The sequence below is a fragment of the Dipodomys spectabilis genome, unplaced genomic scaffold (genome assembly GCF_019054845.1).
Source record: "Dipodomys spectabilis isolate Male_0828 unplaced genomic scaffold, ASM1905484v1 ptg000233l, whole genome shotgun sequence".
NCBI lineage: Eukaryota > Metazoa > Chordata > Mammalia > Rodentia > Heteromyidae > Dipodomys > Dipodomys spectabilis.
In genome coordinates this window covers 7041633-7180775 of record NW_024870910.1, presented here as the reverse complement: position 1 = coordinate 7180775, position 139143 = coordinate 7041633, and the positions used below count along the sequence as shown (strand labels likewise).

Below are 139143 nucleotides of genomic sequence, written 5' to 3'. Positions count from 1 at the left end.
GCTACCTTAGGGGACATGAAGCGGAATACCATCACCACCCGTGGCACTGCGGGGAGGCTGGTCAAGCTCAGTAGATCAGGGCTTGCTGCGTTGGTGAGGAGATAAATCAGGACCCTCCCTGCCTGTTCCTCGCCAGGCCTCCCGGCAGGCCTGGGACAGGGCTTGCCCAACTGGATCATCTAGCTGAGCTGCATCCTGAAGCAGGAGATGCCCAGGGGTGCTCAGGGCACAGCCCCCAGAACCCCCTACTGCCCGAGGCCCAGGCTTTGGGGCTCTGGGAAAGCCCCTCTTACTGAAGAACTTAGCACAACCACCCTACATGACACGTAGAAAAAAAAAAGAAGAAGAAGAAGCCCGCGCACCGGTGGCTCACACCTGTCATCCCAGCTACTCAGGAGGCTGAGATCCGAGGGTCACAGTTCAAACCCAGTCATGAGATTTAACCTCTAGTGGATCACCAAAAAGCCAGAAGTAGAGCCAGAAGTGGCTCAAGTGGTAGAGCACTAGCCTTGAGCAGAAAAAGCTCAGAGACAGTGCCCCGGATCTGAGTTCAAGTCTTAGGACCAGCACCAAAAACAGAAAAGAGAAGACCCTAGATGATATTTACAACTCTCACATTTCCCAAGAACCAGCCCTCAAAAGCGGCGCAGCCCAGGGCCTGGCGGACGAGCGCCGGCTGTGTCCTGGCTGCCCAAGCCTCACCTCCCAATGAACCACCAGAAAACCGGAAGCTGTGCTGTGGCGGTAGACACTGGCCTTGAGCTGAAGAGCTGAGGGACAGCGCCCCATCAGTCTCAGAGTTCAAGACCCACGATCAACAACAACAAAAAAAAGAAGCTTCGGCTCTCAGAATGCCAAGGCCTGGAGCCTGGGGTGGCAGGAGGCATGGGGGTGCAGGAGAGAGGCCCCGAAAGAGGCTTTGGCAAAACCCTGGGACATGGGGGAAGACGGTGAAGCCCATAGTCTCCTGTCATCTGCAGCCGCACCCTAAGGCTCACCTGGGATCAGCCTGGGCTGTCTCCACCTTAAACGCTGAAAGCACAACAGGCCATAGCTTCTGCATGGAGGACCGAAGGGTTGTTCGCTTCCCCAGGGTCACCCCACGTGGCTTGCCCATGGCCCTCAGCCAAGGGCTCTCTGTGGCCAGAGGCCTCTGGGGAGCCATTAGGCCGGTCAGCTGCTGAGTACTGGGGTCCGCAGCGGACCTGGCCCTTTAGTCTAAACCAGGGATTTCCCCTGGAAATACAAGGAGAACCCTGGGTACCATGGAGCGGGAGGAAACTGCCATCTACTTCACAGATCCAGTCACGCCAGTGTGTTGTACTGAGCAACAATCATGAAATCAACACGCGTCTGTGGGCATCATCCTGGACGGGACACCCTGCTCTAGACCGTAGAGAGCTCCTTGTTGCCCCCGCCCCCCCCCCCCCATCTTCAATGGCCCCGTCTTCAATGATGACACAGCCCAAGGTTCTATGGGAAGATAGATCCAGGATGGAAAGACAAGCCAGCTCTCCTTCCCTGTCTGCCTCCAAACCCACTATCGTGGACAATAAGAAACATAGTTTTGCTGGTTGCCAGTGGCTCACGCCTGTCATCCTAGCTACTCAGGAGGCTGAGATCTGAGGAGCACGGTTCAAAGCCAGCCTGGGCAGGAAAGTCCATGAGACTCCTATCTCCAGTGAACCACCAGAACACCAGAAGTGGCGCTGTGGCTCAAGTGGCAGAGCGCTTGCCTTAAGAAGCTGGGAAAGCGCCCAGGCCCTGAGTTCAAGCCCCAGGACCAAACCAAACAACAAGAGCAAAAAGCAACGCTTTTTGATCAGCCACATTCAGGAAAACTGCAACATTTTTGCTGAGAACTTCCGGGCGGGCCATCCCTGTTTGGGGCCACCATGGTGGCTCAAATTCTCTCACTCCAGTACCGGGCCTGGTGAATTTTCTATGCCACCCCCCCCCCCCCCGCCCCGGCTCCCTGAAGGAACTACCCACAAAAGCTCCTCTTTGCTTTAGAAGGCAAAAACAAATCGTGCATTTACCCAGTGCCTCCACTCTGCTTACTCTGAGTCGCCATGCCAACACACAGCCATAATTACCGAGGGGCCGTTGTGGCAGTGCTGACAAAGGCACTGTATCCGAGCCTGCGAGGGAAGCGAGGTCAGCCCCCCCACCCCCCACCCCCGGCTTCCTGCCCACTCCCTTTATTCCTCTTGGATCCATCTTCTTCTCTTCATTCTCTCCCACCCAGATGGTCTCTGATTATATTGTCTCTGCAGAGAAAAGGAACCTCAGAGCCTGGCGTATAAAACACTTTTATAGCAATTAGGAGACAGGTAGTTATTTGAGTCCTGGTTTCTAACTTGTGGGAAAAGTCACTTGAACATCAGGGCTCGGTTTTGTCGTTGTTGTTTTCGTTCTGTTCTGTCTTTGCTGTGAAGGGAAAGACCATTCTGGATGTGGTCTATTCAGGAAGTGGGCCTTTGACACATTCAGGAGCTGCTTAGCTTCGTCTAGTCGCTTTTTTTTCTTTTGTGGTTTTGTTTTTGGTCATTCATGGGGCTTGAACTCATGGCCTTGGCGCTGTCCCTGAGCTCGTTTTGTTCAAGGTGAGCGCTCTACCACTTTGAGCCACAGCACCACTTCGGGTTTTCTGGTGGTTCATTGGAGATAAGAGTCTCACGGACTTTCCTTTGAGCCACAATCCACAGATCTCAGCTTCTTGTACAGCCGGGATTAAAGGCGTGAGCCACCAGTGCCAGGATTGTCCAGTCACTTCTGAGATCCTCTCTAGGATTTGCACCAGAGGTAGCAGATGCTCGAGGAAACAAAAGAAGGTGCAGAGCAGAGAAGGAGTTGGTTCGAACACCCAAGAACAGCAGGGCTTGGATCCCCCTCGCCCACCCCCACCCCCAAGGGTAAAAAAAAAATCTCAGCAAAGCAGCCAGGAACTGCTGAATGCTGGGTTCCATCCCATTATGAAAAGAAAGAAAGGGAAAACAAGACAGAGTGGGCTGGGAGAGGACCATCAGGCTAGGTGGCAAACATCCCCGGGCCCCCAGAGAGAGGGGACATGCGCCCATTTAAAAATGAGAGGTCAAAAAAGAGAGGGCCGACAGCCATCACCGGAGCCCTACACAAGAGCGCCCCAATTTCAGAACACCCCTGGCACCAACATCTGAACTTACAAAGGAGATAAATTGGAGGCTGGTGATTAGCATCACAAAATGATTATTCCCTTTGTAAAAAGCTGCGCGGCAGGACTGCTTTAAATAGTGCATTTAAACCATGATCTGATTTGCTAAATTCGATTTATACACGTCGGCTGCCTAAGCCGGCGCACAGCTATATTTACGTGTCTTCTCTTGGCACCGAGGAGGGGAGAAGCCAGCCATTATTTGGGCCCTTTAATCCTTGTCGACAGTAACTGATCTGGGAGAGCGGAATCCGGGTTTCTCTCCCACAGCTGGGCCACCATGGCAAACCAGCCTCCTGCCCCCCCAGCCCGCTTTGCCCACGCGAACCCTGTTCAAAGGCGAGGGAAGACACGGACAGGATGGGCTGGAGCCTGGGTGTGGGGTGACATGCTTGTGGAAGAAATTCCCAGAGAATCAGGTCAGTGTCACGGTTACCAGGTTCATTGTGTACCTGCTGCCATCAGGCCTGAGGTTTCAAGTCTACCCTTCCTGGGGCAGTGGAAATGCAGGAATCTAAGCCACGTCTATGCTTTGACTTAAGCCTCAGGGATCAGTGCTAGATAGGTTTTGTCCTCAAGCAGGACAAGGTGGACAAGGATGGGTCTGCTGGGGTCTCCTAACAACCTGTGCTGGTGCGGGGGGGGGAGCCTTCCCTCCTGCACACGGGGGGGCTCACAGGTCTCACCAATACCATTGCCCCCTAGAGACAAATGGCCCTGCCAACGTGCCAGGATGTGACAGGAAGGTCAGGAGTTAGAAGTTAGCCAAACAGCAAACACACTACCCAAGCCTGTAATCCTCGTGGTTCAGAAGGCTGAGCCCTGAGGAACCTGGTTCAAAGCCAGCCTGAGACTCTTATCTGTAATGAAGCACTAAAAAAAAAAAAAAAGCCAGAAGTAAAGCTATGGCTCAAGTGGTAGAGTACCAGCTTTGAACAAAAGAAACTCACGGACAGTGCCCAGACCCTGAGTTCAAGCCTAGGACTGGCATCTTCACACACACACACACACACACACACACACACACACACACACACACACACACACACACACACACACACACACACACACACACACCCTCAGCTCTCAGCCTCCCAAGCAGCTAGGATGACAGGCCTGAGCCACCAACATCCTGCACTTTTGTGAATCTTCTTGTAGCTGGGATGTGTACTGAGGGCTGATGCACACACATGTTCACATGTGTGTACGCATACACACATGCATCCACGCATGTCCATGCACACACACAAACACAGGGAGTTTATCCTCCCCGGGTTTCCTCTTTCAAGCAAGCCTGTCCTGAATCCAGACCCACAGCATATAGGAGGGCCCTCCTGCTGCTCCTCCACCTCCTACCCTGATGCCCGGCTCTAGAATAGATTCTACACGTGAACATCGTGGTGGTGTTGAGCTTCCTGGCAGCCAAGACAAAACTGGTTGATAACCCTGCTCAAAAAGAAAGCTCATACAAATTTCACAAATGCTTTTCCTGCTTAAGATTCACACAAGCTTGAATGCAGTGTGGACTAGGAATGACGCTGTGTAGAGCACCTGCCTAGTGCTGCTGAGCAGAAGCCTAGCTTTGATATGCCAGATATGGCTTTGATATATCAGAAAAAATAGACAGAGACACAGACACAGCCTGGGGCTGTGTAGGTCACCTGGACATGTCACAGATGGGCCAGAGAGGCTGAGTGATTTTTCCCTGAGGACAAGGAGTTAGTTGTCAGACCATGGACTGAGATCAGGGGTCTGCCCCTCCCTAGTCCAGACCCCATTCTCTCCGGACCAGGCTTTGGTGGGCTGCTCTGCAGGGAGACCATTTAACCCTAGCCTAGTGACCCTCCATTCCCACTATGAATTGCTTAGACCTGGGTGCTGTGTCATTCTTTATCCCCAGTTCCCCATGCGCGTAGCACTGGGGAAATGTATAAATATTGGGGGGGGAAGCTAATCGGGGTGGAGGTGGAGGTGGGGGGGAGATGGTGGCTGCCTAGGCCCTGGCTCCAGTTTGGGAGGGGGGACAATTCTGGTTTCTGAATGTAGAGGATTTTTTTGTTTGTTTTTTTGTCAGTCATGGGCCTTGAACTCTGGGCCTGGGCGCTGTCCCTCAGCTCTTCAGCTCAAGGCTAGCACTCTACCACATGAGCCACAGAACCCCTTTCAGACTTTTCTGCTTATGTGGAGCTGGGGAATAGAACCCAGGGCCTCATGCATGCAAGGCAAGCGCTCTACCACGGAGCCACCTTCCCAGCCCCTGAATGTAGAGTTTTTAAGTCTAAGGTTGATCGCATCCCCTTGACAATGGTGCAGGTTGGACTGGATAGACAGACAGATCTCCAATTAACCCCCCAAATCCAGAAGTAGAGCTGTGGCTCAAGTGGTATAGCACCAGCCTTGAGTGAAAGTGTTAAGGGACAGCCCAGGCCCTGAGATCAAGCCCCAGAACCGACACACACACAGAGTCACAAAAAGGCAACCACTGCCCTTCCTACAGGCCAGAGAGGGAGCTAGCTCCCACACCACAGGCTTCAGTCTCCCCCAGAAAGGGTGAAAATCCCGGTGGAGAACCAGGGCAGCGGCATGGCGCGCTCCGCCTCCTGCGGGGCAGGATGGAGTCAGCCCTGTGAGTGGCGCCCATCTGGCAAAGGTGCACTAGGCCCAGAACACAGCAGCACCCGGAAATCACCAGCTCACCACGGAAGTTTCTTGGCCCACGCGCAGGACCCCGCTTTAGGGCTTCCGGGGGGGGGGGGGGGTCCAATGCGGACAGCGCAAACAAACAACAGCACGGATGCCCCTCCACCCGGTGGAGCAGGCACAGGAGATGGATCCGGGCTGAGGGCTCCAGCCCGGCTGTGGGGACCTCACCAGGCACCCGGACGACACCAGGCTGGCTTGCCCCCTGGGACCTGGCGCACCGCCTAACGGTGCCCAGCTCCGCGCGCGCAGCCCTTACCTCTGCGACCGTGAGCCTGGTGCTGCTGGTGGGCGAGGGGACAATCGGCCCCCACCACGGGGCTGGGCCTCCACCTACCTCCTGCCCTCCAGGTCTGTCTGTCCATCCATCCGTCTGCCAGTCGCGGGTATCGGCCAGTACGTTTGCAAACGCGGCTGCCCTGGTTCCAGAGACGGCTCGCTCTCGGGACATCGGGATGCTTTGGCAGGGGTCCGGCCGGGCCACTCCTTCTCTGCAGCCCAGAGCCGCGCTTCTATCCCCAGCGGGGGAGGCCCTGGGTCCAAAGGTCGGCGCAGCAGCCCACATTGCATTACAAAGCCAAGCAGCGGGTCGGTCCCCAAAGCCTGGGGACGAGTGGGGGGGGGGGGGAGGTGGTGACGCCCAGTCCAGCTTAGAAAGAGAAAGGATCTGGGTGAAAAGGCACCCTTTCTACCAACACATTCTGGAATCTTCCAACGTTTCGACGTGCGGTGCGGCACAGGCAGCCGCCTCTCCGGCCCTGGCTCTGATCGCTCACCTCTCCAGGAGATTGTGGGGGTCCTGGGGGTGCAGAGCCCAGCGCAGGCTGGGACCTGCAGAGGTGAAAGGCACCGGCCGGGAGGAACGGTAAGCAAACAAGCAAACACGGGAGGGGAGCGATCCGGCCTCCCCGCGCCCACCCGGGCCCGTGTGAGGGTGCGTGGCCCGGAGGTGGGGGACACACGTACGCTCCACGTTAGGGCACGGCGTGGAGAGACCGCTGAGGACCCCCATGCACACGCACATGCACACACGAGCAGGCCCTGGACGCGGGAGAGAGGCTGTGTGTGTGCCTTAGGGGGGAGGGGAGCTGGGGCCACGCAGGTGCCACACGGGCCTGGAGTCTGAGCAGGTCTGAGGGAGAGACGATTCTCCCCAGCAGTCTGCGGGCTCGGGGCACGGGCACCAGAACATCTTCCATAAGGGCCAACCGGTATAAATCTCACCACGCCACAGAGTCGGTGCGGTGCGCAGAGTTGGTGCTAGGCTCCCTCTAGGCTCTACCCCAGGCCTTCTGTGCTCGGCAGGTCAACCCAAACCCTGGGGACTCAAAGGTCTCCCTGGGCACTCAGTTCTATGGGGAGAATTCTGCATCTGTCTCCCCCCCCCCCCCCCCCCCCCCGTCCCCCAGACACTGGGCCCTTCTACAGATCCTGATTCTCAGTCTGGCCCCTAGCTGGGCTCCGGAGGTGGGCACCAGTGCACCCTTGCGTGACCACTTTGGGCATTTATATGGAGGCCTTCACTCCAGCCATTCAACCGCTACCTACGTCACGCGCTGCGCACTTTATGTCTGTATTTGGCTTGATTCTCTCTCACAGGACCCCTGGAGGTACTGTGTTTCCCCATTTCGCTCAGCTCTCTGAGCGTGACTCACTGAGTTGGAAAGGCCAAAACCTGTGAAAGAACCCGGCCTCTCTCCCGTCAGGCGCTAGCTGGTGGCTCAATCACACCTGTCATCCTAGCAACTCAGGAGGCTGAGATAGGAGGATCACGGGTTCAAAGCCAGCCCAGGCAGGAAAATCTGTGAGACTCTTATCTCCAATTAAACACACCTCCCCACCCCCAAAAAAAGTAAGAACCAGAAATGGAGCTGCGGCTCAAGTGGTAGAGCACTAGCCTTGAGCATAGAAGCTCAAGGGCAGGACCCAGGCCCTGAGTTCAAGCTATAGGACTGGCATCAAAATAAAATAAAATAAACCCCGTGGCCCTCTTCTCCAGCTGCTGCCCTTGAGGAATTTGGAATGGGGTTCCTTTACTGGATTCTGGATGGTTCTGAGTTTTCCACTCCAAGTCAGGAGCTCTAACTTGGGGCTGGGGGAGTCTATATGAGGCTCTTCTTCCCAGGCCCGTACTCAGGGAAGTTCTGCAGCCCTTGGCCAAGCCAGTCCTCTCCGACACACGGGTCCAGAGCCTCTAGGAAACCTTGCCCTGGCCAGCAATTCATCCCCGCTACACATCCAAGCCCTGGGTGACCTGCCCCAGTCAAGATGGAAAGAAAGGCTGGATATGTCCACACGCAAACCCGAGGGAGACCGAGGACCCAGAAGCCAAACGGCGTTGGAGGGGGGACCCCTGCCCCGCTGAGCAGGAGGCCTGAGCCTTCGCTCTCCCAAGCGCCATTCTGACCCGTGCCTTTTTCTCTCTTTCAAATGACGTTAATGTAACCTTAACGTTTCCTTTTTTAGTGAAACATCCATGAGAGACCACTTCCCCCCTTTTTAAAGTATAACCATTGGGTCTGAGGTGAAATCAATAAAAAGCGGGGGGGGGGGGGGGAGTAGCTGTTGTGCGCTTGCTCGTTTGCTCTCAGAAGAAAGCCAGGAACAGGTTGCCTGAGATGGCAGGAAAAACAAACAAACAAACAAAAAAAACCAGTTATTAGTGAGCCGGAAGCGACCAGACAGAGCCAGCAGAAATGGGAATAACTGTGAAGACAGGAAAGGGAAAGCGGGGGGAGAGAACACACTTAAAATTTTACCAAAGAGCCGAGCCCAGGTGTGCAAGCGGGTGTGAGCTGCCCAGACTGCCTACTCCCCACCCAACTCCACTCCAACGCAGGAAATGCCAGCGGCGGCGGAGAAGACTTCTGCCCACAGCACCCCCTAAGTCACAGGAGGTGGGGGGGGCACGGAAACTAGGTTGCCAGCTGGAGTGGGGGTGGCGGGGCTGACCGGTGAGGGGCTTGCTGGCGGTGCAGATGGGAACTGAAAGGAAGTTCTAATTAGCACAGAGCCGGCACCTTCCATTAATAGCTCGGCCTCCCGCTCCGGCCGCTGCGGCCCGGGCGGGGAGTTGGGAAGTGAGGCTCTCACCTGTCTCCAGCTTGGGAACAGACCGTGAGTGAGAACAGGCCTCTCCTGCAGGACCGGCCCAGATCAGCTCCCCTCCACCGCTCCAATCTAATTACAGCTTTGATGTCGACCCATCTATGGGGAGAGGGCTTACCCAAAGACCAGGGGTCCTGGATACACACGGCCAGGCCTCCAAAGACGGAGATCCCTCTAGACCGGAAATACATTCTTTCTTTAAAAGTGCTGGCGTAGGGGCTGGAAGGTGGCTCAGTGGTAGAGCGCTTGCCTGGCATGCATGAGGCCCTGGGTTCGATTCCTCAGCACCACATAAGCAGAAAAAGCCGGAAGTGGCGCTGTGGCTGAGCAGAAGAGCTGAGAGACAGCATCCACAACCGTCCAAAAAAAAAAAGAAATTTTCTAAAAAAAAGAAAAATAAAAAAATAAAAGTGCTGACGTATATTCCATTTATAGGTAAAACTGACAGTGAGACCTAACGGGGTGGGGGTGGGCAGGGTGGAACTGAGAAGAGGAAGGAGGGGGGGGAGAGAGAGAGAGAGAGAGAGAGAGAGAGAGAGAGGTGCAGTGTTCTGTCTTGGGTGTTGGCTCCATCAATGTAAATGTGGTTGGTCTGAATGCGTGATCTGTGCACCCACGGTCATTTCTAGGTGAAAACGTGTGTGTGTCACATATATACATACGAAGGTCTCCGCAGCCTGTGCTGTAACAGGAAGGTTCACAGTGGAGAAAGGGCCGGGAGCAGATGGGAAAACGGAGCTGTGCCCGTGTAAGCGTCAGCTCCGCACAGGGCCGGGGCTGGGGAGGAGGGAGAGGGAGGTCTGAATTGAATCAATTAGCTGCCGAAAACTTCAGAAAAGAAGTAAGGCCCTTCATAAAAACAAAGCCCACTCCGTAATCCCCAAAGGCAATCCTCTCCACCATTCCCATGGTCTACCCTCAGTAAACAAAGAAATCCTTCCTTCCACATCCGCACCTCAATATTCATTAGGAGCCTCGTCCTCCGTCCTCCGAGGCTGCATTCCAGCTTCCTGCGCCCGCGGCCGGCCCGCCAGCCCAAGGCTAGACGCCTGCAGGGCCTTCCCTCTTTCTCTCCACGTCTCCCCTGCCCTTCCCACGCTCACTGGGCTGCTCTTTCTTCTCCTCACCATCACCACCACCTCCTCCTCCTCCTCCTCCTCCTCCTCCTCTTTTCTTCAAACAAGTGAAGAAGCCAAGCCAAGCCATCACTAATTCCTACTTTGTTCATTTATTTTGACAAGTGCCGTTTAATTTTAATTATTTATGATAATACTTCATAGCAGACAAGTAAATGTGCTGGGGTATATTTGGTAACATTAATGAAGTCTGCCTAATCGGAACCTTCACTCCTGCTCCTGCCTGGCGAGCAGCCGCTGGAGGAGCGGGTGAGGCCACTGGGCTGTGGTAGGGTGGGTAATTTTTTGTGGGGGCGAGGAGAGAGGGAGGGAGGAAACTTAATGGGTTTGAGGATTCGCCAAGGGAAAATTAACCCGATTCCAGAGAAGAGGCAACTATGGAAGGCCATCTTCGTGTGTGGATGTGTATCGCGTGGGTTTAAACACACACACACACACAGAGAACACACGTTTTACTCAACGATAAGGAGGCCCAGAAGTGCACGCAAACCACAGGGGTATTGACACAGGAATTTCAAGTGTGCAAATCAGCAGATGCCCATAGAAATTAGGCTCTGGGTAATTTAAAAAATGGGAGTGAAAAATAGAAAATGGGAGACACAGAGCTCTGCATGCAAGGCTTCTGAGGCCATAAGCCTCCCAGGGACAAGCAAGTGCGTCTGCAGGGAAGCATGGGGCCACAGGGGAACGGGAGGCAGAGGCTGCAGACACTGGTTCTGGAACCCTGGAACCCGGCTCCCACCAGCACACAGTGGACCCAGAAACACAGGGCCGAGGGTGGATGGTGCAGGGCCATTTTAAGCAGGGCTAGGGATGTAGTAGTCCGTGGTGGAGTTCTGGTCTTGCAGGCCCCGTGTTCCATTGCCAACACCACACCAGAATAAATAGTAGAACTGACTTTCAAGTCCCCTGACAGTTCACATAAATGTAGCATGCTATATGTGGACCATGCATGCACACACACATGTACACGCACACAAACAGCTATACCACACAGAGAGCTGTGCGAGCACTTGGTCCAAACAGTAAGCACCAAGCACACCTTAAGATACCAATGGTGAAGCATTCATATGAAAAAGATCCACAATCGGAACAGACTTAAATCACAGCACAATTCATGGGTGACTTTTGAGACTGTAAAGAACCATTTGGCCTTTTTCTTTCTTATCTATTTGCCCTGTCTAGAATTTCCAGTGACATACTAAATACAAGTGGCAAGAACAGACATCCTAGTGCATCTGACTCTTGAGAGAGAGAGAGACAGACAGACAGACAGACAGACACAGACAGAGGCTGGCACCATGGCTCACACCTGTAATCCTAGATACTCAAGAGGCTGAGACCTGAGGATCTTGGTTTGGTTCAGCCTGGGTGGGAAAGTTCATGAGACTCTTACCTCCAATTAACCAGCAAAAAGCTAGATATGGAGTTGTGGCTCAAGTAGTAGAGCACCATCTGAATGAAAAAGCTAAGGGATGGTACCTGGGCCCTGAGTGTAAGTCCTAGTATTGGCACCAAAAAAGGAGGAGGGAGAGAAGGGAGAGAGGGAGAGAGAAACAAAAAGAGAGACAGAGAGATGGAGAGAGAGAGCACACACTGTGGACTTTCTGCTGATTATCTCTGAAGTGTCTGAAGTACTGGGGAGGGGATTTCAAGGCCTTTCAAGACACAGAGGTGGGTGGGGTTTTGATTTGTTTGTTTTAGGCCAACTGCACTAACTACCTCAGGGCATTTGTGGGAGATTTTTTTTCTCCCCAGAGGTTAAAGGCCTAGGTTAGGCTGAGAACCTGGCCTAGGTTAGCAATAGCTCCTCAGGCTTGAGCCATTAACTTCTGATTCCAACCGGTGAGGTCGGGTGGGCCTCACGCCTCAGGCCCAGTGGGGGGGGGGCACCTGTAAGGCTGTGAATCTGCAGAGCCCGGCTGGTGGCTGGTGGCCCCCCACTCCCTGCCCTCTAGGAGAAGGGTTACAGAGGAGCTGGCAGGTAGGCTGGCAGTAGCAGCCCAGGCACCTGCCCAAGCTCTTCCAACCCTGCCCCTTCAAGCCATGGCCTGGCTCTGGCGTGGGAAAGGCGGTTTGGAGCGTTTCACAAATCCAGTATCCCCTTGAACCAAAACCAATTAGCCTGGCCCAAGGCCCCGTCATTGAGGGCCTGGCCCTCCTTTTTAAGCCCCTGCCGCTCAATTGCGGTGAGGGGCTGGCCGTGAATGAGGAGAGCACTTAAAGCGGTGCTTAAGCCGGGCCGGGCTGCGAGGAAGGGGCAGCGGCCGCCCATTCTCAGAACCACTGACCCAGGCTTTGTTCCAGCCCCGGCCCCTGGCCCTGGCTCTGTTTTGAACCACCCTCCCCGGCTCCCCAGCTCTCCACTTGGTTTCCAGCTGTCTGTGGGAGACACGAAAGGCTGGCTCTGGGAAGCTGGACAGCAACCCAAATTTGGCTGCCCTGGGTAGAGAGAGAGGCCCCCCCAGGTTCTGAGTCCTGACGCCCAGAGGTCGCAGCCTCTCCACGGAAGGGAGAGAGCCGCGGGGCGCTGAGCTCCGCGCCTTCCCCCGCAGCCGGGCGGGGCGGAGAGAAGGGGAGACGACTCGCTCTAAACCGGAGGACTCCACGGGAAGCAGGGCTACTTTTTCGGGGTAGGGGGAGGGGACCCAGGCGAGAAAGACTCAGGGGAACACATCCTCGCCCCCAAAGCAGCCGGACCGGCGGGGAGCCCGGCCCAGGCCCAGCCACAACACACAGCCACCTTGGACTCCGGAGCACCAACCGATCCCCGGCCAAGGGAAACAAATGGGGTGCGGAGGAGGGAAGATGAGGTACCCTACCACGGTCCCCACCCTCCCCCGCCCCGCGCCCCGTCCCCAGCTTCTCTCCACACCCGGGCAGGTGGAGTGAAGCTATGTCGGGGGGTGAATAAGGCGGGGGGGGGGGGGCGCCCTGGCGTCGCCATGGTGACGCGCGCACCACCCCCAACCCAGGCCCAAAGCGGATTGGTCACTCCAACCTAGGCGAGCGGGAAGGAGGGTGCGGGGGTGCCCGGGCCCGGGCGGGATGGGGGGTGCGGAGGCACCCCGCACCTCGCCACGCACACGCGCGCGCGCGGCCCCGCACAGCGAAGGGGATTCAGGCAGGCTGTAAAAAAATGGCGCCGCGGCCTCCAAAGGGGCCGCCGCGGCCCGGGGTGCGCACGCCCGCCCGGGCTGGAGAGCTCCGGGCCGCGGCCATGCCCGGGGGTCCCGCGGGGGTCCCGGGGTGAGCGCGCGCGGCGGGGGCGCGCGGGGGTCCCGGGGTGAGCGCGCGCGGCGGGGGTCCCGCGGGGGTCCCGGGATGAGCGCGCGCGGCGGGGGGCGCGCGGGGGCCCCGGGGTGAGCGCGCGCGGCGGGGGGCGCGCGGGGGCCCCGGGGTGAGCGCGCGCGGCGGGGCGGCGGCCGTCTGTCATCCCCGCGCGGCGCGTGGGAGCGGCGGGGTCCGGGAATTAGCGCTGTAACTTCGGATTAGTAACGCTGGCCAAGCGAGCGCGGGCTCCTCCCGCCCCGCGCGGGGCTCGAGGCCCGGCGCCGCCGCCCCGCTCCGTCCCCCTCCGGGAGGTCCCGGGGTCGGCCCCGCTCGGGGCTCCGCCCTCCGCCGTGCGCACCGCCACCGGCTGCCTCCGGCCGGCCCGGCCGAGGCCCACGCGGGCGGCGGGACGCCCTGGACCCCGGCCGCTTCCGAGGGCCCTGGCGTTGCCCAAGGCCCCGCGACCCCCGTGGGACTCTGCTTTTCTAGGTCGAACGCGAGAAAGGCGTGGGGACGGGCACCGTCCCAGCTCTGAGCGCCTGCGGTGAGTGGACGGAGCGAGCAGCACCCACGAGCCGGCGGCCGCGGAAGGAGGGGGAGGGCTGGGGTCCTCAGGCGCCCCAGGCCCACTGGCGCTTGAGCAGGTGGCCCGCGGTGACCCGGGCCCTGGGCTTCGAGCCGTGGGGGGCCGACTGGCCCCTCGCCCTCACAGGTGGACGTGCGCACCCGAGGCCAGCCTTTTCTGGGCTCTGGGGATGCGCAAACGCATCCTAACCGCTGCCACCCCACCACCCTTCTCCTAAAGCTCCCGAGAGACACACAGAGACGAGACGCAGCAGCAGCGGCAGGTCTTTGTAGAAAGTAGGGAGGGGAGGGGGGCACTCCCAAACCTCAGACCATTCCTCCACTGAACACCCCAACCGGGGTCCAGGTCTGCCCCTGTGGAAGAGAACCTGCTTCTTCTTCCTTATTTTAAAGGACTGCTCGTTTGAACCTCGTAGTGAGGCCTTTCAAGCCAGCCTGGATTTTGCAAAACAGCAGAGGAGTGGGGGTGGGAGGGAGGGAGGGATCTGAGCCCAGAGAAGCTCCCGAGTGTGCCCAAGTCCCTGCTTAGAGCAGCGGTGGAGGGGCTGAGCAGGACCAGCAGGTGAGAGAAGTGCGGCTCTGCTTTCCTCCGAAATGAGGTCACCCTCAGCACACAGGCCCCAGGTTCGCCGGGAGGGAGAAGGGAAGGCAGGGCCAGGGCCCGCTGCTTGGGGATTCCTGGGCATCAGTCTGCTAGGCACCCCTGGCCTGCTAGGCACCAGGCCCACGTGGCCTGGAGAGACAGCCTGGTCATTCAGAATAGGAGGAGTTGGTGACAGTTCAGAAAACCCTTCCATCCAGTGACTGAGAAGAGAGGTAGCCACTGAGGTTAAAAGCGATTGACTCTCCCGGCCCAGACTTTAAAATCTGACCCACCGTCACTAGCACGAAGTTTGAAAGGTGACATCATGAAAAGTCTCTTTCCACCATCTACCTCGTCCACAATGCCAAGTGGAGTTTCCCTTCTGTGTCTTCATTTGCCTTTAACCCAACTAGCATTCCTCCCCTCCCCAAACACCATTCTGTTTAGCAGAGACCAAAAGACAGCTTGAAGGAGCAAACATAGTAAAAAGACTTCTATGACTAGCATAGGTTTGGGCGGGCTCAGGGTAGGAGACAGGACCAGGGGACAAGACCAGGCTCATGAATAATGGAGACCAAGGCTCAGGGGAAATGAAGTGGACCAAGATAGAAACGAGGTGACCCAGAGCCCAGCTCTGCACTTCTGAGCTGTTCCACCCTGCTGGAAAGTCACTTCTAACCCGAAGCTCTGTTTCCTTCCGTGTACAAAGGGAGTGGAAGGGGTCGGGTCTTGCTGGCGGCCCACAGCGCTTTCTGCCACCCAGGCAATAGCACTCACACACGAATGTATTCTAGAAGTGCCCGGGGAGCCTCTTATTTGGAATCCGCGTTCTCCCCTGTGGCCTGGCGGCTTAGCTTGGGGGTCCAAGACCCTCAAACTTCAGGACAGGCCAAGCAAGGCCACTGGCAGATCGAAGAGTGACTCAAGGGCAGAAAAAAACCTCAAAGGAGATGGATGCTAGCACAGTGTGGGGAGGGGAGGGGAACAGGACTGCTTGCGCCCAAGAGAGGGACCAGGGGCCTGAGTGTCGGTGTGTGTGTGTGTGTGTGTGTGTGTGTGTGTGTGTGTGTGTGCAGCATCGGTTGCCATGGGAACGGAATTCAGATTTCTACCAATTGCTTCCCCCCCCTTTCCCTTTTCATTTGGGAGACATTGTAATACATCTTAGGTTGCCACTTCTTGGGGCGGGGAGGAGGGGAGCTGGGGAGAGGCTGCCAGCACCTCTAAAACCACTCGGGGAAGTTGAGGAGGAGTGGGAGGAGTGGCAGCGAGGCTGGGGCTGGCAGCGGACGGGCCCGGGGCTCGGTTTGGTATTCCGGGCAGGGTCGGAGGAGGAGGAGGAGGGGGGGGAGGCCCCCCGCCTCGGCCCCGGCCATTGAGCCAGTTCTGCTCGGCTTCACGCAGCACACAGACACCCCCCCCCCCCGCAACTGCACACAAAGGCAGCTGCCAGGCCAGTGAAAAGTGATCAAATTATCAAGAACTTGACCTCACCGAGGGGCGCGGCCCCCCCGGCCCCCCAGCCGTATGCTAATGGCGCTGGGGGCCGACTCCTCGAATAATTCGATAAAGGCCGCATTGTTGGCGGCGGGCAGCACCCCCCCCCGCCGCGGTCCCCCCTCCGTCGCCCTCCCATCCCATTTGCATCCCCAAATCCCCGCGTGCGCCGCCCGGATTGTCCGGCGTGATTTATGGGCTGAAGTCGGAGGCCGGCGCCTTCCCCGCCGGCGACCCCTCGGCAACCCCGGTCCCGTCCCCCCCCCCCGCCCCGCTTGGGGGTGCCAGCCGCGCCGCTGGGGGAGGAGGGGCGAGCCGGCGGGTCCCCCCCCCCCCCCGCCCCGCGCGCGGAGGTCGGGTACCTGGTGCGGGCGCGGGCGCGCCGTCGGGCTGGCTGGAGTCCGCTGGGCGGGGCGCCGGGCTCCTCCGGGCGGGCGCGGGGCGGCCCGGGCGGGACGCCCCCAGAAGTTGTGGGAGTCATTTCTACTTTCGGTTATCTAGCTTTATGACGGCTCGGTGGCACTCATACAGCTAGATAACCAAAGAGAGAAACGGGCCTCCCTTCGCCGCCGCCGCCGCCGCCGCCGCCGCCGCGCGCCGCGGGGCCCCACGAGCCGCGGCCGGCCCGGGGCGCGCGCGCGCGCGTGCGCGCGGAGAGCCGGGGCGGACGGACCGACGCGCGCGGACCCGCACGGCCGAGGCCGGCCACCCCCCCTGCCCCTCCCCACCACACCCGCACACACACCGCGCCCGCCCGCCCGGCTCCCGCACTGCCCTTCGTCCCGGACGCCGTCTCCTTCCCCCGACGGCGTCCCGGGGCGCCCGGCCCGGGCCCCGCGCCGCCCCGCGCCGCCCCGCGCGCCCGGGCCGCCCCTCGGCGCTCTGGACCGCCGGCCCCGCTCTCGCAGGCTAATCGCCCCGCGGGGAAGTGACGTCAGCCCGCGCCCGGCCAATCGCCGGCGCCCATTCAAATCCCAGCCCCCTTCCCGCGCTCGGCACCGCCCAGCCTTACAATGGCCTCGGCGAGCGCGGCTCCCCCCGCCCCGCGCCGCCCCGCGGCCGCCCCGCGCCCCTTCCGAGCTCCGCAACCCGGGGCCGGGCGCACCCCGATCGCCTTTCGGGCCGACCGTTTCCCCCCCCGTACCCCGGACGCCTCCGACCCCCTCCCCGGGCCCGAGCAAACCCCGCGGCCGGGGCGGACCCTCGAGAGTTGGGGAGCCGAGGGCGCCCGAGCGGGCGCCGGGGTCCGGGGAGCCACGCGAGGCTCCGGGGGCAGGAAAGCCCCGCCGGGCGGCCAGGGACCGCCGACCCCGAGCCGCTCCGTCTTTTAACTCCTCTCCTGCCTCCCCCGGCCCCGCAGGGCGCAGCCGGGGCGAGCGGGACCGGGGCGGCAGGCGGAGGTGTGCGGGAGCACCTGGCCCGCCGCGGCCTCCCGGCCAGGCTGCGCCCCGGACCAGCCCTGGCCCTGGGGACCGAGGCCGCTCGGTGCCTCCTCTCGGGGTGCCCCCCTGCACGACTTCGGGGAGTATGGTCGGCCGGATGTGCCCCGCGCCTCCGGGATGTCCTAGGCCGGAGCCCGACGCCGACCCGGCTCCACGGGTGGGGGGGTCGGAAGAAAAGGGGAACACAAAGCGTGTCCCTGCGGGCTGGGCCTCGGAGCACCCGCCGGAGCCGCGGGCCCCAGGCGGCGGTCACCGGGCCAGCCCGGACCGGCCTGGCAGCGCTGCTGCCCCTCTCCCCCACCCCCAGGTTCCCTTCCACTTGCCAGGCAACGATCAAAGACGAAAAGCGCAGTACATCTGCTCCTGGGCGAAGGGATGGGGGGTGTCAAGCCCCAGAGCCAGGAAGATCGCTCAGCCTGACACTCCACACGGGGACATTCTGAGACTCCACGGTTCCCCGGGCCCAGCCACGGCCCCGCCCTGGGCGGTGGTGAGTGCACCTTCGGATCTGTGCTGCCTTCCAGTCTGTCTTAGCAGGGCCTGGGGCGGGGGACGCGGGCACTGGGCCGCTCTCGGCCAAGCAAACACCTCCCGGGCCGAGCTGCAAAGCAGCAGCAGCCGATTCAACCCAGCCGTGGTTTGGGAAGGATCACCGGGATTTTTCTAACCACCTTTCTCCTGTATTCCGTCCTGAAAACGACACGGGTCTGGGAGGTTCATCAAGCTCCTCTCTTACCACCCACCCCAGTTTGTTCTGGTTTGACCCTAAACCCTGCATCACGTCTACCACCCTGCCAGCTTGAGACCAACCTGGCCTGGTATCCCCCCCCCCACCTTCCAGTTTTCACCCCACGGACACAGACCTTCTGCAGGACCAACAAGGCCCAGGCCGAGAACTGAGCCGGCCTAGGGGAACAGAGAGACCCACTCACCACCCAGCTCAGAAAGGAACCTCTGGCATCTGGGCCCGAGACAGTTAATTCCAAAAGGATTTCTATAATTGGGAGGCTCCCCCTCACCCCCCCTCCTCCTACAGCTCCAGGAACCCACACCTTCTCCTCTTCTAGACAAGTGTGTGAACGCCTCCGGAGCCCCAGTCCCTGCCGCCGCCCTGGGGTGGGGAGCGCGGCGGAGGCGGGAGAGGTGTGGAGCCTGCTTCACCTGAGGGTGGGCAGGAAGAGGGGGGACTCCAGGGGGAGAGCGAGGGGTCTGCGAGGAAGAGAAATGAGCCCCTTGGAGTGTCATTTCAGCAGCACGCGGCACAAAATGGCTCCTCTGTGAGTCTCACGGTAAGGGCTCCCTTGCTCAGGGGAGGCCCGGCCTGCCAACCGGGGGCTCCATGGGGGGCTCTGGGAGAAAGATGAAAAGCTCACTTTGGATTTGATGTGTCTGTGGGCAGCCACTGTCCCAGACTGACCCCTGTGCTGCCTCTTTGGGGTACCAAGTCCCTTCCTGGGCAGCAGGCACCGCCAGCCAGGGAGCAGCTCCGGCACCCTGCTGGAGTGGCACCGGTTCTAGAACCGGTGATGGACTTGGTGACCACTCCACGTCCATCTTCCAGGGCCCTAGCACCCCAAGGCAGGGGAAGGTTTCCTCTGAGGAAGGAGGTCAGCGTGAGATCAGGCCTCCACTCTGCCGGGAGGAGCACGGGACAGCTGTAGAACCACCGTGGGCTGGCAGCACCTAGCCAGCGTCTGCACAAGCTCCCGGAGACGCAGGAAGCTCTCCAGGTCAATGCGGGGCTCAGGTTTTCTGTGCGGCCGGCTCTGTCCTCCAGGGCTGCCAGTTGCCAGTCAGACCAATACTAATCAAGCTGCCTCCCCTGTCCTCCACGCCTCAGCCCAGTGTGGGCTCCACCCACTTGTCTTCGTGCTTTTGGCCTTTGCCTGGGCATACCACCGTGCTAGGCACCCATTCCCCGAGAACAGGCCCCCCCCCCCACGATGGTGCAGGCTGCGGGCTCCCCAGGCTGGAGCCCGAACTCCTGTCACTGGACCCTGACCATGGTGCTGGAATCGTCTACCCACCAGGCCTTTCTCTGCAGTTCCAATTGTACCAACTTTCCCTGCCTCCTTGCGGTGTGGTCTCCAACCTGAGCTCTAGGGGTGCTTGTGGCTACGGGGAGGAGAAAATAGCCAGACAGAGTGTCTGGGAACCAGCCACCTGCAGCAGAGGCCAGAGACTCCTTCCTATTCCAGCTTCCACTGGCCCAAGGAAACCCACACGCCAGTCCCTCTCACCCCTGGACCATATGCTGGGCTTGGGCAGGTGAGCAGGCTGGCCTGCGCTTGCATAGGCACATGGTAGGGGGGCACCACGTCCCCAGATGGGGTCAAGTCCCTATCCAGCTCAGTGCAGGGATCCTCTAAGCCTCAGGAGTTGTCTTCCACTTCCAATGAAGGGGTTATTTGGAAGGATGAGGGGGCCGTTCAGCCCCCAGTCAACAGTCATTCCTGTACATTCACCCCTGTCCTGCGACAAGTCTAGCCCAGATCTAGGAGCTGCAAGGCCAGGCTGATAGAGCTGAATGAGTCACCCGGCCGCCATTCCACTGGTAGCTGGAGATCTTTCCCCCCTGGAGCCACTCAGGATGTTGTATAGGAATGGGAGGGAGGGTGGAGTCCAGGTACTGTCCCCCACGGCTCCCTCTTTCCCTCCCTCCCTGAGGCTTCTCCAGGCCGAGGCAGGCGTTCAGAGGATCTGCCTATTGTCTGGAGGCTGGAGAGGCTGCCAGCTGACAGGCTCAGGGTGGAACCTGCTCCGGTGGGGCCAGCTCCCCCAGCCCAGAGGGCCGGGGGGGGGGGGGGGCCTCCCTGCCTGCCCGCCTTGGGGACATGTGGCCTATGGGTCCCGGGTGCTTTCTCTGGCATTCGCGGCCGGCCTCTCTCCTCAGCAGCTGAGGGACGGGAAGGCAGGGTGTGGGCTCTGGGGAGGCCGAGATGGAGCAGAGTCTGGAAAGCATCCCCCCCTCAAAAATAAGTAAGTAAATAAAATCAGCTCAGGCAAAGCAACAGCCCTAGGCTGGGGTCTCTAGTCCCGATAACGGAGGCCCCCAGGGGTCCCCACTCAGCACCCACACCGCCAGCCCACCGCTGCCCCGGGCATGGAAGGCCGCACCCCTCCCAGGGCTCAGGCAGAGGGCGTCCTTAAAGAGTTTCTGCTGGCACCCCAAGTTCTCCCCCACCACAGAGACCCAGACTTGGCCTTGGCCTTTGGCTGTTGTTCAAGATTGGGTCCCCAGCCACCCCCCTAAAACCTCTCCCGTCTTCCGCTGCCCCCTGCTCTGGCTGGGTGGCCCCAGCCCCGGGAGCTCTGGGCACCCCTCCCCACACTCTCCCCTCCTCTCATCCCTGCCCGTCCCCCTGGCTTGGGGGGGAGGCCGGGGACCCCCACACCCGCGCCCCGGCCTGTCCAGCGCCTGGGGTCTCTCCACCTGCTGCGTGTTGCATTTTCTCTCCATTCCCCCCAGCCGGGCACTTTCCGGGTTATTAACATTGGGGGGACGGGGCGGGGGGGGGGGGGCGAGGGGGAGAGTCGGCGGCGGGAGGGAGGGGGCCGGCGCCCCTCAGCCCCCGAACCCGTCCGGGTCTCCAAACTTCCCCCCCCCCCCGGCCCCCACGCCCCCCCCCGCCGGCCGCTACCTCGACTTCGGGGTCCGCCCGGGTGACCCCGCTGGGGGCGCGGTCCGAACCCGGCCGCCCGGGAGTGTGGGGCCTCGGGCGCCCGGCCCCCAACGCCGCCCCGACGCCCCCGCCCCAGCCGGGACACCGCCCCGACGCCCCGCCCCAGCCCGGACGCCGCCCCGACGCCCCCGCCCCAGCCGGGACGCCTCCCCGACGCCCCGCCCCAGCCCGGACGCCGCCCCGACGCCCCCGCCCCAGCCGGGACGCCGCCCCGACGCCCCCGTCCCAGCCGGGACGCCTCCCCGACGCCCCCGCCCCAGCCCGGACGCCGCCCCGACGCCCCGCCCCAGCCGGGACGCCTCCCCGACGCCCCCGCCCCAGCCCGGACGCCGCCCCGACGCCCCGCCCCAGCCGGGACGCCTCCCCGACGCCCCCGCCCCAGCCCGGACGCCGCCCCGACGCCCCGCCCCAGCCGGGACGCCTCCCCGACGCCCCGCCCCAGCCGGGACACCGCCCCGACGCCCCGCCCCAGCCCGGACGCCGCCCCGACGCCCCGCCCAGCCGGGACGCCTCCCCGACGCCCCGCCCCAGCCCGGACGCCGCCCCGACGCCCCCGCCCCAGCCGGGACGCCTCCCCGACGCCCCGCCCCAGCCCGGACGCCGCCCCGACGCCCCGCCCCAGCCGGGACGCCTCCCCGACGCCCCGCCCCAGCCCGGACGCCGCCCCGACGCCCCGCCCAGCCGGGACGCCTCCCCGACGCCCCGCCCCAGCCCGGACGCCGCCCCGACGCCCCGCCCCAGCCGGGACGCCTCGAGCGCGCGGGGCGGGGCCCTGAGGAGGGCGGGGCGCGCGGGGCGGGGCCCTGAGGAGGGCGGGGCGCGCGGGGCGGGGCGTGCGGGGAGGGCGGAGCGCCTTAGGAGGGAGGGGGCGCGGGGAGGGCGGGGCTCGAGGGGAGGGCGGGGCTCGAGGGGAGGGCGGGGCTCGAGGGGAGGGCGGGGCGCCAGGGGCGAGGCAGGGCGCCAGGAGCGGGGCGGGGCGCGAGGGGCGGGGCGCGAGGGGAGGGCGGGGCGCGAAGGGAGGGCGGGGCGCCTGAGGAGGGCGGGGCGCGAGGGGCGGGGCGCGAGGGGAGGGCGGGGCGGAGGAGGGCGGGGCGCCTGAGGAGGGCGGGGCGCCTGAGGAGGGCGGGACGCGAGGGGCGGGGCGGGGCGCGAGGCGGGGCGGCTCGCGCTCCCGGCGCCGCCTCCTCTGCAGGCACCGTCCGCGGTGACGTCAGCGCGGCTCCCGCCCCCGGCCCCGCCCCCGGCCCGGGCGGCGCACAGGGGGCGGCGGTGTCGGCCCGGGGGTCCCCACCCGGCCGGGGGGGAGGATTCGGGGAGCCCCGGGCCGGGGGGGGGGGGAGTGGGGGAGCCCCGGGCCGGGGGAGTGGGGGAGCCCCGGGCCGGGGGGGGAGTGGGGGAGCCCCGGGCCGGGGGGGAGTGGGGGAGCCCCGGGGAGGAGTCGGGGAGCCCCGGGGGGGGGAGTGGGGGAGCCCCGGGGGGGGTCGGGGAGCCCCGGGGGGGGGGTCGGGGAGCCCCGGGGGGGGAGTCGGGGAGCCCCGGGGGGGGAGTGGGGGAGCCCCGGGCCGGGGGGGGGAGTGGGGGAGCCCCGGGGGGGGAGTGGGGGAGCCCCGGGCCGGGGGGGGGAGTCGGGGAGCCCCGGGGGGGGGAGTGGGGGAGCCCCGGGCCGGGGGGGGGAGTCGGGGAGCCCCGGGGGGGGGAGTCGGGGAGCCCCGGGCCGGGGGGGGGAGTCGGGGAGCCCCGGGCCGGGGGGGGGGGGGAGTCGGGGAGCCCCGGGCCGGGGGGGGGGGTGTGGGGGAGCCCCGGGCCGGGGGGGAGTGGGGGAGCCCCGGGCCGGGGGGGAGTCGGGGAGCCCCGGGCCGGGGGGGGGGGTGTGGGGGAGCCCCGGGCCGGGGGGGAGTGGGGGAGCCCCGGGCCGGGGGGGGAGTCGGGGAGCCACGGGGGGTTCCGTGGCTGCCCGCGCGCACGTGGATCCGCGGGGACCGGGGCGGAGGGGGCGCCGGGCCGGGGCGCAGCGCCGGCGCCGCCCGGGACCGAGCTGTCCGGAGCCGCCCGGCCGGAGCCCAGCGCGCACCGCGAGCCGCTGTCCAAATGCTGAACCCGGCGTCCCGGGCCGCGCGGCCCAGCCTGGGGCGCCCGGGGCCGGGGCCGGGGCCGGGGCCGGGGCCGGGGCCGGGGCCGTGGGGGCGGGGGGGGTGGAGCGCGGCCGAGGGCCGCCGCGGGGACGTCCGGGCTGAACTGGTCCGCGGGCCTCCCCATCCATCACGGCCGGACAGACGGCCAAGTTCACGAGCAAGGCCGCCGCCGTGAACCCGGCTGCCCCCTCCCCTCCCCGCCCCGTCCCCCTCCCCGCCCCTCCCCCCTCCCCCGCCCCGCCCCGCCCCGCCCCGCCCTCCAGCCCTCCCCTGACCCTTGGCCACCTGACCCTTGGTCATTTCACTCCGCCCGGCTGGGACAGAGCCGGCCGCCCTCACGCTGCTGGTCCCACTCTGCGTGGTGCTCGCTGTGGGGAAACGTCCAGAAGTACGTTTAAAATGCGTTTAATTTCTACACCCAGAAGCCTGAGCTTAAAATGCAAAAACCCAAAACTAGTATATATACATGTCTGTGAGCGCAGGAAGTCAGAAGGCTGGGTGTGCGCAAGCCAGGGCAGGAGAAGAGATGATGGTGGTGGTGATGGTGGTGATGGTGGAGGTGATGGTGGTGGTGATGGTGATGGTGGTGATGGTGATGGTGGTGGTGATGGTGGTGATGGTGATGGTGATGGTGATGGTGGTGATGGTGATGGTGGTGATGGTGGTGGTGATGGTGATGGTGGTGGTGATGGTGATGGTGGTGGTGGTGATGGTGATGATGATGGTGGTGATGGTGGTGCTGGTGATGATGGTGGTGATGGTGATGGTGGTGGTGATGGTGGTGATGGTGATGATGATGGTGGTGATGGTGGTGATGGTGATGGTGGTGATGGTGATGGTGGTGGTGATGGTGGTGGTGGTGGTGGTGATGGTGGTGGTGGTGGTGGTGGTGGTGGTGATGGTGATGATGGTGGTGGTGATGGTGGTGATGGTGGTGGTGATGGTGGTGATGGTGATGGTGGTGGTGGTGGTGGTGGTGGTGATGGTGGTGGTAGTGGTGGTGATGGTGGTGATGGTGGTGGTGATGGTGATGATGGTGGTGATGGTGGTGATGGTGGAGGTGCTGGTGCTGGTGATGGTGGAGGTGGTGATGATGGTGATGGTGGTGATGGTGGTGGTGATGGTGATGATGGTGATGGTGGTGGTGGTGATGGTGGTGGTGGTGATGGTGATCGTGGTGATGGTGGTGGTGGTGGTGGTGGTGGTGGTGATGGTGGTGGTGGTGGTGGTGGTGGTGGTGGTGATGGTGGTGATGGTGGTGATGGTGGTGGTGATGGTGGTGGTGATGGTGGTGGTGGTGATGGTGGTGATGGTGGTGATGGTGGTGGTGATGGTGGTGGTGGTGGTGGTGGTGGTGGTGGTGATGGTGGTGGTGATGATGGTGGTGATGGTGGTGGTGATGGTGGTGGTGATGGTGGTGGTGGTGGTGATGGTGGTGGTGATGGTGGTGGTGATGGTGGTGGTGGTGGTGATGGTGGTGGTGGTGATGGTGGTGGTGGTGATGGTGGTGGTGGTGGTGGTGATGGTGGTGGTGATGGTGGTGGTGGTGATGGTGGTGGTGGTGATGGTGGTGGTGGTGATGGTGGTAATGGTGGTGATGGTGGTGGTGATGGTGGTGGTGGTGGTGATGGTGATGATGGTGGTGGTGGTGGTGATGGTGGTGGTGGTGGTGGTGATGGTGATGGTGGTGATGGTGGTGATGGTGATGGTGATGATGGTGGTGGTGATGGTGGTGGTGGTGGGAGACTGAAGACTGATGATCAATCCAGGCTTTTTTTCAACTGGTTAGGAAATCATCATCATCATCATTATCATCATCATCATCACCATCATCTTCCCAATCAAGCTTTGAGAAAGGGACCAGGAGTTGGAGTGGACGTGGAACCTCTGGCTGGGAACCAGGGCCAGGGCTGGGTCCAGATGCAGCCACCCAGAGGCCTGTCCGGGCCTCCGCCGGTGCTGCTGGCTGGTGTGGGGCTCGCTTGCTCGGCATTGGCGCTGGGAAGCCTTGGCCCTGGGAAAGGCTCCTCCTGGCTCTGGAACCTCAGTCACCGTCAGGAAGAACTTTCCAGGCCTGTCCCTGGGGCTGGCCCTCTGGGCGCCTGCTCCCCCTCTTCCTTTCCTATTGAATTCGGGGGCGTCTGGTGAGAGGCGCTGGGGCGGCTTACCCCCCCTCCCCGCACTTTCTCACCCCAGCTCTCGCTTTTCTGTTCCCGGCGCTTCTTTTGAAAGCAGGCACCCAGCCTCCGGACGTGTTCTGCAGTTTAACCACTTCCAAACTCTTTGTTCAGGTCACCCTGGGACTCCATTGTCTGCTACTGAGAGCCAGCGGACAGGCGGGTGTTCCAGCCGGTGCTGGGCTGAATCTACCCCGCTGCCCCGTGGCCCCCTGGCCCGAGCTTGTCCGCCTTCTTCAGACGCGGTGGTCTGGGTCGCTGCAGTCAGCCCAGGACTAGCTGGGTCTGGTCGGGAGGCCCCAGGCTGGACCTGTCCTAAGCTCCTCTGCTTGGTTCTAGGCCACATACCTGACCTCTGGAGTCCAGCCCCAACCCAGGTGCTGGGTCCTGCTGGGTGGCTTTGGAGGGGCCTGGGGGGGGGCTTGGAAGAGGGGTGGGGGAGATCCCGAGTCTCCAGTGTCCCCCCCCCCCCCCGCCACTCCCTGGCCTCCAGCAGGGCACAGCCTCTCCTGATTGAGGGAATGAACAGCAGAGGCCCAGTGTGTGTGTGTGTGTTGGGGGGGGGGGGGTCCGGAAAGGCCGCAGAGCCTTGGCCTGGGAAGCAGAGAGGCCGGGAAGCAGAGTCTCACCCGGGACTCAGTGGGTGCTGACCAGGCCAGGAGAAGAATGAGGAAGACCCACAAGACTGGGTGCTGGGCTGGAAGAGGGGGAGAGGGGGAGAGAGAGAGAGAGGGAGAGGGGGAGAGAGAGGGGGAGGGAGAAGGGGGGCGCAGGGAAGGACTAGCAGCTGTCCGGACCAATGTACCTTTCCCTGGCTTGTGGAGGCTCCCTCCCTCCTCCCCTCTCTCCCTCCCCTTCCCCTTCCCTCCCCTCCCCCCCTGACCCTCAGGCTCCGGGATTGTTAGGTCACTGAGTCCAAAGCAAACATTTGTGCAAGCTCCCGGGGCTTCTGGAGGTGGCTGGGCCTGGGATCGGCCTGTCTGGTTGGGCTGGAGTTAGGCCCGTTCTTCTCCAGCGGTGCCGCACTGGGCCTGGGTGGCAGTGGGCATAGGACGCCGGGTGAGCGCTGGGTGTGGAGACTGCAGCTCTGCCGATGCCAGGGAAGGGGGTGGGCGAGAGGGAGGCCACGGACCCCCCCCTGCCCCAGGCCGGACCGAGTCCCCCCCCTGCCCCAGGCCAGACCCAGGGGTCCGACCTCCCCCAGGCCGGGACCGAGGCCCCCACCTCCCCCAGGCCGGGACCGAGGCCCCCACCTCCCCCTGGACCCCAGGACCAAGGCCTGGGCTCAGGCTCAGGCTGGGGCGGTCAGGGGGGCACCACCCCACCTCCCTGGGTTCCACACACAGAGCTGGAGAAGCCCAGACTCCACCCAGGCTCTGGGGAGTCTCCCACACGGCACCCCACACCCTCCTCCTTCCAGATCTCCCCAGCAGACCCTGTGCTCCGTCCCGCGCGGCCTCTGCACGCTGCCCACCAGCGCCTCCTGACGGCCCAGTGGGGCCCCGCGGGCGCACCCGAGGCTGCAGCCTGAGACCCCGCATGTCTTTCCCTTCTGGGCTTTTCTCTGTTTCTCAGGCTGCGCCAGCCCTCACTGGTAGGAGGGACACCGCTTAGCCTCTCTGTCTCGGTGGCTTCTCCCTTCACCCAGGACCCTCTCCGACCTACAGGCTCTCAGGAAGTTAACGCATGAGATCCGCCCTTTTCGTCAAGTCTGGGGACCTTTGCTGCAAAGCGCATGGGGAAAAGCAAGAGCGGCCGCACAGGCAAAGCCTGGGATTTTTGTGTGTGGGCTGTATGTGTAGAGAGATCTCACCTGGCCTGCCTCCTTCCCTCCCCTCCTTTCCTTCCTGCCCTCCCCTCCCTCCCTCCCTCCCTCCCTTACTTCCTGGCTCTCATCTCTGCCGCCTTGTGTGTACCTACATTCTGACACCCAGGACACCCCTCTGTGTGGTGTCTGGAAGAAAAGCACCCTCCACGATACCTTCTTACCCACACAAATCCACACCCTCCCCCTAGTTCTGCTAGGCCTCATGGGCCCGGGCAGCCTCACCTGTATCTCCCGCACAATCGGGGAATTGAGCCAGGTTGGTCCCTGGCCCAGGGGGCTGAATGGCCAGCCCAGCCCCAGCTGCCCTGACCTCCCCTGAACACCAAGTGAAACCAGGGGGTGTGGAAGCGGGGGAAGAACCCAGCGGGAAATAAGCAGCTGGGTGGAGGGAGGGAGAAGGGGAGGGAGGGAGGCAGAAACAGAGACAGAGATAAAGAGCACGAGAGAGCAAGAGAGCCAGCCAGAGACTTTCTCAGATGGCCCCTGCTTCTCTGAGCGAGATAGGTTTGCCCCTTTCCTGTGACCTGTTTTGGGTAGGACTGTCCTCCATTGCTGCCAGATTTCTGACCCAAATATGCTCCCCCCCCCCCCCCCCAGGCAGCGCCGGCCACCCCGGTCCCGCAGTCCCACCGGCTGCCCGGTGCAGCCCAGCCCTCTCTCCTGGAGGCCCCCACACCCGCGTTCCCATCCAGACAATGGCAGCTGCACCACCGTGTGGCAGCGGTGAGGAACGCAGCTCACACCCCACCGAGGTGACCTCGCAGAACGGGTTCATTGATAAATCTGTGACTGGGTTAGGATTCACGTTGCTGGTGAGATTCCGCTAACACTCAGTGATGGCCGAGTGGCCGTGAGCACTTTATGACTAATTCTCATAGCCAGCCACACACCGGGCAGGTAGAAGAAAACCAGGCACAGAGGAGCTTAGTAACTTGCCACAAATCCTAGCTAAACAGGGCCCGAGCCAAGATAGGAACCAGCGTTGAATTTGTGTGTCACACACACACACACACACACACACACACACACACACACACACACACACACACACACACACACCATGAAACAAAAAGTAGTCAGACGCCTGTCATCCTAGCTACTCAGGAGGCTGAGATCTGAGGATCTTGGTTCAAAGCCAGCCCTGGCAGGAAAGTCCATGAGACTCTTCTGTCTAATGAACCACCCAAAAGTTGGAAGTGGTGGAGCACTAGCCTGGAGCAAAAAAACAAAAGCACTACAAAACCCCCTCAGGCCCAGTGAGCGGGCCTTGAGTCCAAGTCCCAGGACTTACAAAAAGAGGGTACGTGGCAGTTTTAAGGGGTACCAAGACTCAAGTCCCTCAGGGTCCCCTGGACTGGCCCAGCCTGCAGGGGCTGGAAAAGCACCTTCCAAAGGGATGGTGGCTGCGCCTCTGGTTGGAACCCGGTGGTTCCTATTCCCAGGTGATGGCAAAGAGGGTCCGGTCACTCAGAGACACTGACTCGCTTCAGAAGGTCCAGAAGTTCCCAGAAGAACATGATATTTGATGACCATCGGCTAAAAGCTAACCAAGCCCCATCCATGCTTGTACGACCGCGGCAGGACTCGAACCTGCAATCTTCTGATCCGAAGTCAGACGCCTTATCCATTAGGCCACGCGGCCTCCCGGCGGCTGGGAGGATTCGAGCACCTTAAAGTGTGCTTACGTCAACAGGCGCGCTTGGGACCGAGCCGCCGGCTTCCGGCGGAGGGGGGTGGGGTTAGCCCTCGGCTCCCGGCGTTCCGCGGGGAGGACCCACCCGGAAGTCCGCGTTCCCCACCCGCGGGCGGACCGCTCCAGGAGCCGCCCTCCTATTGGTCGCGCCGGGCGTCTCCCGCCCGCCCCCGGGGAAGCCGCGGGACCCAGCGGGCCGCGGCCGGGAAGTTGCGGCTGCCAGCGAGGCGCCCGGGCCGGCGGGAGGCCCCACGCCACCCCGAGGCTGCGCAGGCCGCTCGGGGCGGAACGGCGCGTCGGGAGCCGGCGGCACCGGGCGGACCGAGGTTCGCGGCGGGCTCGGCGGGGGGCGTGGGGAGCGCCCGGGGCGGGAGGGGAGGCGCCCCGCGGCCCGCGAGCGACCCGGCCCCCCCCCCCCCCCGCAGGGTGGCGGCGCGCGAGCCCGGCATGGGCGCACCCGGCGAGCCCCGCGGCCGGACCCGGCTCCCCGCGCGCCCCTGAGGCCGAGGAAGCAGCCAAGCTGGAGGCGGCGGCCCCCTGCACGCCCCATGCGCCGCCTGCTCCGGACGGGCGCGGCGGGCGCCGGCGCCGCCGGACGCTGGGCGTCGGGCCCCGGCGCAGCGCGGCGGCCGCCGGCCCCGGCGCGGGCCCCGGGCCCCGGGCAGGCGCGGCGCAGCCCGCTGCGCATCCAGATGCTGTCGCGGGGGCTGCGCGAGCAGATCTTCGGGCCCGGCGAGGAGCCGGCCGACCCCGCGGCGCTGCGCCGCGGCGTGGAGCACCTGCGGCGGCACGGGCTCTGGGGCCGGCCCGGCCCGACCCTGCCCGACGTGGAGCTGCGCCTGCCGCCGCTCTACGGGGGCGACCTGGACCGGCACTTCCGCCTCCTGGCCCAGAAGCAGAGCCTGCCCTACCTGGAGGCGGCCAGCTCCCTCCTGCGGGCCCCGCCGCCGCCCCGGCCCCGGAGCTGGGCCTGGGCGCCGGGCTGGACCCGGTACGGCCCCGGGGGGGAGGCCGAACCCGTGGCCATCCCCGAGGAGCGGGCCCTGGTGTTCGACGTGGAGGTCTGCTTGGCCGAGGGAACTTGCCCCACGCTGGCGGTGGCCATATCCCCCTCGGCCTGGTGAGTCGGCGCCCCGGGGCGGAGGTCTGGGTCCGAGCTCCTACCCTGTGCCCATGGGGGGGGGGCGGGGGTTGGGGAGCTCAGCGGGCTGGATCCCCCCCTCCCCCGTCTGGGGCTCACTCGGTGGTGGGGACATGGCCAAGGGCCTGGCGATGGCGGAGCATCACGGTGGGCCGGGCTGGAGCCGTGGACCCCAAGTCTGCCGGCCTTGGACGCCTCCCTCATCCCCTTCCCCCGGGAGCTTGGTGGGAAGTGAGTGGGGAAAGGCCCCCGAGGGACGTCTCCCTCCGTCCTTTTAGGCAGAGAAGTTTCTCCTGCTGTGGGGTCGTCTTAGGCCCTGTCCGCATTCAGTGGCCCCAGGTTCGCTGCTGGGGGCCGCGGTGCCCCCTGGCTGCCCCGAGCGGCTGTCACTGTCTTCTCTTTCCCCTGAGCATCCTTTCCAGACAGATGGCCACAGCTTCTGCCCTTCCTTTCCCTTCACTCCTGGATTCAAACACGATCTACAAGCCTCATGCTTTCCGGCAAGGCCAGTCCAGATGTTGGCAGTTCCCTTTCCAGTCATGAATCTTGAACTCAGGGCCTGAGTGCTCTCCCTAAGCTTCTATTTGGTCAAAGCTCTACTGCTTGAGCCACAGCTCCACTTCCGGTTTTCTGGTGGTTAACTGGAGATTTCCTACCCAGGCTGGCTTTGAACCTCAAATCTCAGATCTCAGCCTCCTGAATAGCTAGGATGACAGGCGTGAGCCACTGGTGCCCAGTTGGCACTTTCTTTATTCTTACTGGAAGCTGTGAAATGTAGGAGTGGCACTGACACCGAGGGGGAGGGGGGGAGGGGGGAAGGGTGGCCCAGCGGGGCGTGAGGCTGAGAAGAGCCGGCTGGGCCATGTCCTGGTTCGGCAAGAGCCGCCTTGCTTGGTCACCCAGAGCGGGAGGGCAGCCATCACTGGAATGATGACAAGAAAGATCATTGCATCTGCTGCTCGAGTTTGGCTGCAGCCCCTTGGCTTTCTCTTCCTGCTCCTTTCTCCACATGGCCTTCCCACTCTGCCCTCACCCTCGCTCCATTCTTGCCCACGGTCCCGGGGTACGAGCTGACGGATGGCAGAAGCCATGGCTGAGGCTGTGGTGTGTGTGCGGCTGATGCGGGTCTGTGTTTAACCCCCACGCCCTGCCACCGGGCATCTTACCGACTGACACACTGGGCAGAGGGCAGCCCCCGTGGCCGCCTCCCTCAGGGCCTGCCAGGGCTGTTGGTCAGGTGGTTGGGTCTTGACCCTGGAGTGAGCGAGCTGCTTATGGAGGCCTTGCTGAGCCTCTCCTCCTGGGCTGGGTTTAAGGACTTTCCAGCTTGAGCCCCTGGGGTATTCCCACCATGTGGAGTGTGAGTTAGATGGTACCAGGTCTGAAGCTAGAATATTCCAGCTTTGTGGCGCCCCCTAGAGGTTGCAGGAGCTGTAAACAGCTGTGCCGGGCACACGTGGCCTGGCCACTGACTGCCATGCGGGGTGAGCCCCCACCTTCCGGACAGCGTGTGGGTGTCGCATCTGGGTGTCGCTGCTGGGCGGCGGGCTACACTCATCTGTCACTGGCCCCTGCGTGTCCATTCTGTCACCCCGGCCCCTCCTGCAGCCTCCGGGGCTCCTGCCAGGTGCACGGTCAGTTATGTCCAGTAGAGGCCTGGCAGCGCCAGGTGATTGGCCCTGCCGTGCCATGCCAGCCTCTGCTGGGGCTCTCTGCCGTCCTCCAGCTCCTCAGTGTCCAGCTCCACACCTGCCGTCTGCTCAGACCCAGGCAGCTTGTGTCTGCTCATGGTCCCAAACCTGTCAGCCAGGTGCAGGCTTGGGGGGCCCCAGGTCCCCCAAGCACCCCGATGATGCGGACCCACACACCCGCCTGCCTGTGCTAGCACTGCCACGGCGCTCAGCCCCACCGTATCCCGGGAGTTAGAAGCCAAGCCTGAGACCCCCGTTGCGCTGCCAGTGTAGGCCGGGGCAGGTGGGCTGCGGTGAGGGCGCAAGCCCCGCCCTCCACGACCCGCCTGCCTCCCCGCCGCGCAGGTATTCCTGGTGCAGCCGGCGGCTGGTGGAAGAGCGCTACTCCTGGACCAGCCGGCTGTCGCCGGCTGACCTCATCCCGCTGGAGGCCCCAGGTGAGGGCAGCTCCGCCCACATGGATGGGCAGGGGCAGTTAGTGGTGGGGCACAACGTTTGCTTTGACCGAGCCCACATCAGCGAACAGTACCTGATCCAGGTAAGCCAACTGCCGCCCATGCCCACCGCACTGACCCCTTGGTCTGCCCAGCTGCGGGACTTGTACGGGGCGGAGGGGCCTGGGCGGGCCGTCCCTGCTAGCTGGGGGGGGGGGGGGGGGGGGGGAGAGGGGCGAGCCCCTGGAGGCCTTGTCCACTTGACCGCCTCAGGGCTGGGGGCCAGACCCAGAGCTCTGAAGGTCATTCTGGCCACTTAGTACCCGGCACTCCCCCAAGTTGTAGCTGGAAGCCAGGCATTCCCCACTCCCCCTAGTGCAGCTTTGGGGGCACTTGGGGCTGGGGCGGGGGGTCATGGGATGGCTCTCCGCAGCTCAGAAGCCTGGACCTCAGCTTTCTGGATGGCGGCTCTGGGCGGGACTGACTGGTTGGGACTGGCCCTCAGTGCTGCCCCCCCCCCCCCCCCCCAGGGCTCCCGGCTACGCTTCCTGGACACCATGAGCTTGCACACAGCCATCTCGGGGCTCAGCGGCTTCCAGCGCAGTCTGTGGATGGCAGCCAAGCAGGGCAGGCACAAGGCGCAGCAGCTCGCGCAGCGAGGCCGCAAGACCCGGGGCAAAGCCAACGGCCACGGCCCAGTGGTGAGAGGGCACCGGGACCCCTCCCGGCCACGGGCTGCCCAACACCAGGCTGACCCGCGGGCCCCCGCTTCGCTCCCCAGATTTCCTCTTGGGACTGGATGGACCTGAGCAGTGCCAACAACCTGGCGGACGTGCACAGCCTGTATGTGGGGGGCCCGCCCCTCGAGAAGGAGCCCCGGGAGCTGTTTGTGAAAGGCAGCATGCAGGACGTCCGGCAGAACTTCCAGGTGCGTGTCAGGGAGGAGCTGGAGGGGTCAGCTGCTGGGCTCGGCCCTCCGCCCTCGGCGGCCAGGTGCGGCTGCCCGCCCAGCGCCTCTCGGTCTTCTTGTGCCAGGAACTGATGGAGTACTGTGCCCGGGACGCGTGGGCCACCCACGAGGTTTTCCAGCAGCAGCTGCCGCTCTTCTTGGAGAGGTGAGGGGAGGCCGGCTTGGGGGCCGGGTCCTGGGACCTCTCCGTCCAGCAGTGCCCACATGGGTGCTGGACTGCAGGTGTGCAGGGCCGCGTGCAGGCTTGGGGCAGCGTGGCGGTCCTGTTGCCTGCGTGTCGATGAGCCCATCAGTCTGGTGACCTGGTCCGTGGAGGCACATGACTCGCTTTCTCAAGAGAAACACGTGAAGGCGTGCTGTGCTGCAGGCCATGGCTGAATGGCGGTCTCGCTTCCCTTTGTTCCCCTGAGGGTGGGATGTGGCTCTGTGCTGCAGATAAAGGAACTGAGGCCGCGGGGTGGCACGGGCTGTGGGGTTGTTGGAGCTGACCCTGCCTCCTGTGGCCACTTATACTTACGGCGGTCCTGCTGCTGTTTGTCCCTCAGGTGTCCCCATCCCGTGACCCTGGCCGGCATGCTGGAGATGAGTGTCTCCTACCTGCCTGTCAATCAGAACTGGGAGCGGTACTTGGAGGAGGCCCAGAGCACCTACGAGGAGCTGCAGCGGGAGATGAAGAAGTCACTCATGGGCCTGGCCGACGATGCCTGCGGCCTGCTCTCAGGAGAGAGGTAGTGGGCCCCGGGTAGGCGGGCGGGCGGGGGCCGGGCGGGAGGAGGCCCGGAGGCCGGGACTGTGGCTCAGCCCGGCCCGCCCCGTGGCCCGCAGGTACAAAGACGACCCCTGGCTGTGGGACCTCGAGTGGGACCTGCAGGAGTTTAGGCAGCGGAAGACAAAGAAGGTGAAGAAGGAGCCAGCCTCGGCCAGCAGGCCTCCCGCGGAGGCGGCCGGGGCCCCCGGGGCTCCCCTGGACCAGGAAGGTGGGGAGTGGGGGGTGGCTGGGCCCCCAGGGGCCCTGTGGATCAGGAAGATGGGGAGCAGGGGGTGGCGGGGGCACCTGGGGCTCCCCCAGGCCAGGAAGGAGAGGGGCAGGAGGTGGGGCGGGCAGTCCTCTCTGGTCTTGCTGCAAGGCGCAGGCAGGGTCTTCCCGGGGGCCCTTCTCCCGGTAAGACGCCCCTGCCCCCAGACCCCGGCCCCCCCAGCGAGGAGGAGGAGGTGCAGCGGGACGGCGCCATCCGCTCCTGCCTGCAGCAGCTGAAGGCCACAGCCCAGCTCCTCCCCAAGCGGAGCCAGCACCTTCCCGGACACCCCGGGTGAGGCCGCCTCGCCCCCCCCACCCGGGACGGGATGCGCTGTCATCTGTGTTGGGAAGGGGGGAAAGTGAGCCTAGCAGCTGGGCCTCGGAGGCGGGGATGGAGCCGCAGCCGGTGGTCATCCTGGGGCGAGGTTTCCACTCAGGCATAGTGCAGAAGGACCTGGTGTGTGTCCGGGGCAGAGTGGAGGGCTGGATGGGGAGGGAAGTCCTGTCCCTCCTCACACCCTTTAGAGGTGCATGGGGCTTGGCCAGAACTCCCAAGGCTCACCGGCAGCCCTGGGCCCTTGGAGGCTGGTGTGGTACCCGCAGCACGTGCTCTTTCTGGTGGGGCACAGGTGGTACCGCAAGCTCTGCCCCCGGCTGGATGACCCTGCGTGGGCCCCCGGCCCCAGCCTCCTCAGCCTGCAGATGCGCATCACCCCGAAGCTCATGGCTCTGACCTGGGACGGCTTCCCCCTGCACTACTCCGAGCAGCACGGCTGGGGCTACCTGGTGCCCGGGCGGCAGGACAACCTGGCCAGCGTGCCGACGGGCACCGGCCTGGAGTCGGCGGGCGTGGTGTGCCCCTCCAGGTGAGGCTGGGCCAGGGCCGGAGGCAGGGGCTGGGCCCGGAGGCCGCGCTGGCGGGGAGGGCTGGGGTCCCCCTGACTGCCTGCACTCCAGGCCCCCGTGGGGCCCCGCGGGAAGGCATCAGAGCAGGGAAGGGGACCAAGGCCTCTCCTGGGTGCCATAAGACGCGGAGAGAAGCCTCCGGAAGTGGCTGGGGACAGCCTGTTTTCACTTGGCTTTTCGCTGCCGCGGTGGTTGGAGCGCCAGTCACGGGCCTGTCATCGTTATGAGCCTGTCCAAGTGCTTGTCCGCTTGTCCCCTGGCAGCCCTGTGGGAGAGGCTGCCCTGGCTTCATGTTTGGATTTCCATTCATTGTCTATACGTTTTTTGTGATACCAGGGTTTGAACTTGGGGCCTTATGCGTGCCAGGCAGGAGCTCTACTCTTGAGCCACACACCTCCATCTTGTCCATTTTTAGTTTGGCTTTTGGATAGGGTGTCATGCCTCTGCCCCTCAGGATAGCTAAGATCACAAGCCTGCCCCACCTAGCTTCACCAGATTTTCAGTTTTAATTTTTATTTAAAAATTGGTGTTGGTGAGGTTGAACTCGGGGCTTGTGGGATGGGTGAATGCTGGGCCGATCAGCCAAAGCCTGGGCCTGCATTTGGCCTGCATTTTTTTTTTTTTGTGGGTCGTGGGGCTTGAACTCAGCCTGGTTGCTGTCCCTCAGCTCAAGGCGAGCGCTCTGCCGCTTGAGCCACAGCGCACTTCAGTTTACTGGTGGTTCGTTGGAGATAAGAGTCTCACGGACTTTTGTGTCCGGGCTGGCTTTGAACGATGATCCCCAGATCTCAGCCTGAGTAGCTAGGATGACAGGCGGGAGGCACCGGCCCCCAGCATGTGCCTGCATTTTATAACCGAGGAAGGTCTGGGCAGGCAAGTAAGCGTCCAGAGGCCCTGAGCTTTTGACCCACGGCACTGAGGTGGCCCAGGATGGAGGCCCAGGCCAGGCGGAAGCAGCTCAGCCAGGCGTGGGCTGTGGTGGCCAGCCCTGCGGTCCTAATGTCTCAGCGTTGTGCTTCTGGCTCTCTGTGCTGTCCAACTGGGCCTTGAACCCCCAGCCTGCCACCAGTGTGAGCTGTCGTTGGGGTCTGTCACTTGTGCTGAGCTGATCTGAGAAGGTTGTGGGAGGCTCTGGTAACCAGAGGCCATTCTCTCCCCCAGAGCCATCGAGTCCCTGTACAGGAAGCACTGTGCGGCTCAGGGGAAGCCACGCCCAACGGGCCCGGCCCAGGACCCTCTGCCTCCCGACAGCAGCGCCGAGTGGCACACGGTGAGGCCTCGGCTGCGGGGCGGGGGCTCTGCACCTTTTGGGTGGGGCCTGAGTACCTTCAGGACACAGCCTCTCCCCCTCCCTCCCCCAGATGGAAGAGCTGGTCTGTCGGGATGTGGAGGCCGAGGCCAGGTTGGAGAACTTGGATGCCTGTGAGCCAGGGCAGCCCCCAGCTCTGGTGAGTGGCGCCTGGCTGGGTCCTGAGCCGCGGGAGTCCCTGCCCGCACAGCTCTTCCTCCCCGAGGTCTCAGGTCTGGTGGGAGTGGGGTGGGGGAGGGGTGTGGATGGTGGGCCATGCTCCCCAGTGGAACCTGCGACCTCAGGGCTTCCCGCCGCTTCCCAGTGGACCTGCGCTGGCCTGCGCTCAGCTCAGCTCTGCTCCAGGCCCATTCCCACCCTGGCCCGGCCCTATGGGATGCAGGTGCGGGAGCAGGGCCTGACCTAGGTGTGGCCCGCAGCCTGTTGCATCCAGCCAGCCCTCTTTCCACCACGGCAACGGCCCTTACAACGACGTGAACGTCCCCGGCTGCTGGTTCTTCAAGCTGCCTCACAAGGTGAGCCAGGCCCCGGCCCCCACCTGTCCTGGGCCGATCCGCCCTTGGCGAGCCCAGACTGCATGGTTGGGGGGGGCATGCTACCCCTGGTAGGTGCCCCCACGTCTGCGTGGCTGGCAGGGGTGCGGGCTGTGTGCATTGGTGCTGGGGAACAGCCCCTGCTGCTGGCGGGAGAAGCAGGCTGGCAGTCAGCCACCGGCCTCCTGTGTTCCCTAGGATGGTAACAGCTATAACGTGGGCAGCCCCTTTGCCAAAGACTTCCTGCCCAAGATGGAGGACGGCACCCTGCAGGCTGGCCCAGGCAGGGCCAGCGGGCCCCGAGCCCTGGAGATCAACAAGATGATCTCTTTCTGGAGGAACGCCCATAAACGGATCAGGTGGGTTGTACGAAAGGGCAGAGATGGCCTGTGTGCCCGCCCAGGTATCTGCAACCCAGGGTCTTTCCCCTCTGCTGCTGGTTCAGCCGGGCTGAGGGCTGAGGGCAGCGTGCATCTCCCTCTCCTGCTTTCCCCAGAGGATCCAGATGGTCCCTCCCAGCTGCGGGGCCTTGGAGGGCTGGGGGCTGGGTCCTGTGGTCTGGATGGCCGGCGCCTCCAGTGAGCAGCGTTGGATAGGCTGGTTCGGTCTGCTCTGGGAGCGCCTCCTCCATGCCTCGGGAGAGGGTCAGCAGCTGCTGTCTTAACTGCTGCATGGTGGGGCTCAAGCTTTGAGCGGGGCTCCCCTGTGTCCGTTAGTAGCAAGGGGCGCAGCTCTAATGCTAAGCCCGCACAGTGCTGGCTGGCACAGGGCGCTGGCAGTGCTGAGCCTCAGCCTGTGTCCCCACAGCTCTCAGATGGTGGTGTGGCTGCCCAGGTCCGCTCTGCCCCGGGCTGTGACCAGGTAGGTGGCCTGCGGGGTGGTTGTGGGTCTGAGAACTGAGCGGGGAGGGGCGGATCTGCTGACGCTCGCCCTCCCCCTCCCAGGCACCCAGGCTACGACGAGGAAGGCCGCTATGGGGCCATCCTGCCCCAGCTGGTGACTGTTGGCACCATCACCCGCCGGGCTGTGGAGCCCACGTGGCTCACCGCCAGCAATGCCCGGGTACGTGTGGTCTGCACCGCTGGTGGGCCTGTGAGGATTTAGCAAGCAGCATGAACAGAAAGGTCATGGGTGGCTGGGCGGGGCAGGGCGCGCCCGTGCCTGCTCCTGGCCACACAGGGCAGACAGGCAGCTGAGAGGAAGCCAGGCCCCGGCCGCAGCCCAGCCGTGTGGTCGGGGCAGGGTGCTTGAGAACCGCCACCTCCAGAAATGCCTGGCACTTTGTCGACTTGGGCTCCAGAAACAAGCTGTGACCAGCTCTGGCCAGGCTGACCTTCCTCTTCCTGCAGGCCGACCGAGTGGGCAGCGAGTTGAAAGCCATGATACAGGCCCCGCCGGGCTACGTCCTTGTGGGTGCTGACGTGGACTCACAGGAGCTGTGGATCGCGGCAGTGCTTGGAGATGCCCACTTCGCCGGCATGCACGGTGAGCAGGGGCGGGGTGGGGCAGGGGCAGAAGCAGGCCAACTCCAGTAGGTGTTGCTGACCTTCCACCTTCCTTCCCTGTCCTCCAGGCTGCACAGCCTTTGGGTGGATGACCCTGCAGGGCAGGAAGAGCATGGGCACCGATCTGCACAGCAAGACGGCCACCACAGTGGGCATCAGCCGCGAGCATGCCAAAGTCTTCAACTATGGCCGCATCTACGGGGCTGGGCAGCCTTTTGCTGAGCGCCTGCTGATGCAGTTCAACCACCGGCTCACAAGGCAGGAGGCGGCCGAGAAGGCCCAGCAGATGTATGCAGTCACCAAGGGCCTTCGCCGGTGAGCGGCAGGCCCGAAGACCTGCTTCCCTTAGCTTGTGCTTAGTGGGGTTAAGTGGTTCCCTCGTGGGCTGCTGTCGCCATACTCTGGGATCCCAAGCTCAGATGCCTACCTGAACAAGAGTGAGCAGACACACACACAGGAGTTGGCACAGAGCAGTGAGGGAGGGCAGAGCAGCATGGGAATGGGGGGTGGAGTGGAGCGGGGGGGGGGGGGGGGGGGGGGATAGCATGGGAAGGCAGGGCAGCCTGATCTGGCAGGTTGTAGCACACTGCTGCAGTTCTTGGGTCTAGGTCTCCAGTGGTCTCCACGGGGCCTGGGGCCGTGGCACTTCATGGTGCGTCCTCTGCTGGGGCTGTCCTGTGTGTCTGCAGGGGGAAGGCAGGGGGCCTGTGGCATGGCCCAGAGCCGCCGCAGCGGTGACAGGCAACACTGCCTCCAGGTACCGCCTGTCGGAGGAGGGCGAGTGGCTGGTCAGGCAGCTCGGCCTCTCCGTGGACAGGAGTGAGGACGGCTGGATTTCCCTGCAAGATCTGCGCAAGATCCAGAGAGAGGCTTCAAGGAAGTAAGAATCTTCCATCTGGAGGCGGGACGGGGCGGGGGGCCAGCAGCCGGGGCACCGGCTCTCGGCTGAGATGCTCAAAGACAAAAGCCTGTCTGGTCTCCAGGTCACGCCGGAAGAAGTGGGATGTGGTGGCCGAGCGGGCGTGGATTGGGGGCACAGAGTCAGAAATGTTTAACAAGCTGGAGAGCATTGCCACGTCCGACACACCGCGAACCCCGGTGCTGGGCTGCCGCATCAGCCGGGCCCTGGAGCCCGCGGCCGTCGGAGGGGAGGTAACTTGCCATCTTGGAGCACGCAGGACCACAGGGATAATAGGGGTCCCTGTGGACCCCTTCACAAGTTTCCTAACCAGAGCCTCTTCTGGGGGTCCTGGACCCCTGCCTGCCTCCGCCCCCTAGTTCATGACCAGCCGCGTGAACTGGGTGGTGCAGAGCTCCGCCGTGGACTACCTGCACCTCATGCTGGTGGCCATGAAGTGGCTGTTTGAGGAGTTTGCCATCGACGGGCGATTCTGCATCAGCATCCACGACGAAGTCCGCTACTTGGTGCGGGAGGAGGACCGCTACCGCGCCGCCCTGGCCCTGCAGATCACCAACCTCCTGACCAGGTACACACGCGCTTCTACCGCACTGGAAGCCAGGGAAGTCCTAGGAGTGGCTTCACTCGCACCTCAAATACACCCCCCCAATCACGTGATTCAGCCCACACACCAAAGTGAGCACTTTCCCCAAGAGCCAGAAGCAGTGTGCGGCCAGCAGAAAGCACTGCTGATGAGGAACGCAAGCAAACATACTGTGTGTCCTAACTACATGCCGATCTTCTTGAGAGCCTGTTTAGAAACCATGACAGAATCCTCACAAATTCGTAAATAGCAGCACAGGGTCAGCACGCCCTGGAGACCGCCCCTCCAGGGCTGCACTTTCTACCCAGACTGACCCAGTAACTGGAAGTAACGTGTTGTCTCCCCAGTGAGTCCTCATGGGAGGACCGTGTGTGAACGGGCTCGCCTTCCTGGCTTCAGGATGAAGGGGTGGGTAGGTGGGGGCAGGCCCTGTGGGGGCCGTGTGCACAGCCTGGCTCAGCCAGGGACTCTCCTTTTCAGGTGCATGTTTTCCTACAAGTTGGGTCTGAAGGACCTGCCCCAGTCAGTGGCCTTCTTCAGTGCCGTGGACATCGACCAGTGCCTCAGGAAGGAAGTAACCATGGACTGCAAAACCCCCTCCAACCCAATGGGGATGGAGAGAGGATACGGGGTTCCCCAGGGTGAGTGGGCAGTGACTCTGTTGGGCCACAGACTTGGCATCATCCTACTCTTCCAGTCTAGCCCTTGGTGACAAAGCACCTTCTTAGGTAGTGCAAATGAAGAAGACATGGAATATCCAGCCGTCCTAGGGTTTATTGTCCAGGTCAAAGTGCAGTCTTAGGTGCAAAAAAGCTTGTGCAAAAGAGCCAACATGTCAGCGGAGTTTGTACTTCTCCAGGCCAACCCCATGTCCTGAGCACGAGGTCAGCCCCTTCTCGCGTCCCAGGAGGCAGCTAACCACTTTGCACTGTCTTTCAGGTGAAGCACTGGACATTTACCAGATTATTGAACTCACCAAAGGCTCCTTGGAAAAACAAAGCCAGCCAGGACCCTAGCTCTGCCCGGAGGCTCTGAATTTGCTCCTGTGGAGCTTTTGTGGGCCGTGCAGGTCCCAGACTCAGGCTCTCACCTGTGCTCTTGCAGAAGGGCTGCCCGCAGCTAGCTAGTGCTTGCAGCAGGACCTGCCAAGGTTCTAAGGCACAGCAGGGCTCACTGCAGCAGCCAACGTGCCAGTGGGGCCGTGACCGTGACGTGAGGGCCCTGTGGGGTACGAGGGATCCTGGCAGAAGTCCCAAAGTTCACATTAACTCAGGCGTTTCACTTTTTCCTTTTCTTCTTGGCCGGTTCTTCGTCCTGTCCCCTGTGCTCTGGTGCAGCGACCTGAGAGGGGAGAGGGACGCTGAGGCGAGCTGCTGTGTGGCAGTGGAAATAAAGAGAAAAAACCCTGGCCTCGTGTCCACCTCCTTCCACTCTGGAGGTGACTGCTGGAGCTTCCTCCCTTTGGACTTTGCCATTGAGGACCTTCATAGAATGACAGGAGTGTGCATGTGTGCGCATGTGTGTGGATGCCAGAAACGCAGGGATTTACTAACGTCACATGGACCCCTTTGATCCTGGGGACTGAACTCAGACCCTCACCCAAGCCAAGCCCACCAAGTTCTTGCCAGTGACCCCTTACCAACTCCCCATTACCTTAGGTGCAGGGAGGGAGTGATCCCTAATGGAAAAAAACTCTGCCAAGGCCCTGCCACCCCATGGTTCCAGGGACACGGGAGACCCCACTGCAGGACACTCATCTGTTCCCATCCTCTTCCAACTGTCCATAGTCCATTTTGCCCACCACCTTTGAGCCCTTCTCTGCTGGCTGCTCCGTGTGTGTGTGTGTGTGTGTGTGTGTGTGTGTGTGTGTGTGTGTGTGTGTGTGTGTGTGTGTGTGTGTGTGTGTGTGTGTGTGTGTGTGTGTGCGCGCGCGCGCGCGCGCGCATGCGCGCGCACTGGCTTGCAGAGCTCCAGGAGCAGTGGGCACTGACCTCTTCGCTTCCATCCTCCACATCCTCTCTGAGAATCGTGTCCAGGACGTCGCCTTTGATCTTGAAGTCCCGGGAGGTGCTGAGCTTCATGTGCTGCATGAGGTTCACCTGTGGCAAAGGAGGGCAAGCACACTATCTGCACACCGTCCTGGCGGAGCACCTGACAAACCTTCAGTTCCGACCTACACAGCAAGCACACCTCCCTCCCCCCGACACACACACACACGCGCGCGCGCACTCTCCATTGGCTTCAGTTAAGAAAACCAGGACTGGAGGTCCCAGCTTCCCCTCACCAGGGCTGGCCACACGCCTTCCACAGAGCAGCCTAGTCTATGAAAGGTGGTTTACCTTGGTCTTCTTAGAAAGGTGGATGAGAAACTTCTCATACTGCTCGATGGCAAAGACAAGATTAGGGATGGGCTTGGTTTCCCGAAGAACTCTGGCCTACAGAGAGCAGAAGTCGGGTCTAGGTTCCATCTGCAATTTCTTCCAAGCTGTTTTCAGAGCCACGCCTGACTTTGGCAAAATCTACCTCCAAGCAAGTGCCATTTTACTTCTGTGCCAGTGGTCCAAGACTGGGCAGTTTAATTTCAAATGACCCCAGTGCCAACACATTGCACTTCATCTTTCTGAAGTTCCAAAGTGGCACTTATGGACTGGCCAAGGAACACAGCCATTTGCAGAATGTCCTAGATACACGTGGACCAGAGCCTCACGTCTGCTGGGCAGGCGCAGTACCACTCAAGCCATGCGCCCCCACCTGGTGGCTTCCTGCCCGGCAGCTGACACTAGCTCCTTTTCTAGCTTGCACGTGGTTTTCACCGCTCTTTCTTCCCTTGGGTTAAATTATGAGCTATAGATCAAATGTTCCCACATGCGTTTTTGAGTACTTCCCAAACCCCGGGGACACTGTGCCAGTTACACACCGTCCTGGAGACAGCTCTCTAGTGACACTGGCAGTCTGCACTGGTGTTCACCAGTGTATCCATGCCACTTTCCTTTTAAAATTTTGAGACCTTAGCAAGCTCGACTGTACCACCTGTTTCCTGGAGCCCATGCCCTGCACCCCCAGTCCTTGGGTCCTTTAGGGGTGCCCTTCCTGGATACAACTGTGACAACCACCATCAGGAAGGTCGGGAGCTCACCATGGCAGCCGTTTTCTCTTTCTTCTCATCTGTGCATTTCCCACTATTGCTCTTATTCTAAAGGAACAGAAACACTGTCATTCCTTGAAGTAGCTCTCAGGACGGCCCCGTGTGCGCACACAGCGCCTCCAGGGAGCAGGCCCCTTGTGCGGTGTGGGAGGCCGGCCAGGTGCTTGCTCTTGGAGATGACGTGTAGCAAGCGGGGGCAGGCCCGCTGCACTGTGCTGGCCCCAAAGAGCCTCACAAGATGGTTCAAATGGGGACTGAGAGGAACCCCAGTCCTACGAGCGTCCCATGGTGCCTACAATCCATTGTAATAGAGCGTCCCCTCCCCACAGGGCCACCCCTGGTCCTGGGTGGTCCGCTGTGTCCTGTGCCCATCCACCGAAAGGTGCTGATGGCATGGAAGGGAACTTTCCACACGCTTAGCCCAGGGACCTGAAGGTTCATTGGTGCCGCCTCTGCTCACTCACCTGCACGTAGGAAATCAGAGTATAGCACAGCGGGGTGAGGTGTGAGCCGGACAGCTTCACCTGCAGCACAGGAGAGACGCCGGTGTACCAGGAGCCACTCCAGGCACAGGAGAGAGGCCAGCGGACTGGGAGTGACAGCCCTGCCCCACTCCTGGCCAAGACAGTAAACTCACCAGCTTTTCCATAATCTTGGGAATTCCTCCCGAGCTCCGGCACACCTGGAGATACTAGGAACAAGAGAGCCCAGCTTTAGCAGACGATTGTAGGAAAACAGGGGCCACTAAAGGGATGAAGACATAAGGCCTCGCCCCGTAGCATGTACGCCTCCATCCAGCTAACAGGCAAAGGAGTTCTGTTCCTAACTTGCTCTGCTCATTGCTTTATGAGTCCTTCAGCCAGGCGTGGGTGGCTCATGCCTCTCATCACAGCTACTCAGGAGGCTGAGAGCAGAGGACTGTGGTTCAACGGCAGCTGAGGCAGAAAGTCTGTGACTCTTATCTCCGACTAACCACTAAGAAGCCCTAAGTAAGGGCTGTGCAAAAGCAGATTTGGGTTATGGCACAGGCCGTTTCTTCCTGGCCTGTGCATATTCTTCCTGCTATCTATGAGCGAACTGAAATGGAAGCACAGTGTGCAGAGATGTGGGCAAGGGCTGTGGGGGCAGCAGGGGGGGGGGAGGGGGCAGCCTCGTGGGACTCACGTATCGGACGAGGGCAGTGAGTGTGGTATACATCTTGCACAGACCCTTCAGCAGGGTGTCCACGCAGCTGCCCGATGGCAGGGCCGTCTGTGCGAGCTCGTGGAAACACGTGAGCAGCGTACCCAGCTGCATGACGATGCCTTTCTCAGCGGCGTAACTTGGTGGGGCTGCCTGAGAAGAGGCTTCCTCTGAAGAGAGATGAAGTTGCCACAGGTCAGCCAGTATCTTCCAGTTAGAAGGAAGACCAGAAATTGACTAAAACCCCTTCCCATTAACTGAGCAGCTGGCAGGCGGGCGCATTCCCCACGCTGGAACACCACTAGCCTACGTGTCACAGGCATACAGGAGAGAGAAGAGGTGAAAGCAAAAGGCACAGACAACAAACCCACAATAAAACAGAACCCCCCCCCAAAAAAAAAAATCTTGAGAAAGATGGCCATCCAGGAAAAGAGCCTCTCCAGAGCATACCAGAGATGAAATGTTAAGTATACAGAACAAGGGAATGCTGAGCATACAGGACAGAAGCCTCAGACCAGTAAGCTACTACAGCCGTGATGGAGATCAGTATAGAGGCTCCTCAGAAAAATAAAAACATGGAACTCCCAATAATCTAGCCACACCAGTTCTTAATGTATACCCCAAAGATTCAAAGCCAGCAGCTTACAATAGAGACTCCTGCACCCGAGTTCACTGCAGCACTGTTCACAGTAACTGAAATATGGAATCTGCCTATGTGCCCACCGACGGATGAATGGATAAATACAGTCTACGCACACAATGGAGTTTCACTCAGCTATACAAATGAAAGTACATCATCCGCAGGAAAGTGGAGGGAAGTGGAGCTCATCACTTACAGGAAATAAGCCAGTCCCACAAAGACAAAGCAGGAAATCCAAGCCTAAGACAGGAAAGGGAGGTAGGAGGGAAGGGAAAAGGTTTGGGGAAGAGGAGGGAATGAAAGCAAGAGGGGTGAGTGTGACCTTGATCTGCGTTAAGTCCTGGGCACTGCCCCCCTCCCCATCAGGGTCAACAACAACGAGCACCCAGAGATGTGGGCCCAGGCTCTGCCCCTCCGCAGAGCCCAGCTTAGGTTTTGGTTGTCTTTCTTCTCATTACAATTCCTTGAGTTCCACCGAAGCCACCTTACCTGACAGGGTTTCCTGGCTTGGTAGTCCTTTAAGGTTGGCGATCAACCAGTCCACTTCTTCTAGGACCTTCTCAGCCTGACTCAGGACAAGCAACTGAGAAAGGAAAGAATGCGGGCTTGGCTGTGAACACAGCCTCGAGAGTGGCGGCAGCCCTGGCTTCTCAGCGAGCATGGGCTCAGGACAGAAGCCACGGTGCTATCACATTAGCACAGAGGAAAGAATGGGCCAGGTCAGGGATGGACTCACAGGAGCACGGCGGAAGGGACGGACCGGGGCGGCACTTACGCACGCAGTGGGAGCAGCCGTCTTCAAATTCACTATTGCAAAGTGGTCACTTTTCTCCACCTCACAGTCCTGGAGAGGGAGGGGTAAGAGCTCACAGCACAGGGCACTGCGAGTCCCGCCCCACACAGGATGCCAATGGCTGTGGACTCTGCAGTACCTCGTCTATGTCTCCCAGCTGCCCGTGGATGTCCTGGGACAAGTCCCGCAGCAGCGTGACGGGGCTCTTGTACAGCACGTGCAGGCTGAAGAGCAGGTTCATCAAGCTCTTGCAAAATGGAGCGTCCTCTGGAGCGGGAAGGGAAGAGAAGGGGAGGGGAAAGGAAGCTGTGCTGTTGGGCCTCCAGGGTACATCTGACAATGCGGTGGCCATGTCACGGGCACAACATGGCAACACCAACCTCTGTGTCCAGACAAATACCTCCACTGCCCCAGTGCCCTTTAACGCATCCACCTGTGCTTTTTACTGGTTCTAGGCCCTGGGGAGTAAACACTGTGACCAAGCACCTACCACTACCCTGGAGACCCTCCCTGCAAAGAAACTGCTGCTCCGACTTCAGACACCAGACTAGCCAGCTCTGACTCTGGATTTCATCTCAATGGAATTGCAGTGCTGTACAGCATTCTCCTATGAGTTCCCACACACCACACAGTCCCTGCGTGCATCCTGTGGAGGGCAGTGGAGGTCTGTTTTGACCTATGAATATAGTACTGCAATTAACAGTTCTCCATATACTTCTGTTCAAAGAACTGCTGGGTCACAGGCGTGGGTTTGATTGTAGTAGCTTTTGTCAAGCAGGTTTCCTGCCTGTTGTACTAATTTACACCTCCACCAGCAGCAAAGGAGAAAGTCCCCAGGCTAGTCCTGAACTCATCATTCTCCTGCTGTCAGCCTCCTAAACCCTGAAATCACAGGCATGCATCACCACCACCTGCCTACATTCTTGCGAACACTCTGTCACGAAGGCCCTGCTGGTGACTAGTTGGGAATGCCCTTTCTTCTCTCAAAACGATTGCACACACAGCCTTTAGGACGTGAGATGACAAACTTACCCCTGCTGTTTTCCTTGCAAATCTTACACGTCCAATTTAACATCTGCAAAAACTGAGAGATCAGATATTAGACACATTGTCACAAAGTCCTAGACCTTTCCAAGCCAGTAAGTGACCTGTCGCAACGTGTGCCCAGGTGACGGGGCTGTCAATCTAAGTGACAATGGGAGTAACAAAATAAAAGCCTAAAATTCTGAGACGTATGAATATCGTTCTTATAATACAGCAGACGGCTTATTCTCAACGACTCTGCCCTCCTTATGGGCTCAAGTCCTAGGGTCTGTGTCTGTGTCTTCCCGGTGCTCTGTCATACATGGCCCATGTGGGGGTCTGCACCAGAGTCCTCCCAACCAAGCTTCCCGCCGTGTGCCTGTGCACACCGCCGCCTCTGCAGGGGCGTCAGCGTGTGCACATGCTCGTGCTCTGATGGAGCCCCCTGAGGTCGCGGCCTTCACACAGCAAGAAACACGCAGACCAGGCCACAACACAGCTATCCCCTGAGCTGGATCCACCCAGCACTGGTGCCTGAGACATCACACAGGAACGCGGCTCGGTCCTTGTGAATGCTGAGCCACGGATGGGTGGTTACCTGAGGAGAAGAAGGTTCCAGCAGCTTGGACAAACTGGCGAGGACGGTGACCAGCAGCTGGGCTTCTTTGCTATTAAAATCCTCCTCTCTGCTGCTGAGTAGGTTCAACAGGGACCGCTGAGAAGACAAAGAGCAGCAGACACGTGTCTCAGGGACAAGGCGCTGAGCCAGAGACTTGCAGGAGTGGGACAGAACCACCGAAAGCTGCAGAGGTCTGCGAGGTCCTCCATGAGAACCCAAGGACGCTCTTGGAGACGGCGGACTCCTGTACTCCCTGCTCGGTGCGCACTGGGAAGCAGCCGAACCACACTTGACTTCTGGTGGCTCTCACCGCCATCCAGAGCAGCCAGCCCTTCTGGGGTGCCCGTATGTCACTGCTGCTTCCTCAGCCTCCCTCCAGCCAAAGCTGGGGTAGCAATTTGTTGTTTTGCCTCCGCTACACCCCCACTACAGCTCCTGGCAGCCTTTAAATTATTTGCTAAAGAAAACCCTGTAATAGAGTCTCACGCTATGTTTTTGACAACCAAGGGCTAGAACCAAATAGACCTCATTGCTGGTCTATGCAGTCTGACCAGAATGGTGCCTGGCAGGCCCCCGGGCCAGCACGTAGCTGGCGAGATGCCCACCTGGAACTGTCGGATTTGGAAGGCAGCCCGCTGAGTGACGGGGACGTCCACGCCGTCCTCTTCGTTATCTGGGACATAAGGAACGGAAAAAAATTCTTCTTTGAAATTGTCCTCCACCCCTCCACACACTTTCAGTCGTTAAAACTGTAGTCAAAAAGGTTGCAGGAAGGTTTGAATGTGTTTCTAAAACTTAAGGATTTGTTTTGTTTGTGTGCCAGTTCTGGGGCCTGTCCCTTAGAGCTTTCTCACTCAAGGCTGGCGCTCTACCACCTGAGCCACAGCTCCACCCACTTCTACCTTTTAGGTAGTTCATTAGAGATTGAGAGTCTCATGGACTTTGCTGCTCAGGCTGGCTTTGAACCATGATCCTCAGCTCTAAGCCTCCTGAGTAGCTAAGATTATAGCTGTGAGCCACCAACACGCAGCTAGCTACTCTGCAGCTCAACACGCTATCCCATGAGATCCCATTTTCCAGTCACCACGGCTGAATGCAATGCAGAGGCACCCCTCATGCACTTGGCGACCCTCCCCACCCCACCATCCAGGGTGACAGGCGGTTGGAGAGCAGGAATGCTCACCCAGAGCTCTGAGGAACTGCTGCACCCTGGGCTGGAAGAACTGGCGCACAGCGCAGAGGATCTTCTCCAGGCCCTCCAGACACATCAGCGAGATGCTCTTCCCCCGCTCCTTCTTCCCCGACTCTTCCACAGCTGTGGGGATGGAAGTGTATCTCCACAACAGGACCCTGCGGTGGGACAGGGCAGTCACACCTAGTGGGACTTCAGCGAAGGTAGATCTCATCATAAAAGCACTGCATGTCAAGGTTTCTTTCCAACTGTTATTACACGTGGTTATTTTTTTTTCTCTCCTAAACTCAGGGCCCTGCTCTGGCCACACACTCAGCCTACCTGGAACTATTTCTTGAGTTTCAATTTCCACTTTTGCACTGTTAGCAGGTAAATAAAAAGACTTATTTCTATACCAACCTTGTTAAACTTAGAGGATGTTAGATCTTTAATGCCACTCCTGTGGCATTTGTCTGGTGATCCTGTCTGCGCATCAAGTTTTCTCCCTTCCCAGCCTGCCTGCGGCGTTTCCCTTCCTGCCTCCCTGGGACAGATACCCGCTAGGCTAAGCATGCGTGAGGCTGCTCTTCCATCATCCGACCCACTGATTACAGAGACAAGGTTAGTTAGAATTAAGGATCTGTCTACTTTTCCTGCAGTTTTATCTGTGTTTTTGCCTTAGCATTCTGAATGTCTTGTCAGACATGTGTACACTTAGGGTTTTGTCACTGTGTAATAATGTCGCCCTCCTTTCTGGCACTACAGTACGCTTTAGTGTAGGACTAGTCTCAATAGCGGTGGGTGCGTTTCACCCGCGGCCGGGCCTGCAGGCTGGCGCACAGGCGTGGGCTGGAGCCTTACCGTGTGATGTCGCAGAGGCTTTGGAAGATCTTGGTGGGGTTGTGGCTGTCGGGGCCACCCACGTGCCCTGTCTCCTTGAGCTGCTGTGCCTTGTACAGAGCCACGCTCACTGCGTAGCGCATGAACTCAGTGCTGCACCTGAGGACCGACAGGCTCTCCTCATGGCTTTGGGTGCTGTCCCTAAGGAGAGAGTGAGAGCCTCACCTGCTGTCCCTCGGGAGTGAAAACACCTCCTCTGCCGTCAGGATCGAGAGCCAGGTTCTCAGGACACTGGGCTCAGGCAGCCACACCAGCTCCTGCACCATCACCTGCCCCTCCTCCCTCCCTTCAGCCTCTACACCCAACAAAACTTGAATGCCACACCAGCATGAGGTTTCCGGTTGTCCCTTCATTTTTTTAATCTGTTGCTGGGTTCAAACCTTATACAAGAGGGATTTCCTACAACCAGGCTGGAATCGTTCCTGTCTTTTCATCTGTTACCCAGTGTTTATGACTCAGCTTTGATAATCTGAAGGACTTAAGATTCCCGCCTTTGGCTGTCCAGCTTTCACTTTACGAAAATTAAAAACCTCCTAATTTATTTCTCAGGGCTACAATAAGTACTGCAAGTCCACCCTGGTAAAGCAGGAAGGCATTATTTTTATTGAGCTGCAGCCTTTTTGGGGGGATGGGTTGGGGTGGGGTTTGAACCCAGGGCTTTGCCCCAGTCCTTTTTGTTTGTTTTTTTTGGTCGGTCGTGGGGCTTGAACTCTGGGCTTGGACGCTGTCCCTCAGCTCTTCAGCTCAAGGCGAGCGCTCTACCGCCTCAGCCACAGCGCCACTTCTGGTTTTTGAGTGGTTTATTGGAGATAAGAGTCTCACAGACTTTCCTGCCTGGGCTGGCTTTGAACTGCGATCCTCAGATCTCAGCCTCTTGAATAGCTAGGATTACAGGCGTGAGCCACCGGTGCCTGGCTCTTGTTTTGTTTTTGAGGCAGTGTCTCACTAACTTTGTCCAGTCGGGCCTCAAACTTGTGATCTTCTGCCTCCATCTCCCAAGAAGCTGGGATTATAGATATGTGCCACTACACTGGGCTGACTTGTTGTTTCTACACCCTCAAGTAAAATCTTACCTGAAAAGTGCAGTGAGAAGATCAGACACAAATTTCATAGACAAAAAACTCTCATGTGTCTTGTTAGCCATTTTGCTTTTGCCTTTACTGGTTTTTTCATTAACGATGTCAGAGAGCTTCTTGTAACACATAAATAAACTCAGAATCTCCTCAAACTTATTCTTACTGTGTAACAGGAGGAAAGAGGCCATGAAGAACACGTTAGCATATGCTGGGTTCGTTTTACGCTCAGTAAATGTTCTATGCATTTGCGAGTAGATGGACCTTCACTAGCACAGCAATCCCAGACCACACCAACCCACTGCAGCTATTTTTCTTGTTTACAACGGTTAAGGCAGAGTGTGAAAGTCCCATACTGCCTCTAACCCAGTCCCTCTACTAAAACCAGGCATACTTGAGCTCCAGGCTGGGAATTTTGAATAAACATGGAAAGCTGCTAGATGAAAATGCAGGCCTGACTAGAATTCACATTGGTGTTCTCCAGTGGGAAAACCATACAAAACCCTGTGGCTAGAGAGCCACGTAGGAGATTCTGTAAGAGTGTGAGGCCTACACTAGTTATGTATATAACTAGTTATGTAGGAGAAACAATCTACACCTGGTCTCAGGTAAGGCCGTACCTGAAATTGCTTGTGTAGAAATTATATTCTATCAGAACTTCGCAGACGCCCATCACGAGGTGCGCGCACATGTGATTCTTGATGCCGGTATCAGTGCTCTGAGAAAAATCTGCTGATTTATCCTGAAGGACATGTGGGGAAAGGCATGTGGGAAAGCTACGTACTACCACCCACTCCCACGCTGCCACACAGCCAGGCCCGACTGCTCACCAGTTCAAAGTCTTCTAGCTCACTCTTAACCATTCTACTAGTAATGGACTCTAGCATGTCCTCTAGCTCTTGGTAGACACCCTCTTCCTCCTCATCCACGTCTCGTTGCAGGGGCAGCACTGCACTTTTGTACCAGGACAGACAGTGCTGAGTGCAGCACAGCAGGTGGTCCTGCGGAGGAAGACAAGATCAAGTCCATACACCACACGCCTGTGCTTTAGCTCTCGCCTTGCTTTGCACACAGCACCCTTTGCTTTAGTCCTGGCCAGCTTTGAACCACAAACTTCTGACCTCAAGGATCTGTGATTACAGGTATGGACCACCATGCCTGCCTTGTTCTTGTAACTACTATCTAGCTCCCAACTGTAATCTTCCTATCTTCACTCCTCAGTAGCTGCAATTACAGGTACACACCATGTCCGCCCAATAAATAATAATATTCTTAGGTATAAAGGGATAGGTTATGAAGCTGTTAACGGCAAGTAAGAAAGGTTAAGTTACTTGTAAGCATTACAGATTAAATCCATTGGAAATAACAAAATGGTAAAAATGTAAACAAGGGGCTGGGAAGTTGGCTCAGGGGTAGAGTGCTTGCCTTGCATGCATGAGGCCCTGGGTTTGATTCCTCAGCACCACATAAGCAGAAAAAAGCCGGAAATGGCGCTGTGGCTCAAGTGGTAGAGCGCTAGCCTTGAGCTGAAGAGCTGAGGGACAGCGCCCAGGCCCAGTTTGGAGTCCACAACCGGAGGCCTCCCCCCCCAAAATGTAAATGAACAGAGACATTTTATCCATCTCTCCCGAAGGAAGTGGCCCTGAACATAGCTAACACTGCAGGACAAATCGTCAGATGTGCTAGCTCTGTTCAGATACACACAGCCCTGGAGCCAAGCTACGGACTGACATCGTATAGTTCCCGAGTACCAAGGTTATTATAAAAGTAGGGGTTTATGTTGAAGGCACCTTTGGGAGACCAGCACATCAGAGATCTAAGTTGGCACAGAAGGTACTAAGAGACAACCTCTGCCCCTAGCCACCAGGTGGAGGTCCATTTGTCCCCCCTTCCTGCCTTTCCAAAGCTAGACAATGAGAACAGAAGAACCACCTTACTCCCTCTGAATAGGCTAAGAGTGCTCATGGCTCACCTAGATCGTGTACTCCCTCCAGACTAAGGAGTGGGCTGCTGAGGTCACCTGCTCTCAGGTGACCGCTCTATCTCAAAGCCCAGTCATCTCACACATATAATCACACAGCCACAACAGGAAGGCCAGAGGCTCCTGGGGTGGGGGGCATATCATATTTAGCAAGATGACACCACGGAGACCCGTCCGCAGATCCGGGGTGACAATGGGTCAGAAATGAAGGGCAGGGAAAGATCCACAGGGAAAAGCATCTCTTTATGAAGATCAACCTTCTTCCCACCAGTGAGAATAAAGGTTCTAAGAGGAATAAAAGTGTTACCAGTGGTTCTTGCAGAGAGATCTGATTCCCTTGCATCAGAACACAAGCTTCCACTTTCAGAGGCGGCAGCACATCAGGTTTTGGCTCGTAGTACTGTTTTAACTGTATGCAGAGAGCAAGGAGACCCATCAAAGCCTGTGAATGCCCCCACTTTCTGCACTACTGAAACCAACCAGTACCTTTACCAACCAGTGCCTTGTAAGAGGCGCTGGCCCATGGGAAGGGGCAGCAAGGCTGATCTTGTCCCAGCTTGCCCACATCCTTCCACCTTTGCCTCAGGCACAGAAAAGTTAAGGATTGTATGGATCTTTGCCCTGTACTCCTCCACACCAGTTCTAACCCTGTGCAGGCAACTGGCATTTTCAGTATAATCTGCTGGCTTGAGTCCGAGATTCCAGTACCACCACTGATTACTGATGTTGAGAAACTTACCAGTATCTTGCTTTTCATTACAGAAGCAAGCATATAGTTGCTGAACAAGGATTCTTAGTACACTACATGTAAAGTGCTTCAACACTAGTTAGCATTCACGAGAGCTAAGAAAACTGCCTGGCCATCACCCACTCTGAAACCTTCTTTTCTGAAGTCAGCAGACTGGTCCTTATATTCATCTAGGTCAGGAAGCAGTGCTCCAAGTCTTTCCAAGATCATTTTTTATTCTTGCTAAGTGCCTGGATACTGATCAGTTGACCATTATAGTTTGAAAAACCTATATAGCCAACAGACTATACATTTTATATAGGGTCATGACAAGCCCCAGGGAAAGCTTTTTCGATAGCAAAAGACCTTCCAAAATCCCCCACATATCTGAGACCTAAGTTCAAATGGTGGTGCTTCTGAGTTATCCCTAAGCAGTGGTAGAGAAGAGACAGGGGAGGAGAGGGGAAAGTAAGAGCAAGCGCAAGAGAAAGAGCGCAAGAGAGCACAAGCCAGCACTTACTTCCATTTCAACAGAATGAGGCACTAGGGGTCTAGAAAAATAAAGACTACAAGTGAATTATGCCTCAAGCTGTTAAAAAAGGTTCAAGTTAATACTTCATGAATACTGTTGAGAGCAAAAGGTTTATTTACACATGACGCGCATTCTCGCGGAACTCTCAATGGTCTCTGAAGTGTTTCCTAATTTTAAAACCTTTTCTAAGTGAGGAGTACAGAAAATGTCTTGGCGGAGACCCGTGCATCTGTCAGAGGACAGCAGCTGCCAAGCACAGATGAGCCACAACCATCCAGAACGGGGAGGCCCCCCCAGCAGGACCGCCCCCTGCACGGCATGGCCCGCCCCTCACATCCTCATAACCTACCAGGGTACTCGCTGAGAATTACTTTATAGTGCCCCAAACCTGGAGACTGTGACGTGGGCAGGCTGCAGGAAAGCATGTCTTACCTGTGAGAGAAGCGACTGCATGATGGAGCTCGCCAACTGAGAGTTCCTTCGAAGCACGTCACAGAAGCCCTAGGAGCGATCAGACTGCTTTATCCTGTGCAGCTGGGGTGACAGGCACATGCCACCACGGCCAGCTTTCTTTTTCCCTTGAGAGGCAATCTCAACCCCCCCCCCCCCCCAGCCTGAAACGATGATCCTCCTGATCTTAGCCTCCCAGGTAGCTGGGATCACAGATCTGAACCACCACACCCAGCTAGCAGCTGAAATGGGGTCTTATGAACTTTTAACCTGGGCTGGCCTCAAATTGCGATCTGTCCAGGTAGAATAGTTATTCGTATTTTCTGTAACAAGCCTGGAAAATCTACTTCAAGACACACTCTGCAGCGCAGTAATTTATTTCACAAAGTCAAATGAAGCAAGCTATCACAGCTCTTCTCTGAGTAACATCCACTTAGTCTCCTTGCTGGGCTGTTTCAAGATCTCCATTCCTACCATGGACCCTCTATGCTGATAAACCTGGCATCCTCACACAGAGTCCTCCATGATCCCACTCCCAGTCCCAAGAGCTGAGTTATGCACCAGCCACCAGCTAACTGAACTGGTCTGTCTGTGTGCTGCTACTGTGCCATCATTAAAACTGCATGACTTACAGAGAAGTGGAGCTGTGGTAGAACATTAGCCTTCAGCAAAAAGAGCTCAGGAACAGTGCCCAGGCCCTGAGTTTAAGAGCCACAATCAACAAAACAACCCTACATGATTTAATCAGACCTGCAAGCCAGATGTTTTATAAAAAACGAAGGTGAATGTTGTGGGAAGACCTGACAAAGGTAGGAATCTACATGGCTGCCGAGCTGGAGGTGAGAGACAAGGTGAAGAGAAACATTGAAAGATTCAGAGCTGGGTCTGTATGTGACGTACCTCAAATGCCTTTATACTACTTTAGGGAAACAAAACTTTGAAAGGCAATAAATTACGTTTACGGCTTGTATGAGTTACACATGGGGGAAACTTGGTGTTATATCAAAAGACTGCGAAAGTTAACAGTCCACTAGAATTCGGACTCACTGTCACTGTCTACCAATCAGGGCATAAGGCCTAGCACAAGAGCTTGTACCTTCATCTCAGCAAAGAAGGACCACACAAGGACCAAGGCGGGGGGAAGAGTCCCCATCCCTCCATGTGTGACTTACCTCATAGAGCATGAGGCGGACGTCGGCCTGCTGTCCTAAGCAGCGCCGCAAACTGTCCATGATCTCAAGGCAAAAGGTTTCATTGGCAACAGAATTGTAGCGGCTGTGGACATCCACACGAACCTGGAAGGAAGGGGAGTTAGTTGGGGTGTAATTCGCCAGCCTCTCCTTTAAGGAGTGAAGCCGACCTATGCCCCTGGCGACGTCAAGACACTTGGTCCACACGGCTTTCACTACGTGGAAACGTCGCGCTGAGGCAGACAAGGATTTCACCAAAGAACCTAGCACCACACCTCCAGGAACCCCAGGGAGGTTTAGAGATGGACAGGGCTAAGAATGGACATCCTTTGTTCAATTTAAAATACAGTAGGGCAAGTGAGCCCAACAATTCCCAGGCATCTAGAAAGGTGGCTGCTAGCACACCATGTCAAATCCTAGTCCACTGACTATGGCCTTGCATCAACCTCTAAGCCTCGGTTTCCTCATCTTTAAATGGAGATAATAAATAAATAATATGCACAAATGGCTCCTGCTGCTCTTTTTTGTTTTTTCTTTTTGTCAGTCATGGGGCTTGAACTCTGGGCTTGGGCACTGTCCCTCAGCTCTTCAGCTCACGGCAAGCGCTCTGCAAGCGCTCTACCGCTTGAGCCACAGCGCCACTTCTGGTTTTCGAGTGGTTTATTGGAGATAAGAGTCTCACAGATAAGCCGGGCGCTGGTGGCTCACGCCTGTAATCCTAGCTACTCAGGAGGCTGAGATCTGAGGATCGCGGTTCAAAGCCAGCCCGGGCAGGGCAGGAGAGACCGTGAGACTCCTATCTCCAATAAACCACCAGAAAACCAGAAGTGGCGCTGTAGCTCAAGTGGCAGAGCGCTCGCCTTGAGCTGAAGAGCTGAGGGACAGCGCCCAGGCCCAGAGTTCAAGCCCCACGACCGACAAAAAAAAAAAAAAAAAAAAAGTCTCACAGACTTTCCTGCCCAGGCTGGCTTTGAACCGAGATCCTCAGATCTCAGCCTCCTGAGTAGCTAGGATTACAAGCATGAGCCACTGGTGCTCGGCTCCTGCTGCTCTTAACATTTAATTGGTGTCCTAGGTTGTAGACACACATTTTACAGTTATACTAGAGCAATAAAAGATTCCCAATGGAACTATAAATGTCTGTAAATCATATCATTTAAATTAGAAAGACAATTTTATGGCCCCAAGGCCCAGATTATCAAACTATTGTAAAAATTTTATTTTCTCAGACTTGTAAGGTTTAATTGACATACATGTGGTAAAGTAAGTTTTAGAATGGGTTATAAAATAGTATCTGGCCTCAGAAAATTACTGTGAGGATTAAATGATAGTAAATGTAACAATGAACCCCCAACTCCACTATATAACTAATGTAAACCAATGAATAAAAAGATACAAAAAGATTAAATAATAGTACAAAGCACTGATGTAATGTTTAATGCAGTGCTATCCAATAAAATGATATACATAAATGCAAGCCACATATGTAATTTTAAGTTTTCTAGTAGCCACATTTAAGAAATAAAATGAGTCTAGTGCCAGTTGCCTATGCCTGTAATCCTAACTATTCAGGAAGTTGAGATCTGAGGATCACAGTTTGAAGCTAGTCCAGGCAGAAAGTTCTACAGATTCTTAATTATCTGGCAAAATGCCACACTGGGAAGGAACATGGCTCAAGTGACAGAGCGCCTGCCATGACCAAAACATCTTACAGAGAGTAGGAAGGTGTGAGTTCAAGTCCCAGTACCCACATACACAAAAAGTAAAATGAAGCAGGTAAAGTAGATAAGACTATCAACTTCACATATACAATATTGTCTCAAAATTATTACATTAATTATATATTACATAATAATTATTATCATAAAGTATTTCTTCAGGTAATTATGTTATTTCATACTCAATCTTCAAAATCAGTGTGAACAGCTGAATGGGTAGAAGTCGCTAGTGCGGCAGCCCCAGCGAGGCATACCCAGACTGCCACTGCTGACAGTTCATACTGTCATCAGGGAACACAGCTTCTTCGGGCTTGCTGCACCAGCACCCAACACTTCTATGGCTGTGGCTGGCGGGGCAGTGCTTACCTGGCTGGCGCCGATAGACTGGCTGCACTGCGAGGAGGCCAGGCTGCCCAAAACCTTAAAGTTCTTCAGCAGCAACAAAAACCCCGCCACTGCAGACTTCCGGGCATCAAGCTGGCTGGCTCAGAAAAGAGACATTGAATAGCACGGTACAGGCTAATGAAGACACTGAGCTCAGATGACGACAGACTCGTTCTGCCATCGGCCTCTGTTGGAGCTTTGGAAAGCACTCATCTTGCCTAAGCCTCATCTGTTAGGGGGGACTGTGGTACTTTTCACCTTGCAGGGTCACTCTGCAGGCAGATGAGAAGCGGCACGCTACGTGTGGAGCAAGCAGGTGAGACTTGGCGATGGGGCTGTGAACATGTGCTGGCTGGGAACGCACGGGACCCTCCCGTGAGCAGGACACTACACACTGGTGCCACCTCAGGCCTGCACGTACCTGGCAAACATGGCTTTCCGAAGAACAAGGATGAGGGAGTCTCTCACTGCCATGCTGACTTTGAGAAGCGGCTGAGGAGGAAGCCCCGGGTAGAAGGAAGAGCAGTTAACTCATCAGGGGTTAGAACAGCAGTCCATGCAGTGCTTTCAACCCCGAGACTCGGATGCGGCTTTACGCACATCTCACTACTATGTTTTCTAGGAAGAATTAGCAGTACACACTGAGGCTAGCTGTCAAGGCCTTTGTAAATTCATCATGGAATAACTTCATCCAGGTGAGGAGAGTCAAGGAGAGAAGTGACGCCGCGGGGCCAGCTGGAATGCTCTCTAGCTCAGAGCTGTGGACCTTTTACAACCAAACTCTACATTTCTGACCCAAAGGAAAGAGGATTCTTGGGCTGGGAAGGTGCCTCAGTGGTAGAGCGCTTGCCCTGCATGCATGAGGCCCTGGGTTTGATTCCTCAGCACCACATAAGCAGAAAAAAAAAAGCCGGAAGTGGTGCTATGGCTCAAGTGGTAGCGTGCTAGCCTTGAGCTGAAGAGCTGAGGGACAGCACACAGGCCCAGAGTTCAGGCCCCACGACCGAACCCCCCCCCCCCAAAAAAAAGAAGATTCTTTTTTAGACTTATGCATGCACAAAATGTATCAGACTTCCATCAGGCAGGTAAACCCCCGTTCTGGCAAGGAACTCAGGTGAGAAGACTTACCTGCACAGCCTTAAGTAGTCCTTGGACCGTCTGCAGTGGCAGGAAGGACAGATAGTCAAATGTCTCTGTGACTTTAGAAGAACAATTCTGAAGAACTAAGGGTGCATACAGGATGATATCTGAGAGCAAATCTGAAAAATAATCTATAATCAGCTGCTTCACATGGCCATAGACTTTTACACTAAAATAGAGAAAAAGATGGCAAAACCTTTTCCTTTTCTAAAATAACTCATGCATACCACAAAACAAGTTTCTACTGAAATATTTTTTCTAAGTAACCAAGGTCTGTTAGCATATTTGTAATATTTCGAGAATACAAAATTGCCTAAAAGAGAAAAAAGCCATTACACCGTCTAGGCTGTCTTAACATTTCTAAGCTAATTGGGGAGGGTGTGGGGGGCTAGTCCTGAAGCTTCGACTCAGGACCTGGGCGCTGTCCCTGAGCTCTTTTGCTTAAAGCCAAAGCTCTACCACTTGAGCCATAGTTCCACTTACAGTTTTTTGGTGGTTAACTGGAAGTGAGAGCCTCATGAACTTTTTTGCCCTGGTTGGCTTTGAACTATGATCCTCAGATCTCAGGGTTGCTGAACATCTAGAATTACAGGCGTGAACCACTGGCGCCTGGCTCAAAGCTATTTTTTGTAATGCAAGCCTACAGTCCTATTAGAATATATAAAAGCAAAACATGGGCCTCTAAAAATTTTAATGTTTAGTTGAAAGTAAAAAAAATTTTTAGAAGAATTAAAAAGTAACAATATGAAATATCTAAGAAGAAACTGTTCTAGATTTAAGTCTAAGAGCTGACTGAAACTATAAAACTTCTAGTAGAAACACAGGAGAAAATCTCAATGATGTTCGATTGGGCAGTTTTATGTTTGTTTTTTTTTAATATTTGACACAAAAAGTAGGAACTATTAAAAAAAGAAATTGATACATTAAAAACATTTCTAGGAAGTGGAGCTGTGGCTAAAGTGGTAGAACACAAGCCTTGAGCAAAACAGCTCAGGGATGGCACCCAGGCCCTGAGTTCAAGCCCCAGATTGAAAAAAAGCAACCAGGAGGCTCCTAGCCTGAGTGCACACTGCAGATCCTGACTGTGGTGCCATGCCTACAGGTTCAGTCAAATACACAAAGAAATGCACTTCGCAGTTAAGCTAATGGCCATGTCTGTACCCAATACCAAAGACTTCTCCCTTCTCGTCATTCCTACGTGGTACAGGGTAACAACTATTTAGTAACAGGCACCGTAAGCAATTTAAAGATGGTTTAAGGTATGTGGAAGGTTTTATAGGTAAATACCAGCATTTCATAAAGGCCAGGAGCAGCTGCGGGTGTGGCTAACAAAAGGGCGAGGGCATCCTGGACCCATCTCTTCACGGTCCCCACTAAGAACACCCTTGCCCTGCTGGCTACACTGGCTCCCCAAGCGGGACCTCTATGTCTTACTGGCCTCAGAATCAGAGGCTCTACAGGACACATGGCTGCTCCAAACCATCATGGCATTAGAAACAAAGATTCCTAGGACTTCTTCCATCTTCTCAAAGTTCAGTACCTAAGAAATGACTGATGGGAGAGGATGCTCTGGTAATGACTCTGTTGAAAACTTGCTCCAGAATTTCTTGTCTGATTACCTCGTGGACCTGAAGGGAACAGAACAGGTAGCATATCACTGGGGCCCTCCCAGTTTGAAGGGCGTCAGTGCATGTCAGGCAGGATATCAGCTGCACAGGGTGAAAATCAACAGCTGAGTCACAGACGGGTCAGAATACAGTGCAGGTCCCTTGAAACAAAAGTCACAACTCTGCCCTCACTCTGTGCTTCAATGAGCCAATGGCCAAGTAAATGTCAGACTGACACAGATTACATGAAATGCTAGTGACACCAAGATCAGGCATCGAATAAAGAACACTCTGCTGAGGTAATCCGTTACATTCAACATTCACATTTCTGTTAGTACCCAGAACTTCTATTCTAAAATCATTTATAATGAAAGCCATTGACCTCACAGTTCTGGATAAAGTGCCCAATGTATATTAAATCACCTCCAAGAAGCGGAGGTGTGGCTCAAGTGTTAAGAGTGCCAGCCTTCAGCTAAAAACAAGCCAAGGGAAAATGTACACTGGCCCTGAGTTCCAGCACACATAAAAACTACCTTCAAATGACTTTTCTGGCAGACACTACCGGTACACAGATACATTAAACAACTGATCACCAGGACTCAGAGGCAGAGGTGTTTAGCATCATGACCTAGCTTTTTGTTTCCTTTGAAAGGAAATGAACTTTAGAGAAAGCTGTTTCAGAAACCAAGGTTCAAATGGCAACTACAATTTGAAAATAAGCAAAAAATTGTAACCCTCCCAATTTGGGTTCTTAAAAAACAAACAAAAAAAAATCAAACCCATAAGCATAATTCTCAAGTCTGATATCCTACAACCACCACAATTGGATTTCAGGGTGAGAGAGATGTAGCTCAAATAAGATGCTTGCCTAGCAGACTCATTAGCCCTGAGTTCAATCTCCAGCACCACATACACAAAAAATAACAGTTGTGTAAGCAAATTCTATTAAAACAAGCAATTTATTGTTCGGATGGTTCAGCTTTTTACAATTATTTTTCTTCTAGGTCCTGGGTTTTTAACTCTGGGTCTCACATTTGCTCAGCTTCTTTTACTGCTAGAGCTCTACCACTTGAGCCATGCTCCAGCCTGTGAGAGCTAATCATGACTGGACTGAGAAAATACCCACAATAGTAAAGCACACTTTTGAGTCTCTCTGGGAGGATGGCTCTAAGAATGACTGGCATGTGGGACAGCAACTAGGGAAAAGACTGCCCTCGATGGGGGTGGCACCATCCACTAGGCTGGACAGAGGGCTAGATGGACCAAAAGGGAAAGAATGCAGAAGCCCGCTGCACAGGCTGCACACACTGGCGCTCTCGCTCTGCCTCTGGCCTCTGTGAGGTGAGATCCTCACTGTGCTCTACCACCCAGAAAGACTCTGTCCACACTCAGCACTGAACCTCCAAGGCCATAAGCCAAAAGGAATCTTTCCTTCTCAGTAGTTTCTTAGGCATTTGTCACAGTGATGGAAAGCTATCACACACTGATGGAGAAGAAAACCACGGAAAAACCAGCTTATGTTCCAATCCCCAGGACCCGGCCAGGAAAGAGAGCAGCAAGTGAAGTGAGAAGTCTCCAGAAGAGAGAAATATTCCAAACCAGATGTGCAGTGTTTCACCACCACCCAAGCACTGTCATACTACCCTCACATTTCCTTACCCACCATGCTTGCCCAACCACCAGGCCAACGTCCCGCAACAACCAGAATCTCACCTTGAACGTCTCCAGCAGGATACTGGCACCCAGCTCACAGGCATGCTGGCTTGGTGTTTTAGAAAGACTGGAGCTGGTCTCAACAGCTTTTCCATCAACAATCTTCTTTGGGCCATATGAATCCATTAAAATAAAACCAAGTTTTACCAGGCCCTGAGTCACATGATCCCAACTGTGAACACTGTAAGAGACAGAACCTTGCTTAAAGAAGAGGAACTTGTGTGAGGAACTGACCTTACCTCTTCACACCTACAAGAGTAACCCATGCAATAGTTTGTCGCTATCTCCAAGTCATAATGGCAAATCATGTTACACAGATACACCTGATGCTGGTGCCACATGCCTGTAATCTTAGCTACTTGGGGAGGCCTCCCAAGTAAGGAGGATGGTGATGTGAGGCCAGTCTGGGTTTGTTAGACTCATTCATTCTCACCCTAGCTGGGTGTGCCTGTCATCCCAGGAGCAGGCAGCTGGGATTGAGAGACTCAAAGTTCCAAGTCTTTAAGTCCATGAAATCCCACCTTAAAAGAAGAGGCTGAGTGTGGTAGTATATGCCTTTAGTAGCACCTATAACAGGAGGCCAAAAACAGAAAGAAAAAAGTCTCCCAGATGTTTCTGCCCAGGCTGTTTTCGAGCCCAAATCCACTGATCTCAGTCTCTTGTGTAGCTGGGATTACATGTGTGAGTCACTAGTGTTGAGCCCATATTGTGTTTTCAAATGAAGGATCCCTTACATACCCTTGGTCTCCTTTAATAACGCACCTATTCTTTACCACTTCCAAGATCATAGTTGAAATGCAAGTTCTTTGAGGAGCAAGGTTCTGAAGGAATTTTGAACTTTGGAGGAGCTGAAGATCCTTAAAGTTTCTCATGATCAAAGTCTTTAAAAGATCAAACACCTAATGAAAACCAAAGAAACAAGAAAATGAAGGAAAACATGCCTTGTGCTCCAAATCTTGAGCCTGCTGCCATGAGTCGCCACCCACTAGCTGGAGACGACACAAAAAAATCATGACTTTCAGGGGGAATGTAGGAACTGAAAGCAGGCTTTCCTCAGTGAGAAAAGGGCTAACTATTAGCAATACCAGGCATGATGGCTCATGCCTTATAATCCTAGCTCCCTGGAAAAGGCAAGCAGGTGGACCACAAGCCAAGGACAACCTTGGCAATGTAATAAGACTGCCCCTCAGAATTAAAAAGCAAAAAGGAGCCGAGTATGGCTCAAGAGCAGAATGCTTGCCTAGCAGCTGTGAGGCCATGGGCTCAATCTGTAGTATTAGGAGGAAAAGAATCACCAGTAATCTGGAATGCACATGGGGCGGGAGGGATTTACATTTGCATTCTTTCAAATTACCTATGCTCTATAATTTCAATTCAACCTGGAACAATTTCTTAGAAAGCTCCAACACGATAAAACCGCAGCCGAGTCCCAACTGTCCCTCCTGCTGTTCTGGGCCCCAGAGCACGCTCCCAACTTATCCCCTGAGCCTTCTGGCTAATGGCACACAGGAAATGAAGATGTAAACCCAGTTTCTGAAGAAATCATCCAGTGGGCTGAGAACAGTGATCTATGTGTTCTCGGCACCAGAAGGTCAGGATGAGATTGTCTAGAAAGTTGAGGGTGGGGTCTGGTGACGCAGCTCTGGAGGCTGAGGCCCGCTCCAGCTACACGGCAAGACTGCCTAAACCTAACAACATGGCAAAGTCCTGAACCCCAAACAAAACAAACCTCAACAGTTTCTGATACTAGCTTTGTTTTTGGTCCTGAGGCTTGAATGTGGGACCTAGGTGCGGTCTGTCCCTGAGGTTTCTTTTGCTCGAGGCTGTTGCTCTACCACTTGAGCCACAGCTCTGCTTCTGGTTTTTTGGTGGTTAACTAGCAGTAATGTTTCATAAATTTTCCTCCTGCCCAAGCTGGCTTTGAAGCTAGATCCTTGATCTCAGCCTCTCGAGTAGCTTATAGGCATGAGCAGCCAGCGCACGGCAGGTTTTTATGCTCTTTCCCTTTTTCTTACCAACTGTGGAAGGAGCCAAGATGTCAGAGAACATTACCTGTTCCTCAAAGCGCTGTATTCCTGTTACAGAGAGAAGAAGAGCCACACTGAAAGGACACAAGTATTTACTGGGATCTCCTTGCTGTCCTGCCTAGAACAGAGAAACCAAAGGGGAGTTACTGCTTACACATAGCTTACTTCAAAACTGGTCCCAGACTCATCTGACAGAAACCTAAATGTAGAAGCTCAAACTATAAAACTTTTAGCAGAAAATACACCCAAAAAAATCTTTAAGCCTAGGTGTGGGTTTCTTAGTTATAATGACTTATAAAAAAATGAACAGAAGATGTGAACAGACATTTCATCAAAAATATTAGGAGAGCTAATAAATATATGAAAAGACACTCTAACGCTGGACGAGGGTATCTCTAGGTGAGGAACACTGCCAGTCATTACCTTTGCTTGTTTCAGAAGTTCTCTGCCTAGCTCAGAGTCCAACTTGATGGCAAACACAATGTGGAGGATAATGGTGCCTTCCACGTGGCGAAGCTCACCTGACGGCACGGTAACAAGATCCAGCAGCCTGCCCGAGTCAAGGAGAAGCTGCAGTTATACAAGTGGAGGTGTTTGATGACCAACAAATAGACCCAAGCTCAACTTGCACTGATATAAAATAGGAGCTGCCTCACTCTGCTCCTTTTACAACAAAACTCGTTGAAAGAACTCCAATAGCCATTGTTTCTGCTGCTTTTATTCTTTGCTGAGTCCAACCTAAGTCAACCTGGCTTCATCCCTTCCTATTCTAACCTCCCAATGCCGGACTAGTCTTGCAAGGTGATGAATGATCTCAGGCTGCCTAACCATTAGGAGGGAGGGGAGAGGGGGAAAAGGAAAAGAGAGAGGAGGGAGGGGAGAAAGGAAAGGGGAGGGGAAAGCTACAGAAGTTCTATACTGGAGTGAATGAGTGGGTGGAAGGGAAGATGCCAGTAAGTGGCTAAAACACAGTAAGAACCTACAGCCATTTTTGGCAGCCGAGCCCTGACACTCACTCATCACCACTTTGATCCTCACTGTGCTGCTTATCCAGATCGCGGAAGAACGACACGATTCCTTCTAGAACAGTCTTTCTGCTTCCCTGGAGAAAAACCAAAATAGGTAAGCACTCTCAATTAAAGGCAAAACAACAGTGAGACCAGTACTTTTCAACCAAAAGAATTATCAGGAATGGGTTTAATAAGTTACAATGGGGGAGTCACAACATGTAAAATGCTTTCATCATGGTTTGAAATACTCAGTCCTGGACTTGAAGGGGCCTCTAGTTCACCCTTTGTGAGATCAAAGAAAATACGCTATGAGGGAGAACCAGGAGAAGTATAAACAGGTTGACTGTAACAGGTGAACTGCTAACACAAGACCCTATTTGAAATATAACCCATGAGCAAAAAGGGTTACAGGTGTGGGGGAGGGAAGGGACAAAACTGAACGTCTGTAACTAGCCAGTCATCCCACAGAAATAAGGATCAATTTATCATTTGTACCTTCGAGGAGAGAACTAGAAGCTGATAGACCAAAGGTGGTATTTCTTGAAGATTCAACATGGACAGCATCTTCAACACTTTGTCCACCACAAACTCTACCTCTTCCGCAGTCAGAGGGATGTCCCTATGGGGCACAGTCCTAAAGTCCATCCATGGCCCAATGGCCTTGGCTTACGAGATCTGATGCAGGTTTTACAACAGTTAAAATTATATCAAACATTTTTTAGGAAATACAATTTGTGAGTAGGAAATAAAGTAGGTATTGGACTATTTTGTCTGTTCTTTTTCTTGTATGAAAAAAATCTTTAAGAAATCAAAAATCTTCGAACTTTACAACTTTGGTGGGGGGAGGATCAGGGAGGGGGAGGGAGTATGGGGAGGGGAAACAAAGAGGAGGCAACAATGCTTGATAAGAAATGTACTTGTGGGGGGCTGGGAAGGTGGCTCAGTGGTAGAGCGCTTGCCTTGCATGCCTGAGGCCCTGGGCTTGATTCTTCAGCACCACATAAGCAAAAAGAAAAAAGCCGGAAGCGGTGCTGTGGCTCAAGTGGTAGAGCACTAGCCTTGAGCTGAAGAGCTGAGGGATAGCGCCCAGGCCCAGAGTTCAGGCCCATGACCGGACCCAAAAAAAAGAAATTTACTTGTGGGGCTGGGAAGGTGGCTCAGTGGTAGAGCTCTTGCCTTGCATGCATGAGGCCCTGGGTTCGATTCCTCAGCACGACATAAGCAAAAAGAACAAAGCCGGAAGTGGCGCTGTGGCTCAAATGGTAGAGCACTAGCCTTGAGCAAAAAAAAAAAAAAAAATGTACTTGTCTTGCCCATGTAATTGTAACTCCTCTGTACGGTATTCTCACAGTAAAAAAAAAAAATCTTTAAGAAACCACTGGTGGCTCAGGCCTATAATCCTAGTTACTCAAAAGGCTGAGATTGGAGTATTAAGGTTTGAAGCCAGCCCAGGCAGGAAAGTCTGTGAGACTCTCATCACGTTTAAAATTAACCACCCAGGGCTGGGAAGGTGATTCAGTGGTATAGTGCTTGCCTTGCATGCATGAGGTCCTGGGTTCAGATTCCTCAGTACCACATAAGCAGAAAAAGCCAGAAGTAGTGCTATGGCTCAAGTGGTAGAGGGGCTAGCCTTGAGCCGAAGAGCTGAGGGACAGCGTCCAGGCCCAGAGTTCAGGCCTCAAGCCAGAAAAAAAAAATAAAAAATTAACCACCCAAAAGCTGGAAGTAGATAGTTCCCTGACCCTGAGTTCAAGCTCCAGTGCCTTGTGTGTGCGTGTACACATACATATACAAACAATAACCTAAGAAAAATGATCTTGGAAGCGGGAAGGAACTCCCGAAGAGAAAAGATGTCTAAGTGCACTGTTTCAGTGTCTAGAAGGAAGGTTCCCAAAACAAGCTGGAAGAGAAACGAGAACAAGGCTTACTTGAACATTGAGGTGAGCTGGATTACATACTGTTGATCCCATCTGGTTAAAGACAAGTAGGAGAAAATGGGTTTATTTCATTTTAATTTGTTTATGGGCAAGTTCATAAACCCAGTAAGGAGGGGAAAAAAATGAGTAGTTTCAAATTTGGTTTTGCAGAACTAAGCAACAAATAAAACATACACCACTTAAAATAGCAAACAAGATAAAATAAATGCCATTTAAAAATAACAATCAGAGCACAGGTGTTGGTATCTCGGGTCTGTTATCCCAGCTACACAGGAGGCTGAGACCTGAGGATCTCCATTCAAAACCAGCCCAGGCAGGAAAGTCCGTGAGACTCTTTATCTCTAATTAAGCACCAATAAAGCTGGAAGTAAAGCTGTGGATCAAGTGGTAGGGTGCTAGCCTTAAGAAAAAAAAGTTCAGACAGCATCCAGACCCTGAATTAAAGCTCCAATGCTGGGCTTCCAATTCTGGGCCTGGGCACTGTCCCTCAACTCTTCAGCTCAAGGCAAGCACTCTACCACTTAAGTCACAGCGCCACTTCCAGCTTTTTCTGCTTGGTGCTGAGGAGTGGAACCCAGGGCCTCACGCATGCAAGGCAAGCACTCTATCACTGAGCCAACTTCCCAGCCCTCCTTATCAATTTTTAAAATGCAAGTAAGAGACGCTCACAATTACTATTTGTTATTAAATATATCATATCTGTATATTTGTAAGTTTACTTAGACATAAAGACCTCTGTCACAGCACTTTAAAGTCGGTCATGGGGCTTGAACTGAGGGCTTTAGGCAGTTGTCCCTGAGATCTTTCGCTCAAGACTAGCATTCTACCACTTTAAGCTACAGATCCACTTCCAGTTTCCTGGTGGTTTATTGAAATAAGAGTCTCACGTACTTTCCTACCCAGGCTGGCTTTGAACCACAATCCTCTGATCTCATGAGGCTTCCTGAGTAGCTAGAATTACAGGCGTGAGCTACCAGCACTGGCTGTAGTGCTTTTTAAGAGTAAACTGTTAGGGGGCTGGGAAGGTGGCTCAGTGGTAGAGCGCTTGCCTTGCATGCCTGAGGCTCTGGGTTCGATTCCTCAGCACCACATAAGCAAAAAGAAAAAAGCCAGAAGTGGCGCTGTGGCTCAAGTGATAAAGCACTAGCCTTGAGCTGAAGAGCTGAGGGACAGCGCCCAGGCCTAGAGTTTAGGTCCCATGACCGGACCCAAAAAAAAAAAAAAAAAGAGTAAACTGTTAGAACAAAGTATAGTTGGTACATACCTGCAGTCCCAGAACTTGAGAGGCTCAGGTTACAGAGCCAAGACTGTCTCAGAAAGAATGAACAGGAGAGGGGAGCAATAGGAGGAAGGGAGCAGGAAGTGGCAGGAGGACATATGCCTATCCTAAGAACCTTAGGACACCAAACCATGATTAGTGTACTACACTGCTACAGTAAGGTTGTCAAAAGGCTTATAAATGAATGCAGTGAATCATCATTCTTGAAAATTCACTGCAGCATAAATGGGTTTTATAAATAACAAAAAAATGGAATACAAATGTTACAAGTACAAATCCTAGAAATAAATGCTAGTTCTTCTGTCCCGAGAAAGTTGTACCCCAAATGGAGAGACTCACCTGCCAGAACAGAGAGTGTTAATCAACTGCTTCTTACATTCTTCCCCACTCAATTCGCCTGGAAATGCAAACCACACAGAAAATTAAGTCTGCTCACGCTTTTTCATGAGAAAAAGCCACTAAATATGGGAAGAAAATTACCTGTCCCGTGAGTCAGATTTTCCTTTTTGGTAGACAATGCCACCAAAATGATAGGCAACAACTCCAAGGACTTTCCGTTCACTAGACTGCCGTCTTTGATCATGCCAACATACTCATTGGCTAATTCAACCAGTAATGGTCCTGGAAAATGGTGCGCCTAAAAGTTCATGAAATGAAAGAGAATCAGAAGCAGGCACCCGATGTTTAAAAATCATGTTTAGCTGAAATAACAGGATTGATGCTGAGGCTCAGAACTGGCCCTAGGAGGGATGCGTGGGGAACAGGCTGTCCCATTACAGTCATTACCATACATGACTTCAACCTTCTCCATCAGTTCTTCAAGGCTTATACCCATTCTTCTGTTCTTTTTTGTATTTTTTTGGTTAGCCCTAGGGCTTGAACATGGGATGCTGTTCCTGAGCTCTTTTGCTCAAGGCTAGCGCTCTACCACTTTCAGCCATACTTCTACTTCCAGTTTTTGAATGGTTCACTGGAGGTAAATGTCTCATGGGGATTCTTCCTGCCTGGGCTGGCTTCCAACCAAGATCCTTAGATCTCAGCCTTCTCAGTAGCTAGGATTATAGGCCTGAGCCCACTGGTTCCTGGCTTGCTCTTCGGTTCTTTAACAACAGCTGTTATTCATATGTGTAAGTATTTAGGGCTGGGCGCTGGCAGCTCAAGCCTATAATCCAAGCTACACAGGAGGCTGAGATCTGAGGGTTGTGGTTGAAAGCCAGTCCAGGCAGAAAAGTCTGTGAGATTCTTATCTCCAATTAACCACCAGAAAACCAGAAGTGGTGCTGTGGCTAAAAGTGGTAGAGCACTAGTCTTGAGCAGAAAAAAACTTCAGGGACAGTGTCCAGGCCCTGAGCTCAAGACCCATAACCAACAATAAAAAATGTTTGGCACTGGGCTGGGAAGGTGGCTCAGTGGTAGAGTGCTTGCCTTGCATGCATGAGGCCCTGGGTTTGATTCCTCAGCACCACATAAGCAGAAAAATAAAAAGCCGGAAGTGGTGCTGTGGCTCAAGTGGTAGAGCACTAGCCTTGAGGTGAAGAGCTGAGGAACAGCGCCCAGGCCCAGAGTTCAGGCCCACAACCTGACCCAAAAAAACAAACAAACAAAAAATGTTTGGCACTTACTTTTACTTCTCTCAACAAATAATAACCAACCCCCAATCTACCGCAAAACAAATTAAGTTTAGTCTTGCATTATTACCTCCAGCATTAGGGATCCTATGAGCTCAGATGCTACTTGTTTCGGTAAATCTCCTGATTCGACCAACTGGATACAGTAAGTATAAATCTTCCGTCTCCTAAGGGCTCCATCCTCCTCAGAGCAGGGGGAGCCTTGTTTTAAACAGACAGTACAGAACAGAATAAAGAAAAAAGAAGTCTTACGAAGCTGAAGGATAGTCAGAAAAGTCAAACATTTGTAGTTGAATAGAGAAACTGAATTCTTCTCAAGTGGTAGAGTGCTCATCTTGAGTTGAAGAGCTGAGGGACAGCGCCCAGGCCCAGAGTTCAAGACTCACGACAAACAAACAAACTACATAAAGAAACTGAATTCTTAAGGGACTGATTACTGATGCTTAGAGCAACAATATAGAAGGGGCTTTGAAAAAGAGTGTCATTTAGCCAAATAGAAGACCAAAGCATCATCAGGCTCTGCTTGCTCACTTATTTTGGTAATTATACAGCACAGGAGAAAAACCTCATACTATATCTTTTATTTTGGGAGATTGGAATTCAGTGACCCAAAGTAAATGTCTTTAACATACTTTATTTCAAAACACCATCATCCAACTCCCCACGCCCACCCAGTGCTATCCACAGAGCAATAAGGATGCATTTCTCTTTAATAAAAGGTAAAAATTCTGGCAAAGACAACCAAAATCAACTTGTTCAGACCTCTGGAAGTTAGCCACAGACTTCCAACAAGCTGGAGAGTATCTACTGAAGAAAACTGCTGAATCCATTTTAACACATTTATCCTATTTCCATCCCTGGCCTAGTAATCCTGAAAAATGCTAAGGCACTACATATTACACGACAGTACCTAGCATGTTCATAGAATGGAATACTCCAAGACCAATCTTTTCCATCTCATATGGAGTCCACACCCTCCTCACCCAATCTTTAGCCTCCCCCCCACCCCCCCACAGGAAGCGATGTTTTGCTTTTTGTTTTTTTTGCTGGTCGTAGGGTGTGACCTCAGGGACTGGACACTGTCCCTGACTTTTGTTGTTGTTGTTGGTCATGGGGCTAGAACTCTGGGTCTGGGTGCTGTCCCTCAGTTCTCCAGCTCAAGATGAGTGCTCTACCACTTAAGCCACTTCCAGTTTTCTGGTGATTAACTGGAGGTAAAGATCTCACAGACTTTCCTGCCAAGGCTGGCTTTGAAGCATGATCCTCAGATCTCAGCCTCTTGAGTAGCTAGGATTACAAGCATGAGCCACTGGCACCTAGCATCCCTGAACTTTTGTGCTTGAGACTAGCTCTAGTCTAGTGCTCTAACACTTGAGCCACTGCTCCACTTCCAGCTTTATGAGGGCAGTTAATTGGAGATAAGAGAGTGTACCACCAGCACTGTGCTGATGAGCTTATCTTAAAAAAATACATGGAAACATTAGAGACCACCATACACAAACAATCCTGAAAGATGTCATTTTGTACCACAAAGCTATAGGTGACTGTGGACTGGACGTAGGGACAGACAGACAGACAAAAGGACAGGACTGAGAGCCCAGGAATAAACCTTCCTGTTCACACACAAGTGATTTTTCTCTTTTTGTTGGCCGTAGAGCTTGAGCTTAGGGTGCTATCCCTGAGCTCATTTGCTCAAGGCTAGCATTCTACCACTTAAGCCACAGTGCCACTTTTGGTTTTCTGGTGATTAATTAGAGATGAGTCTCACAGACTTTCATGCCTGGGCTGGTTTTGAAGCATGATCCTCAGATCTCAGCCTCCTGAGTAGCTAGGATGACAGGGTGTGAACCACTAGCACCTGGCTAGCTACTGATTTTTCTAAGATGTCAAGTGGGGAAAAGAAAGAAGTTTGTCTATTTTTTTCCATCAGTTATCTGACCAAGTCCAAAACAAGAGATACACTAAGTGGGGCGTGGCAGGACTACTCACTCATAATAAAATTCTAGGACTCAGGGAGGCAGGAAGACTACAAATTTAAGGCCAGCCTGGGCTATATAATAGACCCTGTGTCTGAAAAGAAAACAAAAAGCTAAAGTCACTGACACCCTGAGAACACAGGTCTCAATCTTCATGGTCTTCCATGAGATCTCTGCATATAAGGCACTCACAATATTCCACCTCCTTCAATCCCAGAGCTTCCCAGCCCAAAGACAAACAGATGATGTGCTGAACAAGTCTGCTCTCTTCCTCACAGGTTTTAGGGAAAGCATCTCCCTTACAGCCTCCACGACGGGCAAGATCCTCTCAAGGAGCCATGCCAACTCTTTCCAGTAAAATATTCAAAAATCTCAAGAGTTTTTTAAATGTTTAATATTAAATATAAGGCGTCTGCTTCTTCAGTCGGTTTTGTAGAATTCCCCCAAACAAGACCATGTTCCTATGGGACTTCAAATACTAAGAAAAGCAGCACAGATGCCAAAAGCACCCAAACCAACACACCAAAGAAAAACTGTTACCTTTGAAGATGGCTCTCACCAGGGCTCCAGCAGCTTTGCCTGTCACTGCTTGATTCTGAAGGAGATTAGTCAACTGCAATCAGAGAACCAAACACAGTACGGCTTTGCTCACAGTTCCTTTAACTGATCAACCTAAACACTTAAAAGGAGAAAGCAGCAGGGTGCTGGAGGCTCTTGCCTGTAATCCTTAGCTACTTAAGAGGATGAGATCTGAGGATTGAGGTTCAGAGCTAGACCAGACTTTAAAATCTTTGACACTTATCTCTAATTAGCTACCCAAAAACACCAGAAGTGGAGCTGTGGCTCAAGCAGCACCAAAAGATCATGTACAACCTTCTAAGCCCTGACTTCAAGCCCTAGGTCAAAGACAAATATCACAAACACTTTTTTTTTTCTTTTCTGTCAGTCATGGGGCTTGAAGTTAGGGCCTGGGCACGGTCCCTGAGCTCTTTTGCTCAAGCCTAACACTCTACCACTTTGCATCACAGTGCCACTTCATATTTTCTGACAGTTAATTAGAGATAAAGATCTCATAGACTTTCCTACCTGGGGTGGCTTTGAACTGGAGGAGGACTGGAGAGGAGAGGAAGCAGCAGAGACACGCTGGGGCCCTACACGTCCCGGCTTGTCACCATGTTCCTCTTCTGCTTTCAGCAGACTACGTACTCACCTCATCCTCTCTCAGGGTTTTAAGAAACTCCTGCAGTTTATCTGCTGTTTTACTTGTTGCCAGAGATAAAATTTTCTGGTCCATGGTTGCTCATATCAGGAAACTAGAAGAAGAAGAAGAAAAAAAACGTCAGGACTGAATAAAGCTTTCCAAGTAATTACAAGCTTTGCTGTTCCCCTCTTGGCTATCCGAGTACTTCACACTTGATACAGAAAATTCACTGTTCTGACTCCTTACACACAGCCCGGACCAGCCGTAATTAAAGACGAAACCGAACAGGCGCGCGAGGAAGCTGTGGGATTCAGAGATGAGCAGGCTTCCCCTAGGTCAGAAAGAAGGCTGACGGGCAACCGCACAGGAGCTCACGTCCATCCTGCTCCGGACCCCAGGATTCCATGCTTAACCTACTGTGCTGTCCTGGGGTGGCGGGGGGTGGCGGGGGGGGGGGGGGGGGGGGGGGGAGACGGGGCGAGTGCGGGCCGGGGAGGGGTAGGTGCAGGACAGGGGGGACCGGGGTGGGGGGACCGGGGATGGGGGGGACGGGGCGGGGGGCACCCCCGGCCCGAGCGCGGCGGGGTGGGGGGGAGAGAGGCGCGCAGGCCCAGGCCCCCGGCGGAGCACCCCAACCTCTCGGGACGGCGGGAAGGCCACGCCGCGAGGAGGCCCCCCGCCCCACGCCCCGAGTCCTAACAGACCCGCCCGCTCCCGCCCCGCCGGCCCGGCGACGCACCCCCACCGCCAGTCACCACAGCCTGCGCCGCTGCCTCCGCCGCCGCCAGGCTTCAAAACGCGCGCGCTCTCCTCGGAACGCCGCCGCACTTCCGTTACCCGGGGCAACAGGTCCCGCCCCGAGGCTCACTTCCGCCCGCGGGGGCGGGAGGGGCGGGGCCCGGAGGAAGGGGGCGGGGTTCCCGGCGCCGGCGGCGGGAGCGGGAGCCTCGCGAGCCGAAGCGGGCGGGGTCTTTGCCCCGGAAGCGTCTGGAAGGCCCCGGCCGCCTGGGCCTCCCCGGCGTGGGCCGCGGGCCGACCGCCGCCGTGAGCGCTCCGTGGGCGCGCGCGTGTCGACTTTAAGTCCTCTGATCCCGAGGTGCCGCCTCCGGTTAAGGGAGCCCTGTGCAAAGGGCCTGGGGAGAGGCCTCGCCCAGCCAAGAGCTGAGGGACTGCGCCCAGGCCCAGAGTTCGAGCCCCACGGCCGACAACAACATAGAAAAGAAAGTACCAGAAGGTGGGGGAGGGAAGGGAAGGGAGAGGAGAGGAAATGGCGACAAAGAAGGAAATGCAGTTGCTCGAGATCTTCCAATACCTACGGCGAGAGTCTCTGCTAAGTACTGTAGAACGGCTGCCTGCCGCCCGCCAGCCTTGGCAGGCTGCCTGGCCCGGTCCTGTGCTGGAACTCACAGCCCAGTGCTGTCCCTCAGCTTTGGCACTCACCGACGGTGCTGGCCCCTTTGAGCCGCACCCCACACCCCCCCAGGATATAAGAGTCTCATGGACTTCCTTGCCTGGCTTCGAATTGAGATCCTCCGCTCTCAGTCTGATGACTAGCTGGGATGACAGGCATTGCTGCTGGCATGCTGGATTAGGGCCTATCCAGGTGACCCCATTGCAACCTACTTACCTCTGTGAAGGTTACCCTAGAGCTGGGGATGGCAGAGCAGGCACCAAGTGTGTATGGGGTCCTGCTTTAATCCCCAGCAACACGTACACACACACACACACACACACACACAGTGGACAGCTGGGGTCCAGAGCCTGCCCCCACCACCGTACCATTATCATCTAGAAGGCAGGTTGGCCTGCCTGGTCCCCCTGTCCAGCCTTCACCAGCTACATTTCCAACTGACCCCACTTTGCTGAGGGAGGGGGGCAGGGTGGGCGACAGGTCTGGGTTTGCCAGAGCTGTGGTTGCATCTGTGATTCTGTTTATAACTTCCTCCACCCCTCCGCATATCCGGCCCAGGGAATGGGTGCTCAGACACCTCCTGTACCCTCCGCCCGAGACAGCCAGGGCAGGGAAGTAGGTCAGAGCCCAGGTCCCAGCCCACGGACGGCTGGCGGCTGGCGGCTTCCACATGGCTGAGCAGGAGAACACAAAGGAGGGCTTTGATGCATCTTCCCCCTCCCCCCGGCCGCGTCACCACCGCCCCACTCCGGGCCTCCTGGAGCCCAGATTTAATGGGAAACTGTGGGCACAGCGAGAAGTTCCTTGTGACCCACTAATCCTGGCCTTCTGACCAGGCCCTGCCCCCCAGCCCAGGCAGCGCAGAGCTGCACCGGTGCAGGTAGCAGGCGGCCCCCAGGAGGAGCTGCTCACTTGGCAGGTGAGTGTATATCGGGGGGGCCTGCCTGGGCCAGGGAGCCCAGGGCAGGGGTGAAGAGGTGGGCATGGGGAGGGGTCCGGGAGAGCCACATCCCAGGCTGCCTGGCCATTCTCCAGGGCTGGCCAGACCACCCTTGTCCTGCAGCAGACCCTGGAGCTGAGAACATAGTTGGGCTCTAGTTTATTTCTGGCTGGATCAGCGAGTCGCCGTGGCTGAGGTGGGGGGTATTTGCATGAACCTCTTCTGCCAGCATAAGCCCAAGGACTAGGCCCTTCAGAGCTACCTGGGAGCCGTGGCTCAAGTGGTAGAGCACCAGCCCTGAGTGAAAAAGCCAAGTGAGAGCACAAGACCCTGAGTTCAAGCCCCAGTGCTGGCAAGCACTGAATGAATGAATGAGTGAATAAACAAATGCGTACAACACTGCCCAGTGCGTGCTCACTTTTGCATTCCCCTCCTCCTCTGCGAACCCCTGCTAGCTCCTGGAGACCAGCACGGAGGCAGCAAGGCCCTTCTCTTCTCTTCCCCAGGACGCGGAGTCCCCAGAGGAAGATGTCAGAGGGGGTGAGTACCCCCTCCCCGGGACTCCTTCCCTGCTTCGCTAGCATCTCTGCTCACGGAGCCCCTCTGTGGGCCTTGGGCCCTCACAAGGAGGGGCCTTCACAATGCCCCACTCGTCCGCTCAGGTGGGCTCCTTCCGCTTGGTCTCCGAGGAGGAGCAGGTGCTGCGGGCCCAGCTGCAGCAGCTCACCACTGACGACCACGGCCCCGTCTTTGGCAGGTGCAGCCAGCTGCCCCGCCACACCTTGCAGAAGGTGAGGGGGGGAGGGGAGAGGGGAGGGAGGCAGCCTCTGGAGGCAACATGGGATTGGTATGGAGAACAGGTGTGGAGTCTGCAGGACGTGCAGAACCCACGTTGGTCTGGAAGCTGTCCTGGAGGCCAGGCCCGCCTCGTCCAGGACCACAGCCTGAAGCCTCTGGGATGGCTCCCCAGTCCAGAGCCAGACATGAGGAGCACTGGTTAGGAAGTGGTTGGCGTCAGGCCCTGAGTTCAAGTCTTGGCCCTGAAGGGAAGAAAAAAAGTGGCACTGGACAGGCAAGAAGCACGGGTTCTAGAGCCGGTTCCTTCTTCTAGCCTGCTGTGTGCCCTTGTACACACAACTTTCCCTCTCGGTGCCCCGCTCAGAGATGGCCAAATGGTGCTCAGTACAGGTTGGCAGAGCTGACTTGGAGCTGCAGGGGAGAGTGCGGGGTGGGCTAAGCTGGGGCTCTCTGCTCCTGTCTGCATCTCTGGGCATCCTCACTGGAGGGCGCTGACAGCCCCCCCACACCTGACTCCTCCTCTGCCAGCTTCCCATCCTCCTCACGCCACCTGGGACTCTCAGAGCCAGGGAGGCTGCTAAGCCTGAGTCCCAGCTCTTCCCCTTTCTAGCTGGGTGACCCCAGGCAAGATACTTTGGCGCTAGGAGCCCCTGTCTGCTCATCTGAGAGACAAGAATAAGAATACCAACCATGCCGCGGTTAGTGGCTCATGCATATAATCTCAGCACTTGGGAGGCAGATGCCAAAGGATTGAGAGAGGCCAGCCTGGGCCATATAGTGAGATCCTGTCTAAACAGACAAACATCACCACCACCACCACCAGAAACCCAGAATGGGGCTGGGAAGGTGGCTCAGTGGTAGAGTGCTTGCCTTGTATACATGAGGTCCTGGGTTCGATTCCTCAGCACCACATAAACAGAAAAAGCCAGAAGTGGCGCTGTGGATCAAGTGGTAGAGCACTAACCTTGAGCTGAAGAGCTGAGGAACAGCATCCAGACCCAGAGATCAGGCCCCATGATGGACAAAAAACAAAACATAAACCTAGAATAAAATAGAGCCCGTGATCGATGGTGGTAAAGATTAAAAACCATGATACAGCCAAGGCACCTGGAATTCTGGCTCCTCAGGAGGCTGAGAACTGAGGATCGTGGGTAGGAAAGTCTGTGAGACTCTAATCTTCAACCCACCACCAAAAGGCTGCAAGTGGTGGTGTGGCTCAAGTGGTAGAGTGCCTGCTCTGAGCGATAAAGCGAAAGGACAGTGTCCAGGCCCTGAGTTCCAGATCACTACCAGCGCGCGCGCGCACAGACACACACACACACACACACACACACACACACACACACACACACACACACACGACTTAGCAGAAGGGCACAGAAGGCACCAGCAGTTATTGCTGGCGACACCTACCATGGGTGGTGCCCTGTGAAAACGGCCAGGACCAGCAGTTTCACCTCACTTCCTTCCAACACCCAACTCAGCAGCCCGGATCTGGAGTGGCAGGCGTTGAGTGTGTGCACACTGTGTTTGCACACTGTCCCAGGCCAAGGATGAGTTGAATGAGCGGGAGGAGGCTCGGGAGGCGGCGGTCCGGGAGCTGCGGGCGCTGGTGCAAGAGCAGGCCGCGTCTGGGGAGGAGCTGGCCCGGGCGGTGGCCGACAGGGTCCAGGGAAGGGATGGCGCCTTCTTCCTTCGCTTCATCCGGGCTCGCAAATTCAACGTGGGTCGTGCCTACGAGCTGCTCAGAGGTGAGGCCTGGCTGGGGGTGGGAGGAGGAGGGGAGGGCGGACGGCCGTTGGGAGGGTATGTGGGGGGGGGCGGGGCTGTCCACCTCCTTCCTGGCATGGGCAAGGACCCCTTCCTGCGTGGGCAGGTCACACGGCGACGGGGATACAGATGGAGCTGTGGACAGTAGAGGTGCAGCTAGAATGAAGGAGAGCCTGTGTCTGGCTTGGCATTTGGGTTTTGGTGGTGGTGGTGGTTGTGGGGCTTGAACTCAGGGCCTGGGCGCTGTCCCTGAGCTCGTTTGCTCAAGGCTAGTGCTCTACCAGTCTGAATCACAGCATCACTTCCTGTTGGTTAATTGGAATAAGAGTCTCAAGGACTGGCCTTGAACTGGGATCTCAGCCTCTTGAGAAGCGAAGAGCCACCCGTGTCCAGCATGGAGTTTGAATTTTATGGGGGGTGAGGGGAGCTCTTTCCCAGCGCTGCCACACCCCCTCAGCTGGCCTTGTGCCCAGTTCCTGCGGCAAGGGGTGTGGAAGGCATGTCACCCCCTGTCCAGGATGCTTCCTCACGCTGCACAGTGCACAACAGCTTCGCAGCTTGCACCTCATGGGGCTGCCAGGACAACTGGCTGAGCTGGCCAACGTCTATGTCTATGTGTGTAGAGATACAGTTGTCTCGAGTTTGAGAGGACAGCTGGGGAGGAGCAGGAGTGAGTCCAGGTCTCCGACTCGCACCCTGGGGTGGAGGGCAGCTAGGGCTGGGATGGCTCCCTAGAGGCCTTGCTTCTCCCTCGTCCAGGTTACGTGCACTTCCGGCTGCAGTACCCAGAACTCTTCGACAGCCTGTCTCTGGAGGCTGTCCGCTGCACCATCGAGGCCGGCTACCCTGGGGTCCTCTCCAGCAGGGACAAGTACGGCCGGGTGGTCATGCTCTTCAGCATCGAGAACTGGCACGCTGAAGAAATCACTTTCGATGAGGTCCAAGGGGGCTCCCCCACCCCTGGGCGGCCCGGCTCCCCCTCCGACTCTCTCCCCTCCCACATGCACTCACTCCTGGAGCCTTAGGAGGTCTGTGGGAGACGGGGGTGGGGGGGGGTGGGGGGGGAGGGGGGAGGAGCCACCACATGCCACAAGCAGAGAAGATTTGTGGCTTGTGCCAGGGCAGCTGGAGAGGCCCCCGCTTTGTAAGCATGGTGTCTTCATCATCTCCGCCCAGTGCCGCGGGTGTGGGGGGGGGCACAGCAGCTGGGGGGGGCCGACAGCAGAACAGGATCGGTGACGCAGGGCTGAAGGCACTTCTGGAAAAGGCAGGCTCCACTCTACTCAGCAGACTGTGTCCTTTCTATCTATGTGGGTGCAAGCCGCTTGCCCAAACCCTCAGAGTTCGTACCCAGTGGAAGAAAGAGGGTTTGCCCATTGAGAGAACTTTGGGATGAGTCATGCAGCCTTGACAAAGACTTCTGAATTAGAAAAGATGCTCCAGACTTGTGTTGGAAAATACTGTTCAGCTGCTTCCATATAATGATTAAATGTCCATCTTCATCTGGGCGCAGGTGGCTCACGCCTGTCATCCTAGCTACTCAGGAGGCTGAGCTCTGAAGATCACAGTTGGGAGCCAGCCCAGCAGGAAAGTCTATGAGACTCTCATTTCTGATTAGCCACCAAAAAGCCAGAAGTTGAGCTGTGACTCAAGGGCCAGAGCACTAGCCTGGAGTGGAAAAGCCAAGTGAGAGGCCCCGAGTTCAAGCCCGTATCGTTATTGAGGAAACCTGATTTAGCACTGAAGCTCCTCTAATGGACAGCTGTAAAAAACATCTAATTTTCGTACCATACACACACACACACACACACACACACACACACACACACACACACACGTATCACTAACGAATTTGAAATCATCCATAATTCTTATACCCAGATACTTTTGCCACTGACGTTTTCCCATAGATTTTTTTTTGGGTGGTTGTAGAGCTTGACTTCAGGGTGCATGCTTGCTTGCTAGGCAGATGTTCTACCATTTGAGCCACTCCTCCCGTCCATCCTTCAACCTAGTTTTCTAGGTAGACACCCACAGACACCAAGATTTTTCTTGTAAAGTGGAATCCTACTTTGATGTGCACGCCACGCACGTTTCCTGGCCATCAGAGGCTTCTGTGTCGTTTTTAACGGTCCCTGAGTGCCACAAGACTTCAGTCTACCACAACCTTGCCAGTCCTTTGTGGCACACTTTGGTCCTTTCCAGCAGTGCCCTCATTGTAAGAGCGTGGGATAAACGCCCTAACCACGGATGGAATCCTTCAAGGTTGTCCTGTGTACATTCACAGAAGGGGACCATCTGACATGGAAGCCCTCCAGCCAAGGGACATGCAGTTAACTGTCCCCTGGGACCTGAGCCTTAATTACCTTGGAAGGTCAGGTCTGACGCCCCCTCTTCTCCTGCCCCAGATCTTGCAGGCGTATTGCTTCATCCTGGAGAAGCTGCTGGAGAATGAGGAAACACAAATCAATGGCTTCTGCATTGTCGAGAACTTCAAGGGCTTTACCATGCAGCAGGCTGCGGGGCTGCGGGCCTCGGATCTCAGGAAGATGGTGGACATGCTGCAGGTGAGGTTTGGAACCTGTGCCAGGCCGGTCCTCTCTCACAGCGGGGGAGGCCTGGGTCACAGGGGATCTCTCTCTGTCTCTGCAGGATTCCTTCCCGGCCCGGTTCAAAGCCATCCACTTCATCCACCAGCCGTGGTACTTCACTACCACCTACAACATGGTTAGGCCCTTCTTGAAGAGCAAGCTGCTGCAGAGGGTGAGTGTGAGCCTGCCCAGGGCGCGTGCGCAGTGAGGGAGGGGGCATGGGCGTGGTGGAGCGCTCCTGTCCCTCCTCCCCTCCACGGCCCCGCCCCCAGCCTCAGGGCGCCTCCTGCTCACCGGTCCTCCTCGCTTCCCTGCAGGTCTTTGTCCATGGAGATGACCTCTCAGGCTTCTTCCAGGAGATTGCTGAGACCATCCTGCCCGCTGACTTTGGGGGTACACTGCCCAAGTATGACGGCAAGGTGGTTGCTGAGCAGCTCTTTGGCCCCCGGGTCCAAGCTGAGAACACAGCCTTGTGAGCATGCATCTGGCCTGCGTGGGAGCCCTTGGTAGTAGCATCCTGGCCCTGCCCCGCGGGCTGGCTGTCCTGGACTCCAGGCTGGGGAGCCTCAGACCTCAGGGGAGCTGGGGGTCACCTTTGAGGGTGGGAGTGGCAACGCGGCGGGGATGCCTCTTGAACAGAACTGCAGGACACACTACCTTGTGTGCGGCTGGGTTTCAAGGCCGTAGCAAGGCCTGCTGGTAATTCCCTCTGGAACGTCTTCGGTCTGTGAAAGCAGGCCAAGAGGGAATGAAAAGCACCCTCACCTGCTTCCAATAAAAAGCAACTAGTGAAAGGGTTTACGTGGACATGATTTGGTAAACACAGTGATCTTGGTGCTTATAGGCAGGTGAGTGATTTTCTCCCAGAATCCCAGTGGGGAGCGGCTTCACTGTGGGATGGCCAGTCCTCCTGGGTCAGGTGCGATTTGATGTACATGCCAGCCTGTTCTGTGGACTCCTACTGCCCCCTGCTGGCCGTGTCCTGCCATTGCCCTGCTTGGGACAGGCTGTGCAGATGTTAAAACCTGACTTGCTCAGCCCCACAGGCCTGTGTGTGCCCTTTTTTTTTTTGTTTTGTTTTTTGTTCTTTTTGTTTTTGTGTGCTGGTCCTTGGACTTGAACTCAGGGTCTAGGCACTGTCCAAGAGCTTTTTTCTTTTTATCGGTCGTGGGGGCTTGAACTCTGGGCCTGGATGCTGTCCCTGAGCTCTTCGGCTCAAGGCTAACGCTCTACCGCTTGAGCCACAGCTCCACTTCCTGTGTATATATATATTTTTACTTTAGTTAATTTTAGAACAGACAGGATCTTGTCCTTTTACTTGGGCGAGCTTGGGCGGTGATGCTTCTATCTATACTTCCCAAGAATCTGAGATTACAATGTGAACCATCGCACCCAACCTTGCCTTAGATATTCTAATGTACATGATCTGACATATGGCCAGGCACCAGTATTTTTCCCAGTCCCCTAGGTAGCTCAGATGTAATTGCTTAAGCCCTGTGCGTGGACATGTGAGGGAAGGTTAGTTTAAGAGACCATACCATGTTAGGCTTCAGTGGCTCACGCCTGTCATCCTAGCTACTCAGGAGGCTGAGATCTGAGAATCATGGTTCAAAGCCAGCCTGGGCAGGAAAGTCTGTGAGACTCATCTTTATTTAATCACCAGAAACCCTGAAGTGGTACTGTGGTTCAAAGTGGTAGAGTGAAAGCCTTGAGCAAAAGAGCTCAGGGACAGTGCTCAGGCCTCGAGGTCAAGGCCCACATTAACCAAAAACAAAAATAAAGAAGGCCATACCAGCGAGTATCAAATGCAAACTTTGAAGTTGGGCTCAAGGCGGCTAGGTTGCTCTGGCCTTGTCTCCAAGAAGTCCATGTGACAAGGCAGCGGCCACAGGCTCCGTGTCCCAGAGAAATGAGCAAATGGGGCTTAGGACTATTTGCAGAAGTAGCCCTGCCAGCAGGCAGGATGGATGTGGGCGAGCACAAGAAGGAAGTAGTTAGCACCTGATGATCTTCATGATGGCCACAGCGCCTGTCAGCACTTCTGAGCCCAGGGATGGGCCTGTACACCCAGGCTGTCCTCCAGACTCGGCAGACAGAGGCTCCGGTGCATAGCTGCGCCTCGGGTGGGGGGGGGGGGGGGGCGGGGAGCGGCACCACGGGCTGGACACACACCTGCTTTCTATTCTGTGGCGGAAGGTGATTGCTGAGTGAGGACCAAGTGGGCCAAACCAGAACCACTGCCCCAAATAACACCAGCACCTTGGAGAACACTTTGTGGCTCAATGGCCCAGGGCAGGCATTCTTATTACCTTATAAGCTAAAATGGTGTTTTGAAGCTGGGTGTGGTGTATGCCTGTAACCCAGCTACTTGGGAGGCAGAGACTGGGAGGATGGCGGTTCAGGGCCAGCAAGGTAAAACGTTTGTGGGACCCTCTTTCACGGCCAGCAGGGCCCAGTGGTGTGAGCCTGTTGTTCCAGTTATGTGGGAAGTACACACAGGAGGGTCATGGTCAAGTCAGACCCTATTCCAAAAAGTAACAAGAGCAAAAAGGGATTAGGAGAGTTGTAGCAGCTTAGCAACGGCAAAACCCTCATTTCAATCCCCACTACCACCAGAAAAAACCATAAACAAAAACACTAGACAGGCCACACAAACCGTGTTATGTTTTTAGTCTTTATTTTTTTAAGTAAAGAAATCCCATTGAATCAAAGATAAGAAATTACAGTTTTTGTTTGTAATGATTTTTTTTTTACCACCACACAGAATCAAAGTAGAATCAAAAGTAACATGAGAACGTAAAACAACCAAGGACACGACTGTTTAGTACAATTTCTTAATAAAGGTAAATATCCTCATGTTTAGAAAAAATTGCATTGCTAGTTGCAAACCTTAAATGCCTCCGCCCTGAAGGATCCTGTCTTCCACAACACCCCTGCCCCAAAGATCCAGCCGCACAGGGACTTTTGGAACGAGAACTCAACACAGTTTGTTTTCAGGGTAGCATCGGCGATTTCGGAAAAGCACAAGAGGACAAAACCAAACCCAACCCAGAATCAGGAATGTGAGATTGATGCTTCTAACATCAATCTGCACACAGCTCCGCCAACCTATGGGGGTCTCATGTGGAAAAGGAGCGATGTGAACCCTTCCGGCCATCCCTCCCTCCGTCCTTCGGCCCTTAGTGGCGCTGGGGCAGCTGCAGCAGCCAGCGGCAGGTGAAAGGTGAGGTGCAGGCGGCCCCTTCGCGGTGGGGCAGACCCAGCCGGCCTGGAACTGGGGTGGATTTGTGCTTTAGCAAAAGAAAGACCCAAAGAAACATGGCAAGCAGACACACTCTAACTCCTGACCTCCACCCCCACCCCAGGACAGCCAGGGGGAAAAGAAGGCTGGCACAGGGAACAAGGGGGTCCTACGTGGGAGGCGACTGCCCGAGGCCAGGGACCAGCAGTGGACTTCCTCAATGATGGCAACAGTGGGTTTCTGGGCCAGTGGGGACCGGAAGGGAGAGAAGCTGGGTTATGGATTTCATGACGGATTGCGAGGCGTCGGGCTAACAGCTGAAGACCTCCCGAATCTCAGGATGGCAGACTTGGTCCTCCACAAAGAAACCAACTTCAGCTTGCTCATCGAGGGACACCCGAAGACGCATGCTAGGAAAAGCCTGAACTTCCAAAGGGGCAGCTGCCCCTGTGTGCGCGTCTGGGAAGGGCTGTAGGGTTGAACTGTGTCTCACTGCCCGGGGCGGGGCCGTGATTGTGGGGGGAGGGGGGTTGCAGCCACCCCAGGGGGGCCGTCGAAGACCCCCTCGCTCTGGATGGTATCTGACTCCTGCTGCCTGCGGGGGGCGGGGAGGGGGCGGGGAGGGGAGGGCAGTTCCCCTTCTCTCAGCTAAAAGTACAACTTGGCGAAAGCAATTCCAACTTTTAAGGGGGAGGGGGTGCTTCCCTCCGCTTAGGGAACAGATAACTTGCCTGCAGTCACTTGACCCTTAAATGCCACGGCCAGGCCAGTTTTCATGGCTTTTGGAAGCATCTGAGCAATGCAACGTGGCTTTGAACGAAAGTAAGGCCAAGATGATGGAGGAGCCACAGCTGAGGCGTTTGGGCCTTGCTCTGGCTCTCTGGGATTATTTAGGCCTGGGAGGTGGGGGTGTCACGTGACAAGGACCCTTCCCGTCCGCTGTAGGATGTCCTGGTCTGGCTGTGGGTTTGAGCCTCGTTCACGATGTTGCTGTAATGCCAGGGGGGCTTCCAAAGCAAGTTAAGGCTTCGTGGCAAGGATGACAATTCTGGGTGACGCTGGGCTGGACGCTGCAATGGAACGCTTTCCCTGCCAGCCCTCCCGTCCGCGGGCTTCCTTCAGCAGCACGGGCTGTCAGGGGTCCTTAGCGCTACATCAAGATCGAGACCACGGGAACAGAAAGGCCGCTCACATCTCCGACACCTGCTGCTGGCAGACACACACAAGAACACACACCCCGCGGTTTCCCCGGAAGTCTAAAACCCATCTCAGATCACCCAGACACAAAGGCAGCTCTCATCCAGACGCCAGGCCTCGGACAAGCTCGGCGATCCAGAGTTCAGCGCGGCCAAGATGGTCTGGGAATGAAAGGCTGAGCAGGAAGCGCTTTCTGACGGGTGACGCGGCAAGATGGCATCTGTCTCTCATCTCAGTGGCCAGCACCTGCCATGGTCACGAGACCACCCAAGGACACAGGTGACAGACTTGGAAAAAGAAGCCAAAGATGGGGCCTTGGACGGGGTCCAGGGCTCTAATGAGGAAAGGCTGAATGCACAACTCCCTCTCCAAGGGCCCCCCGGAGACGATCCAGCCCGGGGCTGTGGCCCAGCTGCGTCCACCTGCCGCTCTGGGGAGGCCAGGGCCATGGCCGGCACAGGATGCCGAGGAGGATGGAGCCGTCTTAGCGATGAGCTGGGAGGAGTTGGAGGGACCAGTCATCACTAAGGTGACTAGCGACACAGGGGAGCAGCCAGACCTCCCGGACACCACGTCAGGAAAGCAAACGGAGCTTACGGATCACAGTAGCCGCAGCCTGCCATCTCTGCTCCGCGTGAGGGCTGTTGGTACAAATTCGCCCAAACCCACCAAGACCACGGATCTTCCCCAAGTCTGCAAACCTCCCTTCTTACATCACTGCTTCGGAGAGAGGCCAGTTGTTCTTGAGTCCGACAGTCCTGATGTGACTGGAATCAGCATCTCCAAATTGGGGGGGAGGGGGACAACTGGGGAAATGTGGGTCCATCTCCCCTTTGGCTTTTAACATGGTTCCTTTGATTTTAAAGAAGAATGTTCCAGCACTCTAGAAACCCAGTCTTGTTTTAGGCCAGACAGGACCTCAATAGGAAGAAGAGCAGTCACGTGGCCATGAGGAAGTGGCGCTCCAGGCTCACCCTGCACTGGGAGCTCTGTGCCCTGGGCAAAGAGACTGCCTGAAAGACAGCCTCAGTCTCAGCTCGTTCCCAGGCCTGTGGGTCTGGGGCCTGAATGAAGAAAGGGCCTCAGTTCGTTTCATGTGAACCAAAATGGAATGTGAGTGCCATTCAGTCACACATTGAGATTCCAGCTGGGACGCGTCCTCCCTCCGGGGGGCTGGGGGTTCCGGCTGTGCAGTGGCAAAGTCCATACCCCTGGGGGGCAAGGACACTGCACCCCCATCAGCGCTGCCAGCAGGCAATGGGACTCTTCCCCAGAAGGGGGCGCTGCTGGACCGCTCCCTGTCAGTAGGTGGCGATGGGGCCCCAGGCGGATGAAACGGGATTCGAATCTGCTGAATTATTGCTTGGTTCACCTATTTTCACAAAAAATCTGGAGGAATGAAAGCAAGTGCAGTCTGAATCTTTTAGTGTGGTCGGAGAGAGGAAAGAGTCAGAGGAGAGGGACTGGCTTCCAAATGAAGGGGTAGGTAATAAAGTGCTATTTTGTGCTAAAAGAACATAAAAAATGCATTGGAGAAATGATGACTTGGGGGAAAAGCAAAATGCAGGGATCTGGTGAACATGAAAAAGGAGACCATGGCAGAGTTGAGAGCCCAGAAAGGGAATCTTCTGAGCCAATGGCTGTGTCTCGTGTTACTTAGGGTGACCTGGTGATTGTCAGAAAACAACTCAGGTTATGGAAGTCACAGCCACGGCCAGGGCCTGAGGTCAAGCTGCCAGCGGCCAAGACCAGGTGTTCCGGTGGCTCCAGTCACTGCTGAGACGCATGCGCAGACCCACTCCCGACATTCCAGTCTGTCCTCCAGCCCAACGAGCATCTTGTTACGGTGTCCAGCTGACTTCCCTCACAGTTCTGTCCAGTTCCAGGCAGCCGCTGCTGGCTTTCACAGCACTAGGCTCTTAGCTTCTCAAGAGCTGCAGGGCTGCAGGCAGGAGCTCTTGAATCCTACAGTGACGTGTCCGCCTCAAGAGACAAAGGTGTCACAGAGGTGCCTGGGCAGGCAACACCCAGGAGCTAGTCCATGAAAGCTGCTTGCAATCAACACCCGCCTTGTAGGTCGGATACAATCTTTCTTCAAACTCAGATCCGGCTTTTGAATTGTTTGGTATCAAAAAGCCAGAGGTAGAGGGGCCTGGGTTCAAAAACTAAAAATTACAACTGAGTGCTTTAAAGCTCCTCCTCCCCCACAAATCTCTTTACATGGACGGGGGGAGGAGCGAGAAGAGAAAGACACATGAGGACATTTACATGCTTAGATGGGAGCTAGCCCCGGGCTGGACTGGAGGGGTGGGGGTGCTCGCCCGAGCGTCAGCACTGTGACTCTGTCACCGGACTTCAGAACTGGTGGTCACCCTGGTGAAGCCCCCCGGTTTCATCACTGAGAAGTAGTAGAGCCAGGGTTCAGCCCACACGATCGCTCACACCCAGGGCTATGGGAGAAAGTCACCATGTAATCCAAGACCAGCTAGGGTCCTGGGTGGGAAAGAGACACTTGGTTATAGGAGTTCAACAAAATGAGCCACCCATGGCTCCTGATTGAGAAGGCGCTGGAGAATCCGGTCCCCAATCTCTGCCTGGTGATGAGAGTCCCCTGGGGCACTTGTTAAAAATTAAAATCCCCAGACTCCTCCCATCCCCCCACTCAATCAGCCTCTCTGAGGGGAGGGGCCTGGGAGGCCAAATTTGTAAAAAGTGCCCCGTGCGACCCTCTGCAGCAGTAAGCCAGGACTGAGAAACCGGCTTGCAGGTGAGGGAGAAAGCTGGCTAACAACGGGCGGGAATGGGTTTTAATCTGCCGTGCTGGGGATGGAACCCAGGGCCTGGAGCCTGCCTGGCAAAGCCCCACCCCTGAGCTCCACCCCGGGGCCCTTTCCTTTGCCAGGTAAGAGACAGAACTCTGAGCCCTGGAGGCCAGGTCCTTGGGCTCCCAAGCTGAGCTGTGCTGTGGGCACCGGCCTGGCTTGGCGGTGCACAGTGGTCACGCACAGTGGTCACAAGGTGACACGTGGTCAGGGAAAAGCCTTCCGATGGGCAAAGCAAAGCTGCAGTTCAGACACGTGTTTAATAGGGAAACTAGATGTGACTGGCTAACAAGAGGTCGGACGCTGAGATTCGACAGGAGGCGTGCCAGGTCGCTTGTCCCCATGGCTAACAAACTGGATGGGGAAAGCCAGTAACTAAGCACAAAAATAACCTGCAGCCCCAGGGAGAGCCGCCTACTTGACCCAGGTATGCGGGTGGATGGTCCTGTCGGCTGACGGTGTGAGGTCCGATCCGGTTCACTGAGACAGCGGGGAAGGACGCGGCTTCCGGAGGGCTGGAGTCGCCGGGAGTCCAGCGGCCTCACTCCTGCTCGGCCTCCACCTGCTCCGTGTCGGAGCACTGGGACTTGTTCCGTTCCCACTGGCAAATGGCATCGGCGTACTCCACCACCAGCTTGTCCATCCACGTCAGGGGCTCGGGGAACAGCACGGACCCCTCGAAGAAGCCCAGGTGGCCCCCATGCAGAGGCAGCACAAACAAGACGTTCTCCCGCTTCTCTGCAGGGACAGGGGCCGAGTTACCGCCTTCTCCTGGCTCCCCGTGGGAAGGGGGCTGCTGGGGCACCAACCAGTTTAGGGGCAGAATGGACACTGGTTCCAAGAAGTTTTAGAACTCGAAGTGAGTCTCAAACTTAGCTGTAGATTTCAATTACCAAGGGATAATTTTTTTTTCCTTTGTGGTACTGGGTTTGAACTCAGGTCCTCACACTTGCTAGAGAGGAGCTCTACTGCTTGAGCCATGGCCCAAACCCTATTTTTGCTATCTTTCAGATAGGGTCTTGCTTTTCTGCCAGGGCCAGCCTGGACTGCAATCCTATTTGTTTCCCAGGTAGCTGGGTGACGGGCACGGACCACTGTGCCCAGTTTTTTTTTTGTTGTTGAGATAGGGTCTTGTGAACTTTTTGCCCAGGCTGACCTTGAACCTCAACACTCCCAATCTCTGCTTCCTGAGTAGCTAGGATTACAGACATGAGCCACTGGGCCTGACTCTGGGTCCAGGCTGTCTTCAGGCTGATTTGATCAGACTCTGGTGGAGGAGTGGGGGCACAGGAGAGGACCTGGGCACTGGCATGGCTGAGCCTCGGGGGATGGGCTGTGCTTCCTGCCCTGGCACACCTGGCGTAGCTTATTAAAATGCTAGACAAGGAGAATTCGGTGGAACAATTTTCTTTTGTGCCAGGCATTAATATCCAAGACTGAGACCTAGCTTAAGGCTAAGTTTTTTTTTGGTGTGTGTGTGTGTGTGTGTGTGTGTGTGTGTGTGTGTGTGTGTGTGTGTGTGTGTGTGTGTGTGTGTGTGTGTGTGTGTGTGTGTGTGTGTGTGTGTGTGTGTGTGTGTGTGTGTGTGTGTGTCAGTCGTGGGTTTGAACTCTGGGCCTGGGTGCTGTCCCTCAGCTCTTCAGCTCAAGGCAAGTGCTCTACTGCTTGAGCCACAGCACCACTTCTGGTTTTCTAGTGGATTATTGGAGATAAGTCTCACAGACTTTCCTGCCGGCTTGGCTTTGAACTGCAATCCTCAGATCTCAGTCTCCTGAGTAGCTTGGATGACAGGCGTGAGCCTCCAGCGCCCGGCTCAAAGCTAAGTTTTGACAAAGGATGCCTGGGCTCTGACTGCTGCGTGCTCAGTGTCTACCCCAAGTGGATGGGCTACTTGGCTCGGGGCTTACACACACGGTGCTCACTGAGGTGGTCTGTGGGCGTGCTACTGCAGACGTGGGCTGCGGAGGGGGGGACAGCATCCTGGGGGTGAGGATCCAGTGCAAGGAGGCATGGAATGCCCCCTCCCCTGCTCTGCCCTTTCCCTTCTCCCCCCTCCCCTGCTCTGCCCTTTCCCTTCTCCCCCCTCCCCTGCTCTGCCCTTTCCCTTCTCCCGCCTCCTCTGCTCTGCCCTCTCATTTTGCTTCTCAGGACAAACTTTTAAGTGCAAGTAGTTCCTTCGGTCCGATCCTCTCCTTCTTAATGGAACTAGAACTTAGGGGCAATACTTCTGCAGAATACCAGGACTCCTCCAACACTTTTGGTGGGAGACTCAAGGATGCCTCTCCTCCTGTACAGGGACATTCTGGAACGTTCTGCCCAGGCCCGCCTCAGCCCCAAGATGAGCAGACGAGGCAGAGTAAGAACAATGCCACCGGCTGTCCCTCCCCAGAGAGGCACAGTGACAGGGTTTGCTGTGGCGATGTGCTGAGAGGCCGGGGCAAGGAGCACTTACCTGAAAGAGACTTGGGGATGGTTAGAAGGCTTTCATGCACCAGCGGGTCATCAGCTGCATTCACCAGCATGAGAGGCACATAAATCTGCGGCGACAAAACAGAGCAGATGAAACACAGATACCCCTTTACACTATCACATTCACCGATCATCGCTCCAATTCACTACTAGCCCTCTGTCTGTCTGTCTGCCTGCATGCCTGTCATCTTCATAGAGAAATTTGAAGTTTCAGAGCTTAGTCTTATGTACAATGTTTATAAGATATACAATGGGGCTGGGAAGGTGGCTTAGTGGTAGAGTGCTTGCCTAGCATGCACGAAGCCCTGTGTTTGATTCCTAAGTACCACATAAACAGAAAACGCCACAAGTGGTACTGTGGTTCAAGGGGTAGAGTGAACTAAAGAAGCTCAGGGACAGTGCCCAGGCCCTGGGGAGAAAAAAAAAAAAGATATATAATGGCCAACAACAACAACAAAAGGCCCAGGATGGCAGGAAACCTACATGAACCCCCTACAGAGCTCAGGCAATATTACACTATCAAAGGAAATTTAAGAAAAACTCAGGCACTGCAGTGATTTCTAGGCTCCCTCTAAGTCCAGGAGCAGCATGGTATAAGCGGGAGGGTCTGGGATTAGTGGACAGTGGTCACACAGGGAGTGACTTTGGCTCAAGACAAAATCCAAGTGGGTTCAAGTGGTAGAGGGCCTGCAAAGCAAGCATGAGGCCCTGAGTTCAACTCCCAGCAACACACACACACACACACACACACACACACACACACACACACACACACACACACGGGCTAGAGCAGGGCTGGTCACTCAGGGCCTGCAAAGCAAGCATGAGGCCCTGAGTTCAACTCCCAGCAACACACACACACACACACACACACACACACACACACACACACACACACACACACACGGGCTGGAGCAGGGCTGGTCACTCACCCTGTGCAGGTACCTCATGCAGCTCTCCTCCTCATAATACTCCTTCAGGGAGTTGTAGCCATGGAACTTCCTGGAACATACCAAGAAAAAAACAAGGCAAAGCCACCTGTCATCATGTCGCAGCGATCACCCTTGGGTTTGGGAGGAGGATGCGTGAGCAGCCGTCAGGTCTGGTTCTTGTACACATGTGTCATCGACAGGTGGCCGAGTTGGGGGGTGGAGCCCTGGAAATGCTAATGAACCAACCCTATGGTGGCTCTAATGTGCCAATAAGCCAGCCTCGAGGTGACTGGGCAGTGGGTGGGGCAGCTGAAGAGCCCCCAAGCCCCTCCAGGGGAGGGCGCCCTCCACCTACCTCATCACGTTGTCATCGATCTGCGTCAGGGACGTGGCCGTGTAGAGCCGGCTCAAGTCTGTGTCCTCCAGGCTCTGGGGTTTCTTCACGTGGTCTCCAAAAAGAGCTTGTCTGGAATGAGACACAAAAGCAAATGGGGTACACAGAGGCCGTGCCCAGGTCCTCCGAGCTCTCCAGTGTGGCTCAGGACCCGGGTTCAGGGTCACACAGCCGGGAGAAGCAACGAGGTGGAGGAGGAGCAGCTGGGTCTCAAAGGAGCCTCCTGAGAGGGGGGAGGAGGGGGGGAAGGAGGGGGGAGGTTCCGCAGGCCCAGTGCAGCCGGAGCGGGGAGAGGCAATCACAACGCACTCATCACTGCCGGGCACTGCTCCAGGCACCCGGGGGTTGGGCCAGCAAGGACCGAGTGCAGGGGACGCAGAGCGGGCGAGACACACGCCAGGAGGCCTGACCCGGAGCCTCCTGGCGCCAGGCTGCTTGGCGAGGGTGACAAGGTCAGGCCACCTCAGGGCGGCCGTCCTAGTGGAGAACGGCGGACGTGGTTCCTGTCCTGGGCTTAGTGGGAATCAGGGTGGATTTTTGGAAACTGAGGCTGGGAACCAGGGCACACCAGGCAGGACTACCACTTAAGCTGCACCCTCAGACATGTTTGCTTTCTTTCTGTCTTTCTTTCCTTTCTTCCTCTTTCTTTCTTTTTGGGTTTGGTAGTGGGGCCTGAACTCTGGGCCTGGGCGCTGTCCCTCAGCTCTTCAGCTCAAGGCTAGCGCTCTACCACTTGAGCCACAGCGCCACTTCCGGCTTTTTTCTTTTTGCTTATGTCGTGCTGAGGAATCGAACTCAGGGCCTCATGCATGCAAGGCAAGCGCTCTACCACTGAGCCACCTTCCCAGCCGTATCTTTATTTTATTTATTTATTTATTTATAGTTCTTTTGAAGCAGGGTCTCGATAGTCCAGGCTGGTCTGGAACTGGCTCTGTAGGCGAGGCTAGCATCAGAATTGAGATCCTCCTGCCTTAGTCTCCTGAGTGCTGGGATTACAGGCATCCCCTCCGGGGGAATGGTGTTCTGGGTTTCAGGGACTCTTGGTGAGCTGGAGGGGCGGGGGAGTGTGGTACCTGTGTGACAGGATGATCTTCTTCATGTTGTCGGCCATGAGGAAGTTGTAGAAGCGCCGGCACTGGTCCCACTGCATGAAGGTCTCCTGGGCCCTGGAAGAGCACAATGGGAGTGAGGGGTGGCGTGGCGGGGGGCACGGGGCGCCGGCTAGGAGGGGCTCTGGTGGCCCATATCGCTAGCTGTTTTGCCCGGGCTGGCCTCAACCCTTGATCCTCCCCATCTCCACCTCTATTTCATCTGTGGATCACATGCTTTTATTTTAGTTAGGTAACTGTTTCTGCAATGGGGACTTTTTGAGGACTTCTGGGTGAATTGATTTTAGCTGCATCCAGTCCGCTCCCCTTCTCTAAGCCTTGTGCGGGCAGGGCAGTCTTCTGCCCTTTGGGACTGGGTCCTAGGATTGAAGATGAAGGAACTCATCTTCCTCCCCCCCCCCCCCCCCCCCCCGCCCTGAAGTATCTTTACCAGCTAGCTCCACCTGAGCACACAGACTCCAGGGCTGGTTGGCAGCTGCTTCAGTGGCATCTGGGAGACACCATGTAATTTGGGGGGCATGGGCAGCACCCCTTCAGCATTCGGCACATAGTACAAAGGTGAGCTGGCCTAGCAACGGCTAGACTTTGTGAACAAGAGCAAGTAGGTACTCTCTGAGCCCTTGATTAACTCCAGCTAAGCGGGAGAGGAGGTCTGAGATGCCATAGGGAGGGGCCATGGAGCAGGAAGGTCTCACACAACTGGTGGCGGGTTGTAACAAGCAGGACTCCCAGGTGGATCCTGCCAAAGAACCGCTCCTCTTCACCTCGGAGAAGAGGACGCACCCAGAGCCCAAGGCGCTCACTGGCCTCAAGTCAAGGGCAGGAGGGAAAAGCTACACTGGCCTAAAGGAAGGAAGCGTCCTTTGTTCACTCAGCCTGTCTGGTGGAGGGGACCCGTGGAGGTCCCTCCATGGCTGCAGGGACCTGAGCTTAACTGCACTGTACAACGTGCCCCAGCCAACAGCAGATGGCGCTATTGCGACAGTATGGCATGGAAAAGAGAAGCCACTTTGTTGGCGGGGTAGTAGGTATGTGCCACTGTGTTCAGCCCCTGGTCAAGATGGAGTCTTGCTATTTTTTCGTGTTGGCTTCATGCTGAAGTAGTATGTGCCTTTAGAAGTGCTACAGACTGCCTTTCCAATTGGAAATAATAACTGGTTGCACCCATTTGTAGCATGAGAGACATTTTCAAGAAGGAAAAACACGAGTGCATTTGAAGAGTCTGGATGGACATGAGCCTGGGGACTGCAGGGACCCTGAGGGGAGGCAGGAACCTGGGTCCCCTGCTGGGAGGGGGGTGTCCTGCTCTGCTGGCCGGAGATGAGGGGGAAGCCTTCCCTATGGCTCAGGCCCTCTGTGAAGAGGGCTGGGATGACTGAGATGAATCCTCGGAGCTGACGGCTTCACAAGACCCCTTCCTGACGCCATCTGAGACTCCACTGGGGATGGAGGAAGGGCCCGGCTGTTACTTCCTGTGTTCTCCCATCAGCCCCTGGTGCTTCCCACTAGGCTGGTCCAACCACAGATCCGATCCTACCACACAGCCACGTGCCCAGGCTTAATGGTCTGAGAGGACAGCGCCAGTCAATGATCTGGACACAACCCAGGTGAGTCTAGGACTCAGAAACTTCTGCCTGACCTGTCATGCTGTTCCCCTGCACCCCCCCTCCAGCCCCAGGTCTCGGGGTATCTCAGAAGGCACATGCTCAGTGAAGAGCGGGCAGGGGGAGGTGGGTGTGGGTGGCGAGAGACTCACCTCAGCGCGCTGTACCCCTGGCATACGCTGACGCAGCACAGAACCTTCTCTTGGTTCGCCTGGGTCTCCCCCAAGTATTTGCACACGATGTTCCCCCCCAGGCTGAAGCCCACGACGACGAGCTGGGTGAGAGGATACGTCTTCCTGATGTAGTTCACCATGGCGCCGAACTCCCACGTGCAGCCTGCGGGCAGAGGTGAGGCGCCCAGTCACACCGGGGGATGGCAAGCTGGAGTGGGGCCACACGCTGATCTCTGCCTATTTGGAGAGGTTTCCAGATGCCCCAGACCCTAGGGAGCCAGGGGCGGGCAGTACCCCTGAGAGGAAGTACCGTGTATGGAGCAGATTGAACATGGGTCGACACTCGGGGGCATCTGACCCCACACTCTGGGTTTGCACAAGCGTCCGTGTTCACATGCACATGTATAACAGCAAGGGCAAACCCTTTGGCACTGGCTCCTTGGACTACAAACTGGGAAGCCACGCCCATGTGCAGAATGACTCCAGTATCCAGAGAGCTCTGGAGGGGACGTCAGCCGTGGGGTCTTCTTGTCAGTGCTTGGGGAGGGCAGGAGAGAAGAGCTCCAAGCCAGAGGGATGGCCGGGATGCTCAGAAGGACAGGTAAAAATGATCTTGGGGCCGTGGGGCTGGGGGGCCGAGGGAGACAGGCTCATTCAGAAATACCCGGGGGGCGGGGCTCTGAGTGGCATGGTTGCTGGGGCCCGGCTCCCCAGAAGAGGTGATCTCAGCTGGGTCTGCTGGGATGCTGGTGGGGCCACGCCAGCTCCGCCTCTACAGCTCTGCTCTGAGGAGAGAGCAGTGGCCATCCTCAGGTGCAGGGATTCAGCACACCCCACGGGGGCGTGGCTAGAACTTCCGGGGTGTTGGCAAGAGGCCAGCCCAGGAGAGGATGAGTCTACCATGGAAATGGGAGCTGCTGACCTGGCATCAGCACAGAGGGGTAGTGACGCTGTGAACAGCCCCTTTGCTAACCAGCAAATCGCAGACACTATCTTTAGGACCTGGGGCAGTGCCGCCATTTTCCTCCTGCAGCCTAGGCCCGGCTAGCAGCACCACTGGCCACATGGTCCCATGTGCACAGGGCTTTAGGAATGGGCATCCCTGAGCCCCACCCAAGAAGCTGATGGCCCAGGGACCTGTGTTATTTCTTCCGAGTGACTGATGTCATTGTACAGAAGTCAAATAACACAATAGGTCTCTCATACTCTTCCTTTTGCTGCCAGGGATGTCAAGTGCGTTGGTTCATCCCTTGCTGTAGCCCTCTGCAGCATGCCTGATGACTGACACACAGAGGCTGCCTGCGTCTGCCTTTGTAATGACACAACATAGACACATGGGAAAATGCACGGTGACTTTGAACATGTTTCTACCAAGTTCTTGTCTCCTGTCTAGATCGCAGGCCGCCTGCTTCTCCCTCCTGGGAAAGTTTACAGCCTTCGATAAAGACTTGATTCTAGTGGATTCTGGTGACAAGCCAATGGACTAGAGGAAGCCTTTGCCTTGAACTCTGGAATGTGGAAAGCCAGATTTTCATCCCCGTTAGGTGAGACTGTCATGCACTATACACTGACTGTGGACTTGTTTGAATGTTGGTTTTTTTTGGGGGGAGGGGGCTTCTTTTAAATTACACATTCCATAAAGAGGTTCTAGGTTCCCTTGTCTCTGCATCGGTGAGGCCAGATGCCGGGGGACGCTTGGGTGGTGTGACCCGAATGGTGGGTTGAAGGAAAGGAGGGGTACAGCATGCCAGACCTCTGTTCAGCTCTCACACACACACACCCCAGGAACAGAGCACCTGATCTGGACTCATGCTTGACCTGGCTTACATCACAAGTTCACACAAGTGACAGTTCTGCTCAGCTTTCTGTTTAATTGCTACGTCTCACTCTCTTCTCTGATTCCTTTGCCATCCATCTGTCTGAGGCTAATTATTTGAGACTTCCAGCAGGTGTTGGGTGCCAGTGGGGCAGTGGCAAACTTGAACTTACTGCTGGGTACTGGCGGCTGACGCCTGTAATCCTAGCTACTCAGGAGGCTGAGATCTGAGGATCAATGTTCAAAGCCAGCCGGGTCAGGAAAAGTCCCTGAGACTCTTATCTCCAATAAACCACTCAGAAAACTGAAAGTAACATTGTGGCTCAAGTGGTAGAGTGCTAGCCTTGAGCTGAAGAGCTGAGGGACAGCGCCTAGGCCCAGAGTTCAAGCCCCACGACTGACAAACAACCACCACAACAAAAAACCCTTGAACTTACTATACCTCAAGGAACAATTACTGCTAATGGCTCCTGGGAGGGAGTAGGGAGGCTCCGCTTATGAAACTAAACATGTCTCATTTGGCAAAAAGGTCCTGCCTGATGCTGGACAAGCTGTTGGGTATTCTGCAAAGAGCTGTCATTCCTGAGCTGGGTGGGGGGGTACATGCCTATAATCCCAGCACTCAGGAGGCTGAGGTGGGAGGATTATGAATTCAAGGCCAGCTTGGCCTATGTAGTGAGACTCTGTCTTAAAAAAAAACCAACAATACCAGGGCTGAAGCTTGTCTCAAGTGGTAGAACACTTGCTTAGCGAGTGAAAGGCCCTGAGTTCAAACTCCAGTTCCACCACTGGGTGGGAGGTGGGGGAAAGCTGTCACCTGTCCCAGGCCAGGGAGGGGCAAAGACCACAGTGTGTCTAGGATCAGCCTTCTGGAGGGTTCAGAGCCTGCCTGGGATCTCCACCTGATATTAGCTGCAACCTCTCTCAGTGTCTGAGAGCTAGACAGTAGTCTGGTCTTAATACCGGAAGTCGTTAATGAGGATCTATGTGTTTAATCCTTCTGGGATTAGCACTGGTAACAAGATTAGACATCTAATCTTGCTGTCGTGGTTGGAAGACAAGGAGGCACGGGAGAGTCTAGCCTGGCTTCTAGACGGCATGACAGGACTGTTTGGGAAGGTGACCTGCTGAGAACAGGAAACATTCTTGGCTTTTTCTTCAAGCCCCCAAAGAAAGACGAGGCAAAGGCTTTCTGAATGCTACTATTTAAAAAGCCCTTTCTCTAAATGCCACTAACGTGACTAAGCAGCTAAGACACAGGGAAGCCAGAGCCGCGCTGTGCCGCGCGCGCGTGGAGCCTGAGTCATCTGTGCTCCCCGTGCCAGGCATGGGCGGGGCCCTGGGAGGTGCCCACGACGTCATGTGGGTGAGACGGAAACTTGAGTCGGGTGTCTGCGTGACCAGGGCGGGTGGAACCACCCACTGGCCGACCTGTCCCTCTGACACGCTCACGGGCGGGTGGGTGGCTGGGACCTTGGCAGCCCACGTTCTCCCGGGGATCATTTCCTGAAGCCCAGGGGAGCTACGCTAAGGCGGATCTCGCAGGATGAAAATGTCAGGAGGAATCAAGGGGCAGCCCCTCTTGACCCTGCACATTAGCTTGTTTAGCTCTGACACAAAATGAGGCCTAGCTTTGTCTCCCCCATTAACTAAAGGCCTAAATGTGCCCTGGTGAGGCGGCAGCATTCACACTGGGACCTGGTCGAGGAGGCGCAGAGGCCATGGCTGCCTCTCCTCCATCCTGCTCTGGGCCCGTGGTTGTGCACTCCTCCCCCGCTCAATCAGAGGGTGACTGGGGGGGGGGGCTCCTGAAGGCGGGGGCTTGAACGCACACCTGTATTTTTCACTCCAGAGACTGCCAATCAGGACAGCTTGGCTTGAAACCTGGGTTGAGCTGTCCTTGGCTTTGTGATATTCTATTCTGCCTTGCTGGGCCTCATCCGAGAGTCAGGAGAGCTAACTCCACACAGCATGGATATTCAGGGTGGTGCCGGGCGGGCACGGCAGGTGGCATGTCAGCGACCACTATCAATACAAACAGTCATGCCTACCACCACCAAAGCAGAGGGAAGTCTTTTAAAACGCTCAGGTGCCCCCGTCTCTGTATAGCCCAATGGACAGAATTCTAAATAGGAAGCAAACAGAGGAGAACTTGAGCTGGGGTAAGAGTCATGCCATTTAAATGCTACCTACCAGTCACAGGCACAAGGCAAGGGAATTACCCCCCTTGGCCTGGGAGGTGGGGACACTAATTAACACCCACCTCCGAGGCAGTGAGCAAAACACAACACGGCAGTCTGGCGGCCCTCACTAGTGAGGCCGATGGAAAGTCCCATGATTCCACCAACGCACAAGGACTTGTTTAGGAAATTCCGGCCAAGACAGAGCTGTGGTCAAACATGTCTAATCATATCAGCAAAGCTGGCCAGGGGCACAGGATCTGTGGCCTGGAACAGAGTTCCAGCATGACAAGTGGGAAAAGATCTTTCCTAGCTGTCTCAGAGAGAGGGAGCTAGGGGCCCCACCCAGAACAAGAAGAACATAGGGTTCCACTCCAACACTCACTTCCGGTTTCTTCTGGGCAAGGCCACTGTTTCCAAAAGCTGAAGGCTGTTTGCATGGACTGAAAGCCTAGCCTCTGCCCAAAGGGGCAGCCGCTGTTTGCACAGGGAGTTCTCACTAACCGTCAGGCACAACTGCTTGACAAACATTTGCTTGTGAAGTGTCACGGTATGTCCACAAACCCACTTCCCGCCTATCACCTAGGGCCTCAGCCTGTCCGCACACTGCAGTCCTGACAGAGAAGGAGAGGGCCCGTTCTATGGGCACAGGGAGCTACAGGAGGAAGCAGGAGGCCCCCTGCTCTCATGGAGTGGATTTCTGGGATGGACAGGCAGCCAGTAAACAGGCACCCAAGTAAAAGCCAGCTGTGACTTCACATCAGATGCCTTGGAGGAGGACCCTGAGAAGCATAGCGTAGAAGGACTGGGCGGGGCTACGAAGGGCTCTTTGAAAGGATGAGACCCAAATGGCAGCGAGAAGCCCACTGAAGGCCACAGAGGGCATTTCCAAGCAGAACTGGGCATGTCTGAGATGAGAGGCACTTGGGACTTTCCAGGCCAGTGGCTGGCGCTCGGGTCTTCTCAGGGCGGGACAGTACCCTGCGCCTCACCAACGGTAGCAGGACTGGAAGGACTGCAGGAGGACAGTCTGACAACAAGTGCAAACACACCTGAAAAACGGCAACTCTGTAATTCTACTGGACGCTTACTCCAAAGAACTTTGTTAAAGAAAAATTCTAGGTACATGTATTTGTAGCATCGTTCTTAAAATGTAGAAAAATGTTAAATAGCCCTACACACCCTACAAACAGGACCAGTTAGATCAACCACAAGAACAATAATAGCAATGTGGCTTTTTTTTTTTTTTTTTGGTCGGTTGTGGGGCTTGAACTCTGGGCTTGGGCGCTGTCCCTGCGCTCTTCAGCTCACAGCGCCACTTCTGGTTTTCTGGTGGTTTATTGGAGACAAGAGTCTCAAGGAATTTCCTGCCCGGGTTGGCTTTGAACCGCAATCCTCAGATCTTAGCCTCCTGAGTAGCTAGGATGACAGGCGTGAGCCACTGGCATCTGGCCAATGTGGCTGTTAAATGATAAAATACAGTGACCCTGCAGCTTCATGCTGCTGACGATAAGGTGACTTACACAAGTCACCTTAGATGTACCCACCGTGACTGACGTGTACATGTAGATGAAGACAGGACGGAAGGCATGATGTTCAGTTTCCCACTACAACACATCCTGTCACAAACATCCCAAATGTTTATGCCTAATGCCTAATTTCACATTTATTATTCGTGGGTGTGGGGAGGACTCACAGGAACCAGGATGGAGGAGTCCTGAGCATTAGCTCACATAGGACTTCCGAAAGCCTCTGCCAGACCATGAGAGCCAGCTCCTGACTTCGAGGAACGTGGAGGTGCACTTGGTTCTACGCTGACATGCATATGCCTCACTGTACTCTCCCTGCCAGTCACAGACGATGGGTGTCAGATGCAGAGGGGTGAAGGGCAAGGCTCAGCTGCCGGCCCCTCATCCCCCCAGACCTGCTCTGGCGCTTACCCGCAGGAGGCCTTGAGAAGCCCTTCCCCTCTGTCTCCAGAACCTCGCCAAGAGTTCTACACTTAAGACCACAGGGCATGGCAGGGGTGGCAGGGTACCTCTGAGGGGCCCCTCTGCTTACCGTAGGTGAACATGCGTGGCGAGGTCAGCTCGATGTTGGGGAGGGCACCCAGGTGGTTGAGCACTGCACACCGATAGCCGTTTTTCTGGGCATAGTCCACGAAGGTGCGGATGTACTGCTTCTCGCTGTGATTGGCGATTCCAGGGCAGATGACCATGGTGACGTCATCTGCAGGGGGGAGACAGAGGTCCTGAGGGGTCCATGGACTAGGTCAGCTAAGATATTAACATGGCGAGCTGGGCGGTGGGATGAAGGGGGGACTCATTTTCTTTTTACGCATTCTGTATTATCCCTATTTTCTAAAATGTCCTTTGGTAGTCATCATAAGTGGAAGAAAAAGGTGGTTTTCTTAGAACATTTGTTGGGTGTGGATACTGTCTCCTCTGAAACTATCTGCATCAACCTTTTCTTTTTTTGGTACAGGGGTGATGGAAAGACGTCACTACAGGAAGAAGTATTTTTTCCCCACTAGGAGGAGCATACTGGCCACACAAAACCTGCTTTCATGGGAAAAGAAGTCAAAGCATGAGAAAGAAGAGGAAAAACAAAACATTTAACTGAGTATGCTAGAGAAATAAATATTTGAAAAACCAGCTACTAGATTTATCAATACAGTGTGAACAGCTATTTATTCATTCCTTTGTGACTGGTTCCTGCGAGCCCCTAGTTCTAGGCGACCTCCCCGGAGCTGAGACCCGATGAGGAGGAGAGACAGCACATGAGGGTGTGGGGCAGGGTGAGCTAAGAGGCCTTAGCAGCTACTTAGTCGTTCCTTACTTCAAGTGACTGAGAATCCATTTGCTGAATTTTATGCAAATGATAACCACATTCCTAAAACAAACTAGCTGCCTTTGAATAGGCAAAAGACATTCTCTTCTCCTAGGAATTATATTCAACAGCATGAGCATCTAACCCCACTTCCTTAATGTCCTTGTTACGAAGCATTTTATGATGTGTGTGGATTACACGGAGCAATGCCGAATCCTAGCAAGAATGGAATTGCCCCTGGAAACTGAGTTGTTTCTCCGCAACAGGTGTCCCTGGCCCATGTGTGGTGAACATGGCCTTAATGTGTGTCTCTGTCCAAGGAAGCGTCCACACAGGGCAGCCAGGCCTTTGTGTGCTCCACTCAGCTACTTCTCCAAGCTCCAGGTTCCCAGCAGTGATGCGGGCTCTCTCACGGGACTGTGAAGGAGTCTAAGGCAACAGCACATGTGAAACACCTAGAACCGTCCAGAATGGTCCAGCCTCCGTTCCTCACACTTACGGACCTGGGCTCCATGCTCAACCTGTTCCCTTTAAACTAGGGCTCTGGATTTCCCAAGTGCATTGTAAAACCATTCTCCACAGCTTCCTGGAGATCTCTGTGTGGGGTTCTCTCCATGAACCAGCAGGCCTACGCTGGAGCTAATCCTTGCAGACTTGGATCTAATCTCGGCAGACTTCCGGATGTCATGACACATCCCTGACGTCACCTGATGATGTCCTGGATACCACACGATGGGGGGTGGCATTTCCGCCATACTTCCCCCAACTCCTGCTCTTTGACTGACAGCCTAGTGCCACTCCCTGAACCAACTCACCTCCAATACAGTGCTCAGCCAAGGGCTCAAAGAGGTCGAATGTAGACGTGGCTCCATCAGACATGGTGATGAACTTCCGGTGTCCATACGGGTGTGGTGACCTCACCCTTCCCATCTTCCCATACAAGGCTGTCTGGATGTGTCCACTCTTCCCCCAGATCAATGGTGGGATGTATCTGAGAAGGAAGGGGAGAAAAGGTCAGTCTCCTCACGCTCCTGAAACACTCTGTACATTGGAATTAACATGAATGTGATGTACTGTCTGTCTTACATCCAGGCCACGCTTTCTCCCCTTTTGCACCATATATATCACGTCCTTCAGGAGGGGAGCTGACACGCTCATCCAGACAGGATTTCAAAGTTTGGGTGGCAAATAACTCAACCCAGGTGATCTCCATGATGAAACAGCAAGCAATATATTTTGAACACATTTGAACTTGACAGAGCTGGCCTCATTAACATCAAACGAGCAAATGTATATAAAATAGCTACCGAGCATCTACATGCAGTAAATTCTCACTTCTTTCTCGTTCGTTAATGAGAGGCCACAGCTGCAGTGTTTACCCCATTAGCCCAAACTGCTGCGCTCAGCTACACCCAGAAGGGCTGCAGACTCTGCCAAATGCCTTCCAGTATCTTGGGGTGGAGGGTAGGGGAGTGCCACTGTATGCCCTAGAGAATGTGCTAGAAGGGCAGAGCAGCATACTGATGGTTAATGGAGGATGAAGCCTAGACAGCCCCCTGCCCTTTTTCCACTGGCCTGTGATATCATCACATGACCCCTCACCCCCAAGCGCTGGAAGAAAATGCTCAGATCACAACCTGGTCAGTGATGGGGAAAGTCACAAGGAGGAAGCGGCGATGGTTCACAGCCACAGTACAAGACCACCCACGCACACTGACTGCATGCGTTCCTCTCCCATGGCTTTTGGTCAAGCTTGATGGCTGGCCAGGACATGTCCTACATACACAGCCACGGCACCAAGCGCTTCTCCCTGCACTGTCACAGTAGTGTTTGTTAGCAATTTACCTTAGCCTACTTGCCAGGGAGGCCTGGCATTTCCCTCTGGTCTGGATCATCCAGGAGCTCTTTCGTTCCTTCTTTTTGTCTGCATGCACTTGACTAAATCTACCCAAACCTAAGAGGAGGGATGCTGCCACAATAAGCCAGTGCCCAGACAAGCTTCCTGGGAGGGGGGAGGATGAGAGCAAGGACTAGTTTTAAGACGGAGAGGCCAGTGCCAGCGAGCGCACCACAACAGGTGCAACTGTCAGCACCGAAGCACGGCCACGGCCTTCGGAAAGCAGACGCAGGTGTTTATAAGAGCTGCCTGGATGATGACAGTAAGGATGTCGACGGAAGCCAGGCACGGGCCACACACTTGGGAGCCCAGCCATTGTGAAGGTGGAGACCGGAGGATGCAGAGTTTGAGGCCAGCTTTGGTGCTTGAGACCTTGTCTTAACAAAACAAAAAAGTGATGTATGCCGATAAAACATAGCTCAAAAAAACCAACAGAGATACACGTACATACATAATTGTGAAAATGGGATGTACCACAGTAACGTGAATTTGGCTATTAGGTGACTTGTATCTGGCTACATCCAACCCCCTTCTCACAGCGAGAAGGAATAAACCCCTCAGAGGTGTGTGTAATGTCACCATAGAAGATTAAGATCAGATCCACCCTGTCCTAGGAGATGAGCTCACCGCCCTTCCTCAGCAAGCAGTCCATCTGTTCCCTGTGTGAGCACGTGTGCATGTATGTGTGAGCATGTGTGCATGTGCACCCCCATGTTAAGAAACAGCTGCCTCAGGATCACTGGGACTTTCTCTTTCCAATGTACGGTCAATTGTGCACAGCAGACATCTCTCAATCTTTAATTTATGACATCACCACCTACTGATAAAACACTGTTTTTAATTAACTTCACAATAACACCACAGCAGGATTGATAAAACTGAGCTTTAGGAATGCGTTTACTCAAGTGGGGTATATTGGATGTTTTCCTGTTTATATAATTTACCCACAGGCCACAAGAAATGCCATAGCTTTCTTTACGTTTTGCGGCATCTGGTTTGACACACTGACTTGCATATGAACATATTTGAAAGGCCATTCTGAGTACGGGAAGCCTCTGGGCATGCCTTGCTGATTCTCTGAGAACAGGAACGATGCTCTCTGCTTACCAGTCCACACGCCTTGCTGTCCGATGTGTTTAATAAAGGTTTGTTACTAAGAAATAAGCTGGACCACCACAAAACATAGAGGCCAGCCTGTCCTTCTCTGCTGGGGCCTATTTATAACCAACATCTGGCTTTCTGAACACAGCTGCCCAGCGGGAAAGACAGCAAGGGAAAACCCGCACCCCTTCCACCCACGACCCCAGACACACAAGAATGCACACACGGCTCTGGGCAGATGACACAAACATGCACGCACACTGCCTCTGGGCAGATGGATTAGGGACAAGATGCCTGCCAGAACCTAGAAACAGAGGTGAAAAGCCAACTAATGATTCTCTTTGCTCTAAACCAGTGGGTAACAACTTCTTCCTTGTGGGACCTGGTCCTTGGTTGCAAATCAAGCTACTTTACAACTAGTGGAACAGCCAGCCTCTAGTGCAATGCAAGACTTGGCATGTGGTAGGTGTCTAAAATACGTTATCTGAGATTGAGTCCTCATGGCCCAGCCTTTCAGGGCACCAGATGGCCATCAGTAGCCACTCCCTGGCGTTTTTTATTTCTCTTGGATAGGACGCTTTGGTTAGAGCAAAAAAATCTAGTAAAGGGGCTAGACAGACACTGGGATGCTAGGTGTTCACAGATGGATGACAGGCTGGGGCAGAAAGAGCTGCAGGGTCCAGGAGAAGCAAGGAATATGCTCTTCACCCAGTCAGGAGTCCCCACCCCACAACACGGGGGTCAACTCCTAGGAGGAGCCATGCCTGAGATGTAAGAAAAACAGACCTAGACTGCCTGGTGTCACACTGCCGGGATTAGGAGCCAGGTCTCTGACTCAGTCCAGAGCTTTCCTTACTAGGACACATTCAAGGAGCTCTAGTTCTCCCACATGGAAGTCAAGTGAACAAACATCACTTTTGATTTTGGTGGTCCTGGGGTTTGAACTTAGGGCCTACCATTTGAACTATGGTTCTAGCTCTTTCTTTCTTTCTTTTTTTGTTGGTGGTGGGGCTTGAACTCTGGGCCTGGGCGCTGTCCCTCAGCTCTTCAGCTCAAGGCGAGTGCTCTACCACTTGAGCCACAGCACCACTTCCCTTTTTCTGGTGGTTTATTGGAGAGAAGAGTCTCATGGACTTTGCTGCCTGGGCTGGCTTTGAATCGTGATCCTCAGATCTCAGCCTCCTGAGTAGCTAGGATTACAGGTACGAGCCACCAGCACCCGGCTTTTAGTTTTTATTTATAGCATAGAGTCTTATTTTTGCCCAGGCTATCCTGGGCTAAGATCCTCCTATTTATGCTTCCAGTGTAGATGGGGATGACAGCCATGCTGTTGAGCCTAGCTAGCTATTGGATAAGATAGGGTCTTGTTAACGTTTTGCTCTGGCTGTCCTGGAACTGTGATCCTTCTGATCTCTACCTCCCTTGAACCTAGGATTACAGGGGTGATCTAAAGATTAAAAAAAAATCTTTGTATAATTTTTCTTCTGTCTGACCAGTTGTCAGAATGTTCTGTTAAATCACGTTTGTCCAGACTATTGACTGGATTTATTGGAACATCTCTGTGATGCTCAAGGAGAGGTTCAACAGAGAGCCACTTCTCGGTTTTATAAGCTTTTCACAAGTGTCACTGTCTTCTCATCCTTTTGGAAGGTAATAATTTGAATATTCACCTGCAGGTATTTTTTAAAGAAGGCCAGAATGTTAATAAAAGCATCTCTGGTCTCCCCCAAAGATAATGAGACCCCAGAGATTAAGAGGAAGGAGAGAATACAGGTTCTTCCAGAGAGGTGGCAGGTGTCTGGTTTGGGGAAGCGTTTCATCCTGCTTTAACCAGTGCCTGACTCACCAAGCTGAGCTCGATGCTGGGTGCTGAGAGCAACACTTGGTCAGAAAATGAGCTGGCCTTCTCCTGTGTCCAGGAGGCTAGGGAGGAGCAGAGCCTTTTGCCTCTTGGAGAACATCTTGCACCTACTTTTCCTGGGCCCTGACCTGCCTGAGCTCCCCTGAACAGGCCTGAAACCCAGGACCATAGCTGCTCCTGCCACATCCCTGAACCAGGGGCTAGCAGCCCCTGCACGGCACACCCATCTTACCAGCCCTGCAGGGCAGAGGCAAGGCTGAGGTAGGGAAGAACTTCATCAAGAGCTTCAGGAGCAAACAAGTTGGGCCTTGGAGCTCATGGGCAGCTTCCCAAATGGCCATTAATAAGTCCAGGCGGAGCGCGCTGCGAACACAGCCTTCCCCAGACTGCAGGCAGACTCTCCACGCTGCCTGTCTCACGTGTGCACTGCTGTCGCTCAGTGTTCTATTCTTGATCTGCAGGATTCTGCACAGGAAAATTCCAGCACAGCGGCAGAGCATTCTGCGCCTGCCTGAAATGACCAAGAGCAGCCTGCGGAAACGAGACAGAAGTCTTGTCCTTGAACTTCCTTTTGAAGTCCAGGATGGAGGGGGAGCGGGGGCAGCTGGACAGAGCCTTCCAGTCTCTGCCTTCTTGCTTCCTGTGCATGCTATTAGACAGGGACTTCAAAGAGAGCGATAATACCACTTAAAATGAAACTGCTTTTTTTTTTTCTTCTAAGGAAAACAACTCAGGCTTTTAAAGCTAAAAGAAAACAAGAAAAAAAATTATTTGAAGATTTGCTTTTGGAGCCGGGTGCCAGTGGCTCATGCCTACAATCCTATAGGATTATAGCCTCCTATACTCAGGAGGCAGAGATCTGAAGATTGCAGTTCAAAACCAGCCCAGGCAGGAAAGACTGTGAGACTCCTATCTCCAGTAAACCACTAGAAACCCGGTAGCTCGAGTGGTAGAGCACTTGCCTTGAGCTGAAGAGCTGAGGGATAGCACCCAGGCCCAGAGTTCAAGCCCCATGACCGTCAAACAAAACAAAACAAAACAAAACAAGACACAAACCACTCTGTACAAAATCATACCTGTAATCCTAGCTACTCCTGAGGCTGATATCCAAGAATCAAGGTAAAAGCCAGTGTGGGCATCTCCAGTGAACCACCAGAAAACCAGAAGCGGTGCTGTGGATCAATGTGGTAGAATGCTAGCCTTGGAAAAAGCTCAGGGGCAGCACCCAGGCTCTGAGTTCAAGCACCACAAAACAAAAACAAAAAAAGCAAATCTGCTTCCCGGTCCTAGTCCAGGTGTGAGGATTGGCCTGGGGTCTGCATGGAGGGGTGTGGCCAGTCCTCTGCGGTGTGGACGCTCACCTGCTCTGGACACTGAGTGGTTTACTGACAAATGTCATCTGCTGCAGGACCAGTGTGTAAACAGCTCACTTATCAAGGAGGAGCACCCCAGCCTTAGGAGGAGGCTGCACTGTGGCTTCTGGAGCAAGGCTGCCACCAAACTCCCAAATGCACTGTTCCCCCCAGCTTCCCCTCTTTGATGGCAAATCCATGGATTCAAAAACCTGACCATGCTGGCCCAACAGGACACTGTTGACCCAAAGCACACAGAACATCTCTGTCCTGTCCCCATGTTCCCCTGACCTCGCCTGTCTGCAGGAATCATGCACAGGTGCCAGGGGATGGCCTTGTCCAACCCAGGGCTCTCTAGGGCCAATTCCCCAGCCCAAGGCCACCTCACTTTATGCCAGGAAGCACAGGGGAGAAAAGATAAGGACTCGAAAATCCCCTAAGGCCGGCCTCAATTTCTAGTGGGAAACTGGAGGAGCTACATGGAAGCTACTGGATTCTCTACCTAGCAGGTTCTTTTTTTTTTTTTTTGGCCAGGGCCTTGAACTCAGGGCCTCGCATTATCCCTGAGCTTCTTTTGCTCAAGGCTAGAACTCTACCATTTGAGCCACAGCACCACTTCTGGCTTTTTTTTTTTTTTTTTTGCTTCTGTTTATGTGGTACTGGGGAATTGAACCCAGGGCTTCATACATGTGAGGCACAGTCCCAGACCCTCTGGCAGGTTCTTTAGAGAACACTTTAATTAAGAAATGCCAAGCCAGGTGCCGGTGGCTCATGCCTGTAATCCTAGCTACTCAGGAGGCTGAGATCTGAGGGTCGTGGTTCAAAGCCAGCCCAGGCAGGAAAGACTGTGAGACTCCTATCTCCAATAAACCACTAGAAAACTGGTAGCTCGAGTGGTAGAGCACTCGCCTTGAGCTGAAGAGCTGAGGGACAGCGCCCAGGCCCAGAGTTCAAGCCCCATGACTGCCCAAAAAAAAAAAAAAAAGAGATGCCTACATGAAGTCAATGCTGACACTCAATATCATCACCTTGTCTTCCTGCAATGTGCAGAAAATAACTTCTAACGTGACAAGCAATGAGGTTAGAGGGAAAGAAACCCAGATGTTCTTAAAATGTTTCATAAAAATGATGCTGCTTTTGTCAGTAATTATATAGATCATTATTAATAAGCCACGCTCCAAACCTATTTGTCTTCCCAGAGTCTGTGCAGTCATGAAACAGGGGATTAAGATGGAAACTTGAGGAAGCTCTTGGGGCTTGAGTGACTTGAAGAAATGAACTTGGACTGGAAAGCCTGGCATTACAAACCGTCGATACTCCCTAACTTACCTATGAACTCAATGCAGTAAAAATGAGCGGATTTTTATATTTGAACTTAAACAAGCACTCAAAAATTGGTACCGACAAGTGCACTTAGCTGTCACAGCCAAGGAAATCATGAAAGAAGAAGAGGGCATGAGGCACCCTGCACTGCCCACGGCCTGAACATTGACCCTCACCGCACAACCTGCTAGTAGTCTGTGTTCAGGATCACCAGTGTAAACGCTGGAACCATGCCTATGTTCGTCCAGGAGGTTTAGATGGGAAATTGGTGGCATCTGAGTAAATGGGGTGAAGGAGGCAAAATAAAATAAAAGGCCATCTAGAAAGAAGAGAATGAAGCTGTATGTCACATCAAGATAAGCTCTAGCAGGATCAAACAATGCAAAAGAAAAATGACATCTTGCACATGGCTGGAAAAAAATATATAAATTAAAAATTCTGTATTAATGATCTTTCTGAGGAAAACCCTAAGCCTGGAAATGAGAGAGACATTTGACTTTGCACACATGAAAACCAAACAAACAAAAACACCTTCCACCTCAACATGGCAAATACAACCACGGGCAAAGTGAAAAGACAAACGACAAACCAGGAACAAATATTTGTAATTCATATCGCCAAGAACTCATTTCCCTGGTATACACAGAGCTCTTGCAAATGACTACAAAGCAGGCTAGTGACCGTGAGCTCAATGGCTGGAGGGCACCAACGGACACTTGCTGAAAAGGAAAGAAAAATGGCTCTCAGAGGTATATTTAAAAAATGCACAGCCTCTTTCATCAAAAAAAAAATACAAATTAACATCGCAGTGAGTAAACATCCTCACCTACCAGCTGGGCAGACACAGGCAGGCGGGAGACCCCTCCTCCCCGCGTGGCAGGTTTGGAGACACAGGAGCAATTGTACAGTGCTGGCGGGAGAGGCTGGAGGGCCACGGCCAGCAAAATTTTCCATCCCTCCCTCCAATCTGGTGCATCTCACGCCAACATGGGTGCCTCATGACGTAAGCACATCATGACTGGAAGGGCATGGGGGGGCAGGATTAGAAGGAAGGCAAGCTGCCTGGAGGAGGCAGGGTGGGCACGTGGCTCATCCAGGGGGCGTCTCTAAGAGCTGTTGTGAAGAAGATGGCAGGCTAAAGCTAAGGGCCTCCCGGCAGCAAGGGCAACAAGGTCAGAGACCTGACTGGCTAGAGAAACTACTGGGACGTAGTTGAGCAGAGGTGCAGAGGGAAGGCGGCGATGCAGTGGGCTCAGCGGAGGCACACGGCTCAGGGAGCTGCAAAGAAGCGGCTGCTGGTGCTGGTCTGGTGACAGGAGGCCCCAGCTGGGTCACGGCCCTGGAGGCAGCAGCGCCCTCCTGAGACGTGGAAACAGACAAACATTTGCTCAAGTGGTCAACAACTCCACTCTTGAGAGAAGTCAGGCCAGCTGAGGCACCAGACTTCTCCGCAGTGAGAGAGTGCACAAAGTCATCCAGAGATTCTAGAAAGTTCTCTTTACCGCAAAAGGCAAACGCCAAGGTCAGTGGCTGTGAGTGAGCCTTGTACTTGCGTTGCTTCCTGTTGCTACACTTGTACCTGCGCAAGCGTGGCTCCCACGGTCAGTCCCTCCCCTCCCCCCCCCGCCCCCCCCCCCCCCCCCGTGACTTCTCTGTTCTGCCTGTGACACTATTCTTTGTCCACCACCCAGCAGCCCTGTCACTAAGCTCGGTGACTCAGCCCTTTCCTTTGGTGTCCCGGGCCACTGCAGTCCCCATTGCGCCCCTGGCTCCCCAGGGAGGCTCGGGAGACTGTCCCCTTGCCCCCTTTTCCTTCTGGGGACCTGAGACCTCCCACAGACCTGGGACTCTCAGCTACCACCAGACGCCGCTTGTCGCTAGATCATGCACAGTGAAGGGGCCAAGAAACAACTCTGGAACCAAAACAGTGGTTTGCTCACTAGCAAACAAAATCAAAGGGCACAGCGACCAAAGGGCAGCCTGCGTGGCAGGCCTACGTGCCAGGTTAACAGTACCAAGTCCACCTGTGGGAGTCAGAAGACAGAGCCAAGGTCGAGCCAACTGAATATCGTGAAACTGGGGGCAGAATGGGACGGGAGGAGGGCAAGGCAGTCACTTCCTGACCCTGGCGACTAGTTCAACAGCCCACAGGACAACAGGACAAGCGCCGAGGGATGGAGAGTGTCAGCTCGGAAGGCAAGGCCGGCCCTCCAGCTGCTCCACGTCCAGTTCAACAGTCCACGCCCTCGCCTTGGGTGCCTTCTCGTACTCTGTGGTGCCAGGCCTGTGTCCAGAGCTACCTGAGCTCAGGCCACACGCAGTCTCTTTACCCAGTTCACCAACAGGACCATCTCGCCCTCTCACAAACACCAGCACACGCTGGTTCTAGGGGAAGGGAACACAGAAACCTCTGACAATCCCTTTCTCCAGCCTCCAGAAGACAGCTGAGGGTACGGAGAGAAGTTATTGTGTATATTCCTGTCATTCAGAACGAGGTAGAGACAGAATATGGGTAAAACGTGTAATCCTGTAACCCTAGCTACTCAGGAGGCTGAGATCTGAGGATTGTGGTTCAAAGCCAGCCCGGACAGGAAAGTCCATGAGACTCTTATCTCCAATAAACCACCAGAAAAGCAGAAGTGGCCCTGTGGCTTAAGTGGTAGAGCGCTCGCATTGACTGAAGAGCTGAGGGACAGCGCTCAGGCCGAGTTCAAGTCCTATAACCGACAGACACACACACACACACACACACACACACACACACACACACACACACACACACGTGTAGCAATGGAGAAGGTCTTGAGGGGATAGAGAGGGGATTTCAATGGACAAAGTAGAAATGAGAGAAGCAGCATTGTGTTACGTGTGAGGAGGTGAGTGTGGTGCAGTGAACAGACTAGAAGAGCAGATATCAAATGCTGTTGACTGATTACAAAAATACATATGTATTCACAGAGAAGGATCTCCATTCATTCAAATATCAAGAAAGGAAAATTCTGTGTTGTTATGCTTCATCTCCAATTTTAAACAGGAGGTTTAAGGAATATCTCACTTGGGATTGACGTGGACTCACGGTTCAAACTTGTGACTAAGCACACCAATTTGGGCTCCAGCCATGAGGATTTTGTGCCACCTGTCCAGGAAAGCCCGGCCCGCTGTGGCAATGGCAGGAGGAACCCCAACCCCCTGCCTTGCTGCTTCTCCTGAACCCCTGTCTCCCTGGGAGCCCACAGCCGACTCTGGATCACCCGGACCATCTGGTAAGGCTTCCCAAGCGTTTTAAATGTCAGACTTCTCAAGTGACTTCTTAAAAGTCAAGAAGCCTGACTTGATGTCCTGCACCCATGCCAGCCCCAAGTCCTTATTGTAAAAGTTGGGAACTGACACAGGGTGGAGATTAGGATGGGTCCCCTGCTGTCACATGGCTGAACCATTTCTCTCTCCATGGGGGAGAAAGCACAAGACACTGTCTGAACAAAACCTAGAGCAAAAGCACGGGGAGATGTGGCGCAAGTGGTAGAGCACTTGCCAAACAGGCCTGAGCCCCAGAGTTCAAAAGCAACACCAAGAACCCAGGAAGGGTAGGGATGTAGCTCAGGAGCAGAGCACCTGCCTAACTTTCCCGAGTCCTTGGGATTGATCTCCAGCACCACCTGGTTGCAAGATAAAGACAGAAGCAAAGAACACAGAGATAACCACGGTAGCAGTGGTACCTTATCTTTGGTTGGGAAAATGGTAGTGATTTTTTTGTGCCTTGTCTTCTTTTTCTTTTTTAAATGAGTATGCATTACAATTTTTATTCAAAAACAAAAAGGAGAGACTTTGCTACTGTCTAGATTTTTCTTTCCAGGGTTCCTAGCGGAGCTTTGATCTGCTTGTTTCAGTAAAAGCAAACACTTCTTATGAACAAAAATATGCATCACTAGGTAAATATTGACCTGTTGCTAAGTGAGCAAGAAGCACTTTACCCACCAAAGTAAAGCTTCAGACATTTGTACACAAAAGATACATTTTCAGATGTGTCTTTGGGGCCAATTATCTAAAAAAAGAGGTTTAAAAACTGGCTTTAATGCTGAGAGAGAAAAACATCCTCCACTTCATAGCAAGCGCTGAGAGTTCACCTTCTGTCCACGTGCTTCCTCCCCCTAGAACCGGAGGAGCCTCTGTGCTGATGTGCCCAAGTCACAGTAAGAGGCTCCTGACAGCCATAGGTGCAGAGCAATCCCAGCCGTCCCAGCTGCCGGCAGGAAATCGGCTAACCGAGCCTTCTAGCCAAGGCCAGGGCTGGGGGGCTGCAGGCAGCTCTCCTCCTAGGAAAGGTCTTTGGAAGCTAAGAGATGCCCTATCACCTGTCAGAGTTAGATGTTTCCTGCTCTCAGCTTCAAATAAGCGAAGCCATTATGAAAATCTGACCCAGACAAAGAACATCAGGATGACAGTGGCTTCCCCCAAAGGGGTGGGGTTAGAGGTCATGTGGGAATCGGAGGTACTTGGACGGGGGGGGGGGGGGGGGGGCCGGGGGGCAGTCCTGCTAATGACCCTCCTTGTGGGCAGCCTTTTCCTGCTCAGTGTCTCACCTGCACTCTGACAAAGTGTCCCGGGCACTAGCCCATGAGTCAGGAGGGAGTCGGCTCTGATGTCACTCGTTTAGGCTTTTTCCTCCCTGACATTCCCAGTGTCCTCATCCTTAACATGACAGGAGAGATGATCCAACCTCCATGCCACTGGGAATAGCAGAGAGGACTAGGGGTCCGAGTGTCAGACTCAAATGCAGTCAACACAGGCAAAGAGGAACCGAGAGGACCTGTTACTGCACTGCAGAAGCACATACAGCAATGCTGTCATTCGACTCTGTCAGACGTGAGGGGCCAGAGCAGAGATGGGAAAAGGACCCTTCTGCCTTGCAGAAGGGTGGCACACACCTATAACCCTAGCTACTCAGGAGGCTGAAGCCTGAGGATCACCATTCAAAGCCAGCCCGGGCAGAAAAATCCATGAGACTCTGATTCAACCAAGTGGAAGTGGTACTGTGGCTCAAAGTAGTAGAGTGCTAGTCTTGAGCCTTAAAATAAAAAAGCTCAGACAGTTCCTAGGCCCTGAGTTTAAGTCCTACAATTGACAGAAGAAGAGGAGGAAGAGGAGGAAGAGGAGGAAGAGGAGGAGGAGGGGGGGGAGAGGAGGGGGAGGGGGAGGAGGGGGAGGAGGAGGAGGAGGAGGAGGGGGGAAGGAGGAGGAGGAGGAGGAGAGGAGGAGGAGGAAGAGGTGGAGGAGGGGGGAAGAGGAGGGGGAGGAGGAGGAGGGGGAGGAAGAGGAGGGGGGAGGAGGGGGAGGAGGAGGAGCAGGGGGAGGGGGAGGAGGAGGAGGAGGAGGAGGAGAGGAGGAGGGGGAAGAGGAGGAGGAGGAAGGGGAGGAGGAGGAAGAGGAGAAGGAGGAGGAGGAGAGGAGGAGGGGGAGGAGGAGGAGGAGGAGGGGGAGGAGGAGGAGGAGGAGGAGGGGGAGGAGGGGAAGGAGGAGGAGGAGGAGGGGGGAGGAGGAGGAGGGGGGAAGGAGGAGAAGGAGGAGGAGGAGAGGAGGAGGAGGAAGAGGTGGAGGAGGGGGGAAGAGGAGGGGGAGGAGGAGGAGGAGGGGGAGGAAGAGGAAGGGGGAGGAGGGGGAGGAGGAGGAGCAGGGGGAGGAGGAGGAGGAGGAGGAGGAGAGGAGGAGGGGGAAGAGGAGGAGGAGGAAGGGGAGGAGGAGGAAGAGGAGAAGGAGGAGGAGGAGAGGAGGAGGGGGAGGAGGAGGAGGAGGAGGGGGAGGAGGGGGGGAGAAGGAAGAGGAGGAGGAGGAAGAATCCTTCTGCCCTCTAATCGTCTATCCTGTTCCAGTCAGAGGGCTGCATGCTTGGAGTTCCGCTGCATGACTAACGTCCTAACGTGCCCAGGAGGCAGGGTCCACCCATGATGGGAGGGATAGGTCTGGGGAACTGGTCTTTTCATGCTCATTTCAAATCATTGCTAATTCCAGGGCTGGGAAGGTGGCTCAGTGGTAGAGCGCTTGCCTTGCATGCATGAGGCCCTGGGTTCGATTCCTCAGCACCACATAAGCAAAAAGAAAAAAACCGGAAGTGGCGCTGTGGCTCAAGTGGTAGAGCACTAGCCTTGAGCTGAAGAGCTGAAGGACAGCGCCCAGGCCTAGAGTTGAGGCCCCATGACCGGACCAAAAACAAAACAAAACAAATCATTGCTAATTCCTGTACCAACTTCAGCTCTGCCTTTAACCTAAGCCCTCTCCATCCTCCTCATCCAGGATGCAGCCAGGCCACGGGCCTGGGACCGGAAGATTGGTGCCAATGCCCACGCATAGGCCCAGAGAGATGCTCACATCCTACACCTGGGCCCGAGCTCCAAGACATGGTACCACAGTGGGCACAAGTTACCTGGCTGCTCTAGATCAGCACCTTGGATTATGATTAGCATGTACTCACTCTTTGGTAAGAAGAGGACAAGACTTGAGCAGAAACCTCGAGAGCCCTGAGTCCTGGAAGTAGAGGTCAGGTGGAGCGGTGGGGCTCTTCAGGTTCAAACAGCGGACGATCACATACAGCACGGCGGCCACAGCAGCCAGCTTCACCCCGTCAAACACGGCCGGGAGCTCGGGGGTCTCCAGCATAGCATTCATCTTGATCTGGGGAGCGGAGGCACACGTCTGGGGTCACAAATACAGCGAGGGAGGCGGGAGCGCATCACCTGCACGTCCTGCTGTGGCCGTGCCTGCCAAGTGTCCACAGGGGGCTTCAGGCAGACAGCGGCAGCGCCTGACAGCGCAGGCCCCCAGGCAACGCCCGGTCCCAGCCCCACAGCCCCACATGCTGACAGCCTGCGGAGGGCATTGCTGACTCTCTACTCTCACGGGCATTTTGGAGATAAGTAGATTTGAACTGGGATGCTGGTGGTTCACGCCTGTCGTCATAGCTCCGTGGGAAGCCAAGATCAGGAGGATGGAGGTTCCAAGCCAACCCAGGCAGAAAAGTCTGTGAAACTCCATCTCAACAGAAGAAGCTGGGCACAGTGATAGACGCCTGTCATCCCAGCTGGGGCAGGGCAGGGGAGGGGGGGGGGGTGAAGTGAAAAATAGTTAGGATTGCTGTCTATTCCCAGGCAGGAACAAAGAACCTAATTTCAATAATAACCAGTGAAAAGCAGGGCTGGAGTTGTGATTCAGCAGTAGAGTATCTGTGTAGCAAGCATGAGCCCTGAGTTCAAATTCTATTATAGCAAAAACAAAACCAAAGTCCTTTTGAGAATGGGAAAAATAAAGACAGGTCAGAAAGGGAGGGGCTGGGCTCTGATTTCCCCTAACTGGCTGCCCTGGTCTCTCTGTGAACGTCATCCACCTCTGGTGTGTGCTAAGTGTTGTGGACAGACGTGTGGACCGGGCTGCCGGAGTCCTGTGTGCCTGCTGGCCCCGGCTCTATTTTCAGAGCAGGCTGGATAAAACCACCCGGTTCAGCCTCAGCCATCTGCCCCTCAGAGGATCCCTGGCACCGGAGTCCTGCTGAGATTCAACCCAGGTTGAATCAGTCGTGGTACTTGAGGCTTTTGCGCCATGTGAAATGGAGCTTGCCAACTTTTGTTCTTATAGAAGACACCTGATGTAGTCATTAGTCCAAAAGGAGGCTAAAGGTAGCCACCAAACCAAAACTCAAAATTGCAATACAGAACATACTTATGCATATTTGATTTCTCCCAGGCTCTCCTAATTTTTCATCTTTGGAGGTAGATTTACTTTATATACAACATACACACATACACACACACGTACCACACACAGAGACCCCTTTCCAAACATCATGGAAACATCAACAGCAAATGCAGCAGCAACCAAAATCCAGCCATTTCCCTGCTGCCCACCAGCATGTCAGGACATCAGCTGCTGTCTTTAGAACTAGGGAAACCACACAGGAAGGAGAGGATGGTAACTCTCAGAGCCAGGTAGCCATGGCAACTGCCTCCCTGCAAAGGTTCCAATACCCTCTGCTAAAGGCAGGAATCATGAGGACTTCGGGAGCCTACAGTTGAGAGGGAATAGGCTGGGCAAAACAGTCTCCAAAAAGACAACTCCAGAGAACTTTCTCCACTGGCCTCCCCTTGTCAGAACAAGAACAGACTGTACAGCTTCCCTGAGTGAGTGCGCATGAGGCTGGACCTTGGAGTGCATTCTTGGGTGCATGAACCTCTGGCCTGCGAGGAGTAGTTTGCTTAAACTTGACTTTTGGTCTGGAGCTAGCTACTCTGTAATCCTAGCTACTCAAGAGGCTGAAATCTGAGGATCATGGTTCAAGGCTGGCCCGTGCAGGAAAGTCTGTGAAACATATCTTTAACTAACTACCAAAAAAGCCAAAGTGGAGCTGTGGCTCAAGTGGTTGAGTGTTAGCTTTGAGCACAAAAGCTCAGGGGCAGTGCCCAGGTCCTGAGTTCAAGCCTCAGGAATGGCAAAAGACAAAACAAACCCAAAGTTGACTTCTGGCAGCACATCACCTCATTCCTGCGGTCATGGCTCTAATGGCTTTCTGTAAACACTTAACACAAAGATTCCTAACTTTGGGGAGCCTGTGGGGTCTCTACAGGAATCCCCAAGGTCTAGGAGCACCTGAAATATGCCCCAATGTTTGTACATAGTGGGGGAGGATTCTCAAAAGCACCTGTATCCTGAACGAGAGTACAGGCCACAGTGCTAAGAGACGCTTCCTGGGCTCCACCTTCGGCCTTGTCCCTCCTCTCCCTCCTCTTGCTGAAGATTTGTGGAGCTAAACCAGTGACCAACACACACCCAAGATGAAGCAGCTTCCCAGCGTGCATTTTAAAGACCTTAAAATTAAAAAGCAAAAACAAAAACACAACCAGGCCAGGAGGGTGACGCATGCCTGTAATCCCAGGCCTGCATAGCAAGACCATGTCTTAAACCAAAACTAAACAGCTGGAAGCTGTCATCCTAGCTACTTAGGAGGCTGAGATCTGAGGATCATGGGTCAAAGCTAGCCTGAGTGAGAAAGTCTGTGAGACTCTTCCCTCCAATTAAGTACTAAGGAGCCAAAAGTGGAGGTATAGTTCAAGTGATAGAGCACCAAAAGCTAAGGGACAGCACCCAGACCCTGAGTTCAAGCCCGGTACCAGCACAAACAAAAAGAAACTGAACAAACTAAAGAGTTTTTTTAAAAAACCACCAGAAATTTCAAAGACTCTCTGACTCCCGTGAGGTGAGATTAAGTAGAAAGTTTTTCGCCTGGGGGTGCCTGGGTCCCCAAAGCTGGGCCAGGTCCTACTGACTTAGAGGAATACACAAGTCCCTCCCTCTCCTTCTGTCCTCCTGGCTCACTAGCCGACACAAGCCTACGGGGAGGCGGAGAGGCAGAGCAAGAATAGGTCTGTGCGGTACATACCTGGCTCACTCACTCCTCTTAGCAAGAACACGAATTTTCCTCGGAGAGAGGTCCAGGTGGGCCAACCAGGTCAGATCTCTTATTCCAATCAACCTACAAGCTGAAAAGATTGCATGGTGACATTTCACAGGAGAAGTCATTTCATGGACATAAAGGCAGTCTTTACAGTCTTCTGGGAAAAAATGTAATTTCTTTAATTAACGTGTGGGCCATGTGGATGTTTGGCGTTTCATACCTGCCGGGGATAGCCCTTGGCAGATGACCAAGACTGGTGGCCATCTGCTGTATCTGTCTGGCTGAAGCTACCTGGTACTGACCTTACCCCTGATCCCTTAAGGAGGCTGCCCGCAATACCTGGCTGAGGCTCAAAGACCCAGGGCCCCAGAACAGTGAGCACAACGGGGGAGGCCGGGTCTGGATGGGGTGCCCAGAGGGGGGCTCCACAGGGGCACAGGGAGCTACAAGTGCTCAGGGTGAGACAGGGACACCATTGGGAATGTGGTAAAACATCTGTAGATTTCAAGACAGCAGAGGAAGGAAAAGAAGAATATGGATGCCGATGAGATTTCAAGATCACAGTTCGAAACAATCCCAGGCAGGAAAGTCTGTGAGACTCTTATCTCCAACTAAGCACCAAAAGCCAGAAGACAAGCTGTGGCTCAAGGGATACAGTGCCAGCCTTGAGGAAAAAAGCTAAGAGATGGTGTCCAGGTCCTGAGTTCAAGCCCCAATATAAAAAAGAAAAAAGAAGGAAAGAAACACGTACTTTTTGGAAAAAGCAATCTACAGTCCTATCTAGCTGTGGCTATCCTGACTGAAGATTCAAACTGATAATATCCGTAGTAAGAAATGAAGAGAAGTGGTGTGGAAAGCAGATGGAGAATGGAGGATTTAATACCTGGTCCTGATTTTTTACTGAGTCTGGAAAGCTCAAGGCTCTGAGGTTAAATCTTAGTCTCTACAACAAAAGAAAGGGCTGGGAATGTGGCTTAGTGGTAGAGTGCTTACCTAACATGCATAAAGCCCTGGGTTTGATTCCTTAGTACCACATACACAGAAAAAGCCAGAAATGGCACTGTGGCTTAAATGGTGGAGTGCTAGCCTTGAGCAAATGAAGCTCAGGGATAGCCCAGGTCCTGAGTTCAAGCTCCAGCACTGGCAAATAAATAAATACACACAGAAAAGCTTTAAAAGAAACATATTATAAGATAAAAAAAAAAGAGCTGGGAAGGTGGCTCAGTAGGAGAGTGCTTGCCTTGCATGAGGCCCTGGGTTTGATTCCTCAGCACCACATAAACAGAAAAAGCTGGAAGTGGTACTGTGGCTCACGTGGTAGAGCACTAGCCCTGAGCTGAAGCGCTAAGGGACAGTGCCCAGGCCCAGAGTTCAAGCCCCACGACCGACAAAAAAAAGATCCATGACTGGTACCCTTCCCACAAAAAAAAAAAGATAAGAAATAAATGATGAAAATCTTTTTTTTTGGGGGGGGGGTCTGGTTGTGAGGCCTGAACTCTGGCCTGGGCGCTGTCCCTCAGCTCTTCAGCTCAAGGCTAGCGCTCTACCACTTGAGCCACAGCACCACTTCCGCCTTTTTTTCTCCTGCTTATGTGGTGCTGAGGAATCGAACCCAGGGCCTCAGGCATGTAAGGCAAGCGCTTTACCACTGAGCCACCTTCCCAGCTCCTGATGAAAATCTTGTACCAAGAAAGTATACATATCAGCATATGCAACAACTATGTATGTGGTCCAGGTTAGAATGCCTCTGAGCTCCCTGTCAGAGAGGACAGAAAACCCTGATTGCCCTGCAAAATGGGAAGAGTTCACGTCCAGTGCTCGTACCCCAACGCATGACACGCCATATAAACGGGGTTCTGTGCGCGGAATTATTTTAAAACCTGTGGGACTTTACGTTCAGGACCTGAGTGAGTGACGGGCTAGGCAGTGCCCTGCTATGGTTTGGTGGTTGTTGTTGGTTTTAATAGCAAATGCAGAAGAGGATTAATTTTCTCAACCGTTGGAGACTGCCAAAGTTTTAACATTCCTTTCAGTTCAGGCAGTCTTGTGAGCGACTTATGATCACTGGGGCCCAAGCAGGCAGCTGTGACCCCGCTGGACCTTGCAGCCCCAGCATGGGTCAGCTCGGACACCCCCGGAATGGTGCTGGTGGCGTGAAGGGACATCTCCACCACTGTGTGCCCAGCACCTTCTAGGACTGCAATTAAGTGGAGTTTGCGTCCCAACTGCAAAGAAGAGACGCTTATGTTAAGGCTGTGTGCACAGTACAGATCTGTGAGAAGAGAATTTAGTCTAGGAAACAATTGAGTGAGGAAAGACTTATGGAGTCTAGGCGTTAGGGTGCTAATGCAGGATTTAGGGGACTGGGAGAGGAGGGGAAGATAAAGGAAGGGCGCGGGGGGGGGGGGGAACAATGCTTCTCTATTCGTCTGTCCATCCATCATCCATCTGTCCACCTAGTCCATCCATCCAAGGGTCAAACCAGGAATGAGCAGGACATTTTAGAACACAACTTGTCTTGCATTTTATATTCTGGTGTTCTTTCTTTCCAAGGCCAACCTGCCACTGTTAATGCTCTGAATTTGGTAGCTGTAACAAAACTTGGTGTTCACTATTTTGTGCATCCCGTCCCCCTTTCTAGGTGAGAGAGCAGGAGGCAGTTTAAAAGGAAAAGGAGGCCCAGAGGGCCGGGCATGTGTGTGCGGGAGGAGAGGAGAGGTAGTCTTCCCATTTTCCACCCTCTCTCTCCGCCTCACCTGGGCTGGGCTTCCCCTGCATCTGTAGCAAGCCCCGGCCCCACCCTGCTAGGTTATGAGTGGGGCTTAGGTGTTGTAACTGATAGTTAAACCTCTGTTTGTAGTTTCTCCATTAACAAAAGGATCCGAGGTGCTGCCCAACGCCAGCCGGCTTGCCATCTGGTCCTTCCAGGTGTCCCTCAGACTTCGAGACCAGCCTGACTGGTATTTCCAGCACTGGGCAGGGTTGGCCCCGTCCCCACTGCGCACAGGACACCACTGAAGGATGGAAGCTACTGCACTGAAGAAGCTCGTCTGCGTGCTGAGACCCGGCCAGGGCCCACTCTGCCTTTCCCTTTCAAGGTCACTAGGCCAGGAGGTGACCTTGAACAAGCCACTTAACCTTCCAGGCCCTAAAGACCTCAACTGTAAAAGGAGAGGTCTGCGGTAGAGGTGGCCAATGCCAGAGGCCGCTTCAGCTCAAAATGGCTGAGATTCTAAGACACAGTTGCAGCCCTTGGTGAAGGGACACAGGTAAAATCTGTAAGTGTGGTGTAGCAGAACCCGGGCCCGCTTCTGGCCTGCTTCTTAGACCACACGACAAAACTCACAGGAGCAACAACCCTCAGGGGCTTTGCTCTTTCTTCAAATAAATTAAATTCTCATCTGCGTTCTGGGTGCCAATAATCCCATGGCATTCATCAAGAAAGTGCCCAAAATATTAGAAATTACCACAAAAGATACACTTTCCTGATGAGCACAAAGGTCTCCTCAACATTTAATAACTGGCTGATGCACCATTTATTAACTTTCAGCCTTCAACAGGTTGAAAATTGATCTAGGACTCACCCTTCCACACTAGGACTCACCCTTCCACACTGAGCCTATGTTACTTAGTAAGTCACTGGATACCAGTGATCATCAAGTCCCCTACACTTCCAAGAAGCCGGGTGTGGTAGTGTGCACCTGTAATCCCAGCACTCAGAAGGCTGAGGCAGGAAGCTGGCAAGTTCAAGAGTTCTGACAGGCAGCTCCTTCCTGTTCTGTGCTAGAAGGGATCTTTGGAGCACGATACCCTGGGCTCTTCCTCCAGACCCCCCTCTATTGCTCAGGGTCTCTCCTGCCCCTCACCTGTGCCTCCTCCCTGCAGAAAAGTCCATGCTGGCTCAGCCTGGCTCTCCCAGAACACTGTCCTGCTCTGCCTTAGAACCCCAGGCTCCGGGGACTCAGGCTTCGCCTCTCGAGAGCACCCTGGGAGGGTGCTGGAGGTCTCAGTACCCTGCCACAGAGGGACTGCGAGGTCTCAAGGTGTGGCCCCCGCCAAGAGCCAGGCAACCCTGGCCCCTGGCCCTGCTCTCCTGCCTCTCAGTGGCTCTCGTGGCGGTGTGGTCACCACCCCACCTTGCAGTCAAAGTGAGCCAGCAGGTGACGCTCTGTTTCATCCTTCAGGGACTAGCAGAAGGTTGAGGAGGCACGGTAAGTATTGTGAGGCAGGCTTTACCCTTTTCTCTTTCCCAAATACAGTACCTCCGCTGCGGGGAGCAGGGATGCCAGCTCCTGCCAGTGCCGAGCGGCAGGCTGGCGGTCACATGGCTTCCATGGTGACCAGGCTTTAGGCGACGCATGCTGGCAGCAAAGGCAGATAAATATGGACAGCTGGTTTGCGTGCTGGCCCTGGGGACCCGGCAGACCTGAGCGGGGCTGCCTTCCCAGGGAAGCTACTGAACAAGCAGGAAAAAAATAAAAATTCAAAAGGAAGCATGTTGAGTTGATTTATTTTGGGGCTTGAGCTAAATGTATTGCTTTTCCGAGGAAAGAAACTGAAGTTCACACCCTTCAATGTTCCTGTCTCCCATTGGCCAGTACAAACCCCCTGCCTGTTGGGGCGCTGGCCTCCCTCCTTCCCGCCTCCCACTCTGGAAGCAAGTTTTCTCAGCCTCTGTAGAGCCTGAGGGCAAGTCCCAACTGCCACCCTGGCCGGCCAACAGCCTTCACCCTTTAGGTTTTAGCCAAACCTGCACATAACAGGCAGACATCTGGTCTACCTCTATGAACTACAGCACACCACAGACAGTGGGTGTGCCCCCACGCCAAGTGCGTACCCAGCTCCCACCTCAGGAACGTTCCTCTACTGGGTCTTCCCGGCACATGTGACCAGCCACACTTTGTCAGTGTCCTGAGGGGGCAGGGAGTGGCTAGCAAGGGGGGATGTATCAAGAATGCACTCGCCTGCAGAAGCAGGAAGCCGTTTCCTAGAGGCCACAGCCTACAGATGAAAAGGACAGATCCCACCGGAAAAGGGTCAGTACCTGGGGGGAGGGGGACGGAGCATAACCCTGAAAACAACATCCTCTTCTGACATTCCACTCTCCTCCCTGCAGACCCGAGGGCACTGGCTTCCAGCTGGCCCCTGTGGGAGCTTAATGCATGCAACCTGAGTCCACACAGCACTAGGTACTAAATCTTGAAGCACCAGGTGAACACTACCAGATTTCACACAAAAAAGCCCCTGGAGAGGAAGGTGGACCCCTGGTTGGAGCAGCACAGAAGACACACAGCAGAAGAGAGAGTAAGAAGAGGTGGACAGTGGAGCGCTGGGTGCTCAGGAGACTGGCAGGTAGGCCAAGGGGGATGAGTATGGAGAATCGACAATGAGTCACTGGGGAATGATGCTTCTGTGTGTCACCTGCAAGGGGAATGCAGACCTCAGCCTGGAAGGCAGCGCCACACCTAAAGCTGCTGCTGTGGGTACTGGGTCACGCATGCTACCTAGTGCAGGCTGACGGGAGGCTGCGTGTGAGAAGCGTCTACCTGCTACATGTAAGCAGGCCCAGGGCCACGGCCGGACAACACTGCAAGGCCTCCATGGTGCCCAATGACCTGCTAAGTTATCCAAGGCCCTTCACTGGGGGCCCCATCCCCTCCAGACCCTAAAATCACAGTTGCTCACCTCCATATTTTATAAAGATCCGAGCACAAAACTCTCTGGTCTCTTTTCTACATAAAAGTGATGATTCCTCTCTCTTTAATACCTGATGGCCGATTCCCTTCGGACTCAATTTTTTTTTTTTTTTTTTTTTTTTTTTTTTTTGGGTCCAGTCATGGGGCCTGAACTCTGGGCCTGGGCACTGTCCCTCAGCTCTTCAGCTCAGGGCTAGCGCTCTACCACTTGAGCCACAGCGCCACTTCCGGCTTTTTTCTTTTTTGCTTATGTGGTGCTGAGGAATCGAACCCAGGGCCTCAGGCATGCAAGGCAAGCACTCTACCACTGAGCCACCTTCCCAGCCCCTCGGACTCAATTTTTGTGTTTGATTTCTGTACAAACTGAAGATCAGAGTGCTGAGCACATCATGGGTATGTGTAGCTATTTACTGGTCATGTCAATCTTGAGAGAGGCCTAGGGCATCACCACCATGAGACCCTGCGCAGACTTTCCTTAGCAAATCATCCCATAAAGCAGAGAGGCACAGCTCCGTATGGGCAAGTGGACAAGTGTGTGCTGAGAAAGTTCACTGTGACTTGGGCCGTCAGCCACTTTGGGGTGTTTTAAAGAACACCTTTGACGTTCAGGCAGATAACTCTCCATTCAAAATGGAAGTTCTCTGCTTTCCATTGTTCAGAGGAACGACTGTTTGAGGCTGTATTCTTCCATCACTTCCCTGTTTGTCTAAAGAACATGTTACTAGACTCAGAAGTTATAAATCTACTTCATAAACTCCTCTCTCACCAAGAAAGACATTTCAAACTGAAACTGCTCCAGGGAGCAGAAGGAAGGCAGGCTTCAGAAAAAAGGTAAGATAGAAACATACCCGTCATTTGTTACAATTCTGACAAATACCCTCCGAAGACCCCCACAACATCCAATGCAACGAAGTTGTCAATGGTGTTTTCTAACTGACATGGGCTTATTTAGCATAGAAAATATAAGTCAGAATGGTATTAGTCCTAGGTTAACCTAGACCAAGAGTGTGGTGGAATTATAAAATAGGACTGCTTAGCAGGTTGTGTTGGCTCAAGCCTGTAATCTTAGCTACTTGTAAAGTGGAGATCAAGGAATCAGGGTTCCAGAAAAAGAGCCAGGCGTTGGTGGCTCACACCTATAATCCTAGATACTAAGGAGCTAGCTACTGAGGATTGCAGTTTAAAGCCAACCCAGACAGAAAAGTCCCCATGAAACTCTTGTCTCCAATTAGCCACCCAGAAACCAGAAGTGGTGCTGTGGCTCAAGCGGTAGAGCGCTAGCCTTGAGCACAAAGGGGCTCAGGGACAGCACCTAGTCCTGAATTCAAGCCCCACAACAGACAAAAAAAAAAAGGAAAAAGAATAATTTTCAAGACTCCATCTTGACTAACAGGTGGGTGTGGTGGCTTGTTTGTCACTCAGTGATGAAGGGAAGAAGAAATAGGAAGATGGAAGTCCAGGCCAGTGTGTGTGAGTAGCAACACTAAATAAACAAGGCACAAAGGAGCAGGTGCGGTGGCTCAAGTGACAAAGCACAGGACATACAAAAAAATCCTTCCCCAAACGAACTAAGCAACTCAAGGCAGTGATGGCAGGGAGGGATGAGAGAGGGATAGAGGGAACAGCTAACACTAAAAAAAAAAAGGAAAGAAATACATGTACCACCCGATGTGGAAGCTCATAGAATTCACAAACTATAGACCACGATCATGACAATTTGCCTCATGAAGGTTAGAATGTGTTTGTGTCTTTAACTAAGTATCACTATCTCACAAAACTATGAAAGTTGTGAACTTAATGTTGAAGTGCGGTGATGGCAGGAGACAGAGACCACACACTGGCCGTGGGGACAGACAGAGGGGCTGGGGTGACAGCTGTACTGCTCTGCTCGTGTCGTGACTGTGGGCAAGGTCCCTCACCTCTTGACATCTGAGATGCTTCACTCATTAAATGTGGATAATAAGGCCTTCCTTCAAGAGTCCCTGCATGGTGTAAATGAGGGAGAGCAGGTCAGGTACCCATCTCCAGAGCATCCTGCTATGACAATAAAAGTTAAAAACATAAACACAGGCCTAATTTGCCAGTGGTGAGCCACACAGGGACAAAGGCAAAGGGGCTTGTGTCATCCACGAATGCCAGAGGGTTCTGGCCCAGGGCTGAATGTCTGGATCTACCAGCTTAGTTAGCCTGGTCTTTACCTTATCAGCAAGGAATCGCCACCAATCCCAACCTGACCATCAACTATGGGTGACAACGGCACTGCGCATGCTGGCTTGACTGTGATCCTCCTACTGATGCCTCTCTTGTAGCTGAGACCTGGAGTGTGCATCACCACACCTGGCTTGTCTATTGAGAACGGAGTCTTGCTGACTTTTTACTCAACACTAGCCTGAGCTGCCACATTGCCAATCTGTCTCCCAAATAGCTAGGATTATAGGTGTGGGCCACTGTGCCCGGCAGCTCACCAAACCTTCAGATGAAGGACCAGAACTACATGATAATTAGGTTTTCTACTTCTGTAACTCTTCACTTTATCAAGTGTTCACGATTGAATACATGACCTCACTCATTTCGCAAAATGCATCTGTGTTGACAGTGGAGACCAGGCACGAAATTTACTACGTACAAAGCGGAGCCTCAGACCTGACCTCACTCAGTACCCGCTGCAGAGATGGGAATAACTATGAATGGAAGAAAGGAAACTGAGGCTGGGGCTCCCAGGGGCAGCCCTGGAGGTCAGAGAAGGAAGGACCTAACTATATTGGAGGCCCGTGCAGAGTTGGCTGGATGCCGGCATTTTAAAGACAGACAGAACAGAAATTTCTGTGCCTTTTACACACGGTAGTGACAGCATCGAGATTCCCTGTGCAATGCCAGTGCACTTTCCAGCCTTCCATGCGGAACTGCTACTAGCCGCCGGGGGTGATATTGAGGACAGACCTCGGGAAAGGGTTGCTTTCTCCATCAGGGACGAGCCCGGGCCCTGGCCTCTCATGCACTCTCACAGTGTTGCTGACGGGACCGTGTGAGGGCTTTGTTCACGTGGTCGCATAGAAGTGAGATCCGCAGCCAGTCTGTGCGGAAGGGAGGGGTGGCAAGCGCGTATGGAAAGCTCTGGGAGAGCTGGCGTATGGTGGGGACACCATCCAGCCCCAGAGAAGATCCTGGAGCAGAGCTCCTGCATCACACCCAGCAGAGAAAGGGCTGAGTGAACACCTGTTGAGCAGATGAAAACAGTGTGCACTACCCATGCTGACGGTCCAGCACTACCATCGGCCCAGGAGGCTGTGTCTCCCTCAAGTTTTGGGGTTCAATGATTTCATCACTGGTTAGGTAAGAGAAGTTACTAGGATGTCCACAAGTTCAGGGGAAATGCACTAAAACATATGATTTCATGTCAAGTGAATAAGGCACAAAAGTGAAGGAAGGGCTGAGCGTTGTGGTACATGCCTGTAATCCCAGATACTAGGGAGGCATAGGAAGTAGGGCTGAAGTCTAAGGTAGGTACCTGGTTAAAAAAAAAAAAATGAGACTCCATCTAAAAAATAACTAGAAGAAAAAGGGGAGGGAGTATGGCTTAACTGGTAGTGTTTGCCTCACACCAGAGTTCAGAAAGAGAAGGGAAGGGAAGGGGAGAGAAGGGAAGGGGAAGGGGAGGGGAGGGGAGGGGAGGGGAGGGGAGGGGAGGGGAGGGGAAGGGGAAGGGGAAGGGGAAGGGAAGGGAAGGAAGGGAAGGGAAGGGAAGGGGAGGGGAAGGGAAGGGGAAGGGGAAGAAAAGCAAGAAAGAAGGGGGAGGGAGGCAGGAGGTAGAGGGAGGGAGTACATGGACATAAACACATATATTTGCTGGGTTGTGCATAAAATATTTCTGGAAAAACATGCAAGGCCCTAGTAACATTCACTGCTCCTGAAATGAAGATATTTTCCCTATTTGCCTCTGGAATATTGCATCATCTGAATGTGTCACCTGCTGTGAGGGAACAGGACTGAGATCTGAGGACTGTAGTTCAAAGCCAGACAGGGCAGGAAAAGTCCATGAGATTCTTATCTCTAATAAGCTGCTAAAAAAGCTGAAGTGGTAGAGTGCTAGCCTGAACAAAAGAAGCTCAAGGACAGTACCCAGGCCCTGAGTTCAAGCCCCAGGACCAGCGCAGGATTTTTCTTCAAAAGTTTAAAAAAAAAAAAAAAGGATTCAGATAAGAACCACTCACTGATGGGGTATCTCTTTTAAGCTACAGGCATGAGCCACTGACGGTATTTTTAAACAATTAGGAATGTGAATGATTGGATACTTGATGGTATGAAAAGAATCATTGTGAGTTTAAATATATATATGTATATGTATACACTCACGAATGATTCATAAAGAAGTCTGTAAGCAGAAATATTTGTGAAATACTTCTCCTGGATGTACTTCTGCATGTGACTGTGATGTTTGGGCTGGACTTGCAGATAAAGATGAGCTGGGGAAGGAGGCAAAGGGAACACAGGAAACTGGCTGACGGTTGGTCGAGGTGCTGGTACAGGGTCAGGGCCACAGGATAGGACTCCCTGTAGGGCTGTCTCCTCTCTCGTGATGAAAGTTTATTTCCCAGCAAGACACAGGACACAGCACCTTTCAGCTGCGTGGTGCAGTCTTGGTGCTGGAGCCCCTGAGGCAGCTCCTGTCCTGGCGAGGGCTTAGGTCATGCAAATGAGTTCCTTTCATCCAGTTATTAGTTACCCTATCATTGACTCACTGAAGAAGTCCCTGAATCTTTCCACACTTAGCACATCTCCATTTTTCCCCCAGCCAGGTTTACCTGGCTCTAACTCGTGGGGAATTCACACACACAAGGGAAGCATGAAGGCTATGTGCATCCTGTTCTTAGTACTGGCCTGCAGATGTGGCCCCGTGGTAGAGGGCTTGTCTGGCATGCCTGAGAGGCCCTGAGTTCCAATTCTGGGGCAAAAGCAAGCAAACAAACCCCATGAAACCACGAAGTTGAAGAGGTCTTCCTCTAATGAGAACCAAAGAACTTGAAGAACCTACCACTGCAAAGTTAGAGCTGCTCTGTGAACAGAACCCTCCCCTCTCAGCCCTCCCAAAGGCCAGGAGTCTCCCACATTCAAAGTGGCTCTAAATCAAACTCAGAGGTAAGTCAAAGCAAGAGAAAGGTTCAGATCCACTCCAAGAAAAAGAGAAAACCAAAATCCACAGGCACAATCTGGGAGCCACAGAAGATTCTAGCCCCACATTTCCATTGTACGATTCTTTACGGCACAAGGAGCCTGGGCAATCAAGTCTTGTCTGCTTCAAGATGGCTGAGCAGTAGTCAGCTAGCAAGCCGGGCGCAGGTCAGACCTAGAAGTAGAAAGAGGTATGGGGAACTTGGGAAAGAACTGCAACCAAAGACATGCTTCAGAGAAGATGCTTTAGGACAGCAAGTGCAAGAGCTGGTTTTTCCTGGAGCAAGAGAAAAGATAGGGCCTGGTGCTCGGTAACACTCCCCAAACAGGAAGTCCTGGGATGCAGGGCAGGGCTGAGGCAGGGCCGGCACAGCGGGTGCAGCACCCGGTGTGAACACTGGCTCAAACAATGGAGATGCGGGAAGTGCCCTTCAAAGAGTCTGGGCCACTCCTCTGGAGGCCAGAGAAAGCAGCCTGTCCATCCACAGGGCCAGGCTGAGGCCCCAGTCCAACGCCCTCCTCTCCTCCAGTGTCCCAGCTCTCCCTGCACAGATTGACCTAGAGCCTGCCGCCTCTCCTCACCTCTTCTCAGGCTCAGGGCTACAGGACATAGAGAAGAACGACATTTGCCACCGAATTGTTTTAATGTCTCCACACGAAGCTGCTGCCTATTTAAGACTGGTTTTCAGCATCCTTAGAAACAGCAGATATCTAAAATAGACGGCCTTCATAAAATATGACGTGGAAATGCTTTTCCTCCTGCCAAGAGATATTAAGTGAGAGAAAAAAAAAATAACAAGGTTCCAAACAGCATGCATATAGCATCTGTGTAAAAAGCACGGTGTGCAAATATTCCTCACAAGTCTGCCCTGATAAATAATGTATATGACAGATGCCTGTGGCTGTTGGTTCACGCCTGTCATCCTGGTCACTTGGGAGACAGGACCAGCACAGGTATACAGCTGAGATACCTTCTTAATCCATAACTGGGCCCAGTAGCATGCGCCTGTCATCCCAAATTATGTAGAAGGCTGAGATCAGGAGGATCGTGGTTCCAGGCTAGCCTGGGCAGAAAAGTCAGGAAGACTCCAACTCCAGAGTCTTGCTTGCACCTATGATCCCAGTGAAAGATTACAATCACTCAGGTGTGCTCTAGGTGGGAACCAGACCCTATTGAAAAAATAACCAAGGAAAACTGGGTTTGGAGACATGGCTCAGCAATATCCTCCCAGCTTATTGAGACCCTGTGTTCAAATCCCAGTACCAACAACAAGAATGTGCGCATGAGAAGCACACTCCTGGAGGAGAAAGAAATTCACAATGCTGGTTGTCTCTGGAGAGCAACATGGGAAGCAGGGACCAGGGTGGGCGGAGACATATTTACTGTCTAACCTTTTGTGACTTTCAAATGTTTTCCTTCAACATAGAAATGCATTGCCTATTAAAAAAAGGGGGGGGCTGGGAAGGTGGCTCAGTGGTAGAGCGCTTGCCTTGCATGCCTGAAGCCCTGGGTTCGATTCCTCAGCACCACATAAGCAAAAAGAAAAAAGCCAGAAGTGGCGCTGTGGCTCAAGTGGTAGAGCGCTAGCCTTGAGCTGAAGAGCTGAGGGACAGCGCCCAGGCCCAGAGTTCAGGCCCCACAACCGGACCCAAAAAAATAAATAAATAAAAAATTAAAAAAAAAAACTTCTGAATTAACTACATTAAAAATGTGTGTGTTTCTGAGACACGATCTTGCTAAGTAGCCCAAGTTGTCTTTGAATTCTTAGACCTCTTACCTCAGACTTCTGAGAGCGAGGATTACAGATGTGTACCACCACCCTGCTCCCCAATAAAATTTAAATTAAAACAATTTAAAAATAAAATCAGTCCTTGGGGCTGGGAAGATGGCTCAGTGGTAGAGCGCATGCCTTGCATGCCTGAGGCCCTGGGTTCAATTCCTCAGCACCACATAAGCAAAAAGAAAAAAGCCAGAAGTGGCGCTGTGGCTCAAGTGGTAGAGCGCTAGCCTTGAGCTGAAGAGCTGAGGGACAGCGCCCAGGCCCAGAGTTCAGGCCCCACGACCGGACCCAAAAAATAAAATAAAATAAAATCAGACCTTAAGCAATAAAGCAAACACACTTGGTAGTCTGGTTAACTGTGCTCTTGGCATACACACCAGATGCTCAGTTCGATGACCTTAATGAGCCCCTAGTTATTGACAATGAAAGAAAACCAGAAACCAGGAAACCCGCGGGAGTCAATGCGCTAACTCCCTCAGCACTCCACCTGTCTGCTACTTAACTATGGCAGAAGATCAGAGAATGGGCTTGTGGGTAACCCTGGCCCAGGTGCAGACACTTCACCTATGCACATCAGCCACCGATGCAAGAAAACACAGAGCCCTGAAGCTGAGATGACGTAATAAAGCTGCAGATATAAAGATGGCCCCGAAAGGAGATAATGTTAACACTTATCAAACACAGAATGGAAACATAGACTGTTTTTTTTTTTAAAGGCTTTAATCATCAGGCATGGTGGTGGACACACCTGTAACCCTAGCACTTGGAGGCGGAGGTCGGAGGTTGAGGACAGCCCGAGGTACGTAGGGAGACTCCGCCTCAAACAAATGGCCTTCGTCACATCACATACTGGCCAAACGCTGGATCAGGAAAAGCTGCTATAACAGAGGCACCTGCTCTCGGGGCCAGCTTAGCTCCAGACAAAACAGGAAAGTTTAAAACACCTCATGCTGGACATCTACTCTTTTCAACAGGTCGAGAAGAATACCACACTCACCACCACCCCAAAATTGAGACAGTGTATGAAGCAGGCCACATAGAATCCCATTACATTGGAAGGGCTTTTCAGAGCCAAATCTTAAGCTAAAAATAAAATAAAATAAAGCCAGGCATCAGTGGCTCATGCCTGTAATCCTAGCTACTCAGAAAGCTGAGTTTTGAGAATTGCAGTTCAAAGCCAGCCAGGGCAGGGCAGGAAAGTCTGTGAGCTTTTTTTTTGTTTGTTTGTTTTGTTTTTTTTGTCGGTCATGGCGCTTGAACTCTGGGCCTGGGTGCTATCCCTGAGCTCTTCAGTTCAAGGCTAGCGCTTTACCACTTGAGCCACAGCTCCACTTCCCACTTTTTCTGCTTATGTGGTGCTGAGGAATCGAACCCAGGGCCTCAGGCATGCAAGGCAAGCGCTCTACCACTGAGCCACTTTCCCAGCCCTAGTCTGTGAGATTCTTATCTCCAATTAACTACCAAAAAGCTGGAAATGGTGCTGTGGCTCAAAGTTGTAGAGCACTAGCCCTGAGCACAAAAGCTCAGGGACAGCACTCAGGCTAAGCTCAAGTCCCAGAACCAGCACAAAAAGAAAAAGAAAAGAAACATGTTTGCTGTACCGTGCTCTGGGTGGGTGTCCTGAGCCAACGTGATGAGAACTATAGTCATGTGCAGGCCTGGCCAGAGATCTCGGGGAGAAAGGTACAAGATGGCGCAGCCAGGAATGAGATGCCCTCCCACCCCAGTGTCAGAAGCCACGGGCAAGACAGAGCGCCGGGGGTCTGCATTAAAGCACACAAAAACTATTACTCTAAAGCAACCACTACCATAGCCTAACCAAGAACACCTAACTCGGAATCAACAATCTTAAGAAAAACAAGGTGGAAGGAGGTGCCAATCCATGGAGTGATCCTCTCTGATTTAATCTAAGATGACAATAACAAAGGTGACAGCCATCTTTCCCAAACAAGGGACACACTGGGGGTGGCTGATTTATCGTGAGGTGAACAGGAAGGGAAAGGGAAAAGGGAGGAGAGGGAACTTGTAGGGCTGCGACCAGACCACTCTATGGCGTAGGCCGTCTGGCTTATCTCAAGCTCTGGAAAAGGACAGGGAAAACGCAGAAGAAACGGCGAACAAGCTGGATTACCAGCAAAATTGGCCGTCCACTTTGGTCTCTGCCAGGCAGGGCAGGGCCGCTGCTCCCTCCCCACTCCTATGACTAAGGAGCTTGCTTAAATGCATTTGACACACGATCCCTGAACTTCCGAAAAGCACTTAATATAGTGGCTCATGAAATCTTAATCTAAAAATGTTCATCCATTTATAATCAAGCTGCAGCACGCTGATGACTGGGAGAAAGGCCGAGGAGAGGGGCCTGCATGTGTGTAGAGACTCTGATGCTGCCATCTTCCACGACTTGCTTTACACTTAGATCCTCTCACCCCCTTTAAAGAGAATTTAAAACAAAATTTTAAAAAAAGATTGAGCATCTAAGAAGAGTGTGGTTACAAAAAGAGAGAGTGAATTATCTGATTCACTGAAAGGAAAGAAAGATGAGAAAAAAAAGATACAACGTGAGCTGAAAACCCCTGCAGATGGTCTCTGCGAAAGTGAAATGATTTTTATTTTCTAGTGGAAGGAAGGGTGAGTGTCCTAGCGGAACATACTGGGTGGTAGATCTGAAACAAAACTAGACAGAAAGGTAACAAAAGATTCTATTTAGCAAAGCTATCTGGTTCCTGTCCTCAACCCCAGTGCACTAGCCTTCCTTCCTGTTTGATAGATATAGAGAAGTTACACAGCTAACAGGAAGCAGAGTTAAGATTCAAACCCAGGCCACTCAGGTACCATGCTCTGTGCTCCAGGCCTTGCTGGGCTTCTCTAGACCTCAAATGCGGAGGATGAGACACCCAGTCTGGAAGTAAAGTACCAGACACATGCTAGATCTCCATCAACCCTAAGCCCGGCGCCAGTGGCTCACACCAGCAATCCTAGCTACTCAGGAGGCTAAGATCTGAGGCTTGTGGTTGGGAGGCAGCCCTGGCAAGAAAGCATGAGACTCTTATCTCCAATAGACTATTCAGTAAAAGCCGGAAGTGGCACAAATGGCTGAAGTGGTAGAACTGTAGCCTTGAGCAAAAGAACCTCGGGAACAGCGCCCAGGCCTACATACAGTTCAAGCCTCAGGACTGGCAAAAAAAAAAAAAAAATCAACCCTTAGTTATAGCTCTGATGATCCCCAGCCTGTTTCCTCTCCTGCACCTTCAGGAGATTGCATTAGAATGTCAGGCTCTCAGAGGCCACAAATCCACGGTGATGATAGACTGGTAAGTCAAAGGTAAATTTGGCCTCAAATAGACAGCAAGTTGTATTCGGATTCTCTCTCTGCCCCTGACCTTCAGAAGACCATGTCCTTGTGATTCAGGCAAATGACAGGAGGTACTGATAGGGAGGGGGAGGAGCTGGTTTTTCTTTTGCACTCTGCTTAATGTGGTTGAATGGGTCCTTGAAAAGGTCGGGGGCCAGATCATGCTGACTCCCCCCAGCTCCTCTCCTGAGCTTTTCTTAGATCCTGCCTTTGGATTTAGTGACTAAAATGCAGGTAAAACTTGCAAACTGGAGGTTTGGGGTGAGGAGAGGAGAGGAATTGGAAAGCCTAAATACGCAGTACTTCAAAATTAAAACGCTTCACCGTGGTGAAAGAAACCGTTTGGTTTATTTACTTTTCAGTAAATCCGCACTATAAATCCATTCTCTCTGCTCCCGGCCCCACTTTGGAGCTGACACCCCAAGATTCCGTAGGAAGCTGGGTGTGGGCAGGTGGTGCCCACCTGTAATCCTCCCTGCAACTCAGGAGGCTGAGATCTGAGGATCGCTGTTGGAAGCCAGCCTGGGCAGGGAAAGCCGTGAGCCTCTTCTATCCCTAATTAACCAGCCAAAAGCCACCCGAAGTGGAGCTGAGGCTCATGGGGTGTGGTTAGGGCCCTTGCCAGCCTTGAGCACAACACAGCTCAGGGACAGCGCCCAGGACCAGGGCAAGTCACAACAACCACCACAACAACAATGCATTATGAGTGAAGTCGACACCCACTTGGGTCCTAACCAACTCTCCGGAAGAACCCTTCCCCATCCCAGGCTGCGCGCCGCTGTGCACCTGTGCGTGGACAGGGCCCGCGGGCCTCCCTTCCCGGGCCTCCTTCCCCGGGCCTCCCCGAGCATCCCTGACAGGTGGCGGCCGTGGGCCTCTGCCTGGCTGCCTCCAAGGCCGAGGCCCGGGCTGCCCGGCCGGCCAGGGAGCCCCCCGGCGCTGCTGGACAGCGCTCGCTGTGGGCAGGGCCCAACCCAGCGCCCAGCACGGTGCGGGGCCGGCCCAAGCGGGTCTCGAACCGCCGCCCCTCCGAACTCGAGCCCGTGGGTGGCGAGGGCGCCCCGGAACCCCCCCGCCCCGTGCCCAAACGCGGAGGCCTAGCGAATATCCGGGACTCTTAGCGAGCCCCCGCCCCCCGACCCCCGGGTCTCCTGGACGCCGTCCCGCCGGCCGGGACCGGAGATCCCCCGTCCTGACCCGGGAGCGCGCGCGGGCCGGGCCGGGGGTGGCGGCCGGGCCGCCCCGAGCCCGGGAGGACAAAGGGCTCCGGGAAGGCGTCGCCCGGGCGCGGCCCGGCCACGGCGGGAGCGGGAGCCGGGCCCGGGGACCCCGCGGCCCGGGTGACAGGACCCCCCCCCCCCCCCCCCCGCTCCGGAGCCGGAGCGCCGAGCGCAGCGGCCGGGCCGCGGCGGGGACCGCCGGCTCCGGGCTTCGGCCTGGCGGGTGGCGCCGACCCCGGCTCCGCGGAGCTCGCTCGGCCGCGGCTTTACCTGTGCTCGGTGGACGACGACGGCCCAGCTTCGCCCCAAGTCCGCTGCCCTCAGCTCCGCCCGCCGCCGCCGCCGCCGCCACCGCCGCCGCCGCCGGCTGCGCTCCTGGAAATGCAGCCGGAACCACTGGCCAGCGCAGCTCCCGCCGCTACCGGCCCCGCCCAGGCAACGGCCGCCACGCCCCTGACAACCGCCTCGGCCACGCCCCTCACCAAGGGAACCCACTGTTCATTGGATAGCTCAGCCGCCACTCTCGCGGTTCGGCGCCCTCACGTTGCACCTGGCCGGCATCCTATTGGTCGGTAGAACTGCCCCTCAAAACGGAGATGGGAGGAGGGGGCCCTTAACGAAGAGCTCTTCGGCCATTGGTTACTTTTGACGTCTTTGGCCCGTGGGCCAAGACGCTATTGGATAAAGCTTACCTTCAGGGGGCGGGGTAAAGGATGCAGGCTTAGAGGGCTGGGGGGGCGGCTTGGAGGGGGGTAAGGGGGGGCGAGGGGGAAGAAGCTGGGGGCGATTGTGACCGGCAGCTGGTCTGCGGGGTTGGGTCAGGTCAGGTGCCCTCCGCGGGGTGGGGAAGGGGAAGGTTGCCGAGAGCTCGGCCGGGGGGTTCCGATGGGCTCCGGCCGTCGGGAAGGACGCACCTGTAGCCCGGGACGCGCGGGTCATCAGAAGAGGCCTTACCCTGGAGAGAGGAGGGAAAGAAGTCTCCAGAAAAGAAAGGACGGGGTGGGGGGTGGGGGAGGTGGGAGCTGCGGCCTCGGGCCTCGGGATGGACACTCGTGGGGTTTTCTGTCCTGCTGATCTTCCTGTCCTTGGCCGGCCCTGGCCATTGGCGGCGCCCTGGACGAATGTGGGGGGCAGACCCAGAATGGAGGCAGGTGTCCTGGCTGGAGGTGTGTGTCGGGGGGTGGTCCCCGGGGCATGCCACCCTGATTTCTTCATTTAGCAGCTGTGTGACGTTAGGAGGGGCAGAAGTAGAGCAGCTGGGCTGGGGTGTCTGGCATTGGGCAGGCCCGCCACCCACTCACCCTGATTGCATCGGTGGAACCGGCCCAGCTCTGAAATTCTACGGGCCTGGAACATGCCCTGGCATGTGTGCTGTCCTAAGAATAGAACTGCTGCAGTGTCCCCGAGCGAGATTCTGTAGGATGGACAGGGGAGGCACCGTGGGCAGCCTGGGGGGGGGGGGGAGAAGAGGGAGGAGCCACCCCACCAGGGAAAGCAAAAAGCGGGTGGGGAACGACCCTTGCTTTTTCTGTCCAGCACGCTTGGCCATTGCGACAAGGAAAAAGAAAATGGGCTTGCTCAAGGTGTTGGCCCAAACTCATGGGCCTATGGCTGTTACTTGGCTTTATTTCCTCCCCCACCTCCATCATGGCTGGTGGTACCCCTACCATTGGAGCCACACCTCCAGTTCCAGCCTTCTGCTGATTAATTGGAGAGTCTGCCCCCCCTCCCCCTCCCACACAGACACTCCAGACTGGCTCCCAACTGCAATTCTCAGATCTCAGCCTTCTGAGTAGCTAGGATTAGAATCCTGACTTATGTTAAAACAGTGAAGACTTCCAGAAAAAAAGAGCTTAGCTAAGTAAGTGTGGTTAATGGTGGTGTGAACTAGCATGCTTTAGCCCATACAATAAATACATCAAGGCATCAGGTTGTATGCCACAAATAGGTACCATGATTTGTCAAGTAAAATAAAAAAATTTAAAATAGCAACTTAAAAAATAGATCTCTTGCCCGTTGGAAGGGTTGCCTGGCTGTGGGTGGGGTGCGGGGAGCGTGTGTGCACACATGCTTGTTCCTGATGCACAGTTCTCTGGTTTTCTGTGTTTTAGTGGCCACACACATGGCTGCACATGTGCTAGGGAAACTGGCCCAGTACAGGTCACTGCACGCCTGTGTGCTGATCCCGAGATGTCTTCCTCGGCTCAGAAAAGCGCCGAATGGCTCCTGAGATGAGGGATGAGAGTTGCAACTTGACTGAGAGCCAGGAAAAGCAGCTGTTCGCAGTGAATGGCAGGGAGCTCACCACTGCGGATTTTTCCAAGAGGTTTAGCCCAGGACACGGGAGACCCTCAGCCCCAGCTGGGTCACCAGAGGCTGGAAAAGAGGTGTGAGCTGAGCCCCGGCAGAGGCGGGGAGCGAATTGGTGGTGTACACTTTCGCCCGCATTGCACGGCTTCCAGAAGGATCCGTGAATCCTTTTCCAGCCTGCCACAACGCTGTCTTATTTGTCTCTGGTTTCTCTTTCCTTCCCTCTACCGTGGCTTTTGCCATAGTCTGTTCGTCAAGTTGACTCATCCGACAGAGAATCTCCGTGGGCGCTGCTTAGGAAACAGAGTGGCCTTAGTTTCTTTGCCTTGAGGTTTGGTAGCCTGCAGGGATTGAGGGTTTAGTGCGTCTTGGCCCGAGATGGCCAGGTATTGGGACAGGGCTGAGAAGAGACTTTCTCAAAGCATGAGAACCTTGATCAAGGGAGACGATCGCACTTACTCACATCCTGGATGGGCTGAAACTACAGGACGTAGTCTGTAGCTCAGCAGGGAGCGGGCCGGAGGGGGCGGGGTCTCAGCAGGATTTCCTCACCTGAGAAAGCCCTACAGGCTCCGATGGTTGTGCTCTTTCCCTTTGGGTAAAGCCCGTAGTTTATTTGGCTTCCAAATGATTCTGTATCCTCAGGGGAGAGTGGAGGGCAAGCAGCTTTGAAAAAACAAAAACAAAAAAAAACTCTGCTACTTTGGAATTCCAGCCCTGTGCGCCTCAGCCCTGCGGCCTCCAGCAAGTGCCATGCCCCTGTGTTCCATTTCTGTAGGAGGCTGAGGGACGCCAGGGCTGCGTTCATGGGTGGTAAAGGAGTTCATAGATGTAAAGGGGTGAACGGAATATACTTAGCATTTAATAAGTGTGTGCCACAGTGAGAAAAGCCCACATATATATATACATGAGTGTATATATGTGTATATATATTGTGTGTGCTCTAATATAGATATACTGTACGTATAATAGAATAAATAACATATATGATATTAGTATATGATTTATTATGCATCATGTATAAGATATACATATAACACATAAAGCATATGATGTGATTATACATGTATGCGTGTGTATATACATATATATATTTATATATATGAATAGCACACCTGTTATCCCAATACTCAAGAAGCTGAGGCAGGAGGATCTTGATTTTAAGGCAAGCCTGGGCTATATAGCAAGACATTGTCTAGAAGAAAGGTTGGGAGGGGAGGAGAAAAAGGAGAAGGAAGGAAGGAAGGCATGCAGGCAAGCATAGAAAGACCATACAGAGTCTGG

General features: G+C 54.8%; 4 protein-coding genes and 1 non-coding gene across 5 annotated transcripts; 2 read left to right on the top strand and 3 right to left on the bottom strand.

Moving 5' to 3' along the window:
* Positions 1-28906: 28906 nt before the first annotated feature.
* Trnar-ucg lies at positions 28907-28979 on the bottom strand. The gene has a single exon. It is a non-coding gene; the product is annotated as a tRNA-Arg (tRNA).
* A 710-nt stretch (positions 28980-29689) lies between these two features.
* On the top strand, positions 29690-41146 carry Polg (DNA polymerase gamma, catalytic subunit). The gene is made up of 22 exons (XM_042698502.1): positions 29690-30150; positions 32208-32400; positions 32827-32997; positions 33078-33224; positions 33332-33411; positions 33812-33994; positions 34092-34243; positions 34450-34576; positions 34914-35150; positions 36352-36460; positions 36552-36638; positions 36919-37014; positions 37231-37391; positions 37840-37893; positions 37977-38094; positions 38382-38517; positions 38606-38852; positions 39295-39417; positions 39521-39689; positions 39816-40024; positions 40520-40680; positions 40979-41146. Exons 1-22 carry the CDS (start codon positions 29723-29725, stop codon positions 41053-41055), a joined length of 3465 nt encoding a protein of 1154 aa, XP_042554436.1. The 5' UTR covers positions 29690-29722; the 3' UTR covers positions 41056-41146.
* Positions 41147-41171: 25 nt separating this feature from the next.
* Fanci (FA complementation group I) lies at positions 41172-73886 on the bottom strand. Its single transcript, XM_042698501.1, has 38 exons — positions 73825-73886; positions 73095-73197; positions 72425-72497; positions 69979-70109; positions 68761-68917; positions 68620-68677; positions 66993-67034; positions 65560-65683; positions 65071-65156; positions 64478-64604; positions 64080-64172; positions 62790-62926; positions 62028-62208; positions 60248-60335; positions 58696-58826; positions 57989-58059; positions 57550-57664; positions 55448-55570; positions 54258-54326; positions 52874-52975; positions 51416-51586; positions 51206-51327; positions 50586-50750; positions 49474-49653; positions 48625-48791; positions 48047-48114; positions 47421-47537; positions 46832-46883; positions 45939-46066; positions 45782-45850; positions 45496-45589; positions 44349-44536; positions 43822-43875; positions 43649-43708; positions 43176-43232; positions 42379-42474; positions 42031-42138; positions 41172-41380 (listed from the first exon to the last, which is right to left on the bottom strand). The coding sequence occupies exons 2-38, from the start codon at positions 73176-73178 to the stop codon at positions 41318-41320; spliced, it is 3951 nt and encodes a 1316-aa protein (XP_042554435.1). The 5' UTR covers positions 73179-73197; positions 73825-73886; the 3' UTR covers positions 41172-41317.
* A 2078-nt stretch (positions 73887-75964) lies between these two features.
* Rlbp1 (retinaldehyde binding protein 1) lies at positions 75965-81131 on the top strand. Its single transcript, XM_042698582.1, has 7 exons — positions 75965-75976; positions 76099-76227; positions 77781-77985; positions 78764-78942; positions 80413-80571; positions 80657-80767; positions 80913-81131. The coding sequence occupies exons 1-7, from the start codon at positions 75965-75967 to the stop codon at positions 81069-81071; spliced, it is 954 nt and encodes a 317-aa protein (XP_042554516.1). The 3' UTR covers positions 81072-81131.
* A 2124-nt stretch (positions 81132-83255) lies between these two features.
* Positions 83256-135910, bottom strand: Abhd2 (abhydrolase domain containing 2, acylglycerol lipase). The gene is made up of 11 exons (XM_042698494.1): positions 135820-135910; positions 118317-118416; positions 115362-115561; positions 102177-102352; positions 100594-100761; positions 94516-94699; positions 92724-92816; positions 91612-91722; positions 91257-91326; positions 90308-90392; positions 83256-88593 (listed from the first exon to the last, which is right to left on the bottom strand). Exons 3-11 carry the CDS (start codon positions 115553-115555, stop codon positions 88397-88399), a joined length of 1278 nt encoding a protein of 425 aa, XP_042554428.1. The 5' UTR covers positions 115556-115561; positions 118317-118416; positions 135820-135910; the 3' UTR covers positions 83256-88396.
* Between the last annotated feature and the right edge of the window lie 3233 nt (positions 135911-139143).

Coding starts and splice junctions, on each gene's coding strand:
- Abhd2 (XM_042698494.1), bottom strand. CDS start 115,555: ATGAATGCTATGCTGGAGACCCCCGAGCTCCCGGCCGTGTTTGACGGG. Junction 92,817..94,515: donor CAGGGGTACAGCGCGCTGAG/GTGAGTCTCTCG, acceptor GTGCTCTTCCAG/GGCCCAGGAGACCTTCATGC. Junction 88,594..90,307: donor CATCCCCAAGTCTCTTTCAG/GTAAGTGCTCCT, acceptor CTGTCCCTGCAG/AGAAGCGGGAGAACGTCTTG.
- Rlbp1 (XM_042698582.1), top strand. Junction 76,228..77,780: donor CCCGCCACACCTTGCAGAAG/GTGAGGGGGGGA, acceptor ACACTGTCCCAG/GCCAAGGATGAGTTGAATGA. Junction 78,943..80,412: donor AAGAAATCACTTTCGATGAG/GTCCAAGGGGGC, acceptor CTCCTGCCCCAG/ATCTTGCAGGCGTATTGCTT.
- Fanci (XM_042698501.1), bottom strand. CDS start 73,178: ATGGACCAGAAAATTTTATCTCTGGCAACAAGTAAAACAGCAGATAAA. Junction 43,709..43,821: donor CCAAGATTATGGAAAAGCTG/GTGAGTTTACTG, acceptor CCTGTGCTGCAG/GTGAAGCTGTCCGGCTCACA. Junction 41,381..42,030: donor TGGAGGATGGAAGCGAAGAG/GTCAGTGCCCAC, acceptor CTCCCCTCTCAG/GTCGCTGCACCAGAGCACAG.
- Polg (XM_042698502.1), top strand. CDS start 29,723: ATGCTGTCGCGGGGGCTGCGCGAGCAGATCTTCGGGCCCGGCGAGGAG. Junction 38,518..38,605: donor CCACTTCGCCGGCATGCACG/GTGAGCAGGGGC, acceptor CCTGTCCTCCAG/GCTGCACAGCCTTTGGGTGG. Junction 38,853..39,294: donor GTCACCAAGGGCCTTCGCCG/GTGAGCGGCAGG, acceptor CACTGCCTCCAG/GTACCGCCTGTCGGAGGAGG.